General features: G+C 42.0%; 1 protein-coding gene across 3 annotated transcripts; it reads left to right on the top strand.

Annotated features, from left to right (window-relative positions):
• The first annotated feature begins 75,383 nt into the window (after positions 1 to 75,383).
• Positions 75,384 to 142,085, top strand: PDE4B (phosphodiesterase 4B). 3 transcript variants are annotated; one of them, XM_054979866.1, is made up of 11 exons: positions 75,384 to 75,547; positions 92,835 to 92,947; positions 124,128 to 124,221; positions 127,974 to 128,152; positions 129,479 to 129,577; positions 130,806 to 130,970; positions 131,690 to 131,789; positions 133,202 to 133,356; positions 133,473 to 133,595; positions 135,438 to 135,620; positions 140,052 to 142,085. In XM_054979866.1, the coding sequence occupies exons 1-11, from the start codon at positions 75,535 to 75,537 to the stop codon at positions 140,415 to 140,417; spliced, it is 1,590 nt and encodes a 529-aa protein (XP_054835841.1). In that variant the 5' UTR covers positions 75,384 to 75,534; the 3' UTR covers positions 140,418 to 142,085. The 3 variants fall into 3 exon arrangements, with proteins under 3 accessions (XP_054835841.1, XP_054835842.1, XP_054835840.1); XM_054979867.1 differs by lacking the exon at positions 75,384 to 75,547 and adding an exon at positions 86,984 to 87,002; XM_054979865.1 differs by lacking the exon at positions 75,384 to 75,547 and having other exon boundaries at positions 92,619 to 92,947.
• The last annotated feature ends 2,094 nt before the right edge of the window (positions 142,086 to 144,179 follow it).

Below are 144,179 nucleotides of genomic sequence, written 5' to 3'. Positions count from 1 at the left end.
TAATTGTTTTTTCCTGCTTGTGGTGTGCTTTTTGTATAAATTACAATGGAACCATCTGTCCCTCCCTCTGATATTTGTGTGTGCTGGTTTATTCTCACACAGTGGAGTGCCTTCTGGTTAGTTCTGTTTATATATTTTAGAACTGGAGGCTAAATGATCTCCCTTATCCTGAAACCAGTTGATCTCATCCCTGTATCTTCTTGCTAATAAAAGCATGTTTTGAACACACCAATCTCTGCTGTGTGAACTTAAAAGCAGAAACCTAAGTAAGTACCCTATTCTCAATTTCTAAGCTAAAAGGAAAATCACAGTGCTTACCTACCATACACTTACTATGTATGATAGGAATGCACCACAAGACAGCATGAACTGACTTTTCTTCCTTTCTAGCTGTTTGAGCACAGACCAGTCTCTGAAAAGTTGTTCAGCTTAAGGAGGGAAGGAAGGAAAAGGCTAGCAGGCGGGTAGCCACAGAGCCCCAGCAATGTGTGCTTCCACGTCCTCTCTCTTTCCAAGCTTTCTCGTGGTGAACTTGTAACTACTGCACAGGTCTCCCCAGTGCCTTTAATTGTCATAGTAAATGCTACTGTCCTTTGGCTCCTGATGTTCTTTGCTGAGATTCGGCTGACAACTTTCACTGAAGTCATTGGAAACCAAATGTGACTCTTTCCATGATTCAGAGCCTACGTAACAATAGAAAAAGAAAGGGTCTCTTAAAGCTCTCCCAAGAAGTTAAGTGTGATTAACCTTTGCCAGAACACCAGCCTACTAGCCCATGTTGCTTTCTCTGTAGGACAGACTGAGTGGATAACTTTGGATTCCTGCTTTTGATATATGCATCTTCCCCATTGTAGATGTCTTTGAAAGGCCAGGCTGGCACATGCTGCGGTTAGACAAAGTAACACTGAGCTGGTCGTGGCTGATGCTTGTACATCACAATGCACCACTAGTGGATAATGGCATACTTTCATTCCTCGGAGTTGTCATTTTGAAGTGTTATTTACAGTGCAATCCTATGGAGAGTTACTCCAGTCTAAGCTCATTGACTTCAATGGGCTTAGACTAGAGCATAGGATTGCATTGTACGTGCTGCTTCAAGTGTTCAGTTCTAGCCTTTCACCTTTTTTACTTTTAGAAGTCCACCTTTTGTAGTTTATAACATACAAATGGATTTTAAAAAATCATTGGGAGAGTAGTTTCCATCAGCAAATTAAACATCTGTATATGAGGAAAAGTTATGCTTTTATAAGCTTGTCAGAAATTTTTGAATGGTTAACTGGATTTTTGAAATGTTTAGGCATGCCTAAACATTTGCAGTAGATTGTTTAGACATTGGCTATTTCTCTATTCCTTTCTTTGTTGGGATTGAGCGTTCTTTGGTTACTACCTTAACCTTCTTCAGTGTAATTTAAGTAGTCTACATGTGCACAGTTTGTAGCCTATGAATTTAATCTCGCTCAAATAAGAGCCAGTAAAGTTGGATTTTAGATCCATGCATACGTATGTTATTCAATATTAAATCTAAAACAGAAGTAAAAAGAAAGCCACTTAGAAGTTAGGTTACTGTTGATTGTTAAATGCGGTAGAGAAAAATTGTTTCAGTATAGTAAAGAACATAGCAAATACTATAAATGTCTTTAGAAAGGAGTTGATGCATTAGAATACCTTGTAACTTATACCTATAAATAGTATATTATTGACTAAGCAACAAAAATTTTGTACTAAAGTAATATTTAGATCTGGGTCAAACTGTGCGAGTGTGTGTTGTAGCAGCTGTGTTGGATCCCACCAGCTTTTTTGGTCAACTAATTCCCTCCTGCCATCCCACATGGGTTTTTTCCATATGAGTCCCAGGATCCTAAGCATAGCTTTTTGGTGGTAAAAAGGAACCCTTTCCTCACCTTTTCACCAGGGGAAAATCTGGTTGGTTCTAACTTAAGAGCACTGGATACAATCACAGCTTATTTGCTAGATTCAGGTCCCGTAGCACCTTAGAGACCAACTAGATTTCCAAAGTTGAGCTTTCAAGAGTCATAGCTCCTTTCATCAGACACATGGAATGGGAAAGGGTAAGAATCTTTAAAGTACAGGCAGAAGGAGGAAAGTGTATTGCAAATTAAATTGTCAGGAAGCTGGCTAGAATACATGTTGTGATTAGCTAGACAGAACATGGGTGTGAAGTGTGTAAAATTAGCATCTGTAATGCAAGAAAAATCCTATGTCCCAGTTCAACCCTGGGGAATCCATTTTTTTAATGAGGAGCATTGCTGACACCTGGCCTTCAACCCTCTGCATTGGACAAACAGATCAGCCCCTTCACAAAAGAATAAATGGACATAAATCTGGTATAAAAAAATCACAAAATTCAAAAACCTGTGGGAGAACACTTTAATATGCCAGGTCACTCCATCGCTGATCTAAGAGTAGTCATTTTCAAGCAGTGAAACTTCAAAGGAAAATTACTATGGGAGATTGTGTAAATTGAGTTTATTTGCAAATTTGGAACAATTCTACTGCAGACCAACACAGCTACCTATTTAAAGCTTATCTGCTGTGTTCACATGCTCCTATGACTCTTCCCACCTCCCTTACTTGTAGCTGCAAAGCATGGTTCAGAATTTTCTGATATGATCAAGATGCAGTTCACCATGACATCCACATACAGGTGAATTCACAATTGGAGCCTACCCCCACCCCCACTCGAGTTGCCTTCTTTGATCCAGGACACAGGTCATGATTGAACATGAGCTGTTCTAGAACACAAAAAATAATGATACAAAGGATGTAGTTGAGCTTTTTCTAATATTTACAAATTTTAAAACTAGGTTATGTTGTTGGCTTGTTTTTCATGCCATGTGGGATGCCTGCTGCTGCCTGAACCCCTCAGCTGTAGGGTGGACAGTCATTAGAAGCTTATCCCTCAAAGTGATAATCAAAATTGATGACTATTTGTTCCAAGATCTTGGCCTGTCCCTGGCAAAATAAAACAGAAGTCCAGTAGTGTGACCTAAAAGACATTTATTTCAGCATGAGCTTTCGGTTTAGTTTTAATCACAGGCTTTTCATGGTATAGCATGATCATGGAAACTACCATTCAGGCTGTCGTTGTAAGGCAAGGGAGAACACATTTGGTACAGATCCTTTCAGAGGTAATAAAAAAGGTTCCTTACTCCATTCACTTAATCCTTAAAATCTGAAAATTACAGCCCACCTGAGGTCAACCGGGCTCATTGTTCTAGATTGTGCTTTGCCAGTGGCACCTGCGACATGGAGTAAGGAAACCAATACGTTGCCTTGTCGAGGATCAGAGCAGCTTGGAATGTGACTATTGTCAGACTGTGGCTTGCTAAAAGTTGCAATCCAGACTACCCCTTGCAATGAGACATGAGTCCATCGATTTCAAAAGGTTTACTGAAGATAAACAACCATTATAGTCCACAATCCAAGATACAAGGATCTTGGCTGATATTGAAGCATTGTTACGAATGACAGGTAAAAGCTGAGGTACAGAATAGCAATTCCCTGCAGGCCCCATCCTCCCCCACAGTTCTCAAAACAATCGGCCTGAGGGTGAGAAAGTGAAAGTCTCTCAAGGTTTGAAAGGCTGTAGTCAAAACATTCCTCTTCTCCCTGTGATCTTCCAGCGAACTGCTTACCACCTGCAAAAGAAGCACTTAAGATACTGACAGGATTAAAATGGAGTCTCTTTGGTTTAAACATACATAAAACATAGTCAGAACCTGACAACTATTGTCTTTTCCTTAACTTTACCCTTCTAAAACAAATCCTCATTGCCAGTTATTAGATTATATTACAAATAGCTTTCTTTTAAAACATGTGAGCATCTGTAGCAAGGTTATGGAGAAATCCTTTTCTGTGTGCTTGTATAACAGGATGAGTTTAAGGATATGGAGTCAGCTGGGTTTTAAATGTGAAATGGAAATATGCTTTCCTGTAAGAATTTGTAAAACAATGGATTTAACATGCACATATTTTATAAGTACAAGCATGTTACACAGTTTAATGTCCTTGATTCTCTCCAATTTCTCTCTTGAGCTATTAAGAAACCAGAAGAGCTCTTATGGAAATTAATGTGTATAATAAGTTGAAATGGCTCTGTCAAAGCTGTTTTGCCTTATGTTGTGAATATGTATTTAGTTAGTGTTTATTGTATGTGTTTTGGGATCAAAGAACCTTTAGTGGAGGGGTCTTACAAATTCTCTTGTGCTCCACAAAACACAGAAATGAAGGTTCTCATCTTAATATAAGTGCTAAAGTTACAGGATAAACATGCAACTTTGATATCAAATGAAGCATTTAGACTTAGTGTTTGAACCTCAGTCATCTTCTCTGCAGCTTGGTGGCAACACAAAAATTGATATCAGTGCTATATAAATACTAATTCAGAATTGTATTGAAGAAAAAACAGTTGGAAACCCTCTGGCGGGGGGGGGGACCCTCATTAGTCTTCAATTTTTTAAGAGGGCAGGATTGGATCGGTTTTTCATATCATTTATCATTTTAAAAGCTTGTATCCCTCAGACTTAAGAGAATCCTCCATAGCAAATTTCTTCTTCCTGAAACAAATGGTCAAATCTGAGTTTTGTAAGGAACAAAAAAGTTATAATTTTTGAGAGAGAGATCTCCATTTCTCTTTATTCAATAAGAAGATCAATGAAATACATTAACTGTGTGCAATGAATTTCCAAACAAAAATTACTCTTTGGTGACACTCTTGAATGTTTTAAAACAGCTATGTCCCAGACAGACACTTTGAAACTGACATTATCTCATAAACAAAAAAAGTCAGAAAAATCCAAGAGGAATAAATAATAATAATATAATAACCTTGTTCTTATATACCGCTTCTGAACATATGAATGCCACGCTTGGAACTCTTAACCAAGTCAGTGTTATTATTATAGTAGGTGGCTGACCCAAGGCCACCTACTGAGCTCATGGCAGTAGTGAGAGTCAAACTAGCAGAGTGCTGGCTTGAGGCCCAGCCACTTAATCACTATGCTACAGCAGCTCTCTGTAGCTCTTCTCTTCTCCCAGAACACACTGTTACCTGGAATAGGGCTTCTTGCAAGTGAGTGAGGGGAATTAGCGGCAAGGAGCAAGACTATGCGAGAGGGGTAACTATAGGATAACTCCATCGGTATTTACAGGGTCCTTTCCCCAAGGTAGCAGATGAGACTTGGTGCTTTTAAGGTCAAAGAGTATTTTTATTTAAAGAGGAAAAGCCAACATACACACAAGAGGCAATTTAAAATAGTTGGTACACACAGAGAGAGTCCTAGGAAGCTACCCAGAAACTGGAATGGAGTGAGGGACGGGGGAAGTATATTTACCAATCTTAGAGAGTAGAGTAGTCTGTGGAGGAAGAGAGCTTCAAACGTCCAGCATTCTTGGCCAGAGAGAAACTTAGGGAAATGGCCCCAAGGGAGCAGCACTAGGATCTAGTAAGTGTGCACAGTTTGGATGGGGCAAGAGCCCTGGTCCTTATAGGGCAAAATGTGTCCTGAGGCTGGGGAGCCTCCTCAGCCTTTGGAACAAAGACCCTAAAGGTCAGTTCCTGTCTTCAAGCGGAAACAATCACGCTCAACCACATGAAACAAAGGTCAGTTGATAATAATAAGAAACACAGGCTATCGTTGCATGTTGGTTAAAGCATGCATTCAACAATGGATAATTCCGTAAGTCATCCATTTAAAACTCCTAGTTTCTCCCATTGCCTGGTAGACATCAAATATTTACATGAGTTGATTGGGACAAAATCATCTGATTTCCTTAAACAATCTACGTGAGCTTATATTTTAAACATCCTACTACATACTTCCCCACATGCTCAGTTGCCTTGCATTTGATTCCCACCCGTTTTCCCACTATGCAGAATTTCCCCAGGGAAAGGCTTCCAGAGGGAGGGAAGGAGGGAAAGATGAAGAAAAGGGAGCAGATAAAAGTAGGTTGGCTGGTGGGTGGGAAGGAGAGAAGGTAGCAGGAAAGGGGGAGAGGCTATGGGGGCTTTCAGGGAAGGAAAAGAGGAAATACTGGGGGAGGGGAAATGAGATGTAACCTGCAGCCCTTGTGGGTCCCCCATGTGTTTCATATGTTTTCTTGACCATTTGGACAACTTGTCTCATCTCAGTGGACCTACCATACAAGAGACCCTCCATACCAAATTTTACACTGATAGGACGAATAATCTTCATCTTTGTTGTTTTAACCGAGAATGACCCGTTGCTTAACTAGAATTATTTTCTGTGAATGATTATAATTTTTTAAGATAAAAGCCTGCTTCAATTAAATCTCAAGTGCCATCAGTTACTGAAATGTTGATCTGAGAGTGCTACAATATCTACTGAGAGTGCTACAATATCTACTGGTGGTCCCGGGCCGTAGGGAGGCTTGACTGGCCTCGACCAGAGCCAGGGCACTCTCGGTCCTGGCCCCAACCTGGTGGAACTCTCTATTGGAGGACATCCAGGCCCACCAAGACTTTATGTCTTTTCGGTGGGCCTGCAAGATAGAGATGTTCCGCCAGACATATGGTTGAGGCCAGTTCCCTAGAGTCATCTAGCCTCCCACCCTGTCTCCTATCAGTGGGGGGCAATATGGATTGCTGCCTCCTTGTCTGAATAGTAACAAATCATATGCCAACTCACGTGCCCATCCCTCCCTTCTCCTGATGGATTGTAGGGAAGGGTGAAGGAAATCCCGTCCCAGGATAATAAGAATTATGAGCAGAGTTTTATGCCGCTGAATTGATTTTATGATCCATGATTTTATTGTATTTTATTGTAAAAGACACAAGGTATTATTGTGTTTTTATAAGTTGTTGTAAACCGTCCTGAGCCCATACGCGGGGAGGGTGGACTATAAATGTAATAAATCATAATCATAATCATAATCATAATGGTAATTTGGTTTCTTTTATAAAAAGATTCACTTGTTAACTAATTACTCAAATGGTTAACTTGCTACTGGAATGAATGAGGGTTGAAAATAGGCTACTATCAGTAAAAATTCTGTGTTACTAATTAATGTACTGCTAGCTTCCTATTTGTTCTTAGGTTGGGGATATTTAGCCTTGGGCTGCCTGTAGAAAAACCAGCATCAAGCACCTTCCCAGAAAGTGATGTACAATATGTGACATGATGTATCTAAAAGTGTTTCCATGTACAGCTGCTATGGGCCTGAGTTTAATAATGCTCATGATGGTTTCTCATGGAATATACATTTAATCAGTTGCAAAGAAGAGGGTTTCATTGTTGTATCAGAGTACCCAATAGAACAGCATAGCATTTCCATAGGTGCAAGGATTTCCTCCTGTGGAGCATGACTTTCTTGGCCTCCTTCTCCCAAGCATTTGGAAATACCCTGCAAAATCCTGTTTCTGGGGGTCCCAGGCTACTATGGGAGTGGGGAGCCAAGAAGTCATTCTCCATGGGCAGAAGTCATGGCACCTATGGAAATACTGTTCTGGATCCAACTGCAAGAGTGTATGTAATAAGTCTTTCATAAGAAATATTCAGAAATGTTCAGTAAAAGTTGAGTCCATTAACACTATTTTAGAGAATTCTAAAAAAAAGTCAGAGGAAGTATTGGTTACATGCCTTACTAGACTTCACTAAATAGGTTTTTAAAGCACCTTTAAACTGAATTATTTTACTCAGTTTAACTGAATAAAACAACAGCAACTGAATTATTTTATTAAAAGAGCAAGAGATTTTGGTAGGAAGAATATCTACTTCATCAAAGAAGCTTATTTAAGGAGCAATACTTTTCCAGGTCTCCTTTCAAAGGTAGTTATTGTCAACTGTGAAGGACATATGCATGCGTTAATTTCTTATTATTCCACACATTTGTTACATACACAAAAAGAAGAAGTCGAATCATTTCCTAGTCACAGTTTCTTTTTAATTTTAAAGGGACAAACTGTAAAGAGTGCCAGAGGGGCGGCATGTATGTAGTAGTACTTATGCATCTATGCTCAAGAACGAAAGGTGCCAAAAGCTACCCTTAGAGAGCAGTGCAGCTCTGAAGACTGGCCCGGAACGCCAGCAGAGCAGGTAGCTCAGGCTGAGTCAGATGACTGAGGGTTCTTAGTATTACCCTGAGTCAGCTGTCCTCTGATGACAGCATCTGAATATAAAATTCCCTCTTCTGGTGCAGTATGTATTTTCTCCTGTAAATTTTCAGAATACAGATTCACATATCTCATGTTTTAATATTTAACATATTTAATATCTGCTTGAACTGGCCTCCTTCTGTTTGGATAAGCTGTGTGAAAATGCAACATTAGCTCTCTAATACTGGCCAAATTTTTGTTTTCCTTGGTCAAATACTCCTTCGGAGCTGATTTGGCTGATTAATACAGCATGTCACAGATGACCTTCATAGAATTTCATAAAGGCAATGCCCACTAGATTTGCCCTGCCCATGTGATCTCTCTCTTGACCAGACATTCCCTGAGGCTGGTAGACACATAACATGTAATTCTCTTAGCCTCATGATTTATTGGAGTTTTGGAGAGCATCCAGCCTTAAGTGCTTAAATACTTTCCTGAACAATCTTTCACAATTTTCTGCAACAAATAGGAGTTCACAGTAGGCACTCTTTCTTTTTCTTATACTCTTTGTATATCACACTGATGGTTTTGTGGCTGAAGAACATTGATCCAGAGCCTTATAGAGGTAACTTTAAGCATGAAAATCCTCAGAAGGGGTGCACTCATGTCTCCCTGCTCAGGTCTCTTTCATCCAACTTAGCAGCAGTGCTTAGTGCAGATATGCCTTCTTTGCGAGTCTTATCAAAATGGTTCTGATAGAGCTGTCCCCAAATGTGATGACATCACCACCATTTTGTGTCTGCCTGCTTTGCATAGAACATTATTTAGTGTGCCAACCTGCCTGTACAAGTCTCTGTACATGAGACATCTTACATGAGGATGCTCAAGTGTAGGGAGAAGAAATGTTAGCTGGGAAGTATAGTTCAAAAAGACAGAGCAAGGCTCTGTCATTTTCACTTCTCTACACAGAGCCAGCAGAGATCACTCCTAAGAGGATTTGTTAATTTCATCCTTGCCTCTTTTTAAACTAGGCTTCCTGGCTAACATTGCTTCTCTCTACACTTGAGCATCCTCATGTAAGAGATTTCATATAGAGAGGCCCTACATCATCTTTCTGCTTATGCTGAACAAAACAGTTTCAGTGATGCCACAGTGAGGGTTCACTCAGAAAAAAGCAAGCTGCAGACTGAATCACATAAAGACAGGTCATATGATCTCCAATGAAAGATACACATAGATCTTACCTTATAGGGCATTTTAACATTCACAACCACCATTAATAAATTACTGGGACATGGCAGGAATAAATTCTTCATTTCATGAAATGCATGCAGATTCATGTTAATCTTTTTGCCTACTTTTTTCTTTGTAGTGGCTTTTCTTGTTTTTGCCTTAGTGACTATCCCTTTGCTTTTATTTGTTGTGTTCATCAAGCCTAGAATGAAATCTTAAATACTGCAGTATGGCACATCCATCTGCCCTTTGGTATGAAGAAGAGTAAGCCTGATCGTTACTGCTGCTGTTCTGTAATTGTGGTGATCTGAATTGTTAAGGTTGCATTTGTGGCCATTCCTTTGTATATATCTCCCACAGTAGTAAATTCCTTTTACCTTCCTTAATGCACATGTTTTGGTAATTCCTTGGTGAGTGGTCAGGGTCCGTTAGTCCCCATTAGATAGGGTGTTGTAACTGAGGTGATCAGAGAGGTTCCTCATCTCTGCTAAGTTGTTCATCCTTCAGCTATTCACTATTTGAGACCCCATTACCATTGGACCCTAGCAGACATAGGATTAACAATCCCTGCTACATAATCCACCCCCCCCCCCAGGCATTGTTTGGTTTGCACTTTGGTTATGCTCAGAGGGACATTTCAGAGGTCAAGTGACAGACTTGGGTGACCATTTCAAGTAACATCCCACTAACAGAGTTTCACTGCACTGACCTGAATAAAGGATAAACATTCTTTGAAGCAGATGGCATGGTCAGTAGCAAGATTCATGATACACAAGTTAAAATTGAGATGCCATGGGCCTTGAAATATTACATAAACTAATAAGGTGGCACAACTTCTTCCACTCTTTTTTGCCATTCCCATTACTGACAAGGACAACACTCCAGTAGATAATGCTCTGTTACAGTGTTACCCTATGAAGTCTCCTTGCAAATTGGGGGAATTAGCATATAAGGAGAGGCTGCAAGAAGAGGGACTTAGGGATCTTTTGTACGTATGTATATGAAGATCCCTTCCTTTAGAGAACCCTTTCAATAAACAGGCAGATGTTCTGTCAAAAGGTGTTTTTATTTAAAATAATAAAAAACTATTTCACACACAGCACACACACAAGGCTAACTAGGAAAACAAAGAAGAAATTTGGAAAGAGTTGCAGAGTTGTGTTATATTTATCAGTTCTAGAAGATAGAGGGTGTCTGAGGAAGAGCAGCTTCAGTGACCAGCACTTCACAGCAAGAAGAGGGAGAAGTGCTCAGACATGCAGTTCGAGGGTGCATGAGTGGGTTCAAAGCACACACGCAGAATAAGGCAGTGGGCAGTCCAATTATACTGTGGAATGCGCCCTGGTCTTCTGCCCCGAAACAAAGACTTAACGGTTGTCTTGGGGTGGGACAAATGATTGGGAAGCCGTCTCTGAGGCGAGACAATGAACTGGTGAACTGTCTCTGGAGTGAGATAACGAATGGGAAGGTTTGATAAGACATTCCTGGGCAAAACTAAAGTTATCAATGATGACTGATGGCCTGCAATGGCTGGATGGTGAGTCTATAACAGGAGAGTAGATAAGGGAAGATTGATAGGGTGTTTGAATTCATGTAATTCCGGAGACCTTCATTGGTCTATGGTTTTGCACATCTCTGGGGATAGGGCTGAGAGTTAGTCTTTCTTCACTTCTCACATTCCAGTACTTTTTCATCTCCTGCCAGGCAGCTTATCAGTGTTTTAAACACATGAGGAGAGGAGCTTATGATATTTCATATTCATAAACCTTCTTAATACCACGAGGGCTAGTCTGACCACTAACAACAGGGGAGCTGTTATACACAAATGGTCCCTTTGTATAACATCTGACACCAGACTTTCATCTGTGGAGAAAACCAGTAGTAGACCTCTTTACCTCACTATTTATTTATTATTATTTATTATTTCATATTTATATCCCGCCCTCCCCGCAAGCAGGTTCAGGGCAGCTAACAACATTTTAAAACAATTCAAAATATTACATCTGTATAAATATTAAAACACCATTTAAACAGCAACGCTTTGTATTGTGCGGCGGCAGCATCAGGAAGACTTTTAATATTTTGCATGCATACTGTGGTGGACAGTTTTTCACAGGGGTGTTAAATTTCCTCCCTCCCCCAGGCTGGCGGAGGCCCAACCTCAGCCATGAGCCTGGCGGAACAACTCTGTCTTATAGGCCCAGCAGAAAGACAATAAATCCCGCTGGGCCCTGGTCTCAGTAGACAGAGCGTTCCACCAGGTAGGAGCCAGGACCGAGAAAGCCCTGGATCTCGTCGTGGCCAGGCGGGCTTCCTTGGGATCAGGATGACAGTGTGGTGAAAGCCAACATGGAGCTGTGGTTAGAGTACTGAGCTAGGATCTGGGTGACCCAGGTTCAAATCCCATTCTGCCATGGAAGCTCACTTGGGCTAGTAATACACTCTAAACCTAACCTATCTCACAGGTATGTTGTTGAGAGGCTGAATGACGGAGAGGAATATGATGTTGTAAGCTGCTTTAGATGTCCATTGGAGAGAAAATCAGTTACTAATAAATAAACACCAAGTGCCAAAAGTTTTTCACCACAGCAGAGCTGGGAGATTGCTCTCTCAGAAATGCCTTCCTCCTGCCAGGGCCGGCGCCAGTGTTTCTGGTGCCTGAGGCAAGATACCTGCTCGTTGCCATGCCGCCAGGATGCCCGGCTTGCTGGGAGCAAAGCCAAGGCAGGCAGCAGCAGCAAAGGGGCAGAGAGACGAGCGGGGACAGCGCCTCCTTCTAAGTTCAGTGCTTGCGGCGGCTGCCCCACCACCTCAATGGACGCACCAGCTCTGCCTCCTGCAGTGTATGGAATGCAAGTGGCCATCTGTGCATTCAACACAACTTGCCTTCCTTCCTCACAACAGTTGCTTTTAACTTGACATGACTTTTTTGGAAGAACTAAACACTTCTCTCACTTTCCTTATTCAGGAAGACTGTACCTCCAGTCTCAACTGTGTGTATGTGTGTGTGTGTGTGGGGGGGGGGATTTTAGCACCTAAAAGCTAGTTATAGATATTTCCAAACTCTTCAAGCACAAAATCCATCAGTGTGAATGCACAGATGACCAGTCAAAGAAAAGTAGGTAAGCAACCTTTTGGGGGGTGGGTAGACAAATTCAATGTGGAAATGCTTCAATGCTTTCCAGAAAATAGAATGTTTGCAGTAGAAGATTTCCTGGACCCTTTTGGACCTATGATTCTATGGGATTTTCTTATTTAAAATGGTTTGTGTGAGGATGACAATCCCATATAAAGTTTTTTATATCCATTTTATTTGACTGTTGCACAAATGTTTCAGCAGCAAGAACAGTTTCTCTTTTAACTTCAGTTTTTCATATCGTTCACATTCCAGCATCTCAGCACTTGCTTAGTTTCAGCCAATGAATGCATCATCCAAATGTGAAGTCATCTCTATACATTCAGAGCTCTGTTGGATCAAGTTCTTGATGCTACTTGATGCTTAGTTCATTTTCTAGCTAGTGCTATCACAGTGTGGTTGCATATTTTATTATTGTTTGCATTATTTGTTTTACTAGAATGGCTTTAAAAGACATTGATCAGATATAGTAGGTAAGCTGTCAGAATTGAGCCATTACTGCTGTGGGTGGTTAGATACATTCAGTTATGAATTTCTTTGTTACTTTCTCTCGTTACATGTCACACATCAGTCATGAGCCTTCATTATCACCCACATCCATACCTTGCGACAACCCCTCCCCCCCAAAGTAACTGTAAGTCTGCATGACACTCAAAAGATGTGGATTCTGTGAAGATGTGGGGGATGAAATCTGACAATGTATAGGTAATGCAATACTAAATGTCATTATATCTAATTCTGAGCCAGGCTTTAGAGTGTGGAACAAAGAAACCATACAATAGGGGCAGGGGCAGTCGGGGGATTTTTATGCATGCCTGAGAGGAGTCCCAGGTTTGTTGGAGAAAATACATTTGGGGGAGAGGGTTAAAAAAAACAAATAAGAGAAGCAGTATCTGTAGCTTTAAGAGATTAATGCCCACTGAGATCTCACAAGTCTACATTATAAGATTTCATTGGCCATTGCGGAGTAGACAACAACAACAATATTGCCCAGATTTTCAAACCTTAGTTTCTCAATCAAAATTGTGTGTGGAGGAATAAAAGGTAAATGATGGAAGGAAGCTGGGAAAGGGGGGAGAAGGAGAAGGTAACATGGTGGAGAACAGAAAAAGATAACATGAGTGGGAAAGAAGAAAAGGTTAGATGCTGCCAGAGGAAGGCAGGAGGGAATGCTGAACAGTGGGAGGGGAGAGAAGTAGGTAAAATGGTGGGAGAGAAGGAGAGAAGAAACCAGGGAAAGGGGAGAGAGGAAACAGCATGAGGAGGGGGGAAACAAAGTGCTCTCTGCAGATCCTTATAGGCCCCTTGCTTGAGTAGTATAATGGTAAATTTGGGGATCCTTTAGTTTTACTTATTGTACCATTACTCTTTTCCTCTTTAAGGCCCAGTTCATATATTGCTGGGCTGGTTTCCAATTGGCCTAGTAATGTAAACTCTGATCATGTGGAGTTGCACCTTCACTCCTCCGGCTGTTGTGAGGACCTGGATGGGATGGCACCAGCAAACCAGAGGAACTCCATGTGATCTTGGCTTCCATAAGTTGATTGTTTTGGAGAAACCACCCACAGGAGCATACTAATTATATCTGACTCTTATTTTGCCACAGGTTTGACAGCCCTAACATTCAGATATGAAAAGCAAGATTTGATTTAAATGTTAGGTTTGTTACACTTTCTCCCTTCCTCTTTGTAAAAGTTACAGGGCAGAGACTCAGATTTTCAACCTTTTCAGCTGCCGCAACATCTGGGTATTTGACATAAAGCTGGTAGTCTTTTAACTAGCAGGGTCTGGGATTTAGAAAACTGATCCCAGTGCAATGAAAGTCATAAAATTTGAGAGAGGTTTCCTGAAGAGTATAGTTAAGACTTTGCATTTCTCAACTGATAATAGATAAAGATAATCCAACATCCAGATATCTGGACTCTAGGTTTTCCAGGGCTCCTGGGGGCCAAAACAAGGGGCAGAGGCCTGGGTGTGAGGGCAGCAGTGTACTCACTTCTATGCTCCCCCATCACACTGGAAAATGGCATCATTTTCCAGTGTGATAGAGGGTTGTGCAGCTCCTCCAAACAGGCAATTTTTAATTAATCTGGCTTCAGTACAAACCGCAGCTCCCCCATCACACAATGCCACAGGGGAGCATGTGTGTGCTTCTCCTGCCATACATTTCCCTACTGCCAGCCAGGTAAGCAAGGCCAGGGTGAGGCAGGGGGTTGGCAAGCCTACAATACTCCTAACATTGGCCAAAACATTTTGATCAGAGTTGAACCAATTTGTAAGAAGCTTGAGAAAAAACTTTCAGTTACCTAGTGGAGTTTTTCAGAGACAAATATTTGAGTATTTAAAACATAAATAAATGAATATGTTTAGGCTTTTGCTTTCCCCTGTAACAAAGAATCTTACAACATCCTAATGGTGGTGGGCATCATTATATATTAGATTCACTGGATACTGAACAGTTTTCTGTTTCAAAAGGAATAATTTTCTAACAGCATATTCAGGGTTAAACATTTGGATTTTTTGTGTGTGTTAGGCAAAAAGAATGTGGGTTTATGTAATAACCTGGAAAACTGTTTTTTTAAAAAAGCCAAAGCAATATATTTTTAACAAAATCACACGTCAAACTTGTTTATACTTAATGTTGGAACAAATCAAAGTATATTTATCCTGGACAGTGTATCATGCTTCAGTATCTCTTTTGAAACAGATTTTTGAAATTAATCTACTGAAGCTGTATTTTCATTACAGTAGCTGTTTCCCAACTGTGATGCTGCAGTGCCACCTACTGTCCGATCTTTGAATAGCATATAGAAGAGAGAAGCTTTCCTTCTTTTCCCAATATTTTTGCTGTTTTTATTAATTTCTGCTTCAGCATTACTCAGCCCATGTTAATCAGTTTCTTCTTGAACTGTTTGTATGCTTCTGCTGGCAGTTTCTAAAATACAAATTCTAGCCCTCTGAATAGCAAATTTGCATAAAGAGATTGGTCCTATATATCAAGCAGAGCAGTAAAAAGGAAATTTCATGTCTTCACTTATTTTATAGCATGTTCTGCCTCCTGAAATACCCCCCAAGGAACAGCAGACCTCCAGGAACATCATGGGGGCAAAGTGGGCGTCTGCAGTAGGAGGAGTCACCAAAAATCTCCCTGCTGGGGCACCTTTGCTCTTGTGCTCCTGGCAGGATTGAGACCATGGATCACATTTTGTTATTTTGTTCACCTTGGTTTTTGTTTCAGGATCTTTGGATGGTTCCTATTTTGAGTAAATACCAAATTGTTATTGGACTTCAAGTAGAATATTTTTTGCTGGCTGATGTTCACCCTGCAATTACATGACCTGTAGCAAAATGTTTATCTATTATAGTATCTTTGAGACATTCCTTTGATTTGTATTAATGAGATAATTATGTATTGACAGTAAAACTTTCTTTTATTTGTTATTCTTCATTTGTTACTGATGTATGATTTGTGATTTTATAATATTGTACTGTTCAGTTCAAGACCTCAGGTCAAAGGAGCTTATCAATGAAGGAAAAGGAAAAAAATCTCCATCCTCCGCTTCCACAGGCGAAAGTGCTTTCTGCAAGCAGAAAAGGAGAACAAGATCCATGGCAGAGTCTTTTCCATGTCTCTCCTATCTTGTCTTCACCCCCCCACCCCTCTTTCTCATCTATTTTTTCTTTACATATGAAGTCATTGATACAACTTACTGTGCAAAGAACACCCATTTGTCCAAAGTAATGCTTTGGAATGCAGCTTTAGATTTCCATCATTAAAGCTGCAACAGAATATTGTACCACTAAATTGCAAAAAATGTAATATTGCCATCTCAGTTTAAAATGTGCATATTTTAAAAGGTGGCTTGGATGTAAATAATCAGTAGAAATTATGCATTTGTGAAATATTCACTGCTGCAATGCTGAAACTTAAAAAAAAAAGACTGCCACTTTAGTGTCAGTGTGATCCTAAGCAGGTCTACCAAAATGCCTACTTAGGTCTATTCAGTGGGGCTTACTCCCAGGAAACTGTTTTTAGGATTGTGCAGTGTATCACCAAACTATGCCTTCCTTTTCTATTTTTCTTGGAATAGCAAAGATCTAATTAGGACTGTTGTCAATGTATTTTGTTTTTAGACACCAAAAGATTGTGCACTATCCAGTATTTAGATAGCTTTCTGTTCTACCTAATAAAGAATAATATGTAACTCCAAAGACTGTGTTAATAGTTCAGTCCTAAACGGAGTATACCCTTCTAAGCTCTTTGACTCCAGTGGATTTAGAAGGGTCTACATTTGCTTAGAATGGCTCTGTAAACCCATAACCTTATCTTTTTACAGTTCAATATCATCATTAAATTACAGTTTTTGAAGGAGGATTGGATTAACGGTGCAATCCAAAACAGTTATACCCTTCTAACCTCATTGACTTCAATGGATTTAGGAGTATTTAGGATTTCACTGGTAATTTACTACTTGCAAATCCAAATTAAAATGGTATTGATGAAGTTATACAGCACAGCAACCTTTATTGGCATAAATAATACAGACAAAACAGGAGAAATGTTGTGGAGATGAAGTTATAACAGTGTTTTTTTATTATAAATTTACTAGCAATGGTGTAATAAATGACCAGAATACTTGAATGAGGATGGGAAGGAAATGACAGGAGTAACATATTTTCTAGGAAATAACAGTTGAAAAATCCAGAAACTACTAGCTAAGGGTAAATGCACTAATATATTACATTAATCAAGGAAATAAAGGATTTCAGATAGTGTGGACTTTCTGACTGTTTTTAAAGGCATTCACAATATGGAACTCGATGCCAGCTATAGACACATGCTAGGCTTCGTTCTGTCATATTTTCTCCCCATGATTTTTGTCATAATAATTTTATCCTCATTTCATGTGATGAAGTTGGCCACTTAAAAAAACCCTCGGGAACATCTTCAGGCTTATCTTTATGAGGAGTCTTCCCTAGACATTTGAGCCTAGTTATGAGGCAGAATTAGATTTAGAAGCACAAATAAACATAGGAAATTCTTCCCTGTTGATCATCCTGGATATGTCTGCCATATTTATGGTTGATATTTTCATCTTATTGAATCATTTATAGCAGGGATTTTGGAGTATCTAGTGTCAGCCCTGCTGATCAAGGAAAGCTGGGCTTCTATTCGGGTTTCCAGGGCGACAGAAGGAGGGCAAACACAGCTCAGGCATTCCCCTGGCTCCATTGCCAGGGGAATAGATTGCTGGTGCCTGAGTGTCTGGCTTCCCGATCCGAGCCCCGATCTAGGCCCCCCCCCCCGATTGCTGCATCGTTGGCCGTGGCCGAGCACTATCCGCTGGGTCCCGATCGCATGATCGCCATTATCGTGGTTTTTTTCCAATTGTAATGCAGATCGTGCCCATCTCTAATTATGATTCTCTCTAATAATCTCTGACAGGTAATCAGTCCTCTGACTGAAAAGAAGTCAGAAGTTTATTTATTTCCAGTGTCAAGTGAAAAACCCCCAATCTCTCATTGTTTTCTTTTGTTTGGTTGTTTTAATTTTTTTATTAGTTAACTATAAAATTACAGAAGATTAAAAGAAAAAAAAAAGACCATAACAAAGGATGAATTACATTGTTTGCGCCAGGCAGTTTAAAGCTTGCTGCCAAATTAAATCTATTCTTATAAATCATTTTTCTCCAAAGCTGATATTTTGAAGTATAAATAAAAATCTTGAACTTTATCTAGGAAGGATTTCCCTGATGGGATTCTTTTTTGTTTCCATAGTTTAGCATATATAGTCCTGGCTGCTGTTATAACATATACTATGAATCCTTTACATTTTGAGGGGATAGAGTTAACATAGTTAAGAGCGTGGTTATACCAACAATATTACATCCAGTTCCTTTAACTTTAGATCTTTATTTAAAATCAGTATAATTATTCTTAAAATAATTACATTAAAAAGAACCACAATGACTTTTTTAAAATGCTAGTGTATGTCGTAATTTTTTTTAAAAAACTTCATTTATACACTGCCTTTCTCACCAGTGGAGACCCAAAGTGGCTTACATCATTCCCCTCTCCTCCATTTTCCCCTCACAACAACCCTCTAAGGTAGGTTAAGCCAAAAGTATGTGACTGGCCAAAGTTGAATTATTAGAAATTAGAAATAAAAAGCATGCATGTCATTCCTTATCCTATCTATCTAAATTTTAAAAGATAAAGTTTCTAAGATTCTTAACAAAGCATTTTCAGAAAAGGTAAGAAACTCACTGCAACCCCAATCTGAGAAATTCAGGGGTATTTGGGTGTGGGTATTTTATACTGGCCCAATTACATAAATTTCACATTACTTTATTAAACCATCTAATTCATTCATCTAAGGGCATAATCTAAGGTACCTCTCAAGAAGACATTTCCATACCAGTTTAAAACTGTTCTTATTGTTCTAATCCTTCTAAGATTTATTCTGGGCATAAAGCCATTTAATTGTAATCTTTCTTTCTCAATGTAACAGTGAGAACTGCTGAAACAGTAAGGAACAAGTACATGTTTGCAGATTTGAAAACTAAAAAGCAAATTCTCAGGCATACTTCATTCAAGATTCTATACCATTAAAGCCAAAGTCCATAACGACTCAGTGCAGTTATCTATCGTTTTTCTCTTGCCATTCCTCCAAGGAACTCTTTTGCTGTTCTCCACTTCCTTATTTTAGCCTCATAACGCTCCTGTAGGCATGAGTGTAGCTTTTAACTTGGATTTCTCCATTCATAGCCTAGCAGTCTAACCACTGTATAGCACTCATCCTCTAATTGCACTATTTCTTCATATATCTATGCAAACTTTTCAAAGTACTGTACTACTTTTCACAGTATCCTCACATATATATATATATGGATGCCATAGCTTTCTGTGTTCCCTGGACCCTGGCAATCAGAACTAGACATGGGCATGGACAGCATTACAAATGGAAAAAACCCACGAACAGCCCGTTCGTCTGTTCACGAACAAGCCGTTCGTGAGGCCCCATTCTAAACGAACAAGTGGTCATTGCAAGCCTTGTTTGTTGCCTTCGTCAGCCGTTTGTCAAGCCAGACAGTCTGGCACCTGCAATCAATTCCCTTGGCAACCAGAGGCAGGGACTGAACTCTGTCTGAACTCCTCCTGGCTTTATCCCTTCAAAGTACTTCCAGCAGAGAGTCCCGTTTTTGCCCCTGTGAAGAGAAAATGAGAGCCAAGGGGAAGACTCGTGGATCATGCCTTTCCCAGGATGCAATCTCTCTGAAACTTGGGGGGTCTTCAGAGAACAGTGAGGACTATGTCCCCTGAAAATTTGGTGGGTATTGGACATCAAGAAGGTCAGTTGGTAACCCCTCAAACTAGCTGCCAGCAGGCACTGCTGGTTTTGCCAGGACAGAGCCCTTTAAACTATCAGCTGGCAGGCAGCAGGGGGGATCTTTAAAGGGCCAGGTAAGTGGGTTTGAGGGGGGGCTAAGTGAGGTGGGGGTTGGGGTTGGGGGTGGTTCTGGCCCCCACGAACAACAAACATGTTCGGAAACAGTTCATGTTTGTCCATGTTTGTTGTTTGTTTGTGGATGGCGACGAACAATGAACAGGGTGTTCATTTTTTCCCCCCATTCGTGCCCATGTCTAATCAGAACTAGACTGTACCTTGTTAACTTTTCTTTGTACTTTTCTCCCTTAATAAGCAGCAACATTTTCAAAAAATTCAAAGAACTGCTAATCTATGACATAGTGCCAAATATATTGTTTCTTCCTCATTTTTAATATGATTGTGCAAAGATGTAAGTGTGAAGAAATGGATGAGGCTGCTAGTATTTTGTAATGTTGGAATAGCTGAATTAAGCATAGTTGACTGTTGGAAAGGCAGAAACATCAGTCTGCCACCTGAGTTGAGGGTTCAGTGCACCCCAAGAAAGTTTCAGTTTCGGTTTCAGGGGGTTCCGGAATAATTCTGTTCCATTACTAGTTTGTTCTTAGTCAGCCAGTGCGGGCTTGGAAGTGATCTGTTTGGTTTTTTTTTTTTTTTGGATCTGCTGCACTCATGTTGGCCACACGTGCAAATGCACATTGTTCTTTTCAAGGGGAAAAGAAGGCTGTGGGGCTTCTGTTTCATGCTTAACAAAAAACAGCATCAAACACTAGTCCTGCTCCTAGTCTAAACCATTGATCCACTGAGTTTTTCTTCAAGCACAATAACACACACACACACACACAACGGACCTGTAGATGGCAAGTGTCGACAGGTAGAGCAGCATGCCATTCCCAAGCAAGAGAGCACTCCAAAAAGTGCAATGCAGCAGCATCAAGAACACTCCTGTTTCATGTTCATGTTTTCTTTTTTTAAAGTGCTAGTAACTTATTACCTTTGCATTCTGCTGTTACCTATTGCTGCTGTTTCCTTGTGCTTTGTAGTTTTGTTCCAACAATAAGGGGTGAGTCTTAATCCTTCCTTTTGATGCTCAGGATGTCACTGCAAAATGGGGAGTTCTCACTTCCAGTCTTCTCCATCACCCAAGTGCAGGCAGGCAGGAAAGCAGGCAGAATGATTTGTTGAATCTCCCATACACCCTGTTTTCCCTTTAAGTTTGCTTTTTGCTGGGGGTCAGGCAGGATTGTTTTGAAAGAGGGGAGTAGATATGACATTTAACTCAGAAAAAGGGAGAGCCCTGGAAGGCTGTGGAAGCAATTCTAAACAGGTCTACTCAGATTCAAGTCCCATGTTATTCAGTATTGCTTACTCCCAGGGAAGTGGTAGCACTTGGAAGTCTCCCTTCTAAATGTTATAAAAGCTGATAGAATGGAAGGAGAAGAGTCTTTCCTTGCAATGATCGGATTGGCAAGAAGGGAGAAAAAGCCATTTCCTGGGTAGCTACAGTGTGGGGAGGTGGACTCACACCATGCACATTGGTCTCATTTCCCTTTCCAGCCAACAGAGTTAATTAATAACTAAAGGTCTTTCTCCCCTTGGGATCTGATTGGTGCTGATCAGGAAAATGAGCTGCTGCCCTGCCAGGCGAGCCCAGTGCCTCCCTGCTGCTGGAAGGTATGAACCAAACCAAAACACACCAACTTTTTGGTGGGAGGGATTCATTACAACTTAGTTTCCAAGATTTGGTTCAGCATTCTGGAAGCTGCTTTAATGAATTAATGAGTTCAATGAGTTCAGTGTGTAATTTTGGCTTGGTTTTCTTTTTTTGTTATGTATACCCCTAGTTATCACCAAATAGCTTTATGTTGGACCACTGAATGAGATTGTCTGGAGTTTTGGGTTTGGATTTCGTCAATATGCTGATGACATCAAGTTCTATACTCTTTCATTAATCCCCAAAGACTTCAGTTGTTCTGGTCCTACCACTCCACTTAGGAAAGTTTGAAGTTTTCTTCCAATTTAAGGGATTCTTCCTTAAGCAAAAGAGCCACTTCTGCTGGAAGATGGCTGCTTAGGCTGGAAGAAGGCCTCAAACTTTGCTGAGCCAGATGCCAGGACATACACCATTGCCTTGAGGCTGTAGTCAAGTGCCTAAAAGAAAAAAATGGGTGGGGGGAGAAGCAGCTTAATTCAGACAACATGGAGGTAATGATTAATAAAACTAATTTTTGTAGGGGAATGATCTGCTTACCATAAGTGGAATAAGACTTTTGAACCCTGCCTTACTGTGCAGGTTGGTTCTGTGCTTTCTATCAGTTACAATTTATTAATCAGGTTTCCCCCATTAGATTCAACTGACCATTGTTCCATGTTTCTGTAATCTCATAGATGGACTGCTATAAAAACAGGCTGCTCTTGAGGAGAACCCAGAAAGTTCAACTTGCAGAAATTGCCATCGACAAGTCGTTGACCATGGTTAGCCTGTGAACACATATTACATCTTAACTGGCTATTGTAGTTCCTTCCCAGGGGATGATATAATCCTCCTCTGCCGTAGGGTTGCCAACCTCCTAGTAATGGCTGGAGATCTCCTGGAATTACAACTGCTCTCCAGCCAATAGAGATCAGGTTCCATGGAGAAAATGGCTGCTTTGGAGGGTGGACTGTATGGCATTATACTCCACTCTGGCCTTGACCAGGACCAGAGCCTTTTTGGCTCTGGCACCGGCCTGGTGGAATGCTCTTCTTGCTTAGACCCAGGCCCTGCATGATCTGTTGCAGTTCCACTGGGTCTGTAAAATGGAGATGTTCCACCATGCCTATGGTTGTGACTGAGGCCCTGGCAAATTTTTCTGTCAGCCCTCTTGCAGCAGTTTCACTCTGCTTTCTGCTGATTTGGATCTTGGTGGATTTCTGCCCATTATCTAACCTCACAGTGTTTCGAGTGTTTCTCAATCTGTTTGTTAAATGCTGTATCTTGGAGGAATTTTGTTTAATTGTATTTTATATTATATTTTATACTGTATATTAGTTGATGTTGTGTTTATATATGTGTGTGTGTGTGTTTATATTATATTTGTATGTGATATGATGTTGTAACCTGTCCTAAGCCTGCTAGCAGGGAGTAAATCAAATCAAATCAAATCATGCCATTTTAAAAGCAGAATGCAGGGATTATCCACATGGATGCTCCCTTGAAGCCACTCCCAAGGTTTCCCTTTAATCCACAGAAAAACAGGATTATTTTTTTCCAGATTAAAGTAGCAAGCCCCAATAATACCTCAAATCATGCTGAGAAGGAGCATGCTGTTATCCCACTAGGACAGCAGCCCGTATTTGGGATATGGATATGTATTTTATGTTTTCCTTTGTTAATCGGTTTACTGTTTTTATTTTAGTACGTTAGCTATTTTTATTTTATGCTGGTTGTCATTTGTTTTTATTATTGTTTCTACTGCTGTTGTTTGGGTTAATATTTAATTTCTTTTGAATTGTGTTGTTTTAAATGGGTTGGAAGATGCCTCAAGCACTTCTCTGGAAAGGAGCTAAAAAATTACCTTAAAAATAAGTACTTTGGTTTACAAATGTCACCTTACTAGCAGGGGCAAAATGGGAAGGAAAAATGACCCTTAAAAGGGCTATGCCCCTCCTGGGCCAACTCAGTACTGCCTAGGTTTGCCATTCCCCTGGTAGGGGATCCTCCGCTCCCCCCTCTGCTCCCCCCTCACCTGGCTGGTGGAGGGGAAAGCTGGGAGAACAGATCTCCAGAGTGCACTCACTGAAGAGAATGCTGGGTCCCTCCTCCCTCAGGGAGGATAAGGAAACCTTGCAACCCTATCCCCACTCCAAAGGAGGGGTGAACGGAACAAAAGAGATCTTGCTAGCATTGCCATTCCCTGGTAGGGGATCCCATTGACACTGAGAGATCTCTGTCTTTTGGTGCTACACCTCTGAAGATGCCAGTCACAGCTGCTGCCAAAACGTCAGGAACTACAATGCCAAGACTACGGCCCTACAGCCTGAAAAATCTACAACAACTAACGTTCTCTGGCTGTGAAAGCCTTTGACAATAAATCTTGCTAGCAGTTGCTGTGGCAGCTTGGGCGCCCCCTACAGGGTTGGGGCAGCCAGCTTGCTTGCAGCAGTGTTGGTGGTGGTGGCTTGCCCACTGGGAAAGACAGGTAAAATGGGTGAAATAATTCATCAGAATTGTGATGCTATACTGCTTTCATATATACGTAGATATATAGCCACAAATTTAGACTTACCAATAGCAGCCAGCCATAATTTGCAGTCATGAATTGCTTGGGTTTTTTTAAATGCTTTCTATTTTATTGATAAGATTAAAAGCCCAATAAAAAGGGCAGAGAAAAGAGTTCCATGCTTAAAGAAAACTTTTATGAAATGATGTATTGGTGGTATATAGAAAAGAGTCCAGTAGCACCTTTAAGACTAGCCAAAGGTGCTACTGGACTCTTTTCTGTTTTGCTGCTACAGAGTAACACAGCCAACTCCTCTGGATCTCTTGGTGGTATATGTCTCCTGATAAATTAGCAAAAATGAGTAAAGGCATGTCAAACAAATGTTGGAAATGTGAGCAACATGAAGGAACATTTTATCACCTTTGGTGGACTTGTCCTAAAGAAAAAAAATTGGTCACAAATTTATATGATAATACAGAAAATTTTGAAGCCAGAAGCCTTTTGTTGGGGCTAATGGACAAATAGTTGGAAAATAAATATGGCATTCTATTTTTAGATATAAAAACAATGGCTAGGCTTTTATATGATCAAAAATGGAAAAGTACAGTATTGCCTTCAATGGATGACTGGATTGTGAAAATCATGGAGTTAGTGGAGATGGCTAAACTTACAGTTCTGATCAGAGATTTGTCTATCTCTACAGTTAATTGGAAACCCCTTATTAACTTTCTGAGTGAGACGAGAAAAAATGAAATGATGATTTATGGATTTGATTTCTAAGAAGATAAATTTGGGAAAAATTTGGGGAAAACGGGGGCAGTTTTGAAAAGGTAAAATTCAGATTATCAAAACTACAAGTATACTGTTTGTAAAGATATGATAGTTGTTGTAGAGAAAAATGGAAACCCAATTGCTTGTGTGCGCACCCTCTTTCATTGAAAGTCCATGCTGGAGCTTAAAGAATGGGGAAAGGGTTTCACATGCAATCATACATGCAAACATACTACTTTGAAACAAGTGCTTGGATTACTCAGAGAATGAGAGAGGGTTTTTCTCATATTCTGCTAAAGTTCAGTGCAATTGGACAGATCCTTCTCTTGCCAGAGATATTTGGTGGGGTTCTGATGAGTGCTACAGTAAACAGAGTCTCCTGCTATCAGGCTCCTGGCAAGATAGTGAGCAGATTTCTCAAGGAGAGTGTGCTTATATGAATTCTAGAAGCATTTCATTATTTCACTGCAGTACTGCAAGCCATTTCTCTGAAAGGCAAATATAATTTTGAAATACATTCCAACTTCAATTTTCATTCTTAATCCAATAAACAGGTGAAGAAAGCTTAGAATTTCTGTAGACAATGTCATCAAAATATAATTTAATGAAGCCATTTATCGGGATACTTAGAAACAGACTCTAGCAGTTAATCATCTCTTGCCTGCAAATTTGCTTGGTGATTTTAGTTTAATGTTTCAGTTTGTCCACCCATGTTTACCATCCCAATAAATTCAACTCCCGCCCTTTCCCTTAAGAAATGTTAGGGTGAAAGTTAAGAGTTCTTCTGAGTTCAAAGATTTTGCAGCTGTACAAATATTCTCTGTTGGGCTCACACAGCACATTTTGTATATCCAGCACAGTCTTTGAGCAAATTAAGATCAGATGTTTGTTGCATCTCTGTCAGGTTAGCAACAAAGTTCCTAGGGGCTGACATGAAACACAGTTGAAGTTCTCAAAACACTGGAATTATAGTAATTAAATCTGAGTGAAGTTTGGGATTAGCACATTTTGTAAACATTGCCACATGTGATGAAATGGGACTATGATGCTGCTGAAGGGAGAGCAAAGGGCAGCAAATCACAGCCAAGCTTGGGCAGGCAATACATATTCTGTGACTAAATGTGACAGCCTTCCTAAAGCTTCTTCATTTACAATGGCAAGCAATAGACCTGTCCTTGGGAAGACAAACTGTCAACTATTTGAGTTCATCAGTGTTTTCTAACTTTCTGATATGGCTAGATGCTATTTTCATCTAAAAATTTTTTAGTAATAGACCATTTGATTCAGTTTAGATATATTTCATACATATTACCATCAAATTATACGTTATTGCAGTGCTACTCCATATGAATACAGTGACAACTATATCAAGCTACAGTATTAAAGAAAGAAACATTTTAACATGCATAAAGACTGCATTCTTTAGGCATCCTTTAACCACTGAGAGAAATTAGACTTCCCAAATGTTTTTTCTGTCTTGACTTAAATAGCAGGGACATTATTGACTTACAAAGCAGGAACACAGGGACAATTTTTTTAGCTTTACAGTGGTAAAGGACAGCAACTAAAATCTTATTGCATAAATCTAAAGTGTTAGCCCTGTTATGATACTGAAAGAACAAAAGTGTCACAAATCAGCTTCTTCAAGTACCTAAAAGCTTAATCTTGGATGTGATAGTTTGGGTGGTGGTGGTGGGATTTACAAAATTATCATAGCCCCCAGCTTGTAAATATCTTATATTAGGGTAAGTATATTGTGATTAGAGATGTGCGATTCAGGTTTGGGTTCAGTAAAAAAATACCATATTTTACCTGATTTGGTAAAATTCAGCATTACCGAACCCAATCCAATATTGGGTTTTGGTTTAAAAAAAAAAACACCCCAATTTTTACCTGATTTGGTGTTACCAAACCTAAAATTCAGTAAACTTCAGGAGCCACTGCAGCTTCCTGCGTGTTTGCCCCCAGTCAACTCAATTCTCCATTATTCCCTATGGGGAAAACTATGGGGGCTGTCCAGGGGGATGGGGATGGCATTTTGCAAAGGAAATATTCAATATTTTCAGAGGACCTACTCCTAACTGTCCTATAAAGACTCCCCAAGTTTCATGAAGATTGGATTCCAGGGTGTTTTATGGCCCCCCAAAAGGTGCCCCCAGCCACCTCGAATCTCCATTATTCCCTATGGGGAAAACTAGGGGAACTATCTAGGGGAGCTATTTTGGAGGATGGGGTGGCATTTTGCAAGCAAAATCCACCAAACTTGCAGGGGACCTACTCCAAACTGGCTTCTAAATTCTCCCCAAGTTTCAGGGAGATTGAGCCCTGGGGGCGCAGAGTGGTAAACTGCAGTACTACAGCCCAAGCTCTGCTCACGACCTGAGTTTGATCCTGGCGGAAGCTAGGTTCAGGTAGCTGGCTCAAGGTTGACTCAGCCTTCCATCCTTCTGAGGCCAGTAAAATGAGTACCCAGTTTCCTGGGGGTAAAGTGTAGATGACTGGAGAGGGCAATGGCAAACCACCTTGTAAAAAGACAGCCAAGAAAAGGTTGTGATGCAATATCCCCCCATGGGTCAGTAATGACTCTGTGCTTGTACAGGGGACTTTACCTTTTCATTTCATATATGATGGGCGAAATTTAATTTCTAGAAGACGAGGAAGGCTCAGGCTCCTTATCTTCAAACCTGGAATCTCTTCCCCAAATCCCAGATATGTGGAGACTGGCCATAATTCCCCCATGTCACGCTCAAAGCTACTGTACTTTTTATAATGCAGGTGCTTTGGCAATGAGACTAATCCCTGTTGGGCCCTGATTCATATTAAGCTTTCACTAGCCAGTTCTGTTAGAAGCTGACAGAGGCATGTCCATCTATCCACATTTTGCAGATCATAGATTTAAGAATGATAGTGAAAGGCAGTTCAGTGGGATCTTCATACTATCTCCTACAAGCTGTGTCCTCATTTGCCTGCTGAAAGCTAGGGCCATCTCACCATCGGCTGCAGTATTTTTTTTTGCATAAATATGTTTCTGATTGCTTTTTTCCTGTCAGCATTACTCTTTGAGCATGTGTTTCAATGTGAATTGAGACTGCTTTTATGTACGGAGTTTCCTGTTCTATCTATTAATTTTGTGTCTGTTGGTATTTGAGAATCATTACAACTGTGCTATACCCAGCTTGCGTTTAGCTGATGATTCATGCAGGCTGCTGAATTACATGCTTAATACTTCTTTAAAAACAAAAGGTCTTTAGGGGTATTAAAAGAGCAACTTGTCTGAAGGAAGCTAATTTCCTCCCTTACAGTGGCACTCTGCCTTAACCTTTAAAGCAGCAAAAAAATCCCACTCCATTCGTCAATGTCCCATCAGTACTTCATACTTGAGTGCATTCATGATCTCATCAACATCAATGAGAACTTATCTATTGTAGGTTTGCTCACCACACATGTAATAGATGCTTCTGTGAAATTTACATTGAGTTAGACAGAATTCTGAACTGTGCACCCAAGCTCCAGGGCTCATGTTCCTTGGAAGTGGGTATAGATGTTCCATTTCCTGTAATGGCTGTGTATCAGGACTGTGTACAAATGTGTGTGTGTGTGTGGGGGGGTATTATAACTTATGGTGATTCCACCATACAGGCATATGCAGGAAAGATCATGACCTAAATATTTTTTTCAGTGCATAAACTGAGATACATATGAAAAATATTCAGATCTCAGCTGAAGCAAACATGAGCTCAAAGTTTTTTGTCTATCTGATATTCACATCTTGTAAGTGTGATATAGTGGATAGAGTTTGGGACTTGGAAAGCGGGCCAATTCACACAGTACAAAGTCCACAATACAAAGTCCTTGTGTCCCCACATGACCACCACTGGTTCTTCCAATCAGACATTCTCTGGAAGTTCTGTACTTGAAATTTAATTCCCACATGTTTGTAGTTCCAATTGGAATTGGGACCACTCTGTTCAAGGAGAGAGGGCTTATATGTACCCCCTCCCCAAATTTTCCTGGCTTGAAATGTTTCTAAGGAGCAGCTGTTTGCCCTGTGGGAGAAACTTATTTGTACTGATGACTATAGGTAAGCTTCCCCAACAGGCTAAATAGTGGTTCTTGGAGGCCATTTCAGCTTGGGCAAATGTCATGAAGGGGAAGTCTTAAGCCCCCTGTCCCTGTGTAACATGGTTCCAATCTGAATTGGGTTCTCATTCACCTGGGAATTAAGTTCCAAGCATGGAACGCCAATACCATGTCGTTCATTCAGACACATAAGGGAATGAGTAATTTGTACCTGACCTTCAAAGACTTAGTCACAAATGCCAACTCAGCTTTTGCCTGTACGTTAATCAAACTTTCATACCCCATAGACCAAATTTGAACCCCAAGTAGCAGTATGGGACCCACTGAACTGCAAATATATGGTGAGAAGGCATGTGACATCAGAGCCCCATGACATCACATGACAGAAATAAGGGAGGCCTGATTTGTAACCTTACCAATATGGACAACACATTGAGAGAGCCAGGGACAAGAAACATAAGCTGAGAACCAGGATGTGTATCAGACTGAGCAGAGCTAGCAGAGACAAATTCAGACACGCACACACTCCCCACAAAAGCTTTCCTTTGCATTCTCTCTCTTTCCACTCTAGCCGTCTACCACCCACCAGTCTAGTACACCCCATGTGAAAGATGACCTTACTCAGAGATAGAGGGTCTTGCATTGTAAGCAGGTGCTCAGAACACTCGAGGCCTATGCTGTCCGGAATGGGAAGTGGCTAGGTCAGGCAGGGAGGACTGAGACTGAACAAGTTGCACTGGTGCTGGCAGGGGTGGTATTTGAATTTGCCTGTGTGAAAAGTCCATAACCCACCTGAAGTCTGACTTCAGGGTTGATCTAAAGGACAAACGAACATACCTAGTATTACTCAGGGGTAAAGTATACATTGCATACTGTGTGTATAATTAAGACGTAATGGTTATTTTTTGAAGAAAAGTAGCTTCGGGAGAGGCTCATTGTGAGTGACTACTTTACAATCAAATGAGCCAATACACTCATGCAACAGTTCATACAATCAGGCAATTCAGTTCTGAGAACTGAGGCCTGAGCTGTTTCTAAGTAGAATTCATTTCCCATTCCCAGTGACTGATTTGGTATTTGCTATAGTAATGTTCTATTCATGCTTCCATGTGGTTTATTGTAGCAGACAGTAAGGGCAAGTAGCTTTTACATGCAAAATACTTTTGCAGAGGCATTTGTTTAAAATTTTTGTCTACTTTTACAATTCATAGAAGTGAGATCTTATTCAGCTGTCTGCCACTGCAGGTCAAGTGAATTCTACACATTTGTTCCAGGTAGTAAAAGCTGTGCAATTTATACCATAAATTGTTCTCCTTAATTGCAGACTCACTTGATAGTAAAAAAGAGTTCACAATTTTGATGTGGCAGATTTCAGTCAGGGTATTAGTTTTATGTGTAATACATATTTCTATTGGGTAGTATGCAGAAATTTGTTCAGATTTAAAAGGTAGGAATTTCAAATTGAATTTATCCTTCACTTAGTTATGCTTAGATGCTGTACCACAGATGGTATTTTCATCAGACAGATTAATTCCAAAAGCCCAGCTAAATGAGGACAACCTGCTTAGTTAGGTAATTTATGAGGGGCGTTTCTTCCTAAAATGGCCCAAGTGACTCTAACCACAAGCTGCAAGAACCAGACTATAAATATCCTTTCAAAAGTGGGTGTATAATGGAAACTGTGAAATAATATTCCATTTTATTCAGCTTGGAAAAGTGTTATGACGAAATATATTTCTCACAATCACTGAAGAAAAAATGCATTTGAAAGAAAGAGCCTAACTGTAAACTGTAAGGGTACAAATGTATAAAATATACCTAATCTTCCTAAAGAGGCAATGGGGGAAATGGAACAGGCTGCTTTGTCTCCATTGTTCCTGCACAGCAAGCGCCCCCCCCCCAAACTGCCTCATTCCGGTTTAAGAGGGTCATACTTCAAGGTGTGTGTTTATTTTCACTAATGTTGGACCTTTGTTGATTCTGTAAGTTTTTTCGGTTTATGATTCTCAGGGTCCGTCCCTCCATCCCTCCCTCCTTCCTTCCTTCGCTATTTAGATTTGTTAGTCATTGTTAACTATGACAGAAGATTATCTCTGAGGCTGAGAAACAGCAAAATGTAATTAGCATGCTAACTATTGAAAGTGGGGTTCATGGCATTAAGAGCCATGGGACCAGTTTGCTTCAGTCCACCTTAACCCAGATGTGGCACAAGGCAACATTGGTGAGGTAACTATTAGGGTCAGCCAATCACAGGGAAGGCAGCAGGAGCTACTTACCATGCTGCGCCATCCCCTTGGCAAGCATTTTGTTGTTCCTGCTTTTTTTCCTATTTAGAATTGTTAGTCATTGTTATCTGTGGCAGAAAATTATCTTTCAGACTGAGAAACAGCAAAATGCAATTAACATGCTAGCTATTGGAATTGGGGGGAAATATCTAGCTTGAGAAACAACCATGTGTGTCTGTCATGGTCATAATAAGGAGTATGTTGGGTTTTATACTGTTTGTTTCAGTGAATAATTTAAGGAGTGAGGGATATAAATATATAAATAATTTTTAGTGTGCCTCAATTGAAGAATTTCCCACTTCTTACCAAAATTCAAACTATTCTCTAATGCTAGGTTGAATGAACCAAGGAAGAGGAAAACAATCAAATAGAGGGTTTCTTAATGCAGAATACTTGATTCGCTGTGATTGCTTTTAGAAGGTTTTATTAATTTTAAAGGTTTTTTTAGTGGAGCATTTTATGTGGTTTTTAAGCGTTTGATTACCTGATCATTTTGATTATGTATTGTACTGACATTCGAGAGTGTTTTGCTATTGTGAAGGCCAATGGCCATATACAATAAAACGAATCTGAATCTGAATAATGCAGAATACAAATGAAAGGCCTTGTAACAGATGTAAGAGAATAATTAGTGTATACTTTTCATCTAAACCCTCTTCACTTTTCAAACATTCTCCCATATGTCTGCACATACCATCCATTCATACTAAGCTACATACAATGCTCATACACATACACTGTGTTCATACTCAGTCAGTTGACCAACAGCTTAATAGTGCTGTTGTATTCTATTATGTCCACAGCATTGATCAGCATTTTGTGTGTTGATAGATTTTAAAATTTCTGATAATATTCAATAACTCTTCAGCTAGTAAGATTTCATTTCAATCAATTAAAGTCAAAGCCATAAACATTTCAAAGAATGTATTTATTTTTTTTTCCTTTTTATCACTTACAGATGTGCAAAGTCACTATTTTTGTTGCAGGTCTCTGTGTTCTATATTTTGATGCCACATTCCTCTGTCTCTTTGTCTAATTATAAGTTGTAAGTGCTGTAAAAGATTATCCAAAGCTTTGATTTTGCAAATAGATATGATGATTCCTCAGAACATATTGAGGGATGGGGTTAATGGTAAGGATCACTGAGGCAGAGAGTCCTCTGCAGAGGCCCCCAAAGTAGGCTATAGCTTTGCCTACGAAGTATACATTATCACATGGGCAGGGCTGGTGCCAGGGTTTCTGGCACCTGAGGCGAGAAACCTACTTGCGCCCCCCTGCCAGCTAACCAATTTTAAAAAACAGAAAAAATGTAGGAAAACTGAAAAGCACAAAACTTGAAACTTTTTACATTTTAAGTTTAATTTTTATTTCTTAATTTAAATTTTAATCTTTGAAATAAGTGTGAGAATAACAACAATCTTTGTTTTTCTTATTGTGAGCCAAAAATCTATTTTGTGAGCAGAAACAGCAACTTGCATTGAAGTTTTGAGCACACCTCCTTTTGTGTGTGTGTGTGTGTAAAAGTTTCCCTCTCTCTTTCTTCTCACCTCTTTCTGAACTCAGAGACTCTTGGCAGTAGAAGGAGGGCTTCTCTTACTGGGCTCGCTTGGAAGAGAGAGATTTTTGGAAATGGGACTGAGCTGAAGCCTTCTCTTTCTCTCTGACCCTCTCCAAGCCTTAAAATATTGATATATTGATATATATGTAAACTAGGGAATGAGAGAAGGAAGGTGATAAAGAGGGGGGTGCAGTGCGGGGCGCTGCTCTGCTGGAGTGAAGGGGGAGCAGCATTGAGATCGGAGAATAGCAAGGGGGAGGGAGAAGGGGGAGGAAAGTAATAGAATTTAAAACAACAACTTTAAACCCAACAACAGTGATTTGGTCCTACCTGTCCCACAGGGACTGAAAGGGAATTGTGTGTGTCTCACCTCACTTCCTCCTTCCTCTGTGGTGATGCACACACAACCAGCCACTCTTTCCACCAAAAGCAGACCCCCCCCTCAAAAGCCTGAGGAAAGGTGAGAAGTTGAATTGATGCCAGGTGGGGAGGGGGAAAGGGATGTACTAAAAGGAATGACAGGATTGCCCATTGGAAATAATGGGAAAGGCTTGAAGGCCCATTGGAGAAAATGGGAGCCAGGAATGCCAATTTACTTACATGGGCTCCATTGAAATGCATTACAACAACAAAAAAGTGCAAGAGTCCAGTAGTGATGTCGTGGCTCATGAAAGCTCATACCCTACCACAAATTTTGTTAGTCTTATAGGTGCTACTGGACTCTTGCTTTTTTATCCTGCTACAGACAGATATGGCTACCCATCTTGATCTATCAACACAGGCCCCAGAGTGGAATGACAGTCCCTGGGAGAAGTATCAGTTGACTGGGACTGGAATGGCAGTGGGTGTGGAATGACAGGGGGTGTCATTCCAGTCCCAGAGCCCTGACCCTATTCCCAGGAGCAGTCGTTCCACTCTTTGACCTGTGATTCCAGTCCCTGAGCACAGGTTCTATTCCTAGAGGCTGTCATTCCACTCTGGGGCTTTCATTCCATTCCAAGAAAACATCTGCTACTCCCAGGGGCTGTCATTCCATTGTGGTGCCTGTAATTCCACTCCAAGAATGCTTCTCTACTACCAGGGGCTGCCATTCCACTGTGCAACCTGTCATTTCTTCCCAGAGCACAGATTATGCTCTGAGGGGCTGTCATTGCACTCTGGGAGTTGTCATTCCAGTCCCAGAACACTTCTGCTCCTCCCAGGGTCTGTCATTCCAGTCTGGTGTCTGTCATTCCAGGCCCAGAATGCTTCTTCTACTCCCAGGGGCTGTCATTGCACTGCACTCCAGTCCCAGAGCACTGAGCCTATTCCAAGGACTGTCATTCCACTCTGAAACCTGTCCTTCTGGTCCTGGAGCACAAACTCTACAGCTAGGGACCATCATTGCACTCTGGGGGCAGTCATTCCACTCCCAGAGTATTCCATCTGGTCCCAGAGACCTTTATGGAAAATCCATTCCACATTTTCTTTGCAACTTTTTTGGTGTTGTGATGCATTTCAGTGGAGCCCAGGCAAGTAAACTGGCATCCCTGACTCCCATTATCTCCAATGGGCCTTCAAGCCTCTCCTATTATTTCCAATGGGCAATCCCCCTGTCATTCCTTTTAATACATGGTGGGGAGGGAGCAAGAGAGGGGGGAAAGGCAGAGAGAGAAATGTCCCCACTGATGGGGCTGAACTCAAAGCTCCTCAGGCACTGGCTGAGCAGGAAGACAGGGCTGCCCTTCTGCACTCCAGAAGAAATGCCTTACACCAAGAGAGGAGAATTCCTGCGTGAGTGCACGGAAGCGCGCACACTGCAGGGAACTCCGGTTGTTGAGGGGCCGGCACGGTGCCTCCTTCAGAGTTCAGCGCCTGAGGAGGGGGCCGGCTCCACCTCAATTGAAGAGCCAGCCCTGCACATGGCGGACATAACAACATCACCAAAAGTCTAAAGTTGTTATTGTTGCTTAATAATCTGTGCCCTGTAACACTGAAGTGTGTCTTGTTTACAGCTTTGATGTGGAAAATGGCCCATCACCAGGTCGCAGCCCACTGGACCCCCAAGCTGGCTCCTCTTCAGGTCTTGTGCTCCATACCACTTTTCCAGGGCACAGCCAGCGCCGAGAGTCATTCCTTTATCGATCTGACAGTGAATATGACTTGTCACCAAAGACCATGTCGAGGAATTCCTCTCTTCCCAGTGAACAGTAAGTACATATATCACACAGTGGTTACACTACCTAATGCAGTACAACACACATCAATAAACTGATATTATTGAACAACAAACTGTAATTGGTACTAATAAATTGCTATTTATTGCCAGGGACAAACTAGACATTTAGGTCACAGAAGCTTCTCAGTAGGCTGATGTCGTGGAAGAGAAGCAGCATGTTTTCTTATTTATTGCTTGTTGCAGCCCAGCAGGACCTGTTCTTCTCTGACCAGGGGTGTGGCAACATTTCATGGACCCTTTCCCTTCATCTTGCAGACTTGTGTCTCTGGCTACGCCCAGCCTTTATACCCCACTCAGGTATAGCAGTGTATACAAGAGATACAGGCAAGAGACACAAAAACACAGCTGAGATGGCGTGGAGCTGGCCAAATGTTCCCCAACAACAGTCCCTTTTCTTATGAAATGGTATGTGCCATCTCTTCAGACATATTCTGCATTTCACCCACATCTCAATAGATACAAATGAAAGAAAACTTGGGCATTTGTAGTAAACCTACATAAGAAGGGCCATTCTGCATCAAATCAAAAGTCTGATTTAGTCTAACATCTAATCCAGCATTTTGTTCACACAGTGGCCTATCAGCTGCCTCTGGGAAGCTCACAAGCAGGATGACTACAACAGCATCCTCTATGATCTCCCGCAACTAATATAAAGAGACATACTGCCTCTGGTACTGGAGGGAGTAAAGAGCCATCATGACTGGTAACCACTGATAACTCCATCCTTCATGAAAAGGTGCACTCCACTTTAAGATCCTTCCAAGTTGGTAGCCATCACCACATCCTGTGGCAGTGAGTTTCACAAGTTAACTATGCAGTGCGAAGTTCTTCCTTTTGTCTGTCCTGAATCTCCTATCCTTTAGCTTCAGGGGATGACCCTCAGTTCTAGTATTTTGAGAGAGGGAGAAAAGCTTTTCCTTGTTCACTCTCTCCACACTGTACATAATTTTATAGACCTCTAACATGGTTCCCCTTATTCATCTTTTTTCTAAGCAAAACAGTGCCAAGTATTTAACTGATCCTCATAGGGCAGTTGCTCTAGACCTCTGATCATTTTCAAGCTCTACAATGTCCTTTTTTAGGTGAAGTGACGACAGCTGTACATAGTATTCCAAGTGTGGTCTCACCCCAGATTTGTAAGAAGGCAGTATGATAGAGGCAGTTTTGTTCTCCTTTCCCTGTCTAATTATGATCAGCCTGGAATTTCCGTTTTTACAGCAGCCGCACACTGGGTTGACATTTTCATTGAGCAATCCACTACCACTCCAAGATCCCCTTCTTAGTCTGTTACTACCATCGCAGATCCCATCAGTGACATTGAGAATTTTTGCCCCCATATGCATCACCTTATACTTGCTCACATGGAATTTCATTTGCCGTTTTAATACCCATTCTCCTAGTTTGGAGACATCTTTTTGGAGCTCTTTGCAATTGATTTTTATTTTAAACACCCTAAATGATCTGATGTCATCCACAAACTTGGCGACCTCTCTACTCACCCCTAATTCCAGGTGATTTAGGAACACATTGATAAGCACCTGTCCTAATATAGATCCTTGAGGGATCCCGCTGCTCACATTCCTCCATTGTGAAAACTGGCCATTTATTCCTTCTCTCTCCTTCCTATTTTTTAGCCAGTTTCCCATCCATAAAATAACTTGTCCTCATCCAATGTTCTGATCACATCTGTGAAGTTTGCTCAGGACTCTTTGGTGTGGGACTTTGTCAAAAGCCTTTTATATATAAAAATATTTTATATAAACAACAGCCAGTCTAGTGAAAAAATTAGAAGAGGAATTTTTTAAAACCTACATCTGCAGGGTAAACAGAAGACAAAAATCTTGGTGAGGATCAGGCACAGTACCTTATAGTATTGTGCCCTTTGACCAGTTCCCTTGAAGGAAATGGCTGCTTCGGAAGTGGATGTGATGGCATTATATCTCACTGAAGCCCCTCCCTAGGCTCCAGTCAAATCTCCAGGAATTTCCCAAACTGGAGCTGGCAAATCTAGTTGAAAGATCCATAGTAATACCCACATGTGTTGATAGTCTGCACTATGAAAGGATGAAATCTCCCTTTCATGTCTTAGATCAGTGAAACTGCATAATGGAAGAAAGAGGATAGGGGAATTTCACTCCCTTCCATCTTTGTGCAGGTCCTCTTCTTGCTTGGCTGTTAAGCTATACAGGTCCTGTTACCCCAGAAATCAATTTCCAGATTCAGAAAGGACTGACAGAAGTGAATGTAAGAAAGATCCATGATCTTTCTACTCATAGATGACTATATCCGACCAGCTGACTGTTCCATCTTCCAGAATCTGATGTACTGTTTTCCTGACTGAAGTATGCAGAATAAACATAAACACTCAGTTCTTCAACACAAACGTGATTTTTAGTTCAAGAATATATAAAGGTCATTATTAAATTTATTTGTTTAGAAAATGTTTATATCACTTGAGGAGGCTCACAATAATAAAAACAGAACCGGGCATATAGTAAGAGAAATAAAAACAAATTCTAATGGTAAAAACCCCTCAACAACAACAATAATAATAATACCAATAAAAACCACCATAAAAAGCAAACCAAGGCATAAAAGCACATGAAACAACAGTCTAAAATTATATCAATCAACCAGTCCTCAGTATAGAAGCAGTCCATAGAACTACTCCAAAGAACTTTTTTTAAAATTAAATTTATTTAAGCAACATTAAACATAAAAGATAAGAAAAAACATCATAATCTAAGAACCAAATCAAACTAACACTGCATATAATCATAAAAGAGAAAACAGAAAAGACAACTAATAAGAAAAGGAAGATGTAAAGAAGAAAAATAAAAGACTAAACTACAAGCTGGGTTCCAATTTTCTCCATGACAAATATATCATTTTCAAATTCTCACTTATTCTATGTTAAGAATAAAAGTCCTCTTTTTTCTATAGTTCATGTTCCCTAATCCATAAATCCACATACCATCAAATCATTTTTGTCTAGTTCATGTAAAAAGTCTATAAACGGTTTCCATTCAACCAAAAATGTAGATATTGTCCTCTTTCTAATCAGTGAAGTAAGTTTTACCATTGATGCAAATTCGAAAACCTTTATCCACCATTCCTCCATTGTAGGCAATATTGGAGTTTTCCATTTATGTCAGTCAGTCAGTCAGTCAGTCAGTCAGTCAGTCAGTCAGTCAGTCAGTCAGTCAGTCAGTCAGTCAGTCAGTCAGTCAGAGTTTATTGTCTATAGCCATAGGCCGTCACATATTTTCCAAACATCATGTTGGCTAATAAACAGTTAACTTCCAGTATCAGTAAAAACTTCCAGTAAAAGGTTAATTAAAATTAATTAAAACAGTACAGTATACCAAACTATCCCAAGTGTCCCGAAACAGCCCAATTCAGTACTACCTTAGATCTTATCTTCTTGGCTGCAAGTGCAAACTGAGAGACTCTGTAAGACACATGATTATCTGTGTCAGATAACAAGAAGAAAATCTCAATTTCAGAATATGTGTTTGTGGCTGGTAGGATTCTGGCCAAGAATTTAGCTCTGGGCACACTGTATAATGGACAGTAAAGTAGGTAGTGGGGAAGGTTCTCCACTGTAGATGATCCATAAATGCAGCTGCGGTGTTCCATAGGGATGTGAGAATAACGCCGGGTCAATAGAACTGATTGCATTTATGTGCATAGAGTAGTCTTATATAAAAATAAAGATCCAAAATTTCTTTCCAACTTACTGCCCATCATTCCCAACATGAAAGTCTCTGGCTTCAATTGGATTTTAATCTTCAAAATCTTCTGAACTAATGATTGTATCTGTGACCAGAAAGTTTTTGCTTTCTTACATATCTACCACATATGATAAAATGACCCTTCTTGTTTAGCACATTTCCAATATACCTTCAATGTATCCTTATTAGACATGGGCACGAATTAAAACATGATCAAATTTCGTAACGAATCAGGCTGATTCGTGTATCGTGTAAACATGTTTTGTGGGGCCGAGTTTTTCATGAAATCCACAACATTTGGGGCTGATTTGTTAGATTCGTGAATGTTTCGTGATGCCAGACAGGCTGGCGCTGATCCATTGATTCCCTTGGCAACACAGGCCTGGAATGTCTACAGACTTTTTGTTGCTGTGGAAACCCCAGTCTTAGCCCACATAACCTTGATAGGCAGCTCTCCCTGCCAACCTGTGAGCTCCCATTCTGTTCTATGACAGCAACAATCAGGGGAGAGATGGGTCTTCTGTAGCCATGGGAACACCAATCTCATCCATCCAAACCCTGTTAGGCAGGTCTGTCTGCCAACAGAGAGCTCCTGATCTGCTCTATGTGAGCTTTTTTATATAAAGTACAGCTCTGTGTCTCCTGTTTTCAGTTCCAGTAGACAAAAGGAGAGGGGGGAGCTGTTGCTGGGATTTGGAGTGAGAGATAGTGGATTTGGGAGCTTTTGGCTGGATTTGCTGCTGCTTCAAAAGAGACTGAAAAGCCTCTTTCTTATTTTCTGCTCTTGTCCTTGCTGGGAAGGTTGTCGGGTAAGGGTGCCTTTTTTCCTCCACCCCACCCCACCCTAGTCTCAGGGCATTGCCTGGCTCTGGGGCCTAGCTTGACTGAGGCCTCCCCTTTTTTCCCCTTGGTTTTCTTTGTTTCTTCTTTTTATTCTTTCTGGGTTCCTCTCCTGAGGCCTCACACTCCCGATCAACATATTGCAATCTTCACCAAACTTGGAGGATGGCTGGAGGAGAGCCTGCTGAAGTCTTCCTGTGAGTTTGGCATCCCTGGGTATGAATGGGGCCATTGTAGGGCCCTGAGATCTGACGAATCACAAACCTAACGAATAGTTTCATGAAATGGGACAATTTTGTGAAAATGTGTGGTTTATATTTCATGGAACATGATGAACCACGAAACTTGTCAGTCCTTGGCAAGTATATCCCCAACTTCTCCACAGCAATCACACAGGTGCAATGGTTGAAGTAACTTTTATTAGAAATCTATCAGGTTCAAGGTGCTCAGACAGTGGAATTGGCAGAAGTGATGTATTGAGGGAAAGCATGGTTAGTTATAGGTTAATGTCCCGCCCCCAGATTAGTAGCCTGTTGAAATTCTGGTGCGAACACCAGAGACAAAAAGTTTCAGTTTAGACTACGATAACCAACAATAGCAATTGGGTATGAAATCATCCCTGTTCTCAGGGAAGATACAATTCAGACTAGCTGCATCTTGCCTCAAGACCGTTGGCTACAGAAGTGAAAGTGTTTAACTTCAAAGCAGAGATAACACACTGAACTTCCAAATAACAGGCACTGAATGGTACTCAGATCTCTCCATAGTGTCAGAGGATTAATAGGTTGCATTTACCATATGCATTTATTTATTTATTTATTTATTTAATCACATTTCTAGACCACCCTCCCCATCAGACGGGCTCAGGGCGGTTTAACAACAGCTTAAAACAGTTAAAACATTATAAAAACATTAAAACATCATATCAAAAAAATTAAAATTGGCGGGTATAAAATATTAAAATACAGCATTGTCCTGCATGGGTGGTGGAAGGTCTTCAGTGATAGGACAGCCTAGCCCCCACCAAATGCCTGGTGGAACATCTCCGTCTTGCAGGCCCGGCGGAAAGATAACAAATCCTGCTGGGCCCTAGTTTCCTCAGACAGAGAGTTCCACCAGGTCGGAGCCAGAACCGAGAAGGCCCTGGCTCTGGTAGAGGCCAGGCGGACCTCCCTGGGGCCAGGGACCATCAGCAAGTTCTTAGTGGCTGATCGAAGCAACCTCCGGGGAACATATGGGGAGAGGCGGTCCCGAAGATATGCTGAGCCCAGTCTGCATAGGGCTTTATAGGTCAACACCAAAACCTTGAACCGGACCCGGTACTCAACCAGTAACCAGTGCAGCTGATGGAGGATAGGTGTTATATGAGCCATGATTGGTGCTCTGGCAACCACCCGTGCAGCTGCATTCTGAACCAGCTGCAGTTACCAGATCAAGCCCAAGGGAAGCCCTGCATAGAGTGAGTTGCAGTACTCTAATCTGGAGGTGACCATTGCCTGGATCACTGTTGCAAAGTCATGGGTCGATAGGTAGGGGACAAGTTGTTGAGCCTGTCTTAGATAGAAGAAAGAGGATCTAACAACTGCTGCAACCTGTGCCTCCATAGACAAGGAAGCATCCAGGACCACCCCCAGACTCCTCACTCTCAACACCGGCAGAAGTGGCGCTCCGTCGAGAGCAGGGAGCCGGAGTCCCGCACCCATGGACCCTAGACCCACATGCAGGACCTCCGTCTTCAAGGGATTCAATCTCAGCCAACTCTGCTTCAACCATCCAGTCACAGCTCCAAAGGCACATTCCAGGACATCTGGGGCAGAGCCAGGCCGGCCGTCCATCATCAGATACAATTTGGTGTCATCTGTGTATTGATGGCACCCAAGTCTGAAACTCCATACCAGCTGGGCGAGGGGGCGCATATATACGTTAAATAGCAGGGGGGGAGAGTATTGCCCCTTGAGGGACACCGCACACCAACGGGTGGCGGGATGACAACTTCTCCCCTAGTGCCACCCTCTGTCCCTGACCGTGGAGAAAAGAGACAAACCACTGCAGAGCTGTCCCTCGAATCCCCACATTGGCAAGGCAGTGGACCAACAGGTCATGATCAACCGTGTCGAATGCTGCTGATAGATCTAACAATATCAGCAGCGCCGACCCGCCTTGATCCAGCTGTCTACGGAGATCGTCCATCAGGGCAACCAGCAATGTCTCCGCCCCATGTCCCTGATGGAAGCCCGACTGGAAAGGATCTAGGGATGAAGAATCATTCAGGAAGACCTGCAGCTGCTCTACCACCAGCCGCTCAATCACCTTACCCAGGAACGGGAGGTTCGAAACTGGGCGGTAACTGACCGGGTCGGTAGGGTCCAAAGATGGATTTTTCAGGAGAGGCCTAACCACAGCTTCCTTCAATGCTTCCAGGAAAATCCCGGAGCTCAGAGACATGTTGACAATGGCCTCCAGGGCATCCCATAGCCCATCTACGCTGGCCTTCACCAGCCACGAAGGGCACGGGTCCAAGGAGCATGTGGTAGGCCTAACTGCTCGCAGGATCCTGTCAATCTCATCCCCAGAGAGTGGACTGAAATGGTCTAATATCATCCCAGAAGGCGGTCAAGGGGCCTCCAGTTCGCACACTGTATCAACTGTGGCTGGGAGATCACGGTGGAGAGACAAGATTTTATCAGCAAAAAAGCTCCCAAAAGCCTCACAGCTAATATCCGAATTTGAATTTTGACGGTACCCTCTTGATAAGGAGACCAAAGACCGAACCGCATTGAACAGTTTTGCTGGGTGTGAGCTAGCTGATGCAATGGAGGCTGCATAGAACTCTTTCTTTGTAGCCTTCACTGCCATCTCACAGGCCTTCATAAACGTCCTATAAGATGCTCTTGCCTCTTCATCACGAGTTCGCCGCCACACTCGCTCTAGCCGTCTCAGTTCCTGCTTCTTCCGATGTCGCTCCTTTGTATACCAGGGAGCTAGTTTGGTATGGGGGAGGAGAGGGCGACGGGGGGCGATTTCATCAATGGCTTTGGAAAGACGGACTTGCCCGTCTTCCACCAGTCCATCCAATGAGCTGCCAGGGAGCATCGGATCCCGCAGAGCATTCTGGAAACCAATTGGATCCATAAGTCTCTGCGGGCGAGCATAAATAAGCTCACCGCCCTTGCAGGGGGGAGGTGGATATCCAGCCGAGCCTTCAGGACCACGTGGTCTGACCATGGCACCAACTCAGTTGTTTCTAGCACCACATCCATCCCCATCCCAAAGATCAAATCCAAGTGCCTACAGTGGCATGCACTGCAGGCAGGGTTCATTTTTCCCCCTATTTCATGCCCATCTCTAATCTGTATACATTCTAGCTAATTTTTCAGGAGTCATATACCAACGATATATCATCTTGCAAGACTTCTCCTTAATACTAGAGCTTAATGTAAATTTCAACCCTTTTAACCACACATTTTCCCATTAATATGTCATGTCCACAATTTTTGCCCATTAAATCATACATTCTCTTACTTGCTCTTCTTTTGTCTCAAACATCAACAAAAGTTTATACATTTTAGAGATAACATGTTCATCACTTGTACTAAGGGCAGTTTCAAATTCAGTCTTGCATTGCTCAGAGTCATAGTGCCTCTTATATAACTTAAATCTTTCCAAAATTTGCATATAAGAAAACCATTGACAAAAATGTCCTTCTGCTACTAAATCCTCTCTTGATTTAATTTTAACTTGACTTTGAGAAAATTCCAACAAATCACAATGTGTTAACCATTTGACTGGACTCGCCATTTCCCTTCTAAAATGAGCTTCTTGCAATGATAGCCAAAGAGGTATTTTTGAGCGAAACCTAAGTTTATATTTATTCCATATTCTCAAAATAGCGCACCTAATGCCAAAAGAGCTGTTAAAAGACTGGGTGAAGAGAAATGTTTTTGCTTGGCATTTAAAGGAAAGGAAAGTAGGCACAACGTGAACCTCAAGAGGAAGGGTATTCTGAAGGTGAGGTGCCATCATCAAAAAAGCCCTGTCTCAATTGTTAGAATCTTTAGATTGGGGAGATAGCGACGCGGTGGGTGGATCGTGGGAACTGGAAGGTGTGCCGCGAGACAGGAAGTGGAGAACAATAGACGGAGGGGAGATAGAGAGAAAGAGCGGTGAGGGAGATCAGGAAGAGCAGGAGGACCCAGAAGAAAAACAAAGCTGGAAGAGGAAGTGAAGTACCCACCACTGAAACTAAGGGAAAGGAAACGGAAGTAGAGGATTCACCATTGAAAGTAAGGGAAGATCATCAGTGTGACTGTATTACCATAGAGAAAGATCGCCCAACATTTTGAACCATAGAAAAACATCGCCCGAAATTTTAAGTGTAAGGGAAGCCTCAATTGCCATTTTAACTGAGGGCAAACGTCAAAAAAAAAATTTTTTTTAAATAAAATTTTTATTGGATTAGAATCAATTAATTTCACATTACAATCAATTCCCCCATTTCCCAATTTCTAACCCCCTCCCTTTCCCCCCCTTTTTGTAGACTTCCAACAGTTTTCCAACCCTTTGTCCCCTTTCCCTTACTCATTTTAAATTCATCTATCTAACAAACATATACTTTCCTTTTATTCTAAGCAATAATTCTTTAACTATTTTTAATACTCTATACCCTATCTTTAAGTCCCTTCTTCCGTATTAGACAAACAATTTGTCCCATTTTTTCATAGTTTCAAATATTTTTGATATATAAAAACAGAGATTTGAATTAAAAAGAAGACAGAGCTAAGAAAGAGAGCTGATTCGTGGGGACCTAAGGCAAGTCCGATGGCCTCCAAAAAAGAAAAGGACTGGCAGGCTGCCATTGAAAATTTGGATAAGAAAATAACAGATGGAAATAAAGAGATTCGGGAGATGATACAAAAATTACAGCAAAATTTAATGACGGAAATGAAAGAAGCAATTAAATCGGAAATTATGGAAGTTAAAAGGAGATGGAGGCAATAAAAACAGATTTACAGAATACCCAACAAAAGGTGCAAGAAACACAGCAGTTGGTGCAGGATGGGGAGAAAAAAACAGAGGCTATACAGAATGAGACTATGGGTATGGGCGAAAGAATAGTGATGATGGAATGCAAAGCAATGGACAGATTCGCATGAGGGCAGTTCCAGAAAAAATGGATGGAAATGCCCTTAAACAAGTAGCTGAAATATTGGCAAAATTTTGGGGGCAAACAGAGGAGGAAATGATGACCCATTTGGATATCGCGTATAGAGTCAATTCAAGATATGCGGAACAAAAGAACTTACCAAGAGATATTATTGTCCAATTGACCACAAGGAGAATGAAGGAGGAAATTATTAGAAGACATTTTGAAACTCCACTGGAGGTAGCCGGGACACAGATTCGAATTATGAAAGAAGTACCACGTAAAGTACTCCAGGATCGGAAAAAGTACAGAGACTTAACACAAAAGCTAAGGGCAGCGGAAATTAGATACAGATGGGAACTACCGGAAGGAGTGACTTTTGAATTTCAATCAGGGAGACAAGTGATCAAATCGAAATATGCAATGGATGTCTTTCTGATGTAAAATGGAAAAGACTTTCCTAGCTCATCCAGATTATAACTATGGAGTACAAATTAATTTCATGGAATGTTAATGGACTTAATTCACCCTCTAAACGTAAAGCTGTGTTACATTGGTTAGCTAAACAAAGAAGTAATTCGATTTGTCTACAAGAAACTCATATTAGGGATCAAGATGTTAAATATCTGATTAACAAAAAGTTAGGAAAACAATTTGTTTCGGCAACAAAGCAAAAAAAGAGGGGAATTGTTATATATATAAAAGAATAACTACAACCTAAATTAATTGTGTCTGATAAAAATGGAAGATACCTGGCTGTGGAATGTTTATGTAATGCAAAGAAAACTATGGTACTTGGACTATATGCGCCAAATGGCTCCAAAGATATATTTTTCAAGGATTTACGAGAACAAATGGAGCAGTGGACTTACGACCAGGTAATTATAGCTAGAGACTTTAACGGAGTGGTAGATTGCAATTGGATAAAAGTCTATCAACAAGTAAAGTAAGGACGGGGAAATTACCAAAGTCTTTTTTTGAAATTCAGGAACAAGAAAATTTAGAAGATGTTTGGAGAAAATGTAACCCTAAATTGAAGCAGTATACTTTTTTTTCATCTAGTCACCAATCTTTTTCGAGAATAGATATGATCTGGGCGTCTAAAGAACGGGTAGTGTTTACAAAAGAGACTGATATATTACCAAAAGTTAGCTCGGATCATAATCCAGTGATGTGGAGATTTGGAATGAAACACAAGAAACGGAGATGGAGAATTAATGAGGACCTTTTGAGTGACCCAGAATATGTTGAGGTGTTGAGAAGAGAAACGAAGTTTTTTATTCAGTCTAACGTGGACAAAGAGGTGCCAACGCACATGGTCTGGGACACATATAAAGCCGTAATTAGAGGTGTTTTGATGGACTTAAATGGCAGAGAGAGGAGGAAAAAAGAAGCGAAATTAAAAGAGATACAGGAAAAAATTATTCAAGTTGAACAGCAATTGAAAAAGAGACCAGGTAAAAAGCTAAAACCCAAAATCTCGTGGACAAAGCAATGTCGACCAAATCAGTAAAGATGTTCTTTTTTTGTTTGTTTGAGATTGAAATCAGATGAGCTATACAGCAAGTTGTTTTCAACAGCCTTTACCAAATCAACTGGTATAATAAAAGAACTGAATTCTACAGATATAAGCTGTTATGAGTATAGTTCACACAGTTAGCCAGCTTACTTGTTCATCTTTAAAGCTATAATGCTTGAGTTTTACATTTTAGATTTTTTGTTTGTTAGGTGTTTATTCTAAGATCATTCATGGATTGCTTTAGCAGCATCTGTCCTGTTGTGTGTATGGACTGTCAGTGTATTCCACTATCTCTCCCACAGTTTCAGTTCAGATATGCTTCTCACTACATATAGTGCCTTCACTCTGCATCACCCGCTCAAATTATGGAACTCTTTCTCCAGGGATATTTGTCTGTCCCCTTTACCATTGTCTTCTACTAGCAGGTAAAGACATCTGTAAAGCACCATGGTGGTTTTAAACTAAGAAAGGAAACCTGGCTAACTCTCTTTTTTCCTTCTTCATTTGCGTAAGGACCCTAATGCCTAGAAGTTCAGGATTTTTTTGTAGAAAGGAAGTTGGGTAGAAAAGAATCTCCCTCTACATCTTCCAAAAGAAGAGTAATTCAATGAAAAGTTTGCAGTTTTGTAATTCACCTCCAGATTAGACTACTGCAACTCACTCTACGCAGGGCTTCCCTTGGGCTTGATCCAGAAACTGCAGCTGGTTCAGAATGCAGCTGCACGGGTGGTTGCCGGAGCACCAGTTATGGCTCATGTAACACCTATCCTCCGTCAGCTGCACTGGTTACCGGTTGAGTACCGGGTCCGGTTCAAGGTTTTGGTGTTGACCTATAAAGCCCTATGCGGACTGGGCCCAGCATACCTTCGGGACCGCCTCTCCCCATATGTTCCCCGGAGGTCGCTTCGATCAGCCACTAGGAACTTGCTGATGGTCCCTGGCCCCAGGGAGGTCCGCCTGGCCTCTACCAGAGCCAGGGCCTTCTCAGTTCTGGCTCCGACCTGGTGGAACTCTCTGTCTGAGGAAACTAAGGCCCGGCAGGATTTGTTATCTTTCCGCCGGGCCTGCAAGACAGAGATGTTCCACCGGGCATTTGGTGGGGGCTAGGCTGTCCTCTCGCTGGCCATACCACTGAAGACCCTCCACCACCCATGCAGGACAATGCTGCATTTTAATATTTAATATTCTACACCCGCCAAATTTAATGGTTTTTCATACGATGTTTTAATGTTTTTATAATGTTTTTACTGTTTTTAATTTGTTGTCAAACCGCCCTGAGCCCGTCTGACGGGGAGGGCGGTCTAAAAATGTAATTAAATAAATAATAAATAAATAAATAAAAGAGATTTGATAGGTATAATATAGATATATATTACATTATTACATTATTATTATAGACTTTAAGAATTGATAGGATATACTTTTTAGATTAAGTTGGGTATGGAAAACTGCTGGGAGTCACCAGAAACGGGGGAGGGGGGAAAGGATGGGGAAAATGCAATGGGGTGAATAATGATAATGACTTCTATGTGTATGTTTGTAAACCCGTCCAATATTTTTTTTTAAATACTTTTGTTACTACAACATATGAATTTTGGCCCTAAAATATGCCAAGTTTTAAGCACTATCTATTCTCAAGCTAAAGCCAAAATTCAAATAAACAATACATCATCAGACAAAATAAATCTTACTAGGGGCACAAGGCAAGGATGTCCCTTATCGCCACTACTCTTTGTGCTAGCTATAGAACCCCTAGCTAATGAAATACGACATAATACACAAATTCACGGAATAACAATTGCCTCCAAAAAATACAAATTAAGTATGTTTGCTGACGACATGCTATTGTATATTACAAATCCAGAAATCTCATTAATGCATTTGGAAAGTACCCTGGACAAATTTAAACAGTTATCAGGGCTGAAAGTTAATATACAAAAATCAACAGTAATGCCGATCAACCTTTCACAATTAGCAAGAAACAGTGAGCAGAACCACAAGTGACAAAAGGCACAGATTGGACACTTGTCTGCTTCCCTCAAGTTTTGATGGGAAATGTAGGCATCCTGGTCTTCCAGCTTGGCTCTCCGACTGCTGTTCAATGGACTTTTCAACTGTCACTTGTCCAACATTCCGCCAAGCTGCCTACATTTCCCATCAAAACTTGAGGGAAGCAGACAAGTGTCCAATCTGTGCCTTTTGTCACTTGTGGTTCTGCTCAGTATCTCTTCAAAATACAACTATCAATGGACAAACAACTATCTCCCATACCTGGGCATTAATATTCCATCTAATTCAGCCCACCTACTAAAATATAATCATTTTCAAAAAATCCAGGAAATAAAAAAAGAACTATTAAAGTGGAATAAACAACAGCACAGTTGGTACTCTAGATTCCACCTGATCAAAAATTTCTCACTCCCTAAACTTACGTTCCTGTTTCGCACTATCCCGATAACAATACCTCGCAAACTGACAAGGCAGTGGCAAACAATTTTCAATAAATTTCTGTGGAGCTATAAAAAACCAAGGATAGCATTCCAAATTTTGCGTTAAACTCCCAAAAATGGAGGCTTCAGCTACCCTGATGTGGAAATATATGTGCATTCAACTTATCTTTCAAATGTGGTACACATAATGAGATCTACAGAAGAAACGTTATGGTCACAAATTTTAGACTCATTGCATCTATCGATACCAATCCAAGAGATAATATGATGTAAACATCACCTCAGACCAACTCAAATCACTAACAATATATTTTGGACAAATTTGCTTAAAACATGGGGCCATTACAAATCTAATCTGGATACCACGTAAATCTAATCTGGATACCACATAATTCAACTATACTATTGCAAAAATGGTTCCCACCAGGTTCTAATCTAATTAATTGCAAACAATGGAAATTCCTATACGGTGTAAAACTATGTGATATATCATCCCCAAACGGAATTTTAACAAAAAATGAACTGGAATTAAAATTAAACACAACCATTCCATGGTTCTCATATCTACAACTGGCAAATATGGCAAATAAAATATCTCTGAAAGACATTATGTCGAACCCAAAAACTCAGTTTGAAGATCTCTTGGAAAATAATACTAATCACAGAAGAGTACTAATCTCTAGAATCTATAAAACTATCATAACCTCCCCAAAACCAAAATATTACGCATACCAAAACACATGGCAACAAGATTGTAATGCCCAAATTTCACCGGATCAATGGGAAAAAATGTGGTCCTCCTCGACATTAAAATCCAAAGCAATAAATATCAGACTTCAATCGTTTAAAATTCTCACTTGTTGGTACCTAACCCCAAAGAAGCTTTCAGTTATTCGCCTATGTGCTGGAAAAATTGTGGCAGTATAGGCACATTTGCTCACCTTTGGTGGCAATGCCCCAAAATATATGCATTTTGGGTAGAGATACTAAAACAGATAAAATTAATAACGAATTACGAAATACCACTGGACCCTCTTTTAATCTTTTTAAACCTTTGGCAAAATCAAAGCATACCATCCTCGCAAAAAGAGTTAATCAATAACCTACTAACTATAGCAAAATCTTCAATTGCTTACTTTTGGAAAAAACAAATACCCCCACCAATCTCCCACTGGCTAACCAAAGTATGGGAACAGCTTATCATAGACAAAATAACAGACAATATAACCAACACAACACACAAATCCAACTTTTATGAAAAATGGTGGCATTTCTTAGACTACATTGATAGGACAGAAGCAAATCCTCCAAACCATTTATATCAGAAAATACTAGATAGTTAGTTATGAGCTAAGTTGCTTCAAGAAAATTTTGTATATCTTTAACTGTAAGAACTGCAAATCATAGCATTCTGTCAGCAATTTTATTTATGAAGAGTATCTTATTGTTACTTCAATATATTACTTTTTGTATTTACTGTTTAAGTTGTATGGTTGAAGTTGTTTATTGTTCTGTTGATAAATAAAATTTATTATAAAAAAAAAAGCCCTGTCTCTGGTCACCACCTGCCTCACTTGTGCAAGTGGAGAAACAGAGAGCAGGACCTTAGAGGAGGATCTCAATTGGGCGGTTGGACAATATAGGAGGAGACGGTCTTTTAGGTATCCTGTCTCCAAGCCAGGTAGGGCTTTATTGCGAAAAGTCAGCGCTCTGAATTGTGCCCAGAAACAGATGGCAGCAAATATAGATCTTTTAATACAAGGGAGATATCATCTATGTATCCAGCTGCTGACAACAACTTGGCTGATGCATTCTGGACCAACTGAAGTTTTCAAAATTTTTCAAAGGCCATCCCACACAGAGTGCATTACAGTCATCCAACTTGGATGCGATCAGAACATTGGATCACCATGGCCATATCATAACCATTATTCTATCCCTTCATTTCATTTCTGACATTTAACTAATCAACTGTTTTAAAACAGTCTCAATGCTTTTTGTGGAATAACTTGTGCACAAAGAAGTGGACCCACAGAACTTGCCAAAACTTGAGAAGTGCATGTGAACTGCTTTGAGCTCTTAACTGAAGAGAAGCTGTATAAAAATCAAATCAAATAGATAAATAAAAATACTTGTGTGTATTTGTGTGCTCACGTGTGTGTGTTGGTAATGCAGCTGGATGTGTATGGCCATTCTGGAAGTCTCAGCATAATTAAGTCTGATGATGTCTATGATCAGGTACTACTATTGAATGCCACAAGTTTTACATTATTATTAACATAAGAAAGCAACTGGGTGACTGACATGTCATCATCTCCAAGTATGTATATTGAACTACTTCTCCAAGTATGTATAGTGAACTACTTCTGATCAATATAATGTTGTATACACATAAAAGACACTCTTTAAAGTTTTACCCTTAAAAGGTTTGATACATATTTGTTTGATTATAAATGAAAAAATATATTGAATGAAAAACCCAAAGTTTTTACCTAGCTTTGTGGTATGCAGGGTATCATGCGGAAAATCTACAAGTACAACTATGATTAAGTAGCATTAAAGGCAATGATACAAATCAGCAAAAATACAAAACTGACCTTTCCTCAGACAGTTGTGCTTTTTTTCCTAGCAGAAAGCTAGTGTACATCCCTACCTGTGAATTTCCTGGCTTTTATCATCATATGGTACTAGAGCTGATGGAATATATTCTTTGGTTAGAGAACCATTCAACTTAGTAAGAAACTTGTGGCTGAATAAACCAGAGGAATACTATGGTAGTAAAGAATTATTTCATGAGCAGAGGGTATCACAAGCACAATTTTCTAGTTTTGCTAGGCAGAAAATGACTGTTTCTTTATCTGCAACCTTCTGACTACTTCACTCATAGTCGTGGGTTGAGTTGCTGAGGGGACAGGAGTGCCAAGCAGAAAAGAGAGTCATGAAGAAAATTTCATATAAGGCCTAGACTCAACAGTACTATAGAGGAAAGGGTTGGGAAAATGCAGGCAATAAAGCTGGGAAGCTGTCAAAAATCAGGAGGGGTTACAGCACCTGCAACCAGATAGACTGCTATTGAGAAGGTGTGCCTAGAGATGAAAAGGATTGTATTTTCCATTGTGTTAAAATTTCCAGTCACATATTTGAGTGCAGAAGATGCATTTGCGACATTTGTCTAAGTTTTAGAACAAAATGAAAGTTTATTATGGTGAGTGATAACTTTTGTCTAAACTGTCTGTTTTTAATTTCTTACCAGACATGGAGATGACTTGATAGTTACACCTTTTGCACAGGTATGTTTCAAACATTCTAAAACTCCCATACCTCAAGGTCTGACATTTGAATGCTCAAAGGGAACTCAGCCTTCCTCAGTCATTGTGACTTCCTTTTGAATTGTCAAGTCATGACAGTCATTCTTCAATTCCTCCAGGTGCAATAGACCTGAGGATTCTTCATCTTACCCCCATCCCTCTCTCTTGATGAATGCTGTTCCCAGCTCTCAATTGGCTGCTTCTGCTATTTTACATGTTCAGGCATCACATCCAGTGAAGACTGGATATCTTGGCCCTTCCTGGCCCTATGGCAATACAGCCTCCATCTTCCCTCATGTATCTTGTGTTTGTAAAGACAGCATACCAAAGTGATGTAAGAAAGACTCCACCTGTCTACTGTGGCACTCTCTGTATAGAAGTGCTGCTCTAGAGGTTAACTATAGTTGCTTATTATTAAGATGGACCCTAGTAGTTGGCACCTCATCCATACTTACATTGGAATCCATTTTGTCAGGAAAGCGAGCTTGGTGGTATAAGTGGTAGCTGTGCAGCTCATTCCTGTGGTGTTGCTGAAACCAGAATGTTGTGGAAGAAGAGGCTGTTCTGCAGAATATCCAGCTACCCACCTGTGTTGCACTATCATGTATGACTTACAGTGGATCACAGAAAGTGTTACTACAGCTTAAGGTTGTCATAATGGCTGAGTTACTGTTGCCATTTATATTGATATAGTGGTTGTACAGGATACTTTCTCTTATACTGATACATGGATAGCTAACTAGATTGCCACTTAATTGTTTCTCCAGACCTGTCTTGTCTTGCCCCCAGGTATCCTGTTGATTCCATTGCTGACTTGTTATTAGTTTCCTCCTTGATTACCAGTTTTTTATGCAGGCATGAGTAACTTGTGCCAGGTGTCTTTTACAAGTAGCTAGCTATTCTAAGCAGGTGTGATATAAGTTGCGTATGCTGCATAATAAATTTGAATGAGAATCCCCCTCCACACACACACACCAGGATCTTCTCTGTCATGGACATGATCCAGGTAAAGATAAGCACATTGAAACCCTCCTGATTTCTCTGAAAGTCAGTTACATACTACACTCTTTCCCACTGAAATTAATGAGCATCAAAGTATTTAACTTTATCTACATTATTTTCAAAATTTTCATTTTTACAATATACATTATGCCCTTTTATGTTTTATACAGGTCTTGGCAAGTTTGAGAAGTGTAAGAAATAATTTCACATTATTGACAAACCTGCAAGGAGCATCAAACAAGTAAGTGGCTTCTTTTAAATGAGCTATAGTGCAATATCCACACACTAAGATCAGCCTTAATTATGAGAGCAAATGTGGTGTAGTAATTAACGTGTTGCACTAAGATCTGGAAAACCAGGGTCAAACTTCCTCTTTGCTATGAAACTCTCTGGTGACCTTGGGCCACTCATTCTCTCTAAGCCTAGCCATATATGCCAGGTAGGATAGGAATGTACTGAATAAATAAAGAAGACAGATCCTCAGTAAATTTTCATACCCAAGTCACATACTTGAACACACATGAAGTTGCCGTCCAAGGTGTCAGGCAGAGGTCTTTCCCACCTCTTAATACCTGATCCTTTTAACAATGGGGGTGCTGGGGCTTCAGCCTGGGACTTTCTGCATGCAAAGCAGTGGTTGTATCAGGCACTGCCTGTGATTTTTGCAGATGTTGTTTTCCAGTTGCATTTCCATAGCCATTGCTTGCATTCATATGAAGTGCCTTAGTTATTCTGTATTAATGGCAAATATACTTCATATTGTACTACTAGGTAGATATCAATCCTGGCTGCACTCCTAGAATAAGTACTTCATACCATATTATTTATTCCTCCACAGGAGATCCCCGGCAGCAAATCAGCCCCCAGTCACCAGACTTAACCTTCAAGGTATGTGTTCTAGTTGAAATACATTATATTTAAGTGAAGATTGTAGGCTTGTTAAAAATCCAATTGAATGATTTGAAGTCATTTAAAAACTGTTAGAGTTTCTGCATCACATAGACCAAAGCCAGTGCTTTTACAGTATGAAGTAAATGTGTGTAACTCAAAACAATCCAAATTGCAATACTTACATCTCTTATGACTGGGTAGAAAGAATGGAAAACTGTTATTCAGGTATTTCTATCGTGGTTACATGATTGGGCTCTCCATGTGAAGCACATGTTTTAAAAAGCCTTTAACTTTGCATTTTGTGCATAGGGAGAGGTTATGGTGGAAAGGACAATGACTAAAGAGGGTCATTGAAAAAACTGTAGCAGATAGCAAGATATGTAAGCAATGTTGGCTGGAGGAAGAAGAGAAGCTTTGGTAGATAGGAAGAGGGTGAAGGAAATGATTCAGTGATGAAACATGGGAAGACTGTAACCGTAAAGATACACAATTAACAAGAATTGTGAGCAACAGTTTGTACCCCCCCCCCCAAAAATCCGTTCTGTACAATCTTTTGACACAAGCAGGGTTGTTGGGTTTTTATGAGCAACACATCCACAATTATTTTCCACATAGTTCACTCATTTCTCTCAGCTTTTTTTTACTGCATTCTTGATAGGTAGAGTGCAGTGGTTCAGTTTTTGTAAGGTTAAATATTCCTTATGATATTATAACCTCTGAAAAAATGGCAGCTCCCCGTGACTACATTTTAATTAATAGAAAAAGATCTGGACTTGCAGTTGCAGATCTCACATTTCTAAAGTGTAAACTGGCCTTACTACTGAAAAAAATATAGATTATTGAACTTTATGTATAACAAAAGGTACAATTAAAATTTTTGATTTCAGTTCTTAATACAATACAGTTCTTAATACTTCCTTTAATTTTAAAGGTAATTGTTTACCAAAATTTAATTTTGAAGGCAGAAGTAATGCTGACTGTTAAGTATGTGCCCACTCTTGCAGCTTGAGGTGTTTGACATTCACTTGATGCTCCCCTCAGTGTCTTCTTCATCTAATTCAGTGGGGAGGCAGCTCTGTGCCTGCAAAAGACTAGTAAAACACACACAATATTTTAAATTAAGAAGGAAATAATTTCACTGGACATCAATGATCCAGTTTCCAGTGATTCAAATTAACAAAATCTCAAAATCATGGTTGTTGTGGGTTTCCCGGGCTGTATTGCCGTGGTCTTGGCATTGTAGTTCCTGACGTTTCGCCAGCAGCTGTGGCTGGCATCTTCAGAGGTGTAGCACCAAAAGACAGAGATCTCTCAGTGTCACAGTGACACTGAGAGATCTCTGTCCTTTGGTGCTACACCTCTGAAGATGCCAGCCACAGCTGCTGGCGAAACGTCAGGAACTACAATGCCAAGACCACGGCAATACAGCCCGGGAAACCCACAACAACCATCGTTCTCCGGCTGTGAAAGCCTTCGACAATACATCTCAAAATCATCTCTATTCACCCATGGACTCACTTCAGATTATCTGCAAGTAGTTGATTCACAGCTTTATCGTGCAATTCTATGCAGAGTAAATCCAATGAAATCAGTGGGATTAGACTGGAGTAACTCTTGCAGAGGATTGGACTGTTCGGAGCAACCCCCCCCTTTCCATCAATTAAGTCCTGAAAAGAATGTGAAATTCTAATATGATATAAAATGATTAAAGAATAGCTATTCATGTAGTAATATGTTAGAACAAGATAAGGAATCATAAAACATTATTACATTAAAAAATAATGCAGGAGTTGTTACTGTTATTCACCTTTGTAGCTTCTGTGCAGTCCTGCATTGGGACTGCGCATGTGCAGGCCAGCCACGGAGATTTTCAGAGCTTTCTAGAAGACTAGGAGTGCCCCTCCTCCCTTTGGTGCTTTCCTGCCAAAACATCACATGACCAGAAGGAGAGGAGCTATTCCTCAGTTCTCTTATTGCTGCCACAGAGAGAGGATCTCTGTTGCTATGCTCTGCTTTTTCCCTCACCTCATCATTGAGACTAAGGAGAATTATTTCTTTTTAAAGTTTTTAACTGTCAATAGACATTCTAGTGAAGAATGCAACTACAATCAAAGAAGAAAAGTCTCTATCTTTCTCTTCATCCTTATGGCTCAAGAGAAGCTTCTTCAAGATGCTGGAAAACACCAGTTTGATTAAAGGTACCTTTTCCCTCCCTGGCACCTTTGATTACCAAGGGCTAAGTCCAGACGTGCAGCCAGTCAGAGCCTTTTCACAATGGCTCTTGCTTCAAGGCTGCAGCTGCAGACACGTGCACCCACAGTTCCTATTAGAAATAGTTATATTTCGTTTGGTAGCAGAGTTACTTAGCCAGAGCACTTTCCCCAAAGTGCAGTAATTAATCCTCAGGAAATCAAACTGTAGAAAAATAGAACTTACAGTTTATTGAGGTAGATTCCATTCATGGCAATATATTGGAATAGAAAGAAAGAATCCCACTCTAAAGAGTCACTTTCCCTATAAATACCACGACTAGAGATGGGCACGAATCGAATTACGACCCCAAAAAATGCACGAACCAGGCCGATTCATGGTTCGTGAACCAGTGGTTCGTGGAAGCTCGTTTCCACGAACTTCCACAAACTGGTCTACTGGTTTGTTTGGGTCGTAAAGGGTCAGTTTAAATGGCCATTTCCCTGGGGAAATGGCCATATAAACTTTTCCTGCGGCTTGCATGCGGCAGGTTCCTTTAAGCTATCAGCTGGCAGGTGGCAGGGGGATCCCCCCCTTGCTGCCTGCCAGCTGATAGTTTAAAGGAACCTGCCGCTTGCAAGCTGCAGGGACCTTTAAACTGCCCAAACCCAGCCCCCAGCCACCCAGTTAAAGCCAAAGCCCCAGCCCCAGCCCCACACTTACCTTGCGCTATGGGCCCGTGGCTTTCCCCTTCTCCTGCAAGGGGCAGGAAGGCCTTTTTCGGCCTCCTCCACCACCCTGCGGGCCCATGCAGTGGCGGAAGAGGCCAAAAATGGCCTTCCCACCCCTTGCAGGAGGAGGGGGAGGACGCTGCAGGCCCACAGGGCAAGTTAAGTGTGGGCCTGGAGGCTGGGGTTTGGGCAGTTTAAAAGGCCCTGCCGCTGGCAGGCTGAGTTGCCTATTCCATCAGTTCTGAGGGGAAACACCTGGAAATGTGGCCTGACAGACCCCTCAATTCCAAGACTCTTTCCCAGAGGCTTTGTCTGTATGCCTGCCTGGATAAAGGGCCCTCCACTCCATTGTGTCAGCCCTGAGGGGAGACACCTGGAGATGTAACATAACAGATCTCTCCCTTTGGAGGCTAAGAGGCTTTTTTTCTAAAGGCTTTGGATGCCTGCCAGCCTGATAGGCCCCTCCTCTCCCTTGGATGTTGACTCTGAGGGGAGAAACCTGGAGGTGTAACTTAACAGAGGCCGGAAATCTAGAACTGAGAGGCTTTTCCCAAAGACCCAATATATTCTAAAAACGAGTACCATTTCTTTAGAAAATTTGTTGTTTTAGGATAGTTTGATTGTTGTAATCTGTTCATTATCTTTTCTGTTATGAGTTGTTCCTATATCTTTCTAAACCATGTGTTCAGATTGGGTGGAAGCTGAGATTTCCACCTTTACACTATAGTAGTTTTTGCTTTTGATTAAATTGTTAACACCTTGGGTGTTATGGGATATTATATTTAGTTTTGATTGTGTTTGCATTTTCCTTGTGTTTTGAAATGTGTATTAAATAACAAAGTATAGAGCTCAACTCTCTTTTTTCTTTTCCTCCCCCTTCCCACCTGCTTTTTTGTGGTCTTCTCTTATTTCACAATGCCACAAATTTAAGTAGCAATAAACAAGCAATAAACGATATGGTTTTGGTTTTTTTTGCCTATTATTAACAATTACAAAGATAATAAAATAGGATTTTGGGGGGGAATTTAAGCTTTTTAAATCTTTAACAGTTATACAATTAAATCAACCAGTATAATACCTATCAACTATGTTCCCTAAGTAGCAGTATCTCCCTTATCTAATTGCAAAGTGGTCAGGTCAGTACTGTTTTTAACAGTAAATACAACAATAGATATTTTTATTCCCCCTTTCCCTCCTTTTATATAGTGAAACCAAATATAAACAATACCTATGATTTGTAGAAGAAGATAACATCGAATACACTTAAAATAAACAAACTAGCTTACAAATACTCTATAACCCTATGAGGCTAGTCCTCATTTGGGTTATTGTAATAAAAACAGTATGAAGGGCTGTCTTCAATAAGGGCTATTAGACATATTGTCATCAGCCCCTCCCCCCAAAAAGCCTCATGATTGTTTTTAACTACAGAGATATATTCTTAACCATAACATTATAATTTCTAATATTTGAGAAGCGTTTTTCTATTCTTTTTTCGATATTTCACTTTTCAGCAGTTAGCACAAATTGGGATTTTACTTCCTTTTTGTGATGCTGAAGGTTGACTCCGTTTTTTTTTCTGAGACATTCTCTCCGCTTCCATAGGTACTGGAATGGAAATATTTTGTAGTAAAAGACATCCTGTTTCTTAGGGTTGCCATTTCCCTACTAGGGGTGGGGGATGTCCCACTCTCCACTCCCTGCCCCCACATACCTGGCTGGTGGGGGAGGCATAGGCTTCCTGGGAATGCGCTCCCAGGTGGCATGGTGTGCTCCTGTGGGCCTGATCTGGGCTCGAATCGGGCATGAATCAGCCTGGAACAGGCTGCTGCAGAGTGTGGGAGAGCTCCCACACTCTACAGCAGCCCAATCTGGGTGTACTGGCCTGCAGGTTCCCAGTACTGGTGCTGGGAGGCGGGCTGGTTCCAATACGCAGTCCAAGGCTGAGACTCTAGGGGCTAGGCAAGGCATGGTCATTCAGTCTAAGGTCAGGGTTCCAGCAGGCAGGCTAGGCCAAGTCAGGCAGTCCAAGGTCAGAGTTCCAATCAGTCAGGCTAGGCAAGGCCAGGCAGTCCAAGATCAGGGTTCCAGCAGGCAGGCTAGGCAAGGTCAGGCAATCCAAAGTCAGAGGTCCAGTAGTCAGGCTTTCGCAGATCAGGCAAGGTAAGGCAGAGTGAATGACTTTACAGTGATTGTACACATTGCATCCACACCCAGCAGCCTCTCTTAACTGGTTTTATCGCCCCAGGGCTAAGGGCCATGAGTGCATCCAATTGCTTAGGAAAGGATCCTGCACTTACTCTTTCTCATCATCAGGGGGCAGCTGGTGCCGGCTCAGGAGGCGTGCACTTTGCCTCCTTGCCTGTAGTTCCATTCTCAGCTTCCTTCTTCTGCGCTCTACAAGTGGAGGTGAAGCTGGAGGGTTGGGGTCAACTAACTGAGTTTCACTTGCTGGATCAGAGCTAGAAGGTGTCGGCTCTGCTTCAGCTGTTTCATCTGTTGGATCAGAGCTAGAGGGTGTTGGTTCTGCTTCAGCTGTTGGTTGTCCCTGCTGACCAGCACCCTGCTGATCAGCTTCTGTTAGCTCCCCTTCTCCTGAGGAGTCTTCACTATCACTGAGCCCTGGCTGACTCATGACACTGGGCCTGAATCAGTCTGGATTGGGTCTGAATCAGCCTGGATCAGGTTGCTGCGGAGTGCGGGAGAGCTCTCGTGCTCTGCAGCGGCCTGTTCCAGGCTGATTTGGGCACTGTGGAGCGCAGGAATGTTCCCATGCCCTGCAGTAGCCCGTTCTAGGCCATTTTGGGTCTGATCCGGGCCAATTTGGTCCCAATTTGGGCCTGAATTGGACCGGATCAGGACACTGCATAGTGCAGGAGCAATCCGGTCCGATTCACACCCAAATCAGCACCCTGGGGGCAGCTGCCACCTGCGCAATGACTTTACTTCCCAGAAGAAAGGCCCCCACCTCCTTCCAGAGGACGTGGCAACCCTACTGTTTCTTGATCCATTGCGTAGAACAGTTTACCTTTGTATTTTGCTTGTAGCTTAGTATGGTTTATCCAGCGATATTCTATCTGGCTTTTTGCAGTTCTTCGGTAATTGGCTTGTGCTCTTTCCTTTCTCTCTAGGTAGATTTGTGAATACTGAGATATGCACTTCATTGTACAAGAGCATTTTTTGATTTCTGGCTATTTCAAGGATTTTTTTCCTTGCTCTCCAGTCTGGGAAAAAAGTAATTATGTCTCTGGGATCTATTCTTTTTTCTTGATATAAAGGGCCAAATCTGTATGCCTTAGATATTAAGGGGAAACTCCATTTTCTAGACGTAGTATAGATGCCAGCCAGTTAGCCAAAAAGATAGAAAGGTTTAATGTTGCTGTTGTTCCTCAAAGCCCCTGAATTTCATGTTCTGTTGTCTTTCTTGGAGTTCTAAATTTAAAATTCTGCTTTGAGGATGGTTGTTCTCACTCTGCAGTGTACGAATCTCCTCTTGCATAGTTCTGCTTACATCAGTCACACAGTCTGTCTTTTGTATTGCATTAGTCAGATTTATTTTTAGTTCCTTGAATTGGTTGGAGAGTGGTTTTATTAAGTTTGAAATTTTATCTAGAATGATGGTTTCCATGTTTGCTAGTAATGTTTTTAATACAGGGTCTGAAGAAAAAGCTTCTTGCACACCTACCGTGCCTCCTGCCATCACCATCTTAGCTGTGTTTTCTGATGCTGCCAGTAGCTGCACCATCGCGAAATAATCCTTTAATCGTCTTGCCACTTTAGCACTGTGGGTTTTGTTATTTGTTTCTTGCTTTCCCATAATATTAGATTCTTTTGACATGTTATGGGGCTGTTTTATGAGGTTTGGGGGCTAAGCTGAGAGGGAGCCTGCTCTTCAGGCATTGGTCCTCACTGACGCCATGCCCCTCAGCCCAATGCTTTTTGAAGGCAGTTTGTTCCTGTTCGTTCCATGTATGTCCACTCTCCATCAGGAAATGATGCTGGCTTTTCCCATGGTTCTCGATCTCATTGCTATAAGATTCAGCAGGCATTTGGGAATGTGCAGAGAGTCTATTTTAGTCAACACAGAGTAACTTTTTTAGCAGAAGCAAAATAAACACAACACCTAGCTCAAACCGTCCCAAGTCAGTTTACACAGAAATGAGTAAAACCTTGGCTGGAACTACTCCATGTTTTAGTATTCTGGGACTAACATGAAACAGATTCCACAGCATTACAATTGCCACTGCTAGGAGAGAGTTCTTGTGATTGTGTTCATCCTTTCTCTGAGGTCATTCCTATATGACACCACTTCTAAGAAGTGCCAGTTTTGTAAGTGCTTAAAGCATTGGGCTAGGATCTGAGAAATCTACCATTCTGCCTGAAAGGCTTGCCTGTGACCTTGGGCCCATCACAATAGCCTGGCTTGTTTTGCAGGATTGCTGTGTGAATGGAATGGAAAGATATAAAATGATATAGCTACTTTGAGTCTCCACTGGGACTGAAAGTTGAGGTTTAGATAAACTCCATGTCCATCTTCTTAAAGGACATTTTATGTTTCTACTGAGAAAGGGTGGCCCAGGGCAAGAAGTTCTTGACACAAAAACTTTTATTGGCTGCTGTCAGGGCCCCTGCTGCAATCCTGTCGCAAATTTATACTCCATTGAGGTGTTATCATTATTGTTGTTGATGGCCTGAAGATTAAATAGCACCTCATCTCTAATTCAGTCACTGTCAACTGTGAATGCTGTAAGCTGTTAGCCTATGTGGGAAGCAGAATTCACCTGCTGCAAGTTTTCCTTTAAACTGCAAATCATTACGATCCTTTTACCATCCCCTTCGAAAGGAGCATGAAACATATTTTAACCTCATCTTGGGGCATAAAGGGTATTGGCCCTCTTGCTACTGCCAGCTCTCCTTCCTCCCCTAAAAGCACTCCACAGCCAGAGGGAGCTGAGTGTGTGAGCGGTGGCAAGAGGGAGCCAATTGTGTGGGTGGTGGTCAAAGGGAGCTGGCAGCAGCGATCAGCTTCTTGTCCCTCTTGCCTTGCCAGTGCCCCTGGGCAGTGTGCTCCCCTTGCTCCTCTAAACGTACTTGGCAGCCGAGCGGACTAGACAAGATGCCTAGAGAAAGAACTCTGTGAGGGAGAAGAGGGAGATAATCCCTTTTCTCCCTGGCAGAGGTTCTTTCTCACTACACTTCTCATGGAACCTTGTGAGAAACCAATGCATGTCCTCCATGCATCAGCCATCTTGTCTGTTTTGGCTCTGAGTGGGTAAGATTGTTTACCAAGGCTATAGCAGGACTTGGGCCCTTCTTCTTGTTCTACTTACTATATTTGGGACTTCAAAAACTCTAAGCTTTCCTCTTCGTTATTGGATCTCTGATGACATTTAAAGTACGAGTGTAACCCCTTGGTAATATTTTGCACCTTCCTGGTACTTCATTTTTCGTTCCCAGTACTTCCACCTGTGGAATGAGGAAACTGTGAGTTTCTAACTGATGCCCCCCTTTCATAGAGTTTCACAATGTTAATGGGTCCAATGCCCTGGCCAGAATTCCCTACCAGGGGTTGGCTTTCAGCTCTCATATCTCACAACACTATCAGTTGTATTAGTCAGTCAGACTCTAAGAAAGACCTGGCAATGTCCTCACACGACCCTTCCTTTGTGGGTTAGTAGAGGCTATCATACTCTCCCTTGAGTGCATAACTATTCAATGGCCGTCAACTAGCATGGCTTTTGCCACCAGAGCGCTGTTTTATCCTTGCTGCATTCCTGCTTGTACTTTGACAGGGACAGTGTTAGAGAGCTCCCTGCTTCTTTACAAGCACCTATGAGTGAATGTCTGTTGGGAAGGTGGTCCTCCTTAGTCTCTTCCTTTGAGAGCTTCACACCCAACTCCTTCAGTAAGTGAGCTTCCTATTCTCCCAATGTGGGACTGCACAGAAGCTACAAAGATGAAATCAGGGTTGCACTTAATTGTAGCTGTTGTTCATTGAGTGGTCTTCTGTGCAGCCACACATCCCTCCCTTCCCGCTGTGAACTCTCTGGAACTTTAGTTTCTGGGGCGTTTCTAGTGGCTGCATGGATAGAACTGAGGGAATAGTGCCCCTCCTCCTTGTCATGTCATGTTTTTGGCAGCAAAGTGCCAAAGGGAGAAAGGGTGCTCCTAGCCTTCTAGAAAGCTCTGGAAATCTCCTCGGTGGCTGGCCTGTGTGTGCACAATCCCAATGTGTGCCTGCACAGAAGATCACTCAATGAACAACAATTACAGGTAAGTGCAATCCTGTTTTAAAATGTGCTGCTTAGCACTTCCATTTGAATGTGTGCTGTGGAAGTCAAGTTCTAAATGTTTTCAAAGAAGCAATGAAAAGAAAACCTAACCTATAATCTACATGAGACCTATAGCAATGTTCATGTAACTTCTCAAAAATATGACATTAGCCAAAGTTGGGAGAAAACATAAATAACCAAGACAGTGTTATGCCTGGCTGACATGTGCAGCTTCAACAATACTCTGGGTTATCATTCCCTAGGTTATCAGCACATACAGAGTATGAATACAACTGCAAAGGTTTTGACCAAAGAAAATATTCTCGAACGCTTCTAAATATTTTCTCAATTAAAAGGTTAAGGCTTAGTCCCTGCAAGTGGTTGAAAGAGAAAATATTGATCTTTTAAAAACCTTTTTACAAAACAATTGTGGCATAGTAGCTAGCGTGTCAGACTAGGACTGCAAAGACCCTGGATCAATTTTCCACTCTACTATGGAAGCTCACTAGACCACCTTGGGCTGGTCAAACACTCTCACAACTTGTGTGAGGAGGAAGTAGAGGAAAGAAGAATGATCTAAGCCACTTTAAGTCCCATTGGGAAGAAAGGTGGTGTATAAATGAAGCAAGTAAAATAAATAAATCACAAAATTTAACTTCTCTGAATATAGAAAATGCCATACCAAAATGTGTGTTCATTTGAACAATGAGTAGGATTCTGTTTTTAAGTTAAATGTTAAATTAAATGTTTTAGGATTGATGTTACTTTTGCCTTCTCACTTTGACAAGAGTAACCTTTATCATAGTACATGTGTGTTGCTCCCAGACTCAGGGGTGACACCCTCGGCCCCAGCAGCTGTGAGACACAGAGCGGGACCACAAGTGACGCCTGACACAGGTTGGACACTTGCCAGCTTCCCTCCAGTTTTGATGGGAAATGTAGGCAGCTTGGCGGAATGTTGGACAAGTGACAGTTGAAAAGTCCATTGGACAACAGTCAGAGAGTCAAGCTGCAAGACCAGGATGCCTACATTTCCCATCAAAACTTGAGGGAAGCTGACTAGTGTCCAACCTGTGTCAGGCGTCACTTGTGGTCCCGCTGACAGATGACACTTCTGAGGGAATGCTGAGCCCCTCCACTGAGCTCAGGGAAGGGGAAACGGGCAGGAATGGTAAGGGTGTCTGTGCGAGGGAGGTGGGCAGAATATGCTCTGTACAGTGGAGGCTTCCTGAACAGGCTGGGGAGGAGAAACTGGAAACTGCTGGCAAGAACTGACAGCCACTACCCAAGGGTAAGAGGAGGAACCAGGAGTAGGGAAGGCCTCCCCAGGCACCTCACAGGGTGGCTGAGGAGTGATGGGAAGACACCCAGATAGTGGTGGCCCACTGTACATAAAACATTTTTATTTTGTGCATGGGAGGAAAAACTAGGTACTGAAATGTACCTGAGCTGTACTTCCTGGTGGATCAGAAAGTGTAGCTGTCTATCACAATGGATTTAGTATCTTATCAAGAAAGGAAAGTGCTCAATTTATATCTTCCATTATTATATCTTGATTTATAGAATCCACACAATCAACTGAAGTCAGTCAGTTTGAGTTAGAAAAATAACATGTTCTCTTTTAGGGCTGTTCTTTTTTAGGTTGCCTGCCAGCAGCTCTTGTTGCCTGCCACTACTTAAGCTTGCCATTCCCCAGTCAGAACAGGGGATCCCCAGTCACTGACCGGAGCTTCCTGCTGTCACTCAGCTGGCTGGCAGGAAATAGTGGGAATGGGGAGGGAACAATGTCAGCATCCTAATGTGCTGCTATCAGTCCTTATACTCCTGAAATTGACATCAGTACAATGCCACGGGACACTCTAGCATTCCACCAAATGCTAGAACGTTTCTGGAGTCCCTTGATGTTGTGCTGATGTCACTTCCAGGTGCACGGGAGGTGACATCAGTATGTCACCAGTGACATAACGCCATTGTTGGCAAGCCCCTCTGTGACCCAGTAAGTACTGCCTACTTCCCAGTCTCCTGCTAGTTTCCTGGCAATGCTACCACTATTCCAAGATGCAACAGGAGAATTTAAAAGAAAAATAATTGACAGCATCTGTACCATGACATCACTTCCAGAGAGAACCCAGAAGTGACATCGGTTAGCTCTAGGAATGGCAAGAAATTCTGTTTGTGAAGAAGATACACCTAATTCAACGTTTGCAATGGAAATTAACACAATACATTTCCTGGTACTAGACAGAAGCTTATGTCTCTTCAAAAAACTTGTAAGAGGAATTACTTTATCCAAGAGTGGGATGTAGTGCATTTTTGTTTCAAAATACTGTACATGGAAAATCTTTATGACAGTCCGACAAGGTTGTTCAATATTATCCACATGTCCTAGAAGGAGAACTGAGACTGAGGGTCAAACTAGATGTGCAGGGTTTTAGAGATGGGTCCTGGTTCCCTACAGCCACACAGCAGCTGTGGGGAATGGCTGTTAAAAAATAAAGGAGAGGTCAAGTGGTCTCAGAATGCTACTGCAGGGAAAAGAGGAGCTCGCGCCTTCCCCTCCCCCCGTTTCCCCATGTCAAAATAGCATACAGGGAGGGTATTTCTCTGTTTTTACTGCTCCACTTGCACAGAATACTGCACATGGAGCAGCAAACACAAAGACATACACACACACCCCTGCTTGCTAATTTGGAAAATGGTTTGAGTGGAGAGAAGGAGCCCTTCCTCTACCCACAGGGCATTCTGAGGCTGTTCAGGATCTCCTTTTTTTAAAAAAATAGCCATTCCCTACAGCTGTTCTGTGGCTGTGGGAACCCGAGTTGGGTCTAGGGAACCCAGACCCAGCTCTTTAAAAATCTGAACATATAGTTTGATCCTGAGATAGTACTGGCTTGTCTACCACCAACAACAAATGCATCTGTAGCTAAATTCAAATTGGGGTTTCCTGGTGAAAATAATTATTATACCATGTCATAATGAATAATTAGGATTATGTTTTTTTATATACTGCTGCCCGTCATTTCATTTTTCATATTTAAAACCACAGTGATGAAGAACGACATGTTCTAAGAATACATCTTGTGTTTTCCTTACCCCTCAAAAATTCTGTAAGATATTTTTCCTTTTATTTTGTTGTAATTAAGACTACAGGAACACGCCAAATGGTTTTCATAGTTTAAAAAGACCCTAAAGGGATAAAAAGGTAAGTATTTGACAAATACACAAATCTAGTCTGTGAAAACATGTGTTTGACAATTGTATGGTGAACTATGATTTCGAAACAGCATGAATACAGCATGCATACAATCAATATAGTTATTAATACATGTTATATCTCTACATCCTGTAATTTTCCCACCTCAAAATTCGAAGTGTACCGCTGCAACTATCCAGTAATATTCTATTAAGTTACATGTACTTTTTGAAGCATTATACCAGAGTTAGGAAGCAGTATTAACACATACAAATCTATATCAGTTAGGATTTTTTAAAGAAATGTTGCCTGATCCTTACAAATGAAAGGGAATTTGTTCAAAAGTAGCCTGCACTGAGGTAAATATTAATCATAGTTAGCTTTACACTAGAAATTTGGAACTAGCTTCACACACTTCTTTTATATTTTGCTTTAAAGGTAACTATGACTAGCATTTACCTTGGTCATAATCCTGGAACAATTTTAATGTTGAATGGAGAAGATGGGGGAATGCCTAAGGAAGGAAGCAGAAGTGGGAAGGAGTATGAGCCTTTGGGGGTACTTCCAATCTCTTAATGATAGCTAGCAGAGAACTCCTAAGCAGAGCTATAGCCTTCTAAATCCATTGAAGTCAGTGGGCTTAGAAGCGTGTTACTTTTCTTAGGATGTAGGGTTGCCAACTCAGGGGGCCCTTTCACACTTAATCATCCAGTACCTGTTTCATGTCCCATGTTTGCAGGGGTTTCACACTAACAAGGTGTGAGAGACAGCTCCATTCTTTGTCCGCAGCATCTCCGATTTTTCTCCCTGCACACATACCATGACTTTTTTTTAAATCAGCTGCCCAGTCATGCTTGGCCCGATTAATGTCATTATGAATGCTTCTTTCACCTTTTTGCTTCTCTTCTCCTCCCTCTCTGCTTCCTTGGTTATTGATTGGTCAGTGCGGATCTGACCACTCCCATCCTCAGCAGCATCCCACATGCTTTTCATGCAATTGTGTTGGACTGTGCGATCACATTTGGGTTGCTTGCTTCTCAGCATCCTGCTCTCCTTTTACTGGAGCTGATTAGTCTGCGAATTTAATAACACCCACACAGGGCCCCAGCACGCACGCCATGGACTGCGTGATGACATCATCATAGATGTCATCACGCACCGCAGGGGGGCTGGGCAGCTCGCGGAGCCCCGAGCACAGAAGCTTCAAGCTGCTGCTGGGGCGGCGCGCAGAGGCTGCTCTGTGCGCCATCCCAGCAACAGCTCATGGCTTCTGCGACCAGCTGGGGTGGAGGAGCACGCAGCGGAGCTGGCGTGGCGGGCTGCTGCTGCTGCAGCCAGCCAGCCAGCCAGCCAGCCAGCTCCATGCCGCCACCACCACACACCCCAGCTGGGCACACAAGCCGCGAGCCGCTGCTGGGGCGGCGCCTGGAGGCTGCGCCCAGCTGGGGTGTGTGGTGGTGGCGGCGGCAGCACGGAGCTGGCTGGCTGGCTGCAGCAGTAGCTGCAGCCCAGTCATGCCAGCTTTGCTGCGCGCGCCTCCACCCCCGACACCCCCTCCGGCGCCCCTCGAATGCCCACGTGCCCGAGGCCACTGCCTACCTGGCCTCCATGGGCGCGCCGGCCATGCGTCCACGCTCCTCATCACCCCGTCCACTTTTCCTGTAATTTTTGGGGGGGTTCTTTATAGGATAGTAACATTTCAGCATTGTGAATCTTTGCACAATTGCAGAAGAAAGTACTGTTAATAGTAATATGTTTGCTTCACTTCACCACCCTCTCCCCAGCTCTCTGAACTCCTTATAAGGCTACTTCTCTGTTGGCTTCCTTCCTCTCGGGTAGGCACACACTCTCTTATATATATATTTTTTCAAAGCCAGGAATGATTCCTAACCTTGCTACTTATTCTCTGCTGGCTTTAAAACGGCTACTTTTCCCTTCCTCCCCTCCCCTCTTTTATTAAAGCCAGGAATTATTTGTAACCTTGCTGTGTTGAAACTCTGTATTCCCTCCTAGCTTTAAAAGGCAGGGAAGGGTTAAATGGCTGCTTCCCCCTTCCTCCCTCAGTAGTATGAGCACACTCTTTTACTTTTTTTTTTTAAAGCTAAGAAAGTGTTGTAACATTACTCCTAATTTCTACTGGCTTTAAAAGCCAAATAAGGGTTAAATGGCTGCTTTTCTCCCTCCCTGTGTCTTCTGCCAATGTTGCAAATCAAAGTGGCTGTGAGGTAAAGAAGCAGCATTTTAACCCTTTCCTGGCTTGGCTTCTAAAAAAATAAATGATAGTGATACATGTTTTCCCAGAACTCTGCCACCAATTGCCTCTCCAGTAGGCAGGGGACAGCCCAATCAGCAAAAGGGGGGAGGAAGGGGTTATTGCATATTAACATTGCAACGTTAATATGCATGCTCAAAGTTTTTTTTAAAAGTGTGATGTCTATTGCAAAGCCCCAAAAGCCAGAAACTGCACCGAGGCTTCAAAGCCAGTCTAAAATGAAAAACAAGACACCAAATTGAAACTGCCATGTACAATATGAACAGAGCGGGTGCCAAGCCGAAGCAATTGCAATTGCAGCGACTGCTGAGAAATGGCGCTTTAAACCGCAAGTGCGAAAGGGGCCAGGATTGGGGGAGATTCCTGGAGATTTTGGGAGCAGAGTCAAGGGAAGACAGTGTTTAGGGAGGGGGGCTCAGTGAGGAGGGGCTCAATGCTGTGGAGTCCACCCCTTTAAAACTTACATTTTCTCCAGGGGTACTGATATCTATAGCCTGGAGATCAGTTGTAATTCCAGGAGAATCCCACTTGGAGTTCAACAAGTCTAGTAGGATGGCACTGGAAAAGATCTAGTTACATCTGGTATTCATCCCTATGAATACACCTTGGTATTCATAGGGATGATTTCTGTCCCTCCCCCTTCTTTTTTCTCTGACCTTCACCGAAGAGCTCTTCTTCCTCTTCTTGTTTCTCTGCTTCTTTCTCTTTATTAGTGAAGATTGCAATCTTATGCACACTTAACCAGTAGTGAGTGCCATTGAAATCAGAGGGACTTATTGTTGAATGAATATGCGTGGCTGGGCTCAAGCTAGGGGCAGACTGGCCATATAATTTACAGAGAAATTTCCTGGTGGGCCATTGTGCTGGAAGGCCACTGGGGGCCAGAAGCAAGTAGAGCCAAGTCCCTAGCAAATCTGCCCGAGCCTCAGGGGCTGCTTGCCCCAGACCCCTGATCAGTTACAGCAGTTTATGTCAGCTCACCATGTCTTCCTGCACTGTTTCCAGTTGGGCGGGATGATTCAGTGGATTAGCTAAGCTCATTGTCGACCCTACTGAGCTGAGGAACCCTGCAATGCTGGCTTCTCAGCTTGACTTGCTCCAGGGCTGTTTTCACTTCTCAGTCTGCTCCTGGATCAAGCTGCACTAATATGTTTGCCTTTTGGCCGTTGGTTGCTGTTCTTTCTCATTCTATATTCCTCAGTCTCCATCTGCTTCCTATATGAAACTCATTTTTTTCTTTTAAAATTTTGCGTAATCTTTTCATTTCTCCCCCTTCTCCTCTGTATGTCCTCTGTTGCTCATAACACAGCCACATAATGTCTTTCTCTTACATTCAGCTTTGTCATTTCCTCTGTGTCTTAAATTACACTTTGAACAGCAGGACCTACTCCCCGCCCCCTCTGCTTGTGCTTTATCTTCAGAATCTCCCTTACTCTGTATGATATATTCTTCACCATTTCCCCAAGCACAGAGCAGTCCAGTAGTAATGCTACTGGGGTTCTGTTACCAGGGCCGGATCTAGGGTTGCTGGCATCTAGGGCAACCCAAGTCTGGCCCTTTGCATGCGTGAGCAGCGCATGCATGCTCCTGGCACTGTGTGATGACATCACTTCTATGATGTCATCACGCAGGGTGGAAGGTGCCACCCGTGTGGCAAGCTGGGTGCCCCAGCATGCCACGGAGTTGGCAGAGGCAGTATGGGGGGCTGGGAAGCTGCCCACGCCATTCACCTGCCCCGCAGGACAGGGGGCGGCCACCCACCCCCTGTCCTGCAGGGCAGGCAAATGGCGCAGGCGGCCTCCCAGCCCTCTGCGCTGCCTTTTGCCTGCCCCACAGGACAGGGGGTGCACGGCAAGCCAGCTGCCCCCTGTCCTGCGGGGCAGGTGAAAGGCAGCGCAGGGGGCTGGAAGGCTGCCTGTGCTGCCGTCCGCGCGCTCCCGGTGGCTGGCAGCTGCACCCAACGCCCCTCCTTGGCAGCACCAGGGGCAGACTACCCCCCTGCCCCCTTCGATCTGGCCCTGTCTGTTACCTTTGGATAACAGTTCATTGGAAAGTGATGTCATTTTAACATAAGTACCTATGCTTACAAGAAGCAGCACAATTGCTATGTGATTATAGCTCCAGGTGAGGACTGGGAAGATCTGAGTTCAAGTCTCAGATCAGCTCGCTGAGTGACCTTGGGCCAGTCACTATCTCTCATCCTGATCTACATTACAGGTTTGTTAGGAATGGCAATATGCCACTCTCAGCTCATTGGAGGAAAGCCAGGCTAAACATTAACAATCTAAGACAATCTTCTTTCAGACTCCTCCAAAACAACATCATAGACATTTACAGCCCCCAGGCTATTTCCATTCAAGAGATGTCCAGCAAGATACTCAAAGATCTAATGGGCTTATCACATATTTTGTCCCCTGTGTGTCTGTCTCAATCTTGTCAACCACATGTCCTCTAAGAGTTCTGGGCTAAGAACGAATTCCCAGGCTATGGTTGCCAGGCCACAGCTGGCAAACTCCAGGAACATTCAGGTGGTGAGGACTGGCACTAAGGCTGCCAAACCCAAGGTGGGGCCTGGCAGTCTCTCAGAATTACAATTGATCTTCAGACTACAGAGATCAGATCACCTTGAGAAAATGGCTGCTTTGGAGGGTAGACTTTATGGCATTATACCTTGCTGAAGTCTCTCCCCTTCCCAAACCCTGCCCTCCAATAGGATGCAATTCAAAGGACACTTCCCTTGAATAACATTGGACTTACTTCTGGGTAGATCTGCTTAGGATTGCTCCAATAAATATCATTAATTACCATTTTTTACTTACTCTTAAACAATCGAGTTTGTCAGGCAAAACTATTGCCTCAACTTATCTGTGCTAATTGAGTTAACTAAATTCTCAACAATATATATTATAAACTCTCTGGGTATATGTTCCAACTTTTTATGGCTGATTCCCAACTATATAGTATTTGTGTACATCTGTATTAGTGTAATTAAGACTGGGATTTATCAAATAATTTGTAAAGCTGTTTGCTTTCATATTAGGGTTGCCAGTCCTACTTGCTCCCACCATTCATCCTCCATCCCCCGGCCCCACTTACCTGGCCGGCAGGGGGAAAGGTGGGGGGACGCACCCCCCCAGGGTGTGCCCCCAGGTGGTATGGAACACTCCTGGGTCCCTCCCGGCAGTGCTCCTGTGTTCCGCAACAGGTCAAATTGGGCACATTTGGGGCCAAAAACAGCCTGCTGCAAAGCAGAGGACCACTCAAGGGCCCATTGTGCCACCCCAGCTGCACTCCCACACTCTGCAGCATCTCCACAATGGGACATTTTCAGCCTGGGCCCGATTCAGCCCACTGTGGAGCACAGGTGTGCTGCTGGGAGGGCCCTGGAGAGCTCTTGCACTTTACAGCTGGCCAATTTAAGCCCCAGACAGGTCCAATTCAGCCCCAAATGGGCTGAAATTGGCCCACTGCAGAGCACGGAGTGCTTCCAGGGGCAGCATGAGACCCTGCACAATGATGTCACTTCCCAGAAGTGATGTCATCACACAGCCCAGGAGCACATACACGTTTTGCGTGCATGCAAAAAAGGCAACAGAGGTAAGTGCCAGGTCTCCCACTTCCTGCCTGGAGGGTGAGGAGACCTGGCAACCCTATTTCATATTGTAATAATATAGGAAATAAAATAATACCTTTTGGTAAAAGCTGACATGACATATTTTCAACCAGTAATGAATTTTACTTCAGCTGAAATGGTCATTCTCTTCGAGATTGTCATGTGACAGATTAGTTTACACGATTAAATATACTGCTTGAACCTAATGGGAGCTAGCATAAAGTATGAAATCATTTTATTAAAACACGGAATGATTGCAGAAAGTTCCCCAACAGAACAGCCCTTAAGAATTTGGGGGGGAAAGATAAATGCAGCTTTTATAATGAATTACATACCCAGCAATACAATAGCTGGCTGTTACACTTTGCAACATTGGGCTATGGCTGTGTTTAGAAAATCACATTGCACTTCCCAGGGCTCATAGGATTAAAGTATTGTAAAAATTCCACTGTAAGAAGAAGGGTGTGAAATGGCATTTTCCCTTACTTAGTGCTTTTGCTTGCCTGGCCTATAAACCAATCAAATGTATACATGTTTATTTTTCATGTGGGAATGTTTTTGTGTATAATTGATCAAAAAGAAAAACAAATGTAGTTAGGCAATCAGTTAACTAATGTAGGTCAGTTTAGGAGTTTATTTTAATCCATGCTGACTCAGAATGGGTTTGAATCAACTGCCAGGGCCGCACATCTCCTGAAGAGCACTGAAGATGTTCTGTTATTTATTTATTTATTTATTTATTTATTTAATTCAATTTTTAGCCTGCCCTCCCTATGGATGGGCTCAGGGTGGGGTACAATAAAATGCTCAGTAATATTTAAAAACATATAAATACATTTAAAAATCCAAAAACATGAATACATAGAACAGCATCTCAAAATGGTGGCCCCCTCCAATTTCCCCAATCATAATGTAAACACAAGGGGGGCACAGTTAGTAATATTTTAGTGACTGCATTCATAGGGGGCAATGATTTCATCCCCCCCCCAGCAGGAGACGGGTAGGGAGGCTCCTAAAACTATCAAAGGCTGTACAGAGTATAGTAGCTCATTAACTTGACAAATTTCTGCACAGTGTGGTTTAGTGGTTAGAATTGGACTGGGGAGACATGGGTTCAAATCCCCACTCAGCTATAAAACTTACTGAATACTCTTGGGCCATTCACCATTCACTAGGCCAGGGGTGGGCAACATGCGGCCCGCGGGCCACATGCGGCCCGCTACAGAGTTTTTTGTGGCCCGCCAAGACAGTCAGAAAAATCCGCCTTGAACCGAGTTATAGATGATATGAAATTAGCACAATAAATAAATTGAATAAAACTACCACTATTTTATTTAATTTATATTTATTGATTTTTATGATACAATTTATACCTTTTCTGAAATGCAAAGTTAACTAATGAATGCAATCATTTTAAAAGGTGCGGCCCTCCGCTAACCTCCGCTCCCACAAAGTGGCCCCCGAGCCAAAACAATTGCCCACCCCTGCACTAGGCTGTTGTGAGAATAAAGTAGATGGAGGAGGGGAGAATGATACACTGCTCTCAGCTCCTTGGACAAACAGTGGGATAAAAATAAAATAGCACTTTTCATTCATGCAGTTCTATTACTGTGTATAGAACTTTTTTGTTTTTTATTTATTTCACATTTCTATTCCACCCTCCCCGCGAGTGGGCTCAGGGTGGATCATTCACAACTGATTGCAATACAATAACATTCCATTCCAAATTTTATGTCTTTGGTTGTGAAGTTTGTTTTAATTGCATTGTGGTGTTCCCTTGCAATAATCCTATCAGGTAGGCGTAAATAAATGCAACTGAGGCAGAGAAGTACTTGTTTTCCTGAGGCCACAAAATAAATCTGTGTAAAACTTGAACTTAAATCTTCCATTCTTAAATTGTACTCTCTTGCTACTGAACTGTATTGAAAAATACATTTTAGTACAATATAAGACAGTCCTCTCATAAAAATACAAAGGTATTGAGGAAATAGTATATAGAGGCTTTAACGATCCACAATAATGCTCTTTCTCTGAAAACCCCAAATTGCCCAATAGAGGAAGTCAGAAACTCAAAACATAGTATGTTCTTTTGCCACAGCTTCTGTTGTTGTTTCATGCTTAAAAGCTTAAAAAATGAGCAAATGCATGAAAATGTTTTCTACCTCCATCACATAGTTTGTGTTAGAAATTGGAGTGGTCTTTAAAATACAAAGTCTGTTGAAAAAATGAATTATCCTGGAATTGCCAAAAATGAAACAGTTGTGTAGTTTGCGACAGGTGAATCTTAAAATTCTTTTTGAAAATTTTAGTGACTGCGTCATGGACTGATGTTCAAATGATATCTCTTATAACGTTCATTTCATTTCCTGTAGTTCGTTCCCACAGAGAATCCACTTCTCATTTTCCTATTGCTTAGAAACACACACACCCCCTGAAAGTTGGAATCATGCATCTTAGTAAGTATTTCAGTTATGCTATTGACGTCAATGTAGTCATTAAATAGATTGCTGGCCCTCCCAACAGTAAGCTTATGCCAAAGACCTAGAGGCAGACACGTTTTAAAAGAAGAACATCAGGTTTTCTTTTAGCAGTTGGAGAAAATCAGGGGGGAAGTTTCTTCCTTTCAGGATCTCCGTGCCTCACAATATTCTCCCCTCTCTTTTTAAAACTTCAATTATTTTTTCTCGGCATGATAGCCATGGCGTTCTCACTGATTTGTTGCTATCCTGTTACTAGATATAAACAACTTTAAAAGAGTGATCAAGTAGTAGTTTCTTGTGATCAGCTCCAGCTGAAAAGCGACACTAATTTTTCATAGCCAGACTTACTTACATATATCATGTAACATTAGTCAGCCAAACCTTTTTAGCCTTTAACTCCAGACGTTCTTCAGGGATTGATTTCATGGTGTCTATTAAAAAATAGCTGCAATTTCTCCTTAGCAGCCTCCTGTGGGCTCTGAAGATGTGTAAGCCAATCAGGATCCCATAGCAACCAATATAAACTGTTCCCAGTCAGCTACACCTGTGGACTCTCATGTTAGGCATTCCACACGTGCTACCCCCATCATGCATTCTGTCATTCCATCCAATCCAACTGCCATCTAGGGCAGCTGAGCAAGTAGCAATGATGTCAGTGGGACTCCCCGAGCGTAGTCAAGGAACCCTTCTGAGGTTCCAGCATGTGGGGGAGGAGAGGTTAGCACTCTTCCAAGACTGAGTGACTGACAGATTCATTCATTAGGTTAACTAGGGTATAATACGTACATCCTACAGGTCCCATCTTCTTTAGGTGCACAGTGCAGGATATGCAGCTCTCTCAGACAGAATGGATCTGATAGGCAAGGGGTTTCTTTAAAAAGGCATTCTAAATTGCACAGTTTTTGAGGATATATGGCACCCCTAAGCATGTGGAGGAAGAGCTTATCCTTTGATGGAACAATCAGGTATGTTTGCGACAAAAGCACAAGATTAATTTCAAGTGCCTTCTAGATACTAAGCCTTTGCTTTGTTTGTGATCCGCCCTGCCTAATCACTCTCTGCTTTCTTTCTGTGTTAGGAGGAGTTTGCCTTTCTGATTCTGGCAGCCCTTTCATAATATTGGGCAGTGGAAGCAGGAGGGTTCCCAGTGTCACTTCTCATTCTCTGTGTTTTAAGCCACTCTAGTTGAATTTTGAGTTTTAAACACTTGTCTAGAGCCCAAATGCAGACAAACTGAAACTTGAACAACAACAACAAAACAGCTAAGAATGTAGTCAGAGGTGAAAACACAAGTTAATTAAATTTGCTTTATCTTATGTTTTATGGAGAGAAATGATGTTGCAGTGACATTTTTTTAAAAGTTGAAATTACATGACTTCAGTGGTGACTCGAAGTCTTCCATTTTCCTTCCCAATTCCACGCCCAACTAGAATGGTCAGTCAACTGTGTGCCAAAGGTCCTTGAACAGTCACCGTCCCTGTACCTTGTTGTACTGACTTCACAGATCCTGTTATGCCTGCTGGGAATTAGGAAGGATTTAATCCAAAGGCATAGCAAAGAAGGAGTGCTTGTATACTGTGTGTGTGGTATGGGGAAGGATTTGCACAGGCTGACTAGTTCGTAAAGCAAACTTTCAGTTGTATGAAAGGAAATTCAAAATATATTTATCTTTGGGAGCCGAGTGTGTTTAAATCATGAAAGCTGCTGCTGAGGAATCCCTCAAGCCTGAAGAAAGCATTACTCCTTGCTTCTTCCATTAACCCTTGCTGTTGGAGGGAGGGAGGGGGCTTGGACCACTTAGACAGCTCCTGCTAAAGTCAATGCCAGTCAGAAAAATGGGAGGAGGGAGTAAAAACCACTTCATGAGTCAGAGTTACATAAAAACTTTACTTCTGGCTCTTACAAAAGACAAATAAAAGATGTGAGAGGCCAGAAGTGCTCTTTTTTCCAGTGAATTCCTTGGCCTTGCTTTACTTCTAGATATGAGATTTTATTTTCATTTAAATGCTTTTCCATTCCAAAGGGACTGCCTTGAGACCTCACATTTTAACTGCAAGATAAATACAGTTATATTAAAGCCAACTGTAAAATGTGCAACCAGCTACAATAAAGACTGCAGCAGCAAAGTCAATGTGATAATAACATTAAAACCAGATAAAAGCCTCCTACATCCCTTAGCCTGATACAGTATCTTGCTAGCACACAGAAACATTGGACTAAAGATTAGCATTTTGGTTGGACCTGTATATTTCGAGGGACACATTGCACCTTAATTTTGGATGCTTTTGGATACTTCATCTTTTTTAATGGGTCCATTTACCCACAGCAGAATTACATTCATGCCATGTTTCAGAGGATACAAAATTATTTTTTCCCTACATGGAAATTAGTCTCTTTATATAAAAACATAACACATGACTCTATGTTGACATTTGTGTTAATTAACTCATCTCCTCTGAAACAACTGCCAAGCTAATAATACTGTAATTGTCAGCTTAAAAAAAAATCCCCAATATATGACAGCCATGCTCCAAGTAGACATTTTTGTTCAGGACTTATGACACACACACACACACATACCTGTGGTCCAAACTGGAGAACCCCACCTAGGCTGTCCCAGAGCTGGGAGGCAGGGGCTGGCACCAGGGGGGCAAACTTGCACAATGCAATAGAGAGCAGAGGGGAAAAAACTGAAAGAAACATTCTACATGATTGAAAAAGCCAACTCAAAACTGCATTGAGAAAAATGTCAGAGAATAAGAGTATGCAGAAAATTCAAAGAGAAATCTTGAAAACACTGCACTAAGATCTGAAGAGGCAGTTAAGCATGTAGAATTCAGAAGACCTGGAGCGGTGTGGGGTCAACCCCATCATCCATGTAGAAAAGGCCACAATCACCTGTCTCCTCCCTTCAACTGGGAGGGGCTGTCAACTCCTCCAGGCTCTGATGGATAGAGCCATTTCCTAACACTTCAGGTCAATCGAGGAGATATTGAAAATGATTTAAAAATGTATTGTCGAAGGCTTTCACGGCCGGAGAACGATGGTTGTTGTGGGTTTTCCGGGCTGTATTGCCGTGGTCTTGGCATTGTAGTTCCTGACGTTTCGCCAGCAGCTGTGGCTGGCATCTTCAGAGGTGTAGCCACCTCTACAGCCCGGAAAACCCACAACAACCATCGATTTAAAAATGTTCTGTTTGTTAAGGGCTCTGGCACACTGTCCTATGTCAAGCCCCTAGAACAGAGTCAAACTCAAACATTAAACATCACATTAAAAGCCTAAATTGTGGGAGATTAACAGGTGTGCCTGGCCTTTTTTAAAAAAAGAATGTACGAATAAGCAGTATAAGGGCCAAATGACATGCTGCTAGGATTCCCAGGTGCCCACTGGTGGCAGGCAAACTCCTGAGGATTTGCACCCTTGCCTGCCAATCTGCCAGCGATCAGCGGGAGATGGCAAACCCACCAGAGGTCACCCACCACTGGCAGGCACCCCAGGAACATGCATAGTGCACACACTCAGCACGTGTGTGATAACATCACTCCCAGAAGCGATGTTGCGCCGGCCACAGAAGCGCTCCTGTGCATCGTTTGGGGCCAATTTTGGACCCAAATGGGCTGAATCAGTCTTGCACAGAGTGTGGAAGTGATCCTGTGACCAGTGTGACAATGTCACTTCCAGGAGTGACTTTGTCATGCAGGTGCTAGAGCACATGTGTGAGGGCACACCATGCTGCCAGCATGAGGTAAGTTCCAGGTGCCCCCCCCTGAGGGTATAGGGACCTGGTAACCCTACATGCTACAACAGCCATGGATCCTACCTATGGCTGCCAATGCCATTTTAGAGGGAAATTTAGCCATTTAAAAGTTGCTGCAAGCACCTGATTGATCACGGGATCTTGAGCCCACACCGCCTTTTCAAGTGCTGAAAAAGTAGCTCCCAATTATTTAGGCACTCAAAAAGGTACAGGAGTGGTGACATGATCACATAGTGCCACTGTACCACAGGACTGATTAGGACAGGGCTCTTGCAGCAGTTTTTAAACTACTATATTCACCTTGAAAATGGTGTAGGTGACCATAGGTTGGATCCTCAATTGGTTCAACAGGGATCCAGGATCTTACATACATACATTGCTACATATTATTTCCCCCTTTGAGGGGAGCAATGATTGTGAAATTCACACATATAGGCCCACTTATGGAAAGCCCTGGCTCAGGTCAAATATTGTGCAGTCGTTTGGGGCATGTGCACCCGTTATTCAACATGTGAAGTCAATAGCTTGGTTGGGTAAGTTTATTGTCCAGCCTTGAGTTGTGCAATTCTCTGGATTGCAGTCAAAGCCAACAAGAAAGAAACTAAATACACTTAGTTGTATGTAATTGAATAATGTGTCATGCCTAAAATTACTTATCTCCTGCAGGAAGAGAAAAATGCAGATATGCTTTCTACCTAAGTCATATGCTGGAAGTCTAGTGGATAATAATTTTAAAAAATCTTGCAGAAAATTGCCATAATATTCTCCTGCTAAGAAAATAACAGTAGAATGAAGGAGGGTTAATCTGAATATTGTGACATTAGGAAAAAATGTGTTTTTAAAAAGATTGTTTTAGTCTTCTTCCATCACTCTTTCTTTGTTTCGTCTACTTAACAACAATTTTAGAAACTAATTTTGACTTCATGAGAAAAATACAGTCCATAAACATGGCTTCATTAGTCAAAGACACTGAAATTATTTAATGGAATAAACTCTCTGAAGTTTTTGGTTTTTAAGGATGTCTTTTAATTTTTGAGCTGCTGGCTGTAGTTTATTACATTGTGTTTTCTATTACAGAACTACAGCATGTTGTAAGACTAGTTGTAAGACTAGAAGCTAAGTATATTATTATAATTTATTCTTATTATACACACGACCACCCAAAAAGATATGATGCTGATGCAAGATATGTATCCATCATATGAACTTACAAGCTCTTTTTGTTAGGTCTGTGCAAGAGGGTGTGTATTTGAGTTGAGGGTGACACTTATGAATGGTCGGCTCCTTTGCTGCTGTTTGCCTTGCTGATAAAGCTAGGTTGGTCACAATATAGAAATATATGCATCACAATAGTAGTATTAAAAAGTCCTCAAAATCAGCAATTTTAATATAATCCTTTAGCAAACACCATTAAGAAGATACTGATTGGGAGCCTGCAAAAAATCACAGGAACAATAAATGTTGGGAACATGTCTTCATTATCCAGATTTTCCCGTCCAAGATGCAAGAAACTCTCAGAGGCTTCAGCAGTCCAATTCTCCCACCCAACCACCCCTCTTCTTCCTGACATTCCACTGCTCTGAACATTTTCCACCTCCTTGGTGCCAATGAGCATGTTCAGTCTCATCAGTCTGTGGGAAGGGGACTGTATGGATCTTTTTCCTGATTTCTAAAGTAATTTTTAAAAAAACATTTGTATACCTAGGGAGTTCACAGAGTATACAGAGAGCTCTGTCTTGTCTTTCAGCAGACCCATTTTGCTGTTTTATTGAAAAAGTATTCAATCATGTGCTGTCTTTTGTTACATATATGTTTGAGATTCTTTAAAAAACATCCACTTTTGAAACTTCGTATTGAGTTATCCCATCTCAAGAATTTCTATATTTTGAAACATTTCAACCCAAATACTAAGTAAGAAGGGACTGAAAAGAGAGGCAGCATTTCCTTTTTGTTACAAAGCATTAATGCCGCAATCTAATTCTTATTCTGGCATTAGGTTCTGCAGGCTCTTTGGGTCAAGTACTGTAGACAATATGCCACGTCTGCTACAAATCATAAAGAATAATGACAGCACTTGGCTGGTGCCAAATGGAAGTAGCAAAATGCAGGAAACATTTTTTCAAGTGTCACTTAGCAATGATGTCATAACGGAACTGGGGAACTGAATTTGCTTGCATACTAGAAATACCACCATTAATGGATACAAAGAAGCAGCAAGCACTGCAGTGGAGAGAGACTTATCTTGGGCTGTTGAATGAAAAGGGAAGATTGCACAGCTCTATCTCCAAGAGCAAATCTGGGTTGTTTAGTGCATTCTTACTCTTCATGTTCTTGCATGCATTGCTGAATAAGTGAGCAAATGACTATTAAGAAACCCTCTTATGTCAATACTAACAAGATAGAAACAGCTTTAAATTTTTATGTCCCTCTCAACTTGGAGGAAGAATCCTGAGAGTTACCAAGTACATCTTTTGAGATAATATTTCCAAATCAAGTAAATGGCTTTAGAATGTGTTTCACAAGACAAAATGGAAGATGATAAAGAAATGTGTTTAAATTGAATCTATTCACGTTATTACATGAATTGTATTACTTAATCCATTGTTAGCTGAATGACTGGAAAAGACAGCATGAAACTATTTAAACGGTTGATCCCAAAACCTCAAAGTGCTATTGGCAGACTTCTACTGATTTTATAGGACTTTACAATATGTTTGTATGATGTATAGAAGACTCAAAAACCAAGCTATGATCAGCGTAAGGCTATGCTTGCCATGTTGGATCTGCCATATGACAATGACTCTGTGTAGTTTTCCTGTTGCCACTGGTGCTACCAATTCAGCATAAAAGAAATGGGGCTTCCAGGTGGTGGGTTTCCTTGCACTTTTCCTTCCACATTTATTCACAAACACCACCATCACCATGCACCAATAGGAGCTCCATGCACCAACAGAAGTTTCTACCCCCTTCATTACAGGGATAGAAGGGAAGAGGTTTTCTCAGCAACAAAAAACACCCTAGAGACTTACTTTTTTAAAAAAATGAAAGCTTGGAATGTTTAGGACCTAACAGATAGATTGTTATAATACTATTGCAATGTAGATATTGTCAATTTGTTAAAAAAGCTGATACATGTGACGAATGGTGGTTGTGGGCAGCATGGCTGGGGAATTGGTGCTGAAGTGCATGGCACCATTCTTAGCCATAGTTATAACTCTGATTTTGGAACTCAGAAATGCATCACTTGGCTTTATAAGTGTTTTTCCACACCTTCTTTGAAAAAGTTGATTGCATGCATTTGTTAATTTTAATTGTCTGGGATATGAGGCCCAGCCCCCAGACTTACAAGGAGGAGGGGACATGAGGCAGTTGGGGGACAGCTACCCAGCCACCCCAGTGGGCACCCAGGACCAGAACACACCAACAACTGAAGGGGGGAAGGAGGCATCCCAGCCACAGGATGGCAGAAGCACACAAGCCTCAGAGAGTCAGGCAAGGCAGGTGGAAGCCAGCTAGCCCCACCCTCCAGTGGGAGGCCAGGGGGCCAGGCTGGGAGAGTGAGGTCCCCCAGGAGAGGAGTAGACCTGAGGGAGGAGGCGCAGGAAGCAAGGGCAGTTAGCCAGCAACCTTACCAGCCAGGGAGGAGAGGCAGCCAAAGCAGCACAGGGCCACGCCCCAGCCTGCAGGCCAGCTAGAAGGCAGTAGCCTGGTCCAGGCAAAGCTGGGAGCAAAACAACCCCAGGTGGGGCTGCCTGAGGCACTCTACAGGAAAAGCTTGGCAGCCAGCCAAGGAGGCACAGGTGTGCCAGCCCCAAGCAGCCAGCTCAGTAGAGAAAGCTTGGCAGCTAGTCAAGGAGGCACAGGTGTGGCTGCCCAGGGCAGCCAGCAGAGCAAACCCAGGTACAGCTGCCTGAGTCAGCCAAGGCCATGGCTAGAGTGCAGGAGGGGGGCATGGCTGACAGGTGGAGCAGGGAATGGATGAAGGGATAAAAGGGAAATCCACCCACAGGGCAGGGTGGGGTGTGGAGGAGTGTGGAGGAGTTTAGGAGAGCAAGCGCGAGACAGACAGACAGACAGACAGACAGACAGACAGACAGACAGACAGACAGACAGACAGACAGACAGACAGACAGACAGACAGACAGACAGACAGACAGAGACTGAGCAGAAGGAAGATGAAGGGGAGAAGGAAGAGTAAGTCCGGAGGACGGAAGGGGCCAGCTGTCATGGAAGGCAGCTGGGACTCTGTCAGGTTGAGTGGGCCTGCGAGCGGATTGAGAGGGTGTGAGGGTGAGGTATACCCCCTCCTTGTACAGAGCAGGAGCCCTCATAATCCCTGATGGTACCCCTGGTCCAAAGTCAGGCATGCTGGCGCCTCACAGGACGACACCCAAGGCAGAACCTGACATTAATATATGTCATAAAATCAAACCAGAGATTATCTAAAGATGGATAACTCTTGAAAAAATGTTTTAGGTGGGTAGCCATGTTGGTCTGTTGTAGAAGAGCAAGATTCAGTTCCAGTATCACCTTAAAGACCAACTAGATTTCCAGTGTATGAGCTTTCGAGAGTCAAAGATCTCTTTGTCAGATACACTCCTTTTCAAGAGTCAAAGCTAGGGAGCTTTGATTCTCGGAAACTCAAACCCCGAAAATCTAGTTGGTCTCTAAGGGGTTACTGGACCCGAACCTTGCTCTAGAAAAAATTGACATGAAACTTCTTATAAAAAAATATTCTGAAATGTGTGCAAATTTGGCTAGGAGCCACTGCATCTGCAGAAAAGTAGCTCAGATCATTCAACATGATTATTGTAGTAGCACAAAGTCAATTTGTGGTGTTAAATTAATATTACATACCCAAGATGATGTACAACTACAATATGAGTTGATGCTATATCTTCAATAACAGTCACCATCACCAGATGTGGTGTAGTAGTGACATGGAAACTGGTTATTGAGAATGAGAATGGAGCTGCCAGGGACAGATTTGAAAAAAACTTGTGTAAGAAACTCTGTTACATTAGGATTTGAGTCCAGTGGCACCTTAGAGACCAACAAGATTTTTAGGGTATAAGCTTTCAAGAATCAGAGCTCCCTTCTTCAGACATGGGACAGGGAGCTCTGACACTTAAAAACTTATACCCTGAAATTTTTGTTGGTCTCTAAGATGACACTGGACTCAAATTCTACTATATATCTTTTCCTTTTGAATTCTCCTTAGACTTATGAAAGCGTCAGGAGGGCCAGAACTGCCTCAAGAGCAAAAGTTTGAGAAGATATGTTTTGCTTATTTTTATGGAGTGTTTACCCAACTTGTTCTGGCTGTAGGGGTTTCCAAATGGTCCTTGAGCAGGAATGGTCTACTCACTGATTTCATTAAGGGAATTGACACTCATTTTGTAACAGAGATCACCTTTGTAGATTAACATGAATATGGAGTATATAGAAATATCTACATTAGGTTCAAACATAACCTTTTTGCATTCCACAGCTTGCCAGACCTTATTTCTAGATGTAAAAAAATATTTTTGTATCTCTTCTATGTTTTTATTAATTACATAGTATGCTTGCAATTTTTATTTATTATGGAACAATTATTCTGACCTATGTGCTTTCCACTTTACAGCAATGCTTAGAAAAAATATGTTGCACATGAAAGAACTCTCACCAAACCCATTATTTATGTGGACTCAGTCTCATGCACCTTTCATGTTATGGGAACTATAGTGAGAGCTCACATTTTTATGGTATGCATATGACTACTGGAACCACATGTTGTGTGTGTGTGGGGGGGGTTCCTATCAGTTTTTACCACTGACTAGGTGCCCTTCCTCCCATTCAGGTGGTGATGTGGTAAGAAGGGCTCATATAATGTACTGCATCTATTGGGATCTTATCTAGCATTTGTTGCAGGCCAGAATCTTGCCACAAGTCATACACCATTAGAAATATGTGTGCAATTTGAACAATAAAAATTGACCACATGTCTATTCAAAATCAATCCACTGAATATTTTATTGTGCAAAATATTTATCAATTAGAACCAAACTTAGGGTTAAATAAGCTATTATGTACCAAATAGCATTCCATAAAAGGGCTAAACTGTGATGCTTATCACTAGGGCTTACTCCCAATTAAATGTGTTTAGGGCTGCAGGTTATGAAGCTTAATTTTTTAAAAAGTAAACGATTCATTGTGAGTTATTCATTCAGCACTTTTTAATATAAATTTATATGTGTAAATTCACAGTCTCAGCAACACCCCTGATGACTGTGAATAGCCAAGAATTACTACTGGCTATTCTACACAGAAAGTAGATTTATCATGTTTTGGCATGTCAGAATAAAATGTGGCTCTACTACATGGGAAAGTTAAACAAAGGGTGTTTCTTGCATATATGTTTAATTTGAGATTAATGAATAATCAGCTAAACCCTGCCCAAATGTCTGTGCTGTCAACTGTTGTGGGTCATCCTTTCTGTTTCTCAATCACCTTTGTAATTTCCAACGTGATTTTCATGCACGTGGTTACTATTCTGTAAAATCATGAGCTGACTATAACTAAATATTATGTCAGTTGGATCAGGACTTTTAATCTTCAATTTACAGGCAGCTTTTTTGTACTAGTATCCCAGAGCGATCATATCATGCTTAAACAACCATGGCAGAAAATACTGAAGAATATTCACATATAAATGTTTTATGCAGTATTTTAATACCTATTGTGCCACTACTTAGGATTCCTTGAATGGAAATACATCACTGATTTTCTACCACTGCAGAGCAATTTCTGCTGTGGTTTCATCGAAGGATTTATGTGTAACTATGAAGACTGTGCCAAACCCATGTTAGCAAAGATACATAGTAAGCAGAGAAATGTAAGGTGTTGGAGCCTGTGTTGCATGAGAGTATATGGGAGAGAGAAACAAACTTATACTCAGAGCCTTGATGTAGAAAAGAAATATGAGTTCTTTATTGTAGGAACTCCATACATGATAGAAAAGATGATAGTTCTCTAGCTAGCTAGTCTAAGGGTGCCAGTGGATGGCAAGATGGGCTGTCCTGCATCCATGATGCCAAGATGAAGAAAGAAGAGAGTGTGACAGAGAGGAAGATGAGGTATCACAAAGAGGAAGTCTCTGAGAATAGCATTCTACACATCAAATGATATTACCAGGGTAGCAAAGGGCAAAGGTGACCTTTCTACACATCTTTCTTACTCTTTGGTTTGTCCCCCTCTGAAACCTGAGTAAGGAACAGCATTCCTCCTCTTCTTGCAATGTGTGAGTCCCAGGCCAACACAGCCAGATTGTTATTGGGCACTCACTGTTTATAAATAATAAATTAAATTTAGCTGCTGTGTAGAAGGGGCTTCATGTAAGAACCAAATCAGATTGCTTTGGGATATTGATATGAATGATTCCACCCATTTGCATGTAAAAGGGACCGGGGGGGGGGGAAGGTTCTATTTTTTTTTTAAAGAAAATGGATTTTCCAAATCAGAGGAACTGTACCCTACCTTGTCCTGCATCTTACTTTGGTAGCATTTTTCTACTAGCCAAAGTAAACCCAAGTATAGTGGCACCTTAAAGAACAACAAGGTTTTATTCTAGCATCAGCTTTCATAGACTAGAGCCCACTTCATCACATGCCATTTGCATGAAAGCCCGTATTTAAATAAAGCCTATTAATCTTTAAGGTGCTGCTAGTCTTCCGTATATTTCTCCTGGCTAAGATCCAAAAGATGGGAGAAAAAATATTTAAAGCACATCAAATGGAGCATAGCAAAGTAAGGTAGGAGGGGATGCAAAGGGTTTAGATGCTTTGCCTACAATTTTTGTAAAAATAATAATAACTTGTGTGCACCTTGGCCACATGGTTGGAGGGGGGCTCCCAGAAAAGGAGCAGAAAGTTCACTCATGCCAATTCATATCTGCTTGTATGTTCTTCACAAGTGAGTATTCTAATTCCCTATGGAATGCAGAAGTCTTACCCTCTTTGCCTAAAATTTGGAAGGGGGTGAAAGTTCAGTCCCATTTGCTTCCAATTAGGTAGTTTCAAGTGAGTAGCCATGTTGGTCTGTAGTAAAAGAACAAGATTTGGGTCGAGTAGCATGTTGGAGACCAACTAGATTTCCAGGCTGTGAACTTTTGAGAGTCAAAGCTCCCTTTGACTCTTGAAAGTTCACAGTCTGGAAATCTGGTTGATCTCTAAAGTGCTACTCAACTAGAATCTTGCTCTTCCAATTAAGGTAAGGGGTTATACCCAGAAATATTTCCCTACTGATACTAATGGAAATGACTAGCTTTACTACCAACGTTAAAGAATTCAAGTCAATGGCACCTATGCCCCAACTAACTTTTTTTTTCAAATGACACATGTGCCCCAATTGACTTGGAAGGCATTACACCTGTATTAATTTTAATTGCTCATTCATACATGGCAAGAATCTGTTGATACTATAGTCAGCAAGTGGTGAACATGCACTTGGTAGCCCACGCAGAGAGAATCTCAGCTCCAGGTAGTCAGCCCTGTTCCCCTTTAATGAACTGAATTGAAAAGCTGTAATTTTCATGAATTTTACAGAGCAAGGAAAAAGAGATGAAGATTTCAGCTGCAACTTTCCAGCATTGTAATAGCATGATGCACTATATAAGATATCTGGTAGGTCTTCGGCCTTAACTGATAGTCACCATCTCAGCCAAAATGAACCCTAATCATGGGTTCCTACGTTGTTCACATTCTTCTCTCTCTTCACTGACATTTAGACTGCAAACTCTCTCTCTCTCTCTCTCTCTCTCTCTCTCTCTCTCTCTCTCTCTCTCTCTCTCTCTCTCTCTCTCTCTCTCTCTCTCTCTCTCTCTCTCTCTCTGTAAAGTTCCATGTACATTGGTCTTAGGCAATGTTAAATGTGCTGAAGGGTAACCTTTGTTTTTCTGCCTTAGGCACCACAATGTCTTAGACCAACCTCTTTTAATGAGGGCAGAATGAGACTGTTTAAGCAACTTTCCTAACTGAAACAAAAGTGTTTGATCATGGTCTCCCACCCTTTCTTAACTGTAGGGGGATAACTTTGCCAGTCAATGATGCTGTCATCTAGGCAAATATTTGTTACAGATTATCCAAAGTCAAATATAAATGAAATAATTTATATAGTGCCTTTTAAACGTATCAGATCTTTAAAGAGATAGATTGTGAATTTACTATCAGCAAAAAAACACCCCACCAACACCCTGACCCACATTTTCTCCTCCTTTCTCAAGATTGTATTGGGTGTACTATTTTTAAATAAAACAGAGCATGCAGACAGAAAAGTAGCTAAACACTCCCCCCTCCCCACACACACACACCCTGCTACTGCTTTACCTCTCTACACTCAGTTGATTTCAGCTTTTTTGTACAGCCTGCTGATTTCACGAATTGGAACGGGGTGGGGGGGAGAATGTTTCAAAACTGGAGTAAGTAATGGGAGGGGACAGAATTGCTCCCTCACTTCCTTTACAAATGAGTAGGAGGTGCTGCTCTCCCACCCACCCCTATCAGGCCTAATAACAATTGAGGCTGGGGGCTGGGGGCTGAGAGAATGTCTTGAGTGCTTTTACATAAAAGACACTGAGAAATGAGAAATTCTGTCCCTCTCATCTCTTATGCACAGATCTCAGATCCCTCCTTATAGATCTCTTGCTTTTGTTTGGTTTGGCCTTGTCTTTCATGGTGAGGAAGAAGGAGAAACGTTCTCCTGTTTTCCAAAGAGGAGAAGCAACCTGCCCTTTCCTCTGCCACACGAAAAAATACCAATGGCCACTCCCGTAATGGAACCGACAAGGAACAGAGTCAAACTCACAGGAGAGAATACACACATGTATGAACAAGATATCAAAATTATTTCAGAGTGCCCAGTGCTACATTTATGTAATAGCTTCTAAACTTAATTAAATACATATATTTTTAAACATAGAACCACTCGTTAGGCATGTTACAAACATGACCAAACCGGGAACAGTAAAGAGTCCAGAGAAACAAATCTTCCTTCTGGATGTTACCAACAATGGTCAAATCCACATTACTCATTCTAAGTCGCATGTTCCCCGCATTCCCCACACAATCCCGAGTGCCAGGCACATTACCTCATTAAACAGATGCCTTTCATTCGCATTTCTCCCGAATATGTGGTCACAGGTTTTCAACGGGAGTTTCACGGTGGCCGTGAACGGGCCAATGCGCAATTTACGTGGTTTCTTTAAAAACCACCCCCCTTCCTGTCTCTCCAGCCGTTCCGAGAGTTCCTATTGGCTGATTAAACTGGCAAGTGCTCCGTAGTCAGCAAAAGACTGTTTTTTACTTCATAGCATTGGATTTATTGATTAAGCAGCTTATGAATCAAATCTGGTACTTTGAAAAATCATTTTGTGCTGAATCCATCCTCAGAATGGACTTGCGAAACTTCCTTTTCAACCAATTTTTTTTTAATTTTATATTACTGTAATATCGAAATTATGGTGAATCAATCACTCGAAATAAAGAAAACACAGTGCAGGACCTCCACCACTCCGCCACGTTTCCCCCAAGTTATAATCGGCCCCCAATGACATTGTACATTTCCTCGAGAACTGTCAGGGATGATGTTCCATAACCTCACACAAGGAAATGGGGCGTGATACATGCGGCCACACTGTGGTGTCTTCTGTGTTATTAGATCTTATATCCTCTCTTAAAGTCCTCATAAGCGGTAGAAAACCAAGCAGATGGAAAAACAGTTCCACGCCTTGTCTGGGGCCAGCTCAAACGCTCAGATTTCGTCCCTTCTCTCTTTCTATGCCCCCTCATTTTAGTTTGCACAAGGTGACTGAAGCTCTTATGATACCTCAAGCAGGTACCATATATTGCTTGATTTGGATCTAAACTGAACTCCAGCAGTGCTAACATGAGCCAGACAAATGACAAAGAGTCCAGGAGCAGTGATGGCTATAAGTTATGCCCATTGCCTCCTCTCATACCACTGGCAGACAGGAGAAAGACAAACCTCGTTTGTGCTGCCCAGGTGATGACAGCATGGCTCTTTGAGGTGACAGACAGAGACTCCACTCATTACCACTGGTGGTCATCCAACAACACCTTTGCCAGGAGAAAGACTGCCCCCAGAATCCAGGGAGACTGGCAGTGCTGCTGGCATCACAGCTGTAGGAGGCAATGATGGTCGTACCCACTACCTCTTCCCTTACCACCAGTAGTTAAGAGGAATATGAGCTCCAGCAATGCTGCTGGTATTTTTTTTTTAGTTTGTCTTGGATATGGTTGGTGTCAGAATGGTTCTGGGATGCAAAAATGGCTATAGAGCACACTATACCCACTCCATCTTCCTGTGCCACTAATTGCCAGAAAAAGAAAACAAATTCCAGTGGCACTGCCAGCACCTCTGGAGGTTACCTTAAATGCAAAGGGCAGCAATGTAACTCTGGAAGACAACAGACTCTGGAAAGCAAGTCCCATACGACACTCAGCTGGGGACTAAACAAGCCGTAGTGGCATATCCGTGCCTTTGCCAGATTATGGATCATCAAGCAGGTGCATGGGTTGCTTGGGTGTGAGCTTGCTCTGAATCTGCAGCACCTACCTTTGGAAAGTATTAGCAAAACGTTTTCCCTGAGCAGGCAGGCAGATGCACACCAAAACAAGTAACAAAACAATAAGGGCCCATTTTTGTTCATATATTATAGAAACAAGAAAGCTCTCAGAGCAACGAGTGGCAGAAACACTGTGAACAGAAATGCATGTGGGTATGATCCTCCTTGATTACTATGTTGGAAGATGCCCCTGTCAGATTATCTGCTGAATCTCTTGCTCCTATTGCAGATCCTCTCACTACCTTTATATTATGCAACTGTGAAAAAAACCCCAGCAACACACTAAGATAATGGTCATTTCTGGAAACTAATTGTCATTGTTTTTAGCGATTGTATTCAGCAGATTTCGAAGTAGAAGCAATTTGATTCAGATTTTACTTAATTTCTGAATTTACATCTGTATTTTTCTTCTACAGAGTTCTTTCCATAATTCATACAAGATTAAGTATCTCTTTCATATCAATTTTTGCTAGTATTGAAATCTATGAAGTAATAATAGATAAGATGGTGTCTTTGGGCATGTGAAGAGCTCATTATTTCAGTACACATTAACCATAAATCTGTCTCATGCTTATAGGATTTCAGGTAGGACTTTTAGGCTCGAGCAATTGCACCTTAAAATAAAAATACTACTGACCCAGATGATATAGTTTTATTGGACTTTGGTACTGGGGACAATTTAAGGTTCCTGATTTATACCTTTGTGGCAATCACATCCCAATCATACTCTATAAGTGTCTTTATCATACATTGTTCAGCAGACAGATGCAATAAAGCTAATATTATTAGGGCATCTCCGATATTCTGTCAATCTTTAGGTTTGCATTGACATCCTAATAACAGCAATTTGAAGATAGATATTTTAAAAGTGAAGTTAAAACCATGTAAGTTTAGTCAGTATGAATCAGTTTAAAAACACAAATGAGATGCCACTAATTTCAGCAAATGAGAAATTAGTCAATTAAGTACAAATAGTGAAACAGGTTTAGTCTATCCTATTGCCTTATATATATGCTTCTGCCTCAAACAGTATAGCACCATCCTGCCATAGAACTATTGAATTTCCTGCTAAACTTTCTCAGAGACTTAGGTATTGATGAACTATGTAGCCTTTTAAAATGCTGTTAAAACATGTGTGAAACATGTTAGCACATTGCCTTTACAAGAGGTTCTTAGGTTTATACTCAAATGCTGGAATGTGCTGCATAAGGCCAAGCCGCTGGAGCCTCCTAGGCTTGCACCCAAGCTTCAGCATAAATAAGAAAACATAGTGAAATGCTCATAGATCCAGAGGAGTTAGCCGTGTTAGTCTGTAGTAGCAAAATCAAAAAGAGTCCAGTAGCACCTTTAAGACTAACCAATTTTATTGTAGCGTAAGCTTTCGAGAATCAAGTTCTCTTCATCAGATGCATGATCCAAACTGGTCAAATACAGAAGAGGAGGGGAGATAGGGGAGAGAAGGATGTCTCCTTCTCTCCCCTATCTCCCCTCCTCTTCTGTATTTGACCAGTTTGGATCATGCATCTGATGAAGAGAACTTGATTCTCGAAAGCTTACGCTACAATAAAATTGGTTAGTCTTAAAGGTGCTACTGGACTCTTTTTGATAGTGAAATGCTGTGAAGCATGGAATGGAAGGTATAGTCAGAGGAAGGGGGCAGGAGTGATTGTGTATCCTTACTTCTGAATACTTGCTTTAAAATAATTGAAAAGAATAGAAGAATTTGGCAGCCATAATATTTTTCATGTAACAATGTTGACTGTGCCTGTAACATTCTAGGGCTCTTTTCTATTATGCTTGCCCCCTTTTATAGCCTTATCATTCAAAATCCTACAATCCATGTGCCAGGAAGCATGTACATGCTGGTGTGTATCTTTTTATGGCATTTTATGACCTAATCTGAGATGCTAGTTGCTTGTGAACCTTTGTAGATTGCTCCAGGTCTCTTTAGAAAATCTTTTGGTAGATTTATGCTTCTCAAATCAAAATGTGTAAAGACAGTTAGCAACAACAACAAAAAAGAGTTGTATTTCTACTCCTCCTAAAAATCCACTTCAGAATTTCCCGGTAACTTTAGCATGAACTAAAAGGGATTTTTAATTTGGTTAACGGAAGCAGGATTTTCATTTTGCAACTTAAAAAACCCATTTCCATAGTTTCTGTTCATTTCCCTGTCAGAGACATCTCATAAAACACCCAATTGAATAAATGTTTTTTCAGAAAACAACTCTCTGCACTATGGAAAGAGTTTCGTTTAGCTGTAGATGAATAAACTTTCTCAGGTTTAGAAAGCCATCAGTGTTTCCATAGCCTGCAGACTTCCTTCCAGTTATTCCTTTCTTTACTTTTTGTTTGAAACTTTTTCTTAGGGGAAAAAAAGACATACAATTTGATTGCTTAATCTCTTGTGCTGACATTTGACAAGTCTTCTTAAAATGTCATCACTTTACACAAGAAGTGTAGTAGGGGTGATTAATACTGAAGAGGAGAGAGAGAAAAACCCTTTGCTTATGAAGAACTGCTTTTCTACATCTGTTCTGTGAGTGCATTTACATGTAGATGAGGAGCCTGTCAGAGTGCGTCCCTCCTCCTACACGCCTTTCTAGAGGAAGTTTGTTGATATATTACTGACATCGCTTCTTCAAAGCCAGTAAGAACAAACAAAAAAAAACCCACCAAACCGCAACAGCCATTCAAAGGCAGGACGTGCATTGATTTGTTCTACTGAAAGTAAAACAGGAGTCTCCAGAACGCATGATGAAAGAGCATTGTAGCACCTATAGCAGTGTTGGTCTGAACTGTGTCAGTGATTCCACCATGGAAAGCCTGCAGTCACTCAAGCCTAACTACATGTCTATGTGTGTGTTTGCAGAGGAATCTTATCAAAAATTAGCAATGGAAACACTGGAGGAATTGGACTGGTGTTTAGACCAACTTGAAACCATTCAAACCTACCGATCAGTTAGTGAGATGGCATCTAATAAGGTAAGACTTTTAAATGTATATATATATACAACAGTGAAGATTGTTTCAAAAGGGGGGAAAGCAGATGATATGCAGCAATTTTAAAACATGTATGGTTTCTGGTCAGATCTGTTTACTGAAAAAGTTAAAAGTTTTCTCCTCTTCCACCTCCACCTCCAGCTCCTTGGAGCTGTGGAGTTTCAATGGTGCAAACTCCTATCTGACTGTTGCTGCAGTGAAAATAAGTATCATCAAACTTTGTACGTCCTCAAGCAGGACATGGCTGCACTAAGAAATCAAGTTTTACTTTTGGCATGATTGTGATTACTTTTTAAGTACATTTTAAAATGATAAATGACAGAGCTGTACCAACCAATGATCTGTAAATTTGGGAAACAGGTTATTGTAAATATTGATGCAATGAAATCTGTTCCAGGATAAATATAGTTACATTAAATATGTATGAATAATGATGATGAGGCAGTGAAATCAAGCGATGTGCATCAGAAACTAAAAATCAGTTAGGTACAGCCAACCTGATAACCTGCAAGGATCTATAACTATCAACAATATTCAGTAATTACCATTGCTTATCATGATCATAATTTCAAGCTTTAATGTTTGCTTATAATGAACTGTAAATGGCATTAGTTTCTGTATGTACCTCATGGGTTTGTTTTTTGCATACAAGAGATGTATTTATAATGTCAGCAAGCCATATAAAAAGCTATTCCATTGGTAGGCATCTTTTAAAAAGTGTGTACTAAGTCAATTGTAAGCGAAACTGATTAATCCAGAGGTGTGCTGGGGGAACGGGTATAGAGTGAAAGACTTGAATAGCCCAATAATATCATGATGGCAAGTGCTTTAATTGAAAACTGGTGATTCTAGGGATGTGCGTTTCGGCATTCAGAATGCCGAAAGAATGCCGAAACAAAAGTGTTTCGGCTTCTTTCAGGGAATGCCGAAACGTTTCGGGGAATCCCGAAACGTTTCGGGTAGCCGAAAGAAAAAAGCCGAAACGTTTCGGGATTCTTTCGTCTTTCATTCGGCTTTTCAATGGGAAAATGCCTCCGTCTTCCCGGACGTCTGGGGGAGGCATCTTCCCACCGAATAAGCCCAAAATTGGTGGGGACCTTCCTCTAACCCTTCTCTAACAACCACCCAAGTTTCAGACAGATTGGACTTTGGGGGGCCATGTTATGGCCCCCCAAAGCAGGTCCCCCCATCCTCCCATAAAGGAGCATCTTCTTCATTATTTCCTATGGGGAAAAAATGAAGAAGCAGGCTTCCTTTGCCAGGGGTGGCATTTTGCATGCAAAATGCCCCCTTACCCTCAGGGGCCCTTCTCCCACCCCTCCTCCCACCCCCCACCAAGGCTCAGCCTGCTCCCACTTGGGGGGGGCATTTCATGGCCTCCCCAAGTAGGTGCTCTAATCTCTACCACTGACAGCTGGGGGAGGCTTGTGTTGCCAGGGGTGGCATTTTGCATGCAAAATGCCCCCCAACCCTCTGGGGCCCTTCTCCCACCCCTCCTCCCACCCCCCACCAAGGCTCAGCCTGCTCCCACTTGGGGGGGGCATTTCATGGCCTCCCCAAGTAGGTCCTCTCAGCCCCTAAATTCCACCCCTTACAGCTCCACACAAACCCAATTCCCCCCAGCTGCCACACACAGACCCAAATCCCCACATTAGCCCCTCACAGACCCAAATCCACCCCCACCTGCCCCACACCCATAACCCCAGGAACAGGCTGGCAAAGGCCAGCCCTCTCCCTTTGTTCCCTATGCTGGGAACTTCTAAACTCTCTTTCCCTGGGCAATTCTGCACAGCCCAGGGGTGCCACAATGGTGGGCACACTTCTGAGTGCCAGCTGGTCCCTGTGAAAGAGCACCTGAACCACAGACACCCTCCCTCAAATTCCCCCACCACCTACAGAGATGGCTGGCCAGCCAGCCCCATTGTTCCCTATGATGGGAACCAACTGCACAACAAAGAATAAAACAAGAACAACACAAAATAAAGTTTTTTAAAAATTATTTTCTCCCTTCCAAAGTACAAGTAGGCAAAGCATTATGACACATAACACCAGCAGTCCCCCACACAGAAAAATAACACAACTCACTTAACATCAGAGAATCACAAAGCACGATTCCTGTCAAAAACACTTTATTTCTTGAACAGCTTTAGGCTACACAGCAGGGGGGGAACACCAAAGGGCATGGCAGCAGTATCTTACACAAAAATAACACAACTCATTTAACATCAGAGAATCACAAAAGCACAATTCCTGTCAAAAACACTTTATTTCTTGAACAGCTTTAGGCTACACAGCAGGGGGGGAACACCAAAGGGCATGGAAGCAGTATCTTACACAAAAATAACACAACTCACTTAACATCAGAGAATCACAAAAACACAATTCCTGGCAAAAACACTTTATTTCTTGAACAGCTTTAGGCTACACAGCAGGGGGGGAACACCAAAGGGCATGGAAGCAGTATCTTACACAAAAATAACACAACTCACTTAACATCAGAGAATCACAAAAACACAATTCCTGGCAAAAACACTTTATTTCTTGAACAGCTTTAGGTTACACAGTAGGAGGGCACAAAAGGGCATGATAGCAATGTACTACAAAAAATAATACAACCCACTTCACCGTTTTTGACAGCAATTGTGTTTGTGTGATTCTCTGATGTGAAGTGAGTTGTGTTATTTTTGTGTAGTACACTGCTTTCCTGCTCTGTGGTGCCTTCCTACTGTGTAACCTAAAGCAGTTACAGAAATAAAGTGCTTTTGACAGCAATTTTTTGGGGTGATTCTTTAATGTGAAGTGAGTTGTGTTATTTTTGTGTAAGATACTGCTTCCATGCCCTTTGGTGTCCCCCCCCTGCTGTGTAGCCTAAAGCTGTTCAAGAAATAAAGTGTTTTTGACAGGAATTGTGCTTTTGTGATTCTCTGATGTTAAGTGAGTTGTGTTATTTTTGTGTAAGATACTGCTGCCAAGCCCTTTGGTGTTCCCCCCTGCTGTGTAACCTAAAGCTGTTCAAGAAATAAAGTGTTTTTGACAGGAATCGTGCTTTGTGATTCTCTGATGTTAAGTGAGTTGTGTTATTTTTCTGTGTGGGGGACTGCTGGTGTAATGTGTCATAATGCTTTGCCTACTTGTACTTTGGAAGGGAGAAAATAATTTTTTAAAAACTTTATTTTGTGTTGTTCTTGTTTTATTCTTTGTTGTGCAGTTGGTTCCCATCATAGGGAACAATGGGGCTGGCTGGCCAGCTATCTCTGTAGGTGGTGGGGGAATTTGAGGGAGGGTGTCTGTGGTTCAGGTGTTCTTTCACAGGGACCAGCTGGCACTCAGAAGTGTGCCCACCATTGTGGCACCCCTGGGCTGTGCAGAATTGCCCAGGGAAAGAGAGTTTAGAAGTTCCCAGCATAGGGAACAAAGGGAGAGGGCTGGCCTTTGCCAGCCTGTTCCTGGGGTTATGGGTGTGGGGCAGGTGGGGGTGGATTTGGGTCTGTGAGGGGCTAATGTGGGGATTTGGGTCTGTGTGCGGCAGCTGGGGGGGAATTGGGTTTGTGTGGGGCTGTAAGGGGTGGACTTTAGGGGCTGAGAGGACCTACTTGGGGAGGCCATGAAATGGCCCCCCCAAGTGGGAGCAGTCTGAGCCTTGGTGTGGGGTGGGAGGAAGGGTGGGAGAAGGGCCCCAGAGGGCTGGGGGGCATTTTGCATGCAAAATGCCACCCCTGGCAACACAAGCCTCCCCCAGCTGTCATTGGTAGAGATTAGAGCACCTACTTGGGGAGGCCATGAAATGGCCCCCCCAAGTGGGAGCAGGCTGAGCCTTGGTGGGGGGTGGGAGGAGGGGTGGGAGAAGGGCCCCTGAGGGTAAGGGGGCATTTTGCATGCAAAATGCCACCCCTGGCAAAGGAAGCCTGCTTCTTCATTTTTTCCCCATAGGAAATAATGAAGAAGATGCTCCTTTATGGGAGGATGGGGGACCTGCTTTGGGGGGCCATAACATGGCCCCCCAAAGTCCAATCTGTCTGAAACTTGGGTGGTTGTTAGAGAAGGGTTAGAGGAAGGTCCCCACCAATTTTGGGCTTATTCGGTGGGAAAATGCCTCCTCCAGGCGTCCTGGAAGACGGAGGCATTTTCCCATAGAAAAAAGCCGAAAGAATGCCGAAATAATGCCGAAAGAATCCCGAATCCCGAATCCCGAAAGAGATTCTTGTTTCGGCTTTCAGCTTTAACGATAGAGAATTTTCTTTCGGCTTTCTACTTTCGGCTATAGCTGAAAATTTTTGGCTTGCACACCCCTAGGTGATTCCTAATCAAAACTATTTACACTTTATATGTCAAATGTAGGGATGAACTGTAAATTTCCTCTCTAAAGAAATTCCACTGCTCCTGAAACTCCTTACATATGGGGCTTCCATTCTGTGCCTAAAAATGTATGCTTCAGGTTATATTCATATCAGAGCCATTTCGTAACTGGACAGTGGCCTGAATATTGAATTGATTGACAAAAGGCACATGCTCTTCCCTGGGGCTGTAGGCACCACCTCTGCTCTGATCCCAGGCTCTGCCCAGTGGAACATGTGGCTCACGTCTGTTTCAGGAGTCAATTGAGTTCTCCTGAAGTCATAATGGAGAACCTTCCTGCTCTGCCCTCTGATTAACTGAGCTATCCCAAAGTGTATGATTTTCTGCTGGTGCAATTATTAACACCTATAACTGTGGTCTTACCTGTGAACCATAAATTGTGCTTTAGCCTCAGTAACCAATGGTATCAGGTTTCTTGTGTTCTTTTCAATATCTCTCATATTAGGCATCAATTTGTAGCTCCATTCAATACAATGGTGTATTTATCTTCCTTATGTTTAAAATAGTTACTACTGAAGAGTATGTGTCAGAGAACAGAAATGCCTCTGAAGTGGATCAAAGGATGGAATTTACAAATTCATCTTAGCCTTGGGCAGATCATTTTCTTGAGCCTTGTTTCCCATGGTTAAAAAGGGGGGCTCCTACGCATCTTCACAGTGTTGTCATGAGGAAAATTAATATTAAATACAATATTTCATACACTTGTAAGTGCTATATAAACAGTAAGCAAGTTCAAAAACAATTAAACAATTGAATATTGCATGGTGTGCCACCTAAACTTCTGCCTCTCTATTAGCAAATGACAATTTTTAAGCAATAAAGATTTAATAGGCAGCAATAAAGATTTAATAGGATTCAATAGAAAGTAAGTGATGTTGGGGTGCTGATCAGCAAGAAACAAACTAAATTCCTGTAAAACCAAAATCTCCTGCAAGAGGTTGTGATGTCCCTTATGCTGAAAGCTTGCTCTCATTTTGTCTTTTCCCTTTGGATCACATTATGGTAACAGAGATGTAAAGGAATTGCAGATGAATGTATCTGGCTGCTTTTGCAGTACTGGAAGTAACTCAGGTGATTCATACAGCTTGACAAACACTTATGGATGAAAGTAAGTGTGACAGGAGGCTGTTAAGAAAGCTCCTTACAGATGTTTGTTAATTAATTTATTGCCAGTTTTTCTGCATCTGTGAAGTATCTGAATAATCTGCCTTCCTTCCGTTAAAGGCTTCTGCCCAGAGATTTGCTAACAGCAAAACAGTCTAATGTTTTGAAAACAGGATGCTTCAAGTCCCTGTTAGTAAAGAAGAACGGAAAGAGAAACAGTAGAGAAAGGAAGAAAGCAAATAGACCCTGCATGATCCCAAGTGCAAGAGCTGTATAAACAGTGACCTATCTTCCTGACCTCTGCTATTGCTAAATTCCTGGCCCTGAGCCACAGAAGCCAAACTACGTCATTTGAGAATGATAGTGGGCATGGCACAGCTGTTGTAAGTGTGACTCGAATTTCCTGTCTCCTTCCTGACAGACGTAGTTTTGAAAGTACAGCATTGCAACAACAGTAGACAAAGAAGGGAGGACTCCCTACCCATGTCTTTATCAGAAGAACTCTTACAAAAAGTAATTTGTGGATAATTTGATGGTAGGCAAAAGAACCTGGTGAAATTATTCAAGTAAATCAGATGCATACATTTTCCAAATGAAATAATTTGTCAGGGATATGTGGGATTTGATGTTTGGTAAGCACTATTCATTAGTTACATTAGACCATATATACGGGACAAATACACTGCACACAATCCTCCTGATACAGGTGATTGTCATTTCTTCTGGAAGTGACAATGTGGATATATTCCAGCTTCTGAACAAGTGTACAAGATCACAAGTTAATCTGGGGTCTGTTATCCATGTACTAAGGCAGAAAATCCATGCATCCCTTTCAGAAGAAATGGTGACCATGTATATCAGGAGGATTCCATATATTCTGTGCACGTGGTCACAGCTTCAAAAACACAACATCTGAAAAGGGCTATAGTCACTAGTGAATGGGTCTGAATTGTGCCAAAGCTTACAGCTTCACAGTCCAGAGGTTCCTTAAACTAAGGACAAAGACCAAAACTTACCAGTATGACTGCAGACTGCACTAGATCCTACTGACATTTTTGCTAGTACAAGAAGAAATGGTGAACTTTCTTGATTCCCTTCTCTCCATTGCCCGTATTCTGTTTGGAGTTTTGCCCATGCAGGTTCCCCAATCGGTGGTGTATCTTTTTTGGCTTTTTTTCCTGCTTTCACTATTAGAAAAGTTGGTAAGATCCACCACAATATATTTGGATGGACTAGTTCTATGAAAATGATACACAAATCATTGTTAATGCCATGCATGGAATATATGTACATCAGCATGTTTGTTGGTTCCTGATGGTTGCTGATGTATGATGTACTTCTTATGCAGTGCTGTGCATTGAATCAGTTTCTAATATGAACTTTGAATTGTTTTTTTTAGTTATTTAGTTTTTTAGTTTAGCTGATACTTTGGAAACTCTTTATACAGAAATGTTGTTTGAAGGAATCATATGGCTGACATAGGCTTTGGGCAGATGACTATTTCCTCATCATTCCTAGAAATAGAATCACAGACCCCTGTTGCCCTGTTACATAATATAGCAAGAAGACTTCCATAAAGGAGATAGATGTTCATTATATCTTCATGGTATCCTAACATAAAAGGCAAAACATGTTCCCGATGACTCACTACTTATTCTCGCACATGTACAATACGCAGGGATAAGAAAAGAATTGGGGGCAAAACAGATTGCCTCCCCACTGCCTCCTTGGGACCTCCTGCAGCCCAGCGTGGCTGCAGGAAGGCCTGGCGCTGCGGCGCCGGGCCTTCCCACTGACTTGAGGCTTCTAGAGGCCCAGAAAGCCCTGGCCCAGTGATAGGAAGACATTGCACCATGTCACCGGGGCTTCCCACTGCCTTAGGGCTTCTGGAGGCCTAAGAAGGACCAATGCGGCAGCGGGAAGATATGGCACCACAGCCCCGGGCCTTCCTGCCATCTTGGAGCCCAGTGTGGTTGTGCAGCCCAGCCCAGTGGCCTGCTCCAGCGCAGGGCTGCCTGACCTGGCAGCCCACTGCTGCGTGGGGCAGCCCAGCCTGGTGGCCTGCTGTGGTGCGGGGCTTCCTGGTTTGCTGCGATGCCAGGCTGCTGCAGTGTGGAGCTTGCTGCGATGCAGGCCGCTGCAGTGTGGGGCTGCCTAGGCCTCTGCAGTGCGGGGCTGCCGGGCTGCTGCAGTGCAGGGTTGCTTGGCTGGGCAGCTCACTGCAGCACAGGGCAGCCTGGCAGCCTGCTATGGCACGGGGCTGCCCAGCTCACTGCAATGCCAAACTGCCTGGCCCAGTGGCCCACTGGGGCATAGGGCTGTCCAGGCTGCTGCAGTGTGGGGCTGCCAGGCTGCTGCAGTGTGGGGTTGCCTGGCCCGGCGGCTCTCTGCAGCACAGGGCAGCCCGGCCCAGCAGCCTGCTGTGGGACAGGGCTGCCCAGCTCACAGCAATGCCAGACTGCCCGGCCCAGTGGCCTGCTGTGGCACAGGGCTGCCCAGCTCACTGCAGTGCCAGACTGCCCGGCCCAGTGACCTGCTGGGGCACGGGGCTGTCCAGGCCACTGCAGTGTGGGGCTGTATGGGGCTGCCTGGCCTGTTGTGGCACAGGGCTTCCCAGCCTGCTGTGGGGTGGGATGGCTAGGCCAGGCACCTGCTGCTAGAGCCCATTGTATTATTTCACAATGGGCTCTGGTGCTAGTAAGCATATAAGCATCATACCAGTAAGAGGAGGAAACAAGGATATTTCAGTAGGTAGAGTGACAATTTTAGCTGTATTGGAAAGCCTGTTCATAGATATAGTAGATAGTAAATTGCCAAAAGTGTTGTATTTTAAGAGCGTTAGGTATGATCATTTTGTATAATAACTATAACTATATATTTACATAGATCATACAATTATTTTTTTCAAAATGCAAGCAGATTAATGCCTTTGTCATGTTGAACTCATTTATATATATAAATGTTTATAAAAATGGTGTACAGAAATAGTAATTTTAAAGGTACTTTTAGGTCCATACTTTTAGGTTAATCATCCTTTATCTTTTGAGTTTTTCAAATTTATTTTATACAATATAAATAATAAGATAAAATTTAAAGGGAAAAGTCAATATAGAGTAAAAGGGACTACTAATTTCCCATTGCAATGCAGCCCCTCCTTGAATGGCATTTCCTTTGGTATAGGGAACATACGTACACTTGTAGGTTTCACACTGTGGTGTAGAAATCAGTTGGGGGTGGCAATTTTCTTTGGGAATGAGGGTGAGGGGGAATGTTAAATAGCCCAATTTCCCTTCATATGGCAGCACTAATGGTCAGTAAAAAAGTGATCACATAACTATAACAATGTGAAGTTTTTCCGAGTTTAGGAATAACCACATATGATCTGAACAACACAACCACACTGAAAAGGTATTCCTCAACAAGGGGGAGAGACACAAGATAATATGACTTTTGTGGAACTGTGTTTTGAAACACTGGTCTTCACAATATATAAACAGTGTATGTGTGTATTTAGAACCACGTACATCCACGTAGGCACTACATCACGTAGGCTCTACTGAATTGTTCTACCATGGCACCTCTCACTTTTGTTAGCAAATTCACATATTAGGCTTTTGTCTTTGTTATCTGTAAACTAAAATCTATTGGTGTACACAAAAGTCTCAATTCAATGTTTTAAAAGGAGTTTTAATCACATAAGACATGCAGGGTCATGCCTCAGTTTTAGGAGACTAAGTAAACATGAGGACACTAGTGTAAACTCTGGGGGTAACTCCTGGCAGGCTGCCAGCGGTCTATGTGCTTCTCTGCACAATGTCCATGTTGTGAAAGGAGGGGGATCTTATTGTGAGGCTGCCAACTCCTCTTAATCTTGTTCACTTGGTACGTGATGTTTCCCTTGAGGTGTGCCTAACTGTTCTTTTCTCTTTAGTTTACTGTAACTTCCTTTGTTTAGTATACATTCCAGAATAGCCATATGTCTTGCAAAAACTGGCTGGATTAGCAGTTGGACAGTTAACCAGAAAACCTACTATCACTTTAAGTCCCTTTGTTGTTATTGTTTTTAAACAGTAGAGTTTAATAGGTATGAATCACGGAATTCCATCCCCCAGTTTATGACCTTCTGTTTGGTATTCCCCTCTCATGATGGGCTGCAGCTGTCGACTGTCCATTCTGCTGCGTAACTTGCAACTCAGCAGCTGGGCAAAATTACCACAGGAAAGAATGTCTAACTTACAGTGCAATCCTAAGCAAAGTTACACTCTTCTAGGTCCGTTGAAGTCAATGGACTTGGAGGGGAGTAACTCTGTTTAGGATTACACTGGAAGTCAGTAATCAGAACTGCTCTGTAATTATCAACTGATTTCTTAAATGCCTAACAGGCATATAATAATCTGAGGTACACTGCAGAGATTTAGTGACTCTGAGAATTACACTACTTGAAAGAGATGTTTAAATTATTATTACTAAATGCAATGTGAGAATTTATGAAGGTATTTTATGCTAAGGATTCGGAACAGTCTGGCTGATAACATCTTAATTACCTTAATTTGTTTTTAATGGGCAACAAGCCACTTTTTAAATGAAAGGAATACTTGGTACAATTATTAATAATATGAGAGAACGTGGAACCACACTGGGAAGTATTTGGTGATGCTCATAAAAACAAGTCGGTATAAAACTGGTGAATATAATTATTATGAAATGTTAAGTGGTTGAAAACAGACCATGAAAATGCACCCCCACAAGCATTCTCTGTTTTAGAAAGCATTGCCAGTTCCTGGTTGGGAAATTCTTAAAGATATGTTGGGGGGTGGTGGAGAAGGCAGGGTTTGGGGAGAGGGTGAACTTCAGCTGGGCATAATACCATAGAATCCACCTTCCAAGGAAATTGATCTCTGTTGCCTGTAGAGATCAATTTGGGGAGATCTCCAGCCACCATGTGGAGGCTGGAAGCTCTAGTTGTACAGATTTCCCCCATCACCTCTGTTTAGTTTTGGTCTTCTGTGTTACTGTTACCCTTCCAAATTACAGTGAAAATTGCCTTAACTAACTTGTTGGTTTCTTTTAATAGCCTATGGCTTGCTAGCTACACAGGCTTAGAGACATTGTGCACATGGCCTGTACACTGCTAGTTGGCTGACATGCCATGCAATTCGATAAGAAAATCCAGAGAGGCATAATGGTTAAAATTTCAGAGGAGGCCTGGGGAGACCCAGGTGCAAATTCCAGCTCACCATAAAATTCAGTGGGTGACCTTGGACCAGTCATTCTCTCTCAGCCTAACCTACTTCAGTGGGTTATTCTGAAGATGAGATGGAGGAAGAATGATATATGCTGCCCTGAGATTTTTAAGGGCAAGATAAAATGCATTAAATAAATTAATAAATAATATGCCAAGACCTTTGTTGCTCAGATATGACCACCACTCCTGGATATTGTTTTATGCGAAGGATTCACCAGTTGCATGCTTGACCAAGTAGGAATAGCTTGTATATCATAAGGCCTCAGCAAAAACCCCAGTTGCCCCATTTTTTTTTACATACATGAAAGAAATGTAGGCAAAATATGAGTTTTGTTTATATGGGTTTGATCTAGATTTCCATAAGGTCAGATTTTTCAGCAGCAAAACTGAGTGTTATCTTGGAGTAAGTTATTCAGGGAAATGTACCTTTTTTGGAACACTTTGGTTTTGAGTCAGGATTCTTCAGTAAAAGCTGTCCATAATGAGCATACATGCACATCTCACCTTATTGGAAATAAGTGCAACTTACAGTGTTTTGTTGAAGTTTGAGTATGTATGGTCCAAATATGGAATTTAGTGGGATTTGCAAGAGTTATTTCACCATCATGTCACCAGACAATGCCAACAAGTTTTCTCTTCTTTGTGTTTCTTCTCATGTGAATCTTCTGCAGCATGTCTTTTATTAGGACATGCATTTAAAGACTGCTGCTAAATTAGCAAAGGATTATGTTCCCATTAGGTTTGTTGCAATGCAAACTGTGCAGTTACCTTAAAAATAGGTGTGTTGCTCTGACATGATTATCAGTTACACCATCACAATACACAATAGGCTCTAAGGTTCCCTTCTTCCTTTCAAATATAAAAGAATCCATCTGGGCACATTCTAGGTGACATATAGAATGAGGGGTGGGGCAGTAAAGCTTATAAGACAGACAGGAGGCCATAAAGCAAAAGCAGTGGTGTATTTATTTAGTTAGACCCACTTCTCTCTTCCTAACCCAGAAATCTCTCTCGTTCTCCAGTCTCTATCCCTGCTAACAGCATCCTCAGACCACAATTTAGGATAACCACAGTAAGCAAATTTCTGCACTTTCATTAAACAAATAATTCCTGTTTGTTTTCTTTTAAATACTTCACAGCTCAAAGTTAGTCTTTAAAACGGAAAAAGTCACTCCTTCCCAGGTCCCAAAAATTATTTTGAAGAAAAGTAAAAGGAGCTTCTTTATGATACTTTGATCATGAAATCAGCATATGTACCCCTTTCTTAGAGCTATGCTCAAATTGGGGGTCTGATCCCACAGCATCATAGCATGGCCCATCAGCTGGAGGTTCTCATACCTGGTGCAAGAAGTTACCTTCCTAAGCAGACTTACATGCACTCTTCTAAGTCCTTTAAAGCCTGTGCTAGTGATGGCCCTGTTAGAGGGCCATCATTATAGGGCTGGGAAGAGTGGAAAAGATAATCAAATACAACCACTTTACTAAAACAGACCCTTCATTCATGAGTATTTCATGTGGTTTAACCTGCACCATTCAGAATAAATTCATATTCTCATTCTCCATAAAGAGATATTCTGAGGGGTTGGGGGGGGGAGGGCAATAGCAAGCACTCGGTGACCTTCATGCATTTTACATAGTAGATGTTAATTCAAGAGTTTCCTCTGGATTTGCAATCTTGTGTTCTCATTTTCTGTTTTAATTGACTCAGACAAATCAGGAACTTCTTTAACAAATGCCTTACGTGTGTGACCTGATTATGATTTCACTCCTGCTTCTAGTTCAGACTGGTCCTAGTATTTCTTTACATTCCTGCTTTTGCTTTTCTGATTTCAACATCATTCATGTTAAAAGCACCATCTGAAATTAAAATGTAGTCTACTCTGCATTATTACACAGGGTTTTTTAAAAAAACCTAAAGGTTCACACAATCCAGCCAGAATTTAATGCACCATGAAGTCCAACTGGTTCCAATAGGAGTGAATTTAAAATGGCCAGGCCCTGGGGCCAAGCTCGGTGGGTACCTCGGCTGAGGGCTCACCAAATGATTCATATTATTATCACAATCCTAATCCTTTAAATTGTGATTCTTATTATTACTATTATTATTCTTAAGTCTCATAGAAAAAACCGATAGGACTATAAAAGTGCTTTGCTTCTGCTAAATCATGACTAGAGATGGGCACGAACCGCATTACGAACCTCAAAAAAACACGAAAATGGCGATCGCGCAATCGTGACCCGGCAGTTTGTGATTGTCCATGGCCAATGAACCAGCGTTCGGAAGAAACCTGGTTTGTTGCATTTGAGCACGGTTCGGGAAGCCAGACAGTCAGGCACCAGCAATCTATTCCCCTGGCAACGGAGCCAGGGGAATGCCTGAATTCTGTCTGCCCTCCTTCTATCGCCCTGGAAACACAAATGGAAGCCCAGCTTTCCTTGATCAGCAGGGCTTCCTTCCAACCACGGAGCTGCAAAGTAGTTACAAGTTCGGAGAAGACACGCAGGGGAGGAGGGGGAAGGGGGTGTTCTGTAGCCATGGGCACTCCAATCTCATCCCTGCAAACCCTGATAGGCAGCTCTGATAGCCAAACATAGACCTCCTGTGTTGCTGAATGGGACCCATGCTTATAAATAGCCGTGGGCTCCCAGGCTCGGTTTCACTTTATGCGAGCAGTGGAGTGGGACAGAGCTCTTGCTTGCCACTTGCTAGCCTTTGGGGAGAGAGACTCAGAGTACAATTGAGCTTGGCTTTGGGGGATAGGGATCTATCTCCTCTGGTTCCAGGGCTGAGGGCTCACATTGATTATTGAGCAGAGCCTGATTGGGTCAGGTCTGTGGGAGTGGAGGGCTAGGGCTCTAGTCCCTCCCTCCCTCTGGTGCCAGGGCTGCTGCCAGGCCCTGGGGCCAAGCTCAGTGGGTACCTCAGCTGAGGGCTCACCAAATGATTCGTATTATTATCACAATCCTAATCCTTTTAATTGTGATTCTTATTATTACTATTATTATTCTTAGTCACTATGCCTGTTCTGCCCAGGCATCTTGGTGTGCTGGGCTATGGCTGTAGTGGGGCCTCTGGTTCTAGTGCTGCTGCCAGGCCCTGGGGCCAAGCTCAGTGGGCACCTCAACTGAGGGCTCACACGGTGTTATTAGTGCCTGTTCTGTTCAGATCTGTGGGTGTGGTGGGCTAGGGCTCTAGTCCCTCCCTCCCTCTGGTGCCAGGGCTGCTGCCAGGCCCTGGAGCCAAGCTCAGTAGGCACCGCGGCGGAGGGCACAGAGAGTCATCTCCTTTCCTGTCCTCCTTAATTCTAGTTTGGTGGCACAATGAGTCTTCCTTTTGTGTTGGCTGCCAAGGGTGGTTGTGGGGTGAAGTGCGATGGCAGTCCTCCTGGTTCAGTTGTGGAAAGCAGTTTTGTGTGTGGCTTGGGGGCTGCAGGGAGTCCTCCTGCTCCCCCCAATTCACCTATGTGGGCTGTGGAGGCCCAAGAGGACTTTGCGCAGGAGGGAGAGAATCTCTCTCAACATTTTGAGGAGGGGTGGGTGGGCAATGGATCCCTGGAGGAATGGTATGTGTGTTATGAAAGATCCCTCTCATCCCCATCCCAAATTCTCAGTGGTGTCCCGTCCCGCAGTCCTCCCCTCACCCCATCATCCGTGTCCAGCCCCGCAGCGCAGCCTGTAACCATCCCCATCCCAAATTCTCAGTGGTGTCCCGTCCCGCAGTCCTCCCCTCACCCCATCATCCGTGTCCAGCCCCACAGCGCAGCCTGTAACTGTTCATCCTCCTTTCCCTGGACAGTTAGTGGCTGTCCCAGGGAAAGGCACTGTTCCCTGGGACAGTTAGTGGCTGTCCCAGGCACTTTTAGGCCCTTCCTGATGACCCTCGTGTGGTGCGGTGCCATGCCTGTGATGTCCTGGTGCGCAGGGGCAAAAACCCAAAGCACCTGTCTTTGACAGCCCTGACGGTACCTAAAGAGGCACCACCCGAGCCTGTCTCCCTCTTCACCCAGTGAAACATCCATTGGGGGGAGAAAGGGGGCCACCAGCTCTTTTGAGCGGGGGTCAGTGGGAGGATCACTTTGCCCTGAGGGTGATGCTGGTGAGAGCAGAGTGCTCCAGCAGGCTGCGCTGGTGGAGGTTGTCGCCTTGGGGTCTGGGACAGCGCCGCTTACAACCTCGAGGCTGATGGCTCAGGAGGCGGCTGCCGCCGCACTGTTCCTCAGTGGGACCCTCGGGTGAGGACCTGTGGTGGCTGGGGGATAAACCCCTCAGTCCGAATGACACGTCCTCACTCCAGGAATACCAGTGCACTTCTCTTTGGCCTGGCGGTTGCGGGGGCGGATCTTCCCACTTACCCCCCACATGACATGTCCTCTCCCTCCCATCCTTTCTGGCAAGGCAGGAAGGTGGGTGATGCTGCTGATGGCAGCCTCCTTTGGGCACCTGCGCAGGAGCTCAGGAACTGTTGCACAGCTGCATGGTGCCCCCATCCATTGCAAACGCGGAGCCCTCTGAGCGCGGGGGGGATGGATCGCTCGACTGATGTCCTTCCCGCAAAGGCAGGAAGGTGGCCTATGTCAGCTGGTGCTACTGCTGCTGTCCCATTTCCGTCTCCCCCTCTCAGGAACCACTCTGACCCGTCCAAGCAGTGCCTCCTGTCCTGCCCATCCCCTACTTTCCACAAAGGCAGGACGGCGGATCAGGTCAGCCCCTGCTTCATGAGGGACTATCCTGTTACTGCTCCCTCCTTGGTTACACAGCTCGGTTGTGCTCATGCTGCCGATTGTATTGTGTACGGATACAGTCGGTTGACAATGTGGCGGCACCCGTCAACGGGACCGACGGGACCTCTTTCAGCTGGCTGCCGCCGCCACACTATTCCTCAGTGGGACCCTCAGTTGAGGACCCGCAGTGGCTGGGGGATCAGGCCCCTGGTCCGAATGACACATCCTCTCTCACCCACTCCGGGAATACCAGCGCACTCCTCTTTGGCCTGGAGGTTGGAGTGGGACCTTCACACTTACCCCCCACATGACAGGTCCTCTCCCTCCCATCCTTTCCAGCAAGGCAGAAAGGTGTGAGCTGCTGGCTGCCGCTTCCGCACTGTTCCTCAGTGGGACCCTCAGGTGAGGACCCACGGATGCTGAGGGATATTCTCCCTCCCCCTCCTCTTGATGACATGTCCTCTCCCTCCCATCTTTTCTGGCAAAGCAGGAAGGTGTACTGTTGGCTGCTTCCGCCACACTGTTCCTTGGTGGGACCCTCAGGTGAGGAGCCATGGATGCTGGGGGATATTCCCCCTCCCCCTCCTCATGATGACAGGTCCTCTCCCACCCACTCTGGAAATACCAGCGCACTCCTTTTTGGCCTGGCATGCGGGCACATGGGGGGTGCCGACGGCAAGTGGCCAGACCCCCCACCCCCTGAGGGGAGGCAGCTCATTGCTTTCTCCCCGTGCCCACCAGGCCCGGTGGCCGCCCCCAGTACACACATTCCGGCCTGCACTGGGAATACCAGCGCACTCCTTTTTGGCCTGGTGGTTGGGTACATGGGGGGTGCCGCCAGCGAGCAGCCAGACCCCCCGCCCCCTGAGGGGAGGCGACTCATTGCCGTCTCTCCATACCCACCAGGCCCGGCAGCTGCCCCCAGCACACACTTCCAGCCTGCGCCGGGAATACCAGCGTGCTCCTTTTTGGCCTGGCGGGTGGGCACATGGGGGGTGTCACCGGTGAGCGGCCAGACCCCCTGCCCCCTGAGGGGAGGTGGCTCGACGCCATCACAGGGAATACCAGCACGCTCTTCTTTTGCCTGGCGAGCGGGTACATGGGGGGTGCCATCCTGGGGGGTGCCACATTCCTGCCATCGCAGGGAATACCAGCGTGCTCCTTTTTGGCCTGGTGGGCGGGCACATGGGGGGTGCCTATGGCAAGTGGCCATACCCCCCCGCCCCCTGATGGGAGGCGGGTTGTCGCCATCTCCCCGTGCTCGCCAGGCCCGACGGCCACCGTCAACACCCACCTTTTGTACACTGGGCCAATGTCAACCGGTTGCTCTAATTGTATCAAGTGGGAGTTTCCTGGGGCCTTGGATTGGAGAAGGTATAACTCCAAGATCCCTTTTGCAATCTTGTCCAAACTTGGGTGATGGCTGTAGGAGAGCATGCAAAAGACTCCCCGGGAATATGGGCTGTGTAAGTGCCAACGGGAGCCGTTCCGTGCCCCACAAACTGCGAACCACAAACCGGTTTGGCAATGGGAAATGTTCGTTGCGGTTCGCAATCTCGGATTTGTCATCGGCACTGAACCTCGAACCGCTGGTTCATTAATTTTTTTTTGGTTCGTGCCCATGTCTAATCATGACCACAAGATGGTAAAATAAATGACACAATCTGTGTTGCTTTATTTCACAGCAAGTTACATTGGCATGGTTCATGGGAATCATACTACTTGTCTAAGGTTTATAGAAGTTGTTACTGAGCCAGATAAACAAATACAAAACAGTGTATAAACTGGTAGGAGTTTTCAGATAGAGAGGAGTAGAATTATTCTGATAAAACAGAAGTGGAAGGAATCAAGGCAGCTATTTCTGAAACAGGGGCTTGGCTCTAAAGATCCAGCCACATGAACAGAAGACACATCTGATCTGGATGGCATCATCAGTTCTCCTCATGTCATGTCTGCCTTCGAAGTGGCTTTTCAGAGAGTGATGATGTTAGGGATACTGGCATGTGGGGGGTGGGGGTGGGGAAGTGTTCTACTCCAACATGTGAGCAGAAGTACCTGACCTAGAAGTACCTATCTTTGGATCCAAGCTAGGCTATCCAAGAATGAGCCATATTAGTTCTGCCATGTACTCTGCATCACGATGTCTAAAGAGGCTGTAGTCCATGCCAGTGATGAAAGCAGAAAAACCAGGCCACCCGCAGGTCAAATAAATGCCCTCTACATACTCAGGGGACTTCCTATTTCTAGAAAAAAATATGACTGTAAATTAACCAAAGGACAGCCCCACCCCCCAGCAGCATGATGAGAACTGAATATACTTAGGAGACAAAATGTCAAAAGCCAGTTAAAGGGAGAGGCAGGGAAAATGGTGGATCCTACGGGGTAAGATCGGGGAGGGGGGGTCCAAATAGTTTTCCCCTCTTGAAATTTCTTGTAGTTCTGATCATACAACAGTATGTTTTGGATCCATTCTTGTCACTGTTTGTTACCTGCTTTTGGGTCAGAAGGAATTTTCCTCCAGGAAGATTCCCCAGGGATCCTGGAGGTTTTTTGCTTTCCTCTGGGCATAGAGCAGGGGTCACTGAGGGAGGCTGGGGGAAGATAGCTGTGAATTTCCTGTGTTTTGCAGGGGGCTGGACCAGATGGCCTTGGGGGACCCTTCCAGCTCTATGTTTCTAAAAAATATTCATTTTTGTGAAAGTCATCGTGACCTGTATTCCTGAAAGAATGAGCAAATTTTAGGAAGATCTAGCTATTACTCTGTTCTAAGAGCTAGGTATGTGTGATCAGTTCCATTTTAAGCAGAGGGTGCCCTTTATGGTATCACATAACATGGACTGGTTGATGTGCCAGCATGGTCTTATTTTCAGAGAGGATTGATTTTTGTTACTTTCTTTTTATATAGCACTTAGTTTATGGCTGTATCTCTCTCCGCATCCATCCATTCTACATTATGGCAATAGCACATTCCATGGCTAGATGTAAGTTGGGTAACCAATTTTTTTTATAATCTAATGCTAGACCTGTTCAAATAGTTCCAACATTCATATTTATTTATTTAAAACATTTTAATGCCACCATCCCATCCATATAGGGTCCCCAATGTGGCAAACATAAAAACATTTGAACATTAAACCCAGATTGAACATATTATATTAATAATAAAATTGTTGTTATTGTTATTCAGTAAAACATATAAACACATAAACAACATCAAAACCAGGGAGGGGGCCAATAACATTATTGGGGTTATACCAAAGAAAAGAAAAAAGTCTTTACCTGCTGGCGGAAGACAAAGTTAGAAGACAGACACATCTCCCTGGGGTGGGAGTTCCAAAGTTTTGGTGCCATGACCAAGAAAGTCCTTTCTTGGGTTACCACCCATACATCGCTTCAGATGACGGGGGCACCCAAAGCAGGGTCTCCAAACATGAGGATAATGGATGGGTAGGTTCATATGGGAGAAGATGGTCCTTAAGGTCTGCTGGTCCCAAACTGTATAGGGCTTTGAAGATTAATTGCTTTATCAACTAAATACTTTATGCATTATGCACATTCTTATAGAATTGTGGGAGATTATGAACTGGTTTTACATTTTGCATTGGCTTGCAGCATGACATCACTTCCAGGAAAATCCAGAAGCGATATCACACCTCTCTAGGAATTGGCCAAACCACTATGTTAAAACCATAGATTCATAGAAAGTTGAGATATCATTTCTAGGTTTTCCCAAGTGATGTCATACCACTGTTTTAAGCAGTGTTGGGAAATACCAGCTTGGTGAGGCTCCCACACCCCATGGGGGGCTGGCAATCCTATAGCCAGAATACACCAGGAATTCTTTTTGTGAGTATCTCCTTGAAGTAAATGGAAACGGTACAATCCCTTGGCTTTGCTTGTCTCTTTGTACAGAATAGATTTCTGGTGAATCCTATTCCATATGCTCATCGATATTTATTCAGTCAGGTGCAGGCATGTAGCGATAGCTTATTTCTGTGCAGATTTGCCTTAATAACCTTTGTTTACGTAAATGCAAATAAATGTTTTTTTTTCTTCTTCAACATAATAGTCTTCTGTGCTCCATTTACAAAAATGTGATTAGCAGCATTTTGCACCTGGGTCTTTCTATGTATTGAGGAAAAACTACAATTATTTAGCTATACAGACATCTCAAAAACAAGATCCCACTGTGGGATTCTAAGAAATGGTGGACTGAGTGACTTAAGGAGGAGGAAAATCACTTTCTTTGTAAACATCAAAGCACAGGGTTTACGATGTATGCACTTGTCTCTGAACTACTGTGAACTTATTAACATTTTCTTTCAGCCCCTTGGGGCAAGGATCATGCCTTTGACTATAAATTGCACAAGCTCTTCCAACACACTATAGTTCTTAGATAAATAATTATCTAAGGATTACTAGTAGAGCAAGTTCTAGGTTGGAAAATAATAAAGATGTGTGCAATTGGCAAGTCCTTGCTTAACTTTTCTGACGTAAATACTGCCCAACATGTGCGCTCAGTGCTTTGCATATTATTTTCTTGCAATGTTTAACAGGACTAATTTTGTGTGTGCAGGAATATTTGCCTCTGCTACTGTGACCTACAATTTTACAATGCTTTTTTCAAAGTTAGTTGGATTTTCTCCTATATAAAGTATAATCATACCTGCTTTGGGTAGGTTCACACATTCTTGCCATAATGAAGCTACATGTATACAAATTGGTTTTGGCCTGCCATGCCCTAGATGGCCCAGGGTAGTCCAATCTCATCAGATCTTGAAAGCTAAGCAGCATCAGCCTTTTTTAGTCTTTGGGTGGGAGACCACCAAGGAAGAACAGGATCATTATGCAGAGGCAGGCAAACCTCCAGGTGGGCTCAGGATAACAATTGATCTCTAGAAGACAGAGAACAAGTTCCCTCAAAAAATGGCTGCTTTGGATCATGGACTGTATGGCATTACACCCTTCTGAGGTCCCTTTCCAAACCCTGCCCTCCCTAGGCCCCACCAGCAAAATCTCCAGGAATTTCCCAACCCCAAGTTGGCTACCATAGCTCTTTCTAGGGATAGCATTTAATCACCTACAGCAGCTAGATGTCTTTCTCTCTGTTTCTCATTTATTCTGGTAATATCTCATGGAAAGCTAATGCTATGGTTTGGTAATGGGAAAACTCCATGGAGCTTAATTTAAAATTGGCTCTGCAGTTACGAACTTGCTGAGAACTCCCTGGAAATGAAGTTCGCCTTGTTCTGAAAGCTTTCCTAGCTTATAATGCCAAAATATATGGAAGCAGAACTAGGACAGGATTCTATTATTGTTATTGTTATTGTTATTGTTATTGTTATTGTTATTGTTATTGTTATTGTTATTGTTATTGTTATTGTTATTGTTATTGTTATTGTTATTGTTATTGTTATTGTTATTGTTATTGTTATTGTTGTATTGTCGAAGGCTTTCACGGCCGGAGAACGATGGTTGTTGTGGGTTTTCCGGGCTGTATTGCCGTGGTCTTGGCATTGCAGTTCCTGACGTTTCGCCAGCAGCTGTGGCTGGCATCTTCAGAGGTGTAGCACCAAAAGACAGAGATCTCTCAGTGTCACAGTGTGGAAAAGATGTAGGTCATTTGTATCTACTCAGGAGGGGATTCCAGTTCTGAAAAACACCAGGCTAACAAAACACTCCACACCCGACAATAGCCCTGCAGAGAAGATTAGCACATCAAGTACCAATCCATATGCAAAAGAACCTCCTCAGGATACAGTGAAGCCTCCCGCCATTAGCATTCCACACCCTGGGAAACTCTTACAGGATGACTCAGCTCAACCCCACCCCTCCTGAGTAGATACAAATGACCTACATCTTTTCCACACTGTGACACTGAGAGATCTCTGTCTTTTGGTGCTACACCTCTGAAGATGCCAGCCACAGCTGCTGGCGAAACGTCAGGAACTGCAATGCCAAGACCACGGCAATACAGCCCGGAAAACCCACAACAACCATCGCTATTGTTATTGTTTATTTGTTTATTTGTTTATTTGTTTATTTGTTTATTTGTTTATTTTTACATTTCTAGACCGCCCTCCCTGTCAGACAGTCTCAGGGCAGTGTAACAACATCCAATTTTTACATAAAGTTTAAAAACAATAAAACATTATAAAACATTAAAACACTATTCCATATACAATTAAAATTTCTCAATTGGCGGATATAAATATTAAAATACAGCATTTTAGACGCAGGGCTTGGCTCTTGCATCATGCCCTGCATCACACTTATGAGCTCCTGCATGGGTGGTGGATAGTCTTCAGTGGTATCGCCGGCGAGAGGACAGCCTAGCCCCCACCAAATGCCTAGTGGAACATCTCTGTCTTGCAGGCCCAGTGGAAAGATAACAAATCCTGCTGGGCCCTAGTTTTCTCAAACAGAGAGTTCCACCAGGTCAGAGCCAGGACCGAAAATGCCCTGGCTCTGGTAGAGGCCAGGCGGACCTCCCTGGGGCCAGGGGCCCATCAGCAAGTCTACTAGTCACATGAGATAAGGACAGGGCTTACACAGACTATACAAAGACACTCTTGTGTTAACTAAACTCATTTCGGTCTGGGAGCTTCCCATGATCAGACAACCTCAGAGACTGCACAGCCTATCTGTCCAGAGAACTTCCTTGAACTTTGAACAGGAAGCCAGTAGCTCAGGGTCTATCCAATTCTGTGGCTCCCAAGGCTTATTAGTTCTCCAGAACTGTCTTATTTACTAGTGAGAAGACTTCACAGTTCTCTGGATCCTCGAAAACTGAACTTTTAAAAAGAATAAATTTCTAATTGGATTAAAAGGCAATAAACTTTTGTGTGATTAGCACAAAGAAAGCTTCTGACATATGGGCCTACAAAGTAGTCTGGTTAGCATAAATACTGACAACTCATGTGCAGAGTCCCATTTTACATTCCAAACCAAGGAAAGAACATCTCGAGTAAATGGCACTTAATTTGTATTATGAATTTGTATTCTGAACAAGGTCATAATAAGGTTAAGTGATACAGGTTTATTACATCACTACCAGAAATATCCTGTTGTTGGGAAAGGAAGGACAAGAAATTGTAGCGATGGACAGCAAAACATAAACCCATAAAAGAGAAAAACAAGCACCAGAACTGCTTTCAGATAATGATTGCTTGTTTTGGCCCCTCCTTTCTTTTGGAGACAAAGGAGCCCCGTGGCACAGAGTGGTAAGCTGCAGTACTGCAGCCCAAGCTCTGCTCACACAACCTGGTGGAAGCTGGGTTCAGATAGCTGGCTCAAGGTTGACTCAACCTTCCATCCTTCCGAGGTCAGTAAAATGAGTACCTAGTTTCCTGGGGGTAAAGTATAGATGACTGGGGAAGGCAATGACAGACCACCCCATAAAAAAAAGTCTGCCAAGAAAACGTCGTGATGCGACATCCCCCTAATGACTCGGTGCTTGCACAGGAGACTACTTTTACCTACCTACCTTCTTTTGGAGACTGTACAGCCAAAGAGGGTCTTTACACCTGGGGCCTTAATGAAGAAGTTAACATGTGCAGTGACCACTGGCCTCTTAGGTGAGCAAAATTGAGAGGGAGAAAGCATGGTAAGCTTTCATTTTCTTTCTTTAGGGAGCCACCATGCTTTTGGTCAAATTGTTACTTTTTAAAGTGAAGGTCAGAGATGAAAAACCTATTACTGTAAATGCAGAACATAAACATTAACACAATTGTACAGATAAGGAATGAAAACTGCATTTAAAATTGAAGTGGAATATAATCTAATGTAAATCCCAAATACTTGAAAGGAATTGCAATCACAATGTTTTAAACAAAACAAAACAAAGTTGAAGGAGTCTTCCAAAAAACGAGTCTATTAGCTGAAGAATGACTCAGTGTCTGGCTGAATTAATTAGCTCATAATGGCTTTTACAGTAGTTTGCAAACAGAAATAACAGGAAAACTTCACAATTGGGATCTGTTTTTCATAGCTCTGCATATGTTGTCAACCATTGTTAAGAAGATAAGATCATGGGATTAAAGTTTAATCATTTATTCCAACGTGTAAAACATTTTTGTACATGTTATATGTACATAAAATGTTATGATCATAGTTAAGATCATGCAATTTAATCCAATTCTACGGGAAGATAAAATTATTATAATTTAAATTCATGTATTTTTTGAAATGTGTTATCTACCAACTTCATCTAGGGCTGCCAGTCCTTCAGTGGGGGAATCCTCTGCTCCCAGCCTCTGCTCTCCACCTGGCCAGTTTCCCCAGAAGTGATATCACACTGCTGCCTGATGCAGATTTTTCTCTCTCATGGAGCTGCCAGAGCAGTAGCAGGAAACAAGAGCTGGGAGGCAGGTGATCCCTACCTCTGGTGGGAACTTGGTATCCCTGCACATCCCTCTGCATATTCAGAAACGTGGCTACATGCTAGGGTTGCCAGGTTGTTCTGGGAGAAATTAAAGGTGGGTACAGGAGCACTGTACCCATCATAACAACAGGCTAACATGACTTCTGGTGAAAACAAGAGAACTGATTGTTTTTTCCAACCTTGCTTATAACGTTAGAACACAAGATGAAACAATTGAATGCCATGAGATGCTCTAGGATTCACAAAAACTCTATGGCAAAAAGGTACTGATAGGGACAAGATGATCAAGGGGTGGGGTGGGGCACCTTCGCAATGATAAAAGACAAAATTGCCTCAGATTTTAATTTAGAAAAAAAGATGACAAAGATAGAATATAGTCAAGATTTATTCAATAATAAATATGTGCAGGCAATTGATTTTTTTCAGCCTTGTTTATAACAGTATAACACCGGGTCAGGCAATAAAATTGGCCATTGATTCAGGACAGACAGATGAAAGTACTCATAATTCATCTATGGAGTTCACTGCCAAGATGTGATAATGTTCTCTGGCAGATGGGTATAAAAGGGGACTAGAGGACAGGGTCTCTCAATGCTTTGACCTGGATAGTCCAGGCAAGCCTCATCTTGTCAGATCTCAGAAGCTAAGCAGGGTTTGCCTTGCTTAGTAATTGAATGGGAGTACTCTAAGGAAGACCAGGATTGCTAGCCAGCCAATGGCAAATCACCTTTGTTAATCTCTTGCCCTAAAAACCCCAGCAGAGGTCACCATAAGTCAGCTATGACTTGAGAGCACTTTCCTCCACCACGAGAGTCTATCAATAGCTACTGGCTTGGGATATGCCTTAAAAAAATGGCGTATTTTGGATTCAGGTATCAGGAAGACCAAAAATATGAGTATTCTCAATGTTTGGGTCCTCCCATACCAATTATCTATTTAGAGCCAAGTTTTTGGGAGGATTCTGAAATTAACCTGGTCTATTATTCCATGGGGGAATATTTCTGGGAGGCTGGAAGATTTTCATGCAAATTACACCAACATTGCAGCAGAATGAGGATTGCCTTTCCTCTAAAGCCGCCCCCCTGCCCCCCAACACACACACAAGTTTCAAGCAGACTGGGCCAAGGGATCTAATTCTACAGGCCCCTGAATATGGTGCCCCTGGCCATTTTATATTATTTCCTATAGTGAAGGGAATCCAGTGCTTTCTCTTGGGCACAGAAGCCTTAGCCAAATACACAGAAGCAACCTCTGACCAAAAGCATCCTAATGCAGAAATAATCAACGAAGCCCAACAGAACCAATGCCAAACCAGAGAATCCCAGAACCAATTTGGCAGCAAGAAGTAAGGCACAGAGCAGCCAAAAGCAAGCACTCCAAAACATTTTGCCCTGAAGCTTCAGCCAGGAGGCTAGCTTGTGAGCTATGAGAGAATCACTGTGACTGAACAGACAGTTGAGCTCCCCATAATATGTGGTGCAATTTGCCTGTGAGAACTCCCCCCCCCCTTTTACAGGGGAAACCCACAAAAGCAAGAAAAACAAGCTGCTGTGACCTTTATAATGGTGCCCCCATTATTTCTTAATATTTGGGGAATTAATGGGGATAGGAATATTAGGAAGTATATCTGAGAATCTCAGATATCAATCAGAATTCCTGTATATACCTAGAAAATACCAATAAGGTATTTTGGGATATATTTTTAAATCAGGTATATCTGAGTACACATCCTGACTTCTAGGTATGATAGTTAAATAGAAATTCCATGTTTGGAGGCAATGTACCTCTGAATACAAGTTACTGAAAAGGTTATTAGCTTCATACTCTGATTTTGCACTTTGCAGAGGAATCTGGCACTCGGTTTTCAGTGCTGGAAATGATGCAGAACTAGGTAGACCTCACCCCAAACCTTATGGGAGCTTTACCCAGTCAGTGTGTTGTGAGTTTGTACTAAAATCCCATTCTCTAAGATTTACTACAGGAATTATTATTCAGCGTACAGAACCACTCTGTCAGAGATCATTTAAAACAGCAATGCATGTTTAGTGGTATGTGCAGAAAAATAAAGGCTTTAGCTAGGACAGGGAAATTAGAAAACTGAAACCCAAGGAAAAGATAACTTTGTTTCACCTCAATATTTATACGAACCAACCTTGAACTTGGTTATTAGGGTCAAAAATCAGTATCATTGTATTAATGCCTGAATTAGAACCATGATGCACAACAATCCCACAAGATAATTGATTTCTTACCTCCCCCTAAGGAAAAAAAAAAGCTTTTTTTATATTTAAAAGGACCCTTAAGAAGACAGATTTTGTTTTGGTTTTCTTGATAAGGAAGCCTGGGTAGCCAGTGCTTAATGTTAATGCTGAAAACAGTGCAGAACTAGATAGGCCTAAACTTAGCTTTGAAGCTGCACCTTTGTGGTGCATTGTTCACTACTAAAGGTGATGGGGCAGGAAAAGATTAACTATCTCATAGATGGTATAGATCACTGCTAAATTCAGCATCTGTAAGGCTGGAAGTGTACTGTGAGAGAAGGGACAATGAAGAGACAGCCTCTGCTTTTCCCCCTTGGGAAGTAACTAATTAGGCTGCTGTCATGGAAATCTCAGGGGCAGCTTTTAAATCATAGCGAGCTAAGGTCTCAGAATGGTACCATAGACAGACCCATGTTCTAGACAACAGTCATCAAAAAGAAAGTTCCTGTCTACTGTTTATTAGAACTAATGTGGTGTAGCATTAGTGAATCTGATTAGGCTCCTGAAGGCTCAGGTTTGAATCCCCACTCTGCCATAGAAGTTCACTAGATGTCCTTGGGCCATTCATATCTTCTCAGCCCAACATACCCCACAGGGTTGTTGTGAGGATAAAATACAGGAGAGGAACAGGATATAAACCAATTTCAGTACTCATTAAGGCATGGTCAAAATAAACCATATAAATAAATACCTAATTCAAATGGCTTTGTCCATATTTTAAGTTGAATTTCTATGATTATCTAGGTAAAATTATGTGGGGCAGAGGGTTGCTTACTTGTTTTTCTTTTGCTTGCTTCATCAAAAGCCTAATATTCTTTCATTTGGACCTGGTATCCCTTGGTTTTGTTGTCACATCAGTCCATTGATGCCAGCCTGAAGTGAGATCAGGAGCTCAAAGCCTACGTGCCCAAATGGCTGGGATTCTTGACCTTAACTCCAAGCATCATTCACACCTTCCTTTGCCCATATCTTATGACATACTCCTGAGTAAACCCATCATGTGCCAGGAAGAGAGTGACGCACAAGAGAAGCTGCTCTGGCCATGTGATGCTCCTCCTCCAGCCATCCCCTTTGAAACACAGAATGCTAACAGGCTATATGCAGGGTCTAGTTCTGCATGTGCTGAAGAGATCTTCTTCACAGTCTGTCTGGGCTAGTAATCAGCTATTTGGCCCTCAGCTTGCCAAAGGAAAGACAGATTTTACAGGCATGTTATAGTTTATATTGCATTTGAAACCACATAGCTTGTATAGTTGTTTTAGGTAATCATTAGCATTACCTCTTCAAGCCTTTCACATTTTGGATTGTTTGTATGTTCAGAACCTAGACACAAATAATACAAACCCTACAAGCAGATGGTTAACTTTTGAAATCACTTGAAGGTAAGCAAGGTCCAACTTTTCAGATTCCACGAGTGCTAGCTCTCCAACAACCAGCCTCATCATCAGTTGCCTGGCTCCAGATACTGACTCCACCCTACTGGGCTAAACCAATTAGCTCACGGAGGTTACAATGCCAGTAGCAAGATTCAAACTAGCTAAGTGCTGCATCACAGCCCAACTTCTTAACCACTACAAATATGATCTATTTACTAATGGAAAACAAAAAAATACACTTGCTTTACTGATCAAGCACTTCTCCAAGCAATTATTGGTATAAAATTCCTGGAGATTTGTGGGAAAGAGTGGGATTAGGAGGGGGCACCTCAGAAGGGTATAATGCCAATAGAGTCCATTCCCCAAAGCAGCCATTTTCTCCAGGGGAACTGATCTCTGAGGCCTGGAGATCAATTGAAATTCCATGAGATCTCCAAACACCACCTGGGGGTTGGCAACTCTATGACAATAGGAAGTGGAATGAAGTTTCTATGGATCACTCAGCCTAGGGTCAGGTAAGTCCTTGATTTTTGGAACTGTAAACTGACACTTTTGTTATTAGGCAACTCTGTGTGAGAGAGAGTGGGACCACACATTCTTGCATTTCCATAAGGAAATCAAAAAAAAAAAAGGAAAGAAAGATAGGCCAATCCCAGAGATACAGAATGTATTCTGTCACTGCTCGATAGCTTTGATGCCAAACTAGATGAGAGATTCTGGAAACTTTGTGAATGAATCTCTTGAGCATTTTTATTGTTAAATAGCAATGTGTGGGGGCATGCTTCTTTTTACAATTAAAATCCCACGCTCAGCTCTATTGGCCATACTGGAGAAAGATGAAGACTGCCTATATGTTGTGATTTTGAAGCATTTGAACACATGGAGCTGTCCTATACTGAATCAGACCATTTGTCCATTAAGGTCAGTCTTTCACATCACCTGCTACTTGATCATTTTAATTGGAGATCCTGGGGACTGAACCTGGGACCTTGTACATGCCAAGCAAATGCTCTGTCACTAAGCCATAGCCGTTCCACTGTCCTCCCTTTTGATTTATATGATGAAAGGAGACAGACCTACAATTAGGAGAAGTTTTAGAAAGGGGTCACATCTGTGGCCCTAATTTAAGATCAGTGGATTAAGGTAATCATAAACTGGTCAACAGACTTGGATATGTATTTATGTGATTGAAAAAGAAATTATTCTAATAGTCCTCTGTTATTTAATGATCATGAACCCTAAACCACTTTTGAATCTGATGCAAATGTATGTCACACTTTATATTTGTTACTCATTCATGATAAAAATCATGTTGTCATATTTTTGTGACCTAAAATGCTGATTAATTTTTCAGAAGTGGATTAAATATTCCATACTGTCATAAACATTCTATACTATGAGGCCGTAATTCTCTTCAGATATTGAAAATAAGATTCAAAGCTTAAAGTAGGAATTCCTGTTACTGCATGACAGTAATCTGAAGGGAGATTTACAGTAAAAGAGGCTGATAGCCATGTGATACTGTTGCCATGGTACCTGGGTATTCTTTTGACCATCAATATATGAACTCTCAAAAAGAGGATAGAGAGGAGGGTAGCTTTATATTATAAAACAATACTGCTCCTTCGTATCAGGAAATAGAGATAATTATAAACTCACCTTTATCATTTGGAATTTCCTGACAGGATAACACTCTAAATCTCTCTCTCTCTCTCTCTCTCTCTCTCTCTCTCTCTCTCTCTCTCTCTCTCTCTCTGTGTGTGTGTGTGTGTGTGTGTGTGTGTGTATGAGAGAGAGAGAGAGAGAGAGAGAGAGAGAGAGAGAGAGAGAGAGAGAGAGAGACTAAAGCAGTGTTTTAATTGGCAGTGATGATGAAATATCATTTATTTCACTTCAATTGTATTTTAAAATTTTTGTTTGGATTCTTGTATTGACATAAGAATAGGGTTTGGTATGACCTAGTTACTTTGCTGCGTGAATTGCAAATGAACGTCCAACATCCTGAATAAAATGGGGCTTCTGAAATAACTTCTTTTAGTGTACAGGATATGGAAATAATTTTATACTTTGCTCAGCCTATAAGCTTACAAACTATAGCCGAGGTGAAAGCTACTAAATGTGGCTCAGTTAAATGTTTAGAATACTTCAGATTTGTTGTATATTATAATATATTTTTTCTATATATTTTAACATGCAAAGGAGTACAAAACCAATTTAATGGGAAATCTGCATGCACAAGTTTGCCTTAAAAATCTTGGAGAGTGAAAGGGGAATGCAGTGGTTGTGAGTGGGAGGAGGAGGGCTGCGTGCATCCTTTTGACATATTTAAATATGCACAGGGCTTCCTCCATTTTAATCTTCCTTTTGAAAAGATGGCTGTAAGCCGGCAATACCTACAAAAGCCGTCGTCATTTCTTCCTTGCTCCATTCAGCGAAGGAATAATGATCTGGAAGGAGAGATCCCATTCAACCAACTAAGCAGTCAGGATGATTCATAATTCATAAGTGCTTCAAGGCAGCTTGCTGGAAATATTTGAGCTAGATCCTTCATGTGATTTTTGTCTTCTGCCAACAAAAACAATACAGCCTTTTTGCAAAACTGGAATACAAACCTTGGTGTTGTTTTGGCTTAGCAAATAACTGTGATTACTGGAACTGTTGCTTTTTAAAACAAATACTAATCTTTTCATTGATTGGAAAATTGGGGCATCCTGATTCTTGAGGAATTCCTCCCTTAGATCTGCAGATTCTTCATAAGGGATTTGTTGTTTGTGGTGTGCCGTCTTCCAAAAATGCCTGAGGCAAATTACTTGTTATCTGTATCTTGGGGTTACATCAAGGTGGGTTTCAATCATTAAATGCAGATAATGAATGCCAACTGTGGTTTCTGTGTGTTTAGGATAAAAGTATGTATCCAACTGGTATTTATATTCCTGAAGCATAGTGTATGAATACATGCTGGTAATTTAGCATGCATCAACACTAAAATAAAACAGCATGGCATGAAAACTACTAACATCACTTTATGGGAACTAACATTAAATAGATTTAAGTCGTATAGCAGCATAATAGTCTACCAAACATTGAGATGGTTATATTTTTCTTTTGTCAGATATTTCCGTAAAATGGAATTGCATTTTAATTTGTTTTGGGGGAAAAACCTGTTTAATATGTGATTAAAATTGAGGAAAGATCTGAAATCAAAAATTGCTGTAACATATACTTGCTTTATATATATATATATATATATATGATTGTATGATTGTATGATTTATATTATATATATATATGATTGTATGATTTAACAATTAGGATTTTTTTAAAAATCTGCCAGAATTATAATCTTATTCAAACATAAGAGGTTAGACCCTAAAATTATTTTTGTTGTTGTTACAGAAGCTGTTGCCTGTTGCAAGTTGTATCCTATCAGCACAAGGACACTTGCTCTGGTGGAAGGCACATGTTCCATCAGTGGGACACGCCCCTACTGCTAAAGCAAGGCTTTGTGCAACACTCTTCATTAGTGGAAGACACCTTTTGTTATTTCAATGTTCCACTATTTATGTAACAGAACTTTTGGCTACAACCTAAAGTATTTGTTTATGAATATAGTTTAAAGATATTTCTGTGCCTACTAGTAGTTAATACCAGATTTAATGTACTTTACATTCATTATCCAGAGGAGCTGACAAACTATTTTTTTTAAAAAACAATAGTTCAAGAGAATGTTGAACCGGGAGCTGACTCACCTATCCGAAATGAGCCGATCAGGGAACCAAGTTTCTGAATATATTTCAAATACTTTCCTAGGTAAGTTATGCTATACCACTCTTCTATGAGAGTAGGATTTTAACAGCCATGGCTAGGATCCAAGGTGCCTGCATGGTGTTTCTGGTTGCTACATTGTGTCAAATGTCTATTGTGCCGATGTCCAAATTACAGGGGACTTTAGGAAACTATCAACAGTATAGTAAATGCAGCAGTTTGGAAAGGAAATTGAGGAAGATCTGGTACACACCAAAACATAGAATGAATACTACTGATTAGATCCCATGTCAGAGTTACTCCCTGCTTCGAAAAATGGGATAGGCTTAGTCTGGTCTGGGGTAACAGATAAAACTATGAGATATGTAGAGGACAGGAATTTTTTACTAATGTTACTTCTGAGGAGAAAACAATCTTACTAGTAAAATCTAGAAGTATAGGATGGAACTAGGGTTGCCAGGTCCCCTTACCCTCCCAGCAGGAAGAGGATGACCCAGCACTCACCTTGAGGAGATCTTTGCGTACGCAAAGCACAAGCACAACACAGCAACACTGTGATATCACTTCCAGGAGTGATGTAATCATGCAGGTCCCAGGAGCACTCCCACACTTTGCACTTGGCCGATTCTTAAAGAATTGACCCATTTGGGGCCCGAATTGGCACAGCATTCCCAGGGCTTGCATGATGGGAGTGATTACTCCTGGGAGTGATCTTGTCATGCTCCCCTGAGAGACCCATCTTTTCCTCCCATCAGCCAGATGAGTGGTAGTGGAGGACGGAGGGTGGGAGCAGGGAAATCTCCCGCCCCCACTGGGGACTGGCAACCCTAGATGGAACTAGCAGAAAAGGGAAATAGCAAAGAGTCCAGTAGCACCTTTAAGACTCACCAACTTTATTATAGCATAAGCTTTTGAGAGCCACAGCTCTCTTCATCAGATGCATGTGACGAAGAGACCTGTGGCTCTCAAAATCTTATGCTACAATAAAGTTGGTGCTACTGGACTCTTTGCTGTTTTGCTACTGCAGACTAACACAGCTAACTCCTCTGGATCAGAAGAGGGAAATGTAATCTTGAAAGCAGTCACTTAACAACTTACATGCTTTCAAAGACTTTTCCTAGTTGGGGGGTACATTGTGGCAGTTCAGCAACAACCTTTGTGATTCTTGAGGACTTCATTTGAGCCTAGGGATATTTGCCCTGGCTTGTTGCAAACTTGGAAATTACAACATTTACCACAGGCCCAGTTTCATTGCTACTGCTTATTCAAAATTATTTTTATTTGTTGAAAACAGCTAGGGGAATTAGCACAAAGAATTGGTATATTCCTTGCCTATGGGTGTTATGTTCTACAAACACTTATAACCATCTGCAACAGAAAATAAGCTCAGCAGCCTTGCAGAACCTAAGTAAATCTGGGTCTATCCAATACCTGGACTGGAGACCTGGAAACCCCAGATATACCTCCTAGGATTTTGTGAAACAAAGGTGAGATATAATATTTAGTATAACTTGTGTTAGGTGAAATAAATCTAGGCATTGTCTTCTATAGAGAGAATGTCCATTATAAACTTTTGAATGTGAAAAAAATGCAATTGCAATCTAAAATAGGGACGTTTGAACAACTTTCAGTTTGTATCACTTCCCATTCACCCAAAGTGAGAATGCAGCCAGTTAATCATCAGGCTGCCCTGCTATTCCCAACACGTTCAGATGCATTCTCAAGGACAGGCTGCTTGCAGCCATCAGAAGCTGATGCCCAGCTCATGAGGGATCAAATGGGAGTCAGCTTCTGATCTCCTGCTAGGGAAATTTTAGTTGACGCAATCTAAACATATCCCTGTTTAGCTGACAGTTTGTTCATGACTGTTGAACAAAGTGCTTGCCAAACAGGTTCACTGAGAAATTTAAAGCATCTTGAAAATAATAGTACACATCACCCTGTTAACTCTAAGTAAAAAGGTGATGTGTCTTTAAACTGGCCCCTAATGCTTCGTGAAGCACGCCTTACATAACTGGGAAATGGTTCAGGGCAGGAATCCGTGTAATTTACCAATGATCCATTTTATAGGATTGAGGACATATTCTTGTAGCGCAATTCAATTACTTTCTATTGCAATTATTTTCATTTTAGTAGATTAAGAAAAGCGGGCCATAATTAATCTCTAAGCATGATCAGAACTAGAAAAGCAAGAAAGATCATCCAGAAAAGCTTACTAAAATGATCTACCAATCAACTGCAAATATGCAATTCAATAGAATGATAACTTGCAATTTTTAACCAGTATCAAATTCTGGGAGATGGATTTATTTTAAAAACATCAGAGGAGTAGCTGTGCTTTTCTGTTGTAGCAAAAAACAAAGATGATGGTTCTTGTGGCACCTTAAAGGCCAATAAAGGCTCCGCATCTGAAGAAGTCAGCTGTAGTTCAACCCTAATCATCTGGCAGCCTTCTAGCTCAAAATTTTAGTAGATGTTTCTATGGGTAATAAAATGGCCACTATATGCTAACAAGTGTGGGCACCGTGACTCTGACTGATATATGCAGATGCAAGACCGTCATGATATTAGCAAATGGGTAGGCCTTTCATTGAATTCATCCATTATATAACTCAACCCATTATATAATCTATCACAATTGTTTTGAAAATAGTAGCATTGAATAATTTCAAGTAGGGAACCTGCAAGACCTGGCAAGGGAGCATCTCATTTCCCCTTCCTCCACTCTTTCCTCTTTCCCTTGCCTGAAAGACCTCATTACCTCTCCCCTATTCTTGCTTCCTTCCCTCCCAACAGCCAACCTTCCTTTATCTCCCCACCCTCCCCCTGATAGCCTCTCCCTGAGAAAACATTGGCTGAGTTGCACAGTGCTGGCTAAGCAGGGCTCATCTGCATAATGAGAACCCACAAGGACTTGTGAGGGGCACCTAATCCCACTATTTCCTCTTTCTCTCCTCCTTTCCCTGCTTCCTTCCTAGCTTTTATCTCCCTCCCCCTTGGCTAAAAATATTATTTATTTACTTCATTTATACCTGCCTTTCTCTGCAATTGGGACACAAAGCAGCTTACATCATTCTCCTCTCCTCCCATTTTATCCTCACAACTACCCTGTGAGGTAAGTTAGCCTGAGAATGCGTAACTGGCCCAAGGTCACCCAGTGAGCTTCCATGGGAGAGTGATGATTTGATCCTGGGTCTTCCAGATCCTAGTGTGACACTCTAACTGCTGCACCACACTGCCTTGATGGAGGACTGCTGTTGCATTGTAGAAACAGCCAGTTCTGGGTGAGTAATACACGTCACATGGTAGCAAGTTGCCCAGTGGTTGCTGCTGGGCCTGCCCCTGGTAAGTCCTCCCTCAAATCATGGAAAGGACGCTGCCTCTCCCCCCTCCCCCACCCACTGGCAGAAACCAAGTCTTGAAAGCTACCATGTGGTTTCCTAACAATGGCCACTGAGGGCATTTATTTCTTAAAGCTACAGGTGCTGCTTCTATTATTTTGGCTGATTTTAACACCGCCCCCGCCCCCCCCAGATTTCAGTTTTTTCCCCCCCAACCTGGGTCATTTTTCATATTTGTAGAAAAATCTGTTTTGTCTGTCCTCTGAATTTAAGTATCTGCAGATTAACTTTCAGATATTCACAGTACAATCCTATGCAGTGTTACTCTCTTCTATACCCACTGCTAAACTATTTTGAATAAACAAGCAGTAGAATAAATATGTAACACTAAACAAAGAGAATGCTTATTCAAAATGTTGGAAGGCTGCATATACCTTTCTCTTTTTTCTTACACAGACAAACAGAATGATGTGGAGATTCCTTCTCCTACTCAGAAGGACAGAGAGAAAAAGAAAAAACAGCAACTCATGACACAGATCAGTGGAGTGAAAAAGCTAATGCATAGCTCAAGCTTGAATAATACAAGTATTTCACGATTTGGTGTGAAAACAGAAAAAGAAGACCATCTAGCCAAGGTGTGTGTGAGACTCTATTGCTGACTTATCACTTCAGTTGTATCAGTCTTTTCGAGACTTTTTTTTTGTGGTATTGTGTACTCACTGGTACTGAGTACCAGCAACTTTGGGGGAGCTCCCCATGTCCCGAGGGCTCAGCTGGTGGAATTCAGTGCAACCTTACTTATACTGGCACCTTTGTATTAAAAAAAAAAGCACTGAGTCTTTTTATAGAAGTGGAAATAAAGGAGAGATAATATAAACAGTGGCTTCAGCACACAGCAAACTGAAGTATTTTTTGTCTGTGGTGTTTCAAACTTGAAGTTGTCACTTAATCTGACCTTTCATGGATTAGAAATTGTTGGTGCCAATTTCATGTGAAGGGTATATCGATATGGACTTTGTCTCTGAAATAACCAATGTTGAAAAGAATTAATTGCTATGAGAGGCTCATTCCTCCTCTGCTTTTCCTCCCAGGCACACAGTTGGTCTTTGGAATGCTCTGCCACAGCATGATGGCAGTGCCTCCCCCCAACAACCTTGTTCAGTGACATACTAACAATAGTTCTGGAGAAAAAAGCAGCATCAGTCTTTCTCTATTTAGATGCTTTTAGAAAGGATATTTCTAATTCTAGAGCAATCAAAATGATTGATATGAGTGAACTGCTTAGAATTATGTGCTGGGGTAGCCATGCTCAGAGATAAGATGGTCTATAACTCAGGAATAGTGTCATTATGTATAAGAACTGCATTACCAGCCCACTACTGCAGGAACCCATTTACACTATGCACTTATATCCATTTTACTTCATTTGAATTGTCATGGCTTCTCTTGGGGAATGATTCTTTGTTAAACTCTTTGTCTTCAGAGTTTAATTAATTCCCAGAATTCTCTGAGAAGAAAGTAAGACAAACTGGCTTTAATCTCATGTGGCTATAATCCAGTACTGGTACTAATTTTTGTACTAACTTAAAACAAAGCCCATTTTTGAAATTTACGTAACATTAAAAGCCTGCCTGTATTTTGGAATAAATAATAGTACCATTTGCCATTTCCTATTCTCTTTCCTTCAGCCTGCAGTGAGACATACTGTACTTCAAATAATTATCTCTCTCCTTTAATGTGCTCGATACTTATTAAATATTTGATATAAATTCCCTCTTGCTCCTTTTGCATACAGTGTTCTCTTGATAACTATGTAGTTAGCATTTATTATCAAGTTTTTAGGAAATGGTAAAAAAATATTTGATTGAGCTTATAAATATAATAATAGCATGTATACAGACTCATCCAAAATTTGGTGAGACTAGGTATGCAATAACCTTTTTATTGTTGTTTTCCTATAGGAGCTAGATGATCTGAATAAGTGGGGTCTGAATATATTTAATGTTGCAAGATATTCACACAATAGACCTCTCACCTGCATTATGTATGCCATTTTTCAGGTTGGTAATTTCATGAACTGTTGTTGCAATTTCTTGGTGGTTACCTTTTAAAAAGAGTACTCATCACCACTAGACATGGGCATGATCTGAATTACGATTTCAAAAAAAACCCGATTTTGGTGTTTGCGCCATCGTGACTCAGCTAATTGGTTCCGTCCACGGCAACCGATCCAGCAGTCAGGGGTTTGCTTGTTTGGGACTTGATCGGATATATCGGTTTCTGTTCGGAATTGCAGACACTTTGGCGCCAGTAATTTATTCCAGGGGCAACGGAGCCAGGGGAATGAGCTGTGTTTGCCCTCCTTCTGTCTCCCTCAAAACACGAATGGAAGCCCAGCTTTCCTTGATTAGCAGGCTTCCTTCCAACCACGGAGCAGCAACCCAGGGGAGGGAGGGGGAAGGGGGTGTTCTGAAGCCATGGGCACAAAGGAAAGACAAAAGGCAGTGCGGGAGGCTGGGAGGTCGCCTGCACCGTTCGTCTTTCCCCAGGACAAGGGGTGCGTGGGCAAGCTAGCCGCCCCTTGTCCTGGGGAAAGGCAAAAGGCAGCGTGGGAGGCTGGGAGGCCGCCTGCGCCGTTCACCTTTCCCCAGGACAAGGGGCACGCGGGAAAGCTGGCCGCCCCTTGTCTTGAGGGGCAGGTGAACGGCGCGGGCAGCTGCCGAGCCACTCACGCTGCCGCCAGCTCCACAGCGCACCGGGACAGCTGGCTTGCTGCATGGGTGGGGGGTGCGACCCAGGAGCGCGCGTGTGCTCGCAAGAGCCTGACTACAGTTGCCCTGGGCGCTGGCAACCGTAGATCCAGCCCTGGGAATGTCCCCTCCCTGAGGGGAGGCGGCTCATTGCCGGGTTAAAAACTCCCCCCCTCTACTCTAAGTGTGTGTGTGCGCGCGCGCGCGCGCGCGTGTGTGTGTGTGTGTGTGAATGTCCCCTCCCTCCCTGAAGGGAGGCGGCTCATCCCCGCCTCCCTGCCCGTCGGGCCTGGCGGCCACTGCCACCAACCACCACTCCTATATTGCTGGAAACAGCGGGGCGCCCTCCCGCTTTGGCCTTCCTGATTACAGATCAGAAATGGGACTTGATCGGTTAGAATCGGTGGCCTGGGTTCAGCAGCGGCCCAGATCCACGAACGGCTTAATGGGTATTTTTTTTTGGATCGTGCCCATCTCTAATCACCACTCCCCATGATAAATCCATGTCACCTTATATGATTTAAATTTCCTTAAATAGGAGAGAGATCTATTGAAGACATTCAAAATCTCATCAGACACGTTTATAGCTTATATGATGACTTTGGAAGACCACTACCATTCCGATGTAGCCTACCATAACAGTCTGCATGCAGCTGATGTAGCCCAATCAACACATGTTCTTCTGTCCACACCAGCCTTGGATGTAAGTAGTGTTTCCCCCACACAAATACAATTATTCATGTTGGAATTATGAATTTGTTTTGCTAGAACATACTAGTTGTTTATGATACTCAGCCATTCTTTTCTGTATATCCTGTTACTTGACAAGTGGGGGTCATGGTAGATTCATATACTTTAAATTCTTATTTCTCACTATTTTGTCTTCAGTACAAAAACCTGTCATCAAGGCTTATTGGCTACTTACAGTGCAATCCTAAGCAGAGTTACTCCATTCTAAACCCATTGAGTTGAATGGGTTTAGTGTGGAGTAACGGTTCAGGATTGCAATGATAGTCTGTCAAGAATGTGCTAGAGTCAGTTTTAATTTGACTGTATTGTCAGTAATTTGACCTTCATTTCTGAGATGGAATTATAGTACCCAGTGTTTTATTCTTCTGTTGGGGGAAACAAAAGCCCTGAAATCTGAATGTGATTGTTTTATTTGTATACAGTTATCTTACTTTTCTGTAAGGAGAACTGGAGATAAAGTGGCACAGAAAGATCTGTCAGGATTGAGGAAGACAAGCAGGCCTTCCTGGGAAAGGAGACACATGTGCCATTTGAAGAATTTTCTTGTAGCTAGGAAGTTTTTGTTTTGTAAAGGCTTGTTTTAATACACACTAATAATTTGGGTTGTACCACTGGTAGACCAGATAGTGAATTTGTAATAATGGCTTGTGTATATGCTATTTTTTCTTCTAGGCTGTTTTCACTGATCTGGAAATTCTTGCAGCAATTTTTGCAGCAGCAATTCATGATGTGGATCATCCTGGTGTCTCCAATCAGTTCCTTATTAATACAAGTGAGTTTTGTTTAGCAAAACGAGATACATATATCCTCACCATTGTCATTATGTTCCTAGGGACTGTAGAGTGTGCAGTATACAAATGTCCCAGTTTACTATTTAATGGTATGTTATGGCACTATAAAGTTCTTATAAAATTCACATAAAAATAGCATCAGACATGCTAAATCAGTATACTTAGTGATAGGATAATAGGTATGGCTTAATATGGCTTAAAGAAATTTAGGGGATAAATAAATTTAACTTTCCTGGTTCACAGGCTATAGATTTCCGGTTACTAGTTGCTGGGATGTAAACAGCTCAAAGGGACTATTCATCCAAGTCTTGTTTGTGGGCTTTCTGAAACCATCTGGCTAGTAAACAGGATGCTGGACAAGATGGATCCTTAGTCTGATCTTTCAGAACCCTTCTTAAATTAAATGAACCAGAGGAGAATTAAGATGGGGGGGGGGGATGCAAAATGCCCATATTGTTGAGTTCTGAAATGCTTTGTTATGACTGTCCTTTCAGATTCTTTGTATGTATATACATTAGTCAACATATGTATATATATATTAATGCGTGGTGGAGAGTGCCATAAGCCACCCCCCATGGTGGGGTTTTCATGGCAAGAGACTAACTGTCAGGCTATGGATGACAGGGATATGGTAGACAGGTCCTGCACCATTGCAACAAGAAGTCCAAGCTCTTGGTTAAATGGTTTTATTCAGAAATCCAATCTTTTCCATATATATTTCCATAGAGTTACTCAGAGGCAAGAAAGCATCTCAGCAGTATGTACTTCCTTCATAGGAATAGAGAGTTGAGGAAAGTACAACTCTAAATACCCACTCATTTCCCCCCTCCCAGCTAGACCACAGGTTTGCCCGGGAAAAGGGTCTGGGAATGCATGGGAGTAAACTGTAACATTTCAGACAGTGCAAGGTCACTTCTGTGAGCTTCAAAGAAAGAACAGATAAGACAGCTACATTCTCAGACTGTGAGAGGGAGAAACGAAAGTGATGGTTAGAACATCTGCAAAATGAAATCAGGGTACAGCATTAGCAATGGTTCAGCACATAGAACAATGGCATGGATATAGGGGGTACAGACATGACACTAACAGAGGTAGTTTGCCATTTCCTGCCTCTGCAACTCTGGTCTTTGTTGGAGGTCCCCTATCCAATTACTAACCAAGGTAGACCCTGCTTAGCTTCTGAGATCTGATGAGATCAGGCTCACCTGGGCTATCCAAGTCAGGGCATATATATCAATATATGTATATATATTTGTGTGTGTGTGTGTGTGTGTTATTCAAAAGAGTGCCCAGAAAGATAGAAGTGTTGCCATGCTAGTTCTTGCTTAATGTTCTCTTTGAAGATGGATTTTCTGTGTGAAATAATGTAGTTTCCTTTGACCTGTTTTGCCAGATTCTGAACTTGCTCTAATGTACAATGATGAATCTGTCTTGGAAAATCACCACCTTGCTGTGGGTTTCAAGCTGCTACAAGAAGAGCACTGTGACATCTTCCAGAATCTGACCAAGAAACAGCGTCAAACTCTCAGGAAAATGGTGATAGACATGGTAAGAATGTAGTATGTCCTAATTTTGTTACTGCTCTTTCTGCTGCTGTACCAGTTCAGAAACTCACATTTCTACTTTCTTTGTATTTACTAAGAATTCTTTTTCCATTCGTGAAGGTCTTGGCAACTGATATGTCCAAACACATGTCCCTTCTGGCAGACTTAAAGACCATGGTGGAGACTAAGAAAGTGACAAGTTCTGGTGTTCTCCTTCTCGATAACTACACAGACAGAATACAGGTCTGTATGGGAGAGTTCCTTATTATGCTGCTACTTTTTCTTAAAGCATATTGCATGCTGTTTGTTTTTGTCTATCATGCATTTCAATCAGTGTCAACCCTCAAGGATCAGGGCTGCAAAAGTGAACAGTTCGGTCCCTAAACCCTTGACAAATAGAGGAGCAGATGTGTCTCATCCCATCCTGGGTTCTAAACAGACTCCATAATTTTGGAGTCTGTTTAGAAACTACTGATCCCTTGCTCCCTTGTGTAAGTGTAGGTAACTAATCTGCTTCCCTGGTCTGAGGTACCTGTGAAAGGCCCAAGCAAATCAATGTGTTTTTTACAGGGAGCTTTTCCAAGGAAAGGATGCAAAGCCATCTGCAGCCCCTAGCATGGCAAACTAATGGCTATGAGATGAGGCATCAGAAAAAATGGTGCAAATGGTTCAGAGGACGTGGGGCAGAATTATACAGAAACCACTGTAGGTGTTCCAGCAAAAACTTCTGCTTGTGTCATAAATGCAGTTGGGGACAGGGCTGGAACGATAAGCACATTTGTGCACGTAAGCACATAAACCTTTCCACAAGACAGGAATTTGGTGGTTTGTGGTTTCCTGAATTCTTCTTCCCTCCAACCCACTTGGAGAAGACAGGATCCCACAGTCATAACGAACATAACTAGTTTAGTGTTCTTTGGATTAGTAGTACAGTTGAGTATTGTGCAATCTTCAAGTTTGTTCTTTGGATGTTTATGAACTCTGAGGATTAAGTCTTGTCATAGATGGTTAAAAATATTGAGAGAAAGCTTTTCTTCATTAAAGGCAAGGAGTCTACTTCAACCATTTCTCTCTTTTCAGAACACGCATTGAAATTTCAGTGTTTTCCAGGATCAAGAGAGAAATATCTGTGTCTTTTCAAAATAAAATTAGTAGAAAATGCTTATTATCCCTTCCTTTGTCTCTGCTAAATCCTTTTATCTTACAATTATTCAGATCCTCCTTTGGAGGGCCTGAGGAATGCATAGCCTCCTTCACAGACAATCCATCGCCCTTTGAATACTTCCTATTTTATGCACTAATGTAGTAAATTATTCAGTTTAAGAGTTATAAACCTGCATTGGCAGCAGAATTGTGCTACAACCTGACCCTAGCCCAATTCAAATTGTGTCCTTTCACTACTGTCACGGGGCATGTGCTAGCATGCTGATAACAGAGGCTTTAGGGGAATGACTCTTGGTGTGAACAGGCATCCATCAGGAAGTTTAAGTGTCTTCTTGCTCATTATCTTTATAGCTTCTTCCAACCTTGTGTTTTCTCCATCTTGCATGGAGATAGCGGCCAATTTTATGTTCAGCTCTGCATTCATTTGATCATGCTCTAGAAAGCGCTACCATTTCCCTAAGTTTGGCTAAGGGATGACATCTACTACACAGTATAGTCACATCTATGAATGTTCTGGGAGAAACCATAAAAAGAATGAAACTGTGTTCACAAACATTTTTGTAAGTGAATGGAAGGAAGCATCTGTAATCAGGAGAGGTCCTGTATAATTTGCACAGATTAGCCAGCTAATATTGCTTTTCTGTTCTGTAAATCCACAGTGAAATTAGGCTGGTATTGTTTGACCTCTTTGGTCTACAATGGATCTTTCCAAATAATATGAATCATGACTGGGTAGAAATGTACTCTAATGAAGTTACCTTCTCATAACATATTCCAAAGAAAAGTGTATTTTTGTGATCAAAATGTTCTCCTTTTTAATGTGAAATTGTACTGAATGTACTAGCAAGCACAGACTGAAATGTTGTTCTGTTCTGCCTGATTATGCGAGCTTTCAAATTACAACAGCTTTTTCAATGACAGGTTCTCCGAAATATGGTTCATTGTGCTGATTTGAGTAATCCCACAAAGTCCCTTGAACTCTATCGGCAGTGGACAGACAGGATCATGGAGGAATTTTTTCAACAGGGGGACAAAGAAAGGGAGAGAGGAATGGAAATTAGCCCAATGTGTGACAAACATACAGCATCTGTAGAGAAGTCACAGGTAATGAACTTTATGCTGATCTCCCCATGTCCAACTGGCAATATTCCTCTAGTTCATCCTTGTTGTAATTCCATTCCAAATATTTATACTGATGATTACTGGGTGTTTTTTTTAAATGAATAGTGTGCGTGTCCTAATTTTCTGTTTCATGTTATTTACATTTATTAGTAAATGTCAAAAACTGCTTATATGTGGTGCTGAATATTGACTCAAAGGCCTAGATGCCTCTGCTACCTTTACGGATATAGACACTAACTAAAGATAGTGTCTATATCAAAACTCCAAAAGCTGTTGGACAGAAATTCTATAGGGCAGGAAAACAGCTCTCAGTGGAGTATCTCTCAGTGCTTGGATGTTTGGTTTGGAAGTCACACTTGCCTCCTTCAGACACAACTTCTACTACCTTCTCCTCACTTAGAAGGAAATCATCGTTCCAATTTTTATGTTTCTTTACAATTCAGGAAAGAGTAACATAAACATTTGCCAGTTTTTCTGGTTGGAGATATCTGCCTAGAAACATAATTTTTAGCTTAGTTTAAAAAACTGGAAACATTTCTGTTAATATTTCTTTATGAATATGGAGAACTTTTAAGAGCCTTACTTTCCAAGACCAGACAAGGTCATTTAATTTAAGTCTCTACTGAGCACTCTTTTTTACAGGAAGTTTTCATCACCTTTTGGCTTAAGCAGCTTCAGCAGTTACAATAGAATTATAATGGCTCACTCAACATCCTGTTGTGTCTGAAGGAGGCAAGTGTGACTTCCAAACCAAACATCCAAGCACTGAGAGGGACTCCATTGAGAGCTGTTTTCCTGCCCTATAGAATTTCTGTCCAACAGCTTTTGGAGTTTTGACAAACTCTGCCAAGATGGAAGACTTTCCAGTCAATTTTATAGCCCTTTAGTTTTGGTATCCTGAACTTCCTGTTTGTGAAGCAACTAAGAAATAATCCAGTTTAGAGTATATTCACCAAATAACATGTAAACCTTTGTAATTTCCTCACAATGACACACCATTTCCACATTACAATTCGGTATTCCCACACTGAGTATCAAGCATGTGAATTTAAAAGTGAATGCCTCCTTTCTCTTTCTGTGCTGTTTATAAAACCTTGTGCATTGAAAAAAATATTTCCAGAAACAACCAATTAATTCCAGAAAAACAGTTGCATCCCCAGGAATCATGACTGGAAGTGGCCTATAAAGACTGCCAATTCCAAAACTGTCAGCCAAATGAGAACTTCATCAAAATGTCACAGTATCTTTAAAGAAATACCAGCACCTACTTTTCACTCAAATTATGCTGAAAAGGCTAGCATTCTTCCCTCTCCGGCAATATTTATCTATTTATTTGTACAGAGTATCTTTCTGCCATTAGTGGCACCCAAAATGGCTGCAACTCTATAAAAGTAGTTTAAAACTAAGGAATAACATTTTAGAATCATAAGAATCATAGGGTTGGAATGGATCTCTAGGGTCATCTAGTCCAACCCCCTGTACAATGCAGGAAATTCACAAATACCTCCCTCCCCCACATATACACACCCAGTGACCCTTACTCCATGCCCAGAAGATGAAAAAACAGCATCAGGATCCCTAGACAAACTGGCATGGGGAAAATTGCTACCGGACCCCAAGATGGTGATTGACCTTACCCTGGGCATGTAAGAAGGAACCACAAGAACTAAGCGCTGATGTAACCCTTCCTGCCTTCTCTCTCATGATCTGCCTAGGTTCACAGAATAGGCATTGCTGTTAGATGGCCATCCGGCCTGTGCTTAAAAACCTCCCAAAAAGAGAGCCCATGCTACGACCACCTTTTAAATGTTACTTGAAACTTTTGAGTTGAAGCAAGGACCCCAAGCTGTTTCACTTCACCTTTGGGGCTCTGCTGGAGAAACAAAGATGTTAAAAGTCCCAATCCCAGCCTTCCTCTGCAGGTGGCCTGGTTGCTTGTAGGAGTTACTAAAATGACAGCTCCACTGAATAAAAACTTCCTCTCTAAATAACCAACATTGGTTACCTTTACAGTAGCCAAATTCATTATTTGCTAATGAGTCACTTTTTAGCAGTGATATTATATACTAGCTACAAAGCCTGCTGTAAAAATAAATACAATGGGCTCTAGCAGCGGGGCCAAGGCCCAGCTGCTGCTATGGAGGTGACGGGAAGACCATGGGGGGGGGGGTTCCCCCGCACTGTACCTCAGTCCCCACCAGCTCCACAGCCCCGTAGCCGCTGTGGAGACAGAGAGAAGGCCACAGGGGGGATCCCCCATGCTGCATCTCCCTGCTGGCTCCACAGACAAGCCTTTGAGGGGCCACGGAGGCGGCAGGGAGGTGCAGCACGCCTGCCGCTGACAACTTTCCTTTTAACCTGGCACAAATGCACCACAGAATTCTCAGTGCGCCTGCACCAGGATAAGAGGTAAGTCATCAGGATTACGGTTCACTTTTCATGTTTTAAGGATGCTTTACAGTCCAAGGACTCCCAGAAGACAGTTCACAAGCAGCAATAAATACTACAAAACCCAATCCTGGCTATAATTGTCTGAAAATATAAAAAATGAAAACTTTTTTCTAAATAATTATGCACTAGTAGGCTATAAACTGAATCTTCTGCATATGGTTTTGGCCATCTAGAACAGGGTTTTCCATTGTGGTGCCTATGGGTGCCATTACACCCTCCAACACCTTTCCTTTCACCTACCAAGGCCATTTCCACACGTACCAGCATAGCGCTAACCTCTCGCAACAAGGGCATCTTCCTGGTGCAATTTCTGACCTCATCGCACGACGATCCCATTTTCATGGTGTGATGACATCAGAAATCGCGCCAGGAAGACGCCCTTGTTGCAAGAGGTTAGCGCTATGCCAGTATGTGTGGAAACAGCCCAAGTATTTTTAGAAAGTAGGTGGGGGCCAGGTGAGCTTTGTCCAACAGGGCTTCTGATTGGCCATTGGGGGTCTGATTGTCTATGCATATTATAATAACATTGCTTCAGTAGCAGCTGCCACCACAATATTGGTTTTATTCTCGCTATTACTCTTTCCTAGTATATTTTTTAAAATTAGTCCTCCTGCCCCCTGTATTTGGGCTTCATCTGAATGTGTGTCTGTGGCTCCACCTCTCATGATGGCCATTTTGTGGATGTGCCCACCACCCTGTGTCAGAATTCCAAAGATATGCACAGGCTCAAAAATGTCAGGTCCTCTGTCCTAGGGTACTGATGAAGCAGATCAGCCTCTTGGACCTTTGGTCTTCAAGTACTGTTATTTTTAGAAGTATCTCAGTATTACCTAAGCAAATTAATTAACAACATGCTTCGATTCCCTCAAAGGCTTTGAGTGAAACCAACAGATAATTTGCTGGAAGGCTCCCTGCTTGAGGCCAGCTTGAAGCTGTTTATAACTGATAATCGATTATTAATCTGAAAAATAAATAATGTCCCATACATAGGGAGTCTATAGGTGCAGGCCAAGGACTAAAGGTTTTCACAGGCATTTTCCCACCACGGCAGAAATGTGGGTAATGTCTACCTCACCCTGTATCTTGGGCCCATAGACCTCTGTCTCTCCATGTGGTTAAAGCTGCCATACAGAACTTTTTTAAAAGCATCAAGTTACATATTTACACCCTTATTGCCTCCTCCAAAGTTTAGTAAATTCCCAGTTCTCCATCTCATCATTGAAATAGCATTAGTCCACATTTGGTGCTAGCAGTACACTATCCTGTTCACATGCAGGTGATGGGGTAGCCTGCTGAGCAAAGAAACTCATGCTATGTGGCATTCATCCCGAAAACAGGATCACACAGCCTAGGACTAAAAGGGAGAAGCAAGATAAGAGACAACCAGTTCATGAAATTATAGAGATGTTGCACATTTCATCCATATCCGTTATCATAAAGTTCCATGAAGGGAATATTTTTCCCTTCAATCTTTTAATTCCCTTTTTAATAGAACAATGGTCCTATTTACAGGAGATTAAAACTGTAAAGGAGATTAAATTATTTTAAAAGTACTCAAGGTGGCTCAGACCTGAGGAGCAGGAGTGTATCAACTTGTCACCAGGTATTAGCAAACAAGTGTTCATGTAAATTGCAATGCTACAAACTGTAACAGGTATACCCTAATTATTTTTCCTGTGTGGAGGGGCGGGGGTAAGATCAGAAATTAGTATGGTTTATTGATGAACTTTTGTGCTTTCCTCTACCCATCTGGATCCTCTGCAATAATTGAGTAACGAGACATACTTGTTGTATGATGGAGGCATTATCTGAATGGCCCCTAGATTATCATAAAATTCCATGAAGGAGATATTTGAAATCTTAACCAGTGCCATATTTTTGTTGAGACTTTAGTTACAGACGTTTCTTCTTTCTTTTACAAACTGAGAGTTGTGACAGTTATCTTTTGTTGTTGCTTTGCAGGTTGGGTTCATTGATTACATCGTTCACCCCCTTTGGGAGACATGGGCAGACTTAGTGCAACCTGATGCCCAAGACATCCTAGACACTCTAGAAGACAACAGAAATTGGTATCAGAGTATGATCCCTCAGAGCCCCTCCCCTCCTCTTGATGAACGCAACAGAGACTGTCAGGGCCTGATGGAGAAGTTCCAGTTTGAGCTGACCCTTGAAGAAGAGGACTCTGATGGGCCTGAAAAAGAGAGTGACAGTATCAGCTATTTCAGCAGTACAAAGACACTCTGTGTGATTGATCCGGGAAAAAGAGATTCCCAAAGGGAACCGAACATAGAAATTATGACAGAAGATATGTTGCCGGTTGACACATAATGTACTGTGTCTGTCTCTCTGGGTGATTTAATACTTTGTGCACATGCAGGTTGTCGTGCTGACCAGCCGACAGTCTAGGTCTAAGGCCAACATCTACCATTGGCTAAAAGACCTTTCCAGCTACTTGAGATGGGAGTCAGGGTTAACGAGTGTGTACTGTCTGCTCAGGAAATTAAGAGATGATTTATATAGCAGCTTAAGCTTTGTCAGCCAAAAAAAAATTCATTGTGGTGGTCTGAAGCCAGTGTGAATTAGTTACTGAACAAGCCTGACAGTGAATGACACACAACTGAAATACTTTTTATTCTTAATAGATTTTAAAATCTAGATGTCTGACAGCTAAAACTACTGATTAGTAACTACATTTAAAATGTGTCCACCTGTCTGCAGACCCGTGTGCCTTTTTTATAAACACTTTCATGTCTTTTCAAGAAACCTATTAAATGCGCAACCAAGCGCGTTTGATATTGATGTATATTTTTATTATTATTCCTGTTTTAAAAGAAGAGGTCTTCCTTTTTATGGGCAATACTTGTTCCTTTATTGCAGTTTAATCTCTTTGACTAGATAAACAAAGCAGGGTGCCCTCCTATTTGTGTTACTGCACCATTGGTTATGTTATCAAGTCCTAAAAAACCTGTGCGTATCCTCTGCTGTTTGCTACTGGAAAACAGTATTTTTCATTCTATTGTTTTTTCACTTTTTTGCGCACAGGATATTATGTAGCTTTGTGTTCTGGTAGCACAATATGGCACATGTAAAAACCAGCATACTGAGGTCATGTAACATGCTTTCTCTCCTTATTGGTTTCCTTATGCAGTGGAATTCGCATGCATGGTCCTTTGTGTTCTCTTCCTCCACACACAAAGTTCATGTCCAGTAGATCAAGTCTCTCCTTTTTTCCTTCTGCACTTGCCTTGAGCTCTAACATGTCCATTACTGTTTATAACAGTGTATTTATTACGTAATGTATATAATGTAATGTTTTGTAAGTATTAATTTATATAAATTAACATTGCCTGTCAGTGGTGATGTTACTTGTGTAGAAGACTCTAGATAAGAGTTGCCCTTTCTTGTAACCTTTTGTATTGAATAAAATAGAAGAACCTGAACATAGCTTCAAAGAGACATATGGACCCAGAGAGGGCATTTAGGTGACATTGGCTTGTAGAGGTTTCATTTTCATTATGATTTGGGAAATCATCCTCAGCAGTGATTGGAAAAGATTTAGACTGGTCTGTCTGAATGATGCAAAACTACTGAAACTGAAAAAGAAACCCTAATATATGCCACAAAACATTAAGTGTCATTTTCTGGTTTATGAACAACCAATGTGAATTTCTATGACAAAATGTGAACCGATGTTATAATTGTGCTGTGAAACTTCTTCCAACAAAGCTTGTTAGGCATGTATACAGTGCCAATCTCAGTTTGTAAAACTACGTTTCAAGCTTTCAGTCCAACTTGTGACTAAATAGTTGATGAAAATAGCACAGTTGTGCATGATCAATGGGTTTGTATGTCTGTTGAATACTGCAATGTTTCAGGTAGTTATTTTATTGTTTAAAAGTTTCACACAATGTATGTTGTTATAGTATTATATATTGTGTTCAGATGCATTCTTAAGAGATTTTTATATGAAGTGAATAAATGAAAGCATGACTTAGACTGGGCTGTTCTGATTTTTCTTTATTTTTTAGTCTCCTTTAGCTTCATTGACTGTGTTATCCAGATCATTCCCTGTGTCATATGTGGCCTGTCATATGTGGAGCATCCTCTACATGTGTAGAATCATATATATATTCTAGGGCAAATACCTGGGACTGTCCAGTCTATTGTATATATAGGCTCCAATCTAGCACAGTATTCTCAGTTAAAAACTGAAAGTCAAAAGAAATACTTAATAACATTTATTTTCCTATCTATATACAGTACTGAAATATGAAACATCAGTGGAAAGCAAAATGAGACAATGTTGCAATATGACAGATGTATATTGTGACCAAATCAACCTTGTAAATGTGAACAATCCTAATTGCATTGTTCGGCACTAGTGCCTAATTGGGGATTCCTATGGGGGAAGCTAGAGACCAAAGAGGGAGAACAAACTACTGGGATAGAGTTCCTGTGATTTCAACAGTGGAAGAGTTCTGATGACTTAATTGTGAGGTAAGTATAACCTCTTTCACACAGCTATTTCGACTTGACAAGACACAAGTGAAAGTAAACAACAAAAATTGATTTACCAAAAATAAGGTTTAGTGTGGAATAATCAGCGTGGAGTGTGCAACTGGCTCTCAACTGTACTCCCAAAGGGTATAAGCTTTTCCCTCCAGGGATTAACATTTTGAAACATAGCATAGATACCGTTCACAAACACTGAAGGGAGATTTGATTCCTTTTTCTCCAGAAAGGGTTCCTCAGAATTCAACTATAACCTTTTTACTACACCTAATAGGCTTACTACTAAAATTCCACACCGCTCCTTTAACTCATGTCTGTACCCAAAAGTTAGGTTTGATGGGCCCTTAACAGGGTTCTTATTTTTTTTCCCTAAAACAAATTTCCTTTCCTAACCTGACCCCAAATTCTAACTAAAAGCCAAAATAAACAGCCTGATTAAGCTTACACTGTTACCCAGTGTCCCCCATATCCTTGTTTCAGGGGGAAAATATCTTTTTTTCCCTCCTTAAACTGAGGCTGGCTCACCTCCTCCCATCCAGTGGAGTTCCAGATTCTCTGATTGGCTGGCAGTCTCTGGGATTTGCATAAGGCTTAAATCATAAGGACTGGTTCAGAGCTTTGGAGGATAGGCAAGACTTTGGGAATACGGCCATCCCAACTAGCAGCATACCTGCAATAAAGTTGGGGGGGGGGCGCATTTTGCCACTCTGTAGGAAGATGAGCGACAGACTTTCACCACATATGGGGAATTCAGGCGAGGCAGAGACAGCACTTATTTAAGGCAGCTCCACCCCTTGAGCCTCCGCAGTCTATTTTCGCTCAGGGACGGAGAGGAGGTTTTCTCCCGAGCAAAATAGGCATGGCTGCTGGGAGCAGCTGGGGTGGAGTCGCCCGCGACATCTGAGGCAGCGGATGGCGAGAGTGGCAGCAGCGGCCACGCGGGGAGTGTCAGCATCTTTCTGCAGCAAGTGATGCCAGGCTTGTGGCCCAGGAAGCTGGTGGCATCGTGCTGCTGCGTGTGGCTCAGGGCCAGGAGGCCAGCGAAGGCCGCGATGTCGCAGCGGGTGCTGTGAGGTCCAAGAGGCTGATGACATGGAGCAATTGAGGCGGCACGGAGCATTGGAGGCCAGGGCTGAGGAGCAGTGGGGCCGAAGGTGGCTCACGCAGGCTTGTGAGGGGCCTGTGGGGGGCTAGTCAGCTTTCTCCCGGGCTGGGGTGTTCTGGGCTAAGAGGCTCAAGAGCATTATACAGGCTAGTTGGGGGGCAGTTCCGCCACCCCCCTTTTTAAATTTTCCTCCGCAATTTTGTTAAGAGAGCTTCTGGGTGGGTTAACTATCCCTTCTGGCCATTAGTGAGCCCTGCATAAGGTTTAGTTAACTTTATTATAGCAGCCTTCATAGGGAGGCCGGGCTCAGCTCTTCAGAGGGCTAGGCCCTTGCAGTTAATGGTTGGCATCTTTGTTGTTGGAGGTGACTAGTATTGGGGACCATATTGTTGGTTTGTTGACCATTTTGGTTTTGGGTGACGGTGGCCATTTTAAGGTACTAGACAGCCATTTTAAAAACAGCAGTGTTGAGC

The sequence above is a fragment of the Eublepharis macularius genome, chromosome 5 (genome assembly GCF_028583425.1).
Source record: "Eublepharis macularius isolate TG4126 chromosome 5, MPM_Emac_v1.0, whole genome shotgun sequence".
NCBI lineage: Eukaryota > Metazoa > Chordata > Lepidosauria > Squamata > Eublepharidae > Eublepharis > Eublepharis macularius.
This window is presented reverse-complemented; position numbering and strand designations above follow the sequence as displayed.

What these genes read in the sequence shown, in the direction of transcription:
- PDE4B (XM_054979865.1), top strand. Translation starts at nt 92,717, where the DNA reads ATGATGAAAGAGCATTGTAGCACCTATAGCAGTGTTGGTCTGAACTGT. An exon ending in TATTTCAAATACTTTCCTAG is followed by an intron (nt 124,222 to 127,973) that starts GTAAGTTATGCT and finishes TTTCTTACACAG; the next exon opens with ACAAACAGAATGATGTGGAG. An exon ending in TTATGTATGCCATTTTTCAG is followed by an intron (nt 129,578 to 130,805) that starts GTTGGTAATTTC and finishes TTCCTTAAATAG; the next exon opens with GAGAGAGATCTATTGAAGAC.